This window comes from Perca fluviatilis, chromosome 1 (genome assembly GCF_010015445.1).
Source record: "Perca fluviatilis chromosome 1, GENO_Pfluv_1.0, whole genome shotgun sequence".
In the NCBI taxonomy this organism is placed as follows: domain Eukaryota; kingdom Metazoa; phylum Chordata; class Actinopteri; order Perciformes; family Percidae; genus Perca; species Perca fluviatilis.
In genome coordinates this window covers 40,063,092-40,207,270 of record NC_053112.1, presented here as the reverse complement: position 1 = coordinate 40,207,270, position 144,179 = coordinate 40,063,092, and positions in this window count along the sequence as shown.

Genomic DNA, 144,179 nt, shown 5'->3' with positions numbered 1-144,179 from the left:
AAATGGAGGAAGAGTGCGAAAATTAGGGCTAGGTACCGAATTCAATACTTTTTAGGCACCGGCCAAATTGCTTCTAAAGTATAGAGTATCTAAAAATGCCTCGTCATTCAATACCCAATTTCAATACCTAAGGAGTAAATCTAATCTGAGTCAGTGAGCCAATGAGTATGCAGCATGTTACTATTAAGAACTAATAATGGCTGTGATTGGCTGTCTAACGTTACACGTCGTAGAGACACGCAGGAAAAACTCTACGTTAAGCACACAAAAGCTCACATAGTAAGAGCTGGAAAATAAATAAAAAGATTTGAGCCAAAATGTGTAATGTTGTTATTTCTTTTTGTTTCATAAAATTGGTATCGAAAAAATCGTTTAGGAACCGATATCGAGGACACAGTGTTGGTATTGGTAACGGTATCGGAAATATTTGAACGATACCCAGTCCTAGGCTAAGAGAAGAGACAGGCGGAGCAAACAAAAACAGTTTTGGGATCATTTCAAGCTGCAAAAATACATAAAACACAGGGGCTAATGCTGCGTTCCAGACACAATTTTTAGCCCATAAGTTACGACTTCAAGTCACGACTCACAACTAGCGTTCCAGGGAAAGTCACCATAAACCCTTCTAGATAGCGTTAGCTAGCTTTAGATAGCGTTAGCTAGCTTTAGATAGTGGCTACCTAACATTGACGTTAGCTAGCGCTAGGTGATACTAGCGATTTCTAGCTTCATTTAATAAACATAACCTGTAGTAGTACACAATCGTATATGTAATGTTTAGATTATAATGTGCGGAGCTACTTTGCGTTGCCTATGTATGTCTATTTATGTCGCCACACACACACACGCACACACACACACACAGCAAGATGGCGCCTGTGTTTGGTTTGGCCGCTGCTGCATCACATCTGTGTCAACTTTCCATGTCTGTACTCGTCTTATTTGTTGTCATATCAGCCCTATCGTCTAACGACTGTATCTCTGCTACTCGGACTTATGATCGACGATCGTTATTGGACATCAGAGTGTCTATGGAAAGACTCTTTGAAAGCTGGGAAAGTTTCCGACAAACTTTTCCGCCCCCCCTCGTGTGTCCTCCCTCCTCACCTGAGTACCGGCAACTGTTTACATCCAGGAGCCCTGGTAATCCCAAGAAGAGACCGCGGAGACGGGGCTGCAGAGCTGGAGCTCAGGTCAAGACAAGGCGAACTTTCTGGACGGGAGTTCTCTGGCCTTGTCGCGGCACGCGTGGTTGCGGCAGGTTTCCCTCCAGGAAACTGGTGGAATTAGGCCTACTCCCCAGCCCGCAGTACCCTCGGATGTTTCTGCCCGTTGGACGGGTGCCTCTTCTGTCCCAGCGATGTGCTGGTGGGAACGTGGACCTGCCCAGTCTGCCGATGCAGATTGTTGCTGTACTGTCTGACCAGAGACGGCCCGCCGCGCAGCTGGAGATCAAGCGTGACCGGCGCGGCTGTTTACGTCCGTTCCGTCAAAATCAGCTGTTGAGGATGCCGGATGCGCGCATACTATCGTCCGGCGCCTTGCTCAATGCTCGTTCCATTTCTAATAAAACTTTTATTCTCAACGAGCTTTTTACTAGTGAGAATATGGATTTTATGTTCCTTACAGAAACGTGGCAAAGGGAAAATGAGTTTGTTCATTTAAATGAGCTCTGTCCTGTTGGCTGCTCTGTTACTGGGACGCCCCGCATGGCACGCCGTGGAGGTGGGCTTGCTGCTGTGCATCGTGACAGATTCATATGTAGAGCCATAAACTCTGAAAGTTTTTCCTCTTTTGAATCACAGATGCTCAAAGTAGGTTCTTTTAACACTTTTTATAGTGTGTTGATCTATCGCCCTCCCGGCCCGGCAAACGTCTTTCTTACTGATTTTACTGACTTCCTATCGTCTATCATCAAACTGGAAAAGGTCTTAATTATTGGAGACTTTAACCTGCATATTGATGATTCTACATGTAACACAGCTGCTGATCTCCTTTCTATCACAGACTCTTTTAATTTTACTCAACACGTTACTGGACCTACACACATTAAGGGTCACACCCTGGACCTTGTCTTCTCTCTTGGTCTAGATATAGCAAATGCACGTGTGGAAGATGTTCTTGTGAGTGATCATAGTTGTGTGTTTTTTTGAGATTAACTTTCCTCTGGATCCTCCGCCCCTGAGAATTAGGGCCCAAAGGCGGATTATAAATCATGATGCTGCTGAGAAGTTCTCTGCCTTGTTCGACCCATGTTCTCGGATGGGATGCAGTGATGCAGATGTTTTTATCCAGTCTTTTCATACTCAGTGTTTAACAATTTTAGATAAAATAGCACCTGTTAAATCAAGCATTATCCCTCATAAAAAATCCTGTCCTTGGATTGATGAAACAATCCAAAGTTTTAGGAGAAATTGTAGAAAAGTTGAACGTCTCTGGAAAACTACTAAACTTGTGGTTCATAGGATTCACCTTAAGGAACTAAGGGTTACTTTAAACGAGATGCTGAGAAAGGCCAGAACTTGTTTCTTTTCTCAGCTTATATCCTCAAATAAGCACAACCCCAGAATTTTATTTGACACCATTAATGCTTTAGTGTCTCCTTCTGGCCCACAAGCAAGTGTGTCTTCTAAATCGGACTGTGATGAATTCCTCCACTTCTTTGTGAATAAGATCAGAGATGTTAGGACCAACATCTTACCATCACTTCCTCAGAACTCTGCATGTCACTTGCCTCCCGCTCATTTTTGGTCCACTTTTAAACCTGTGACACTGAATGACATAATTTCTCTGCTACAGACTTTGAAACCCTCATCTTGTCCTATGGATGTTGTCCCTACTGTGCTATTTGTTCAAGCTTTTGACTCCATTGGCCCCTCCATTGTTGAGATGCTAAATACCTCACTTTTAACTGGTGTCGTTCCTAGTTTTTTAAACATGCTGTTGTTAAGCCTGTACTTTAAAAGCCCACGTTGGACCCACTTCAACCTAAGAACTACAGGCCAATATCAAAACTACCTTTCATGTCAAAAATTTTAGAAAAAGTTGTAGCAGAGCAACTCACCCTTTTCTTAGAGAAGCACAAGCTGTTTGATAAATTCCAGTCTGGTTTCCGTAAAGGCATTCTACGGAAACTGCACTTTAAAAATCTCTAGTGATATTATGATGTCAGCTGATTCAAAGGATTTTACAGTTTTGGTCCTATTGGACCTTTCTTCTGCGTTTGACACTATAGATCATACCATTATGATAAATAGACTTCGTGATTTGGTTGGTATGTCTGGTTCAGTTTTAAAATGGTTCTCATCCTACCTTTCTGGTAGACGTTTTAGTGTTCAGGTTAATCAGATATTGTCTGAAACTGCAGAGTTGTCGTGTGGGGTACCTCAGGGGTCTGTCTTGGGACCTATTCTGTTCCTCTTGTATATTTTTCCTTTAGGACAGATAATTAGTCAATTTGGAGACATATCGTACCATCTCTATGCGGATGATATCCAACTTTACTGTTCTTTTAAGGAAACTGAGTTCTCCAAACTGTCATCTTTAATAAGCTGTTTGTCTAGTATCAAACAGTGGTTATGTGACAACTTTCTGCTTTTGAACTCAGAAAAAACAGAAACTCTAATTATTGCCCCTGAAAGTCGTATCCCTGAGATAAAGCATCATATTGGGGACTTAGGCTTGTCTGTCCAGCCGAGTCTCAGGAGCTTAGGTGTGGTTTTTGACTCAGCTATGTCGTTGGATCACCACTCTAAACTATTAGTTAGGAACTGTTTCTTCCACCTGAGAAATATCTCTAAGTTAAGACCACTTGTCACTAAGGATGAATTAGAGATGATCATTCATGCTTTTATTTCTTCACGCTTAGATTACTGCAACAGTCTTTTTACTTGTCTGAGTAAGAATCAGCTTTATCGTCTCCAGACTGTTCAGAACTCTGCTGCAAGGCTTTTAATGCACATTAACAAAAGAGCACACATCACGCCTGTTTTAGCAGCTCTTCACTGGTTACCAGTCCAGTATAGAATTCAATTTAAAATCCTGGTCATTACTTTCAGAGCCTTGCACGGTCAGGTTCCTTCATACATCTCTGATTTGATACAGCTACATACCCCCACCCATAGTCTGAGATCATTAGGTCAGATGCTATTAATGGTTCCCCGCACTAATTTTAAAACTAGAGGTGATCGGTCATTCCAAGCAGTGGCTCCTAGGCTGTGGAATGACTTGCCTCTCTCGCTACGTTGTGTGGATTCTGTCGAATCTTTTAAGGGGCAGCTGAAGACTCTGCTGTTCAAGCAGGCTTTTGCTTAGTCGATGGGTTTTCTATGGTTGTTTGTTATATTTTCTGTTTGTATTTCAATGTGCTCGTATTGTGACTTCTTGTGTTGAATTGCATTTCGTTGTGAAGCACTTTGTGATTTTTATCTGTGAAATGTGCTATACAAATAAATTTTACTTACTTACTTACTTACATTGTTGTTTATGTGTGTGTGACGTCAAAAACTGTAACTGGGATTACAAAGAACTGGTACGAGTTCACGGGGAGTAAGTTACGGGTTTGACTGCCGTTCAAGGGCACGTTCACGGGTAGAAGGTTGTGAAAACACGGGTTACGGGTTGCCTGGAACGCAGCATAAGTTGCCCCCCACCAAGCCAAAGGCACTGGGATTTGTTTTTTAATGTATTTTTAAGATTGTTTTTTAACGTACAGTTACAGTGGGGTGACCCGGTTGGAACTTAAATGTAGTCATATTATTTAAAATCTCCAGTTAGCTTTTAGCACTGACTTCATGTAGGGCCCTATTATGGAATCTGTCTAATATATTTTATAAATTCTCAATTTTGCGATTCCATTCCTGATTCTGTTATCACAGAAACCACCGGGCTGAGTGTGTTTATTGTAAAATCACTATAGCACGGCGTCAATGCTACATCATCTCAGCAGAAAACATCTAGTCTACTCATCCATTCCACACAGCTGACCAGACACAAGGTAACATTAACACTTGCATTTATGCACTTTGCCGACTTTCAACTGGCTCCGTCTGCCTGGTAACACATAACAATAAATATTGGTATTTCACCTCTTTTTCAGTAAATCACAGTGGTGTGTGGACAGCATTGTGCGGAAAGCTGCATCATGTTAAGCTGAGTCCATGCTCACTGTGTATTATTTCACGTGTGCCTTAATTTGTTGTTTTTGCATTTCAGAAAGAAAAAAAATACAGAATGTAATATGGCACTTAAATGCACTAAATCATTTTAGGTTTTTGACCGATATTGTATGCAATTTAAGTAAACCAATCATTTGTATGTTTACTATTGCTATCCACTATGAAGCAAAGGTATTTCTTATCTAATTACTCGATAAATCGAATAGAATACTTGATGCATCGCTATTATGAAGCCCCCAAACTTACAAAGTGTAGTAAAAATGTCAAAAATACATCTGTATCAGCTTTTAAAAACGTTAGTTGTTAATTACAAGTTCAAGGACACAATGATTATATCTTTATAACGTTAGTTATATTTTAGATTTTTCTAATAACCTTTTATTAAATTTTGTGGGACTTCATAATTTTTAAATTTTTTTCAGTAATCAAGTATTACTACGATTATTCCATCGATTAATCAAGTAATGGTAAAAATACGAAATATCTGTGTCTCCTTTTCATTCGTTTTCTTAAATTACATGAAATAATATCTGTTGTTAAAGGGATGGTTCAGAGTAATTTCACCCTAGGGGATTTTTCCCCTTGGTCTAAAATTGGTCAAGTTAGCGCTATCAGCCGATTGGCTTAGTGCAGGCGCTAATGGAACCAAAGGTGTTTCTCGTAAATTACCCCACTAATAATGCCCGGAATGGTACCAAAATTCTACAGTAGTACAAATAGGTTCTGTACTCATACAAAATATTTATTATTTTAAAGATTAAATAAGGTAGTGTCTCCAAACTTACCCCAATTATAACTTGCTCTCCTGCTAGTTGTACTACAGCACTTACTTTTAAAAAAGTAAGTTAAATTAATAAATATTTTTGTTGTATCTCTTTTCGGTGTTGTAGTTTGTAGACAGTCCCTAAGCACTCGTCTTACTGCCGTCTCACCGCCGGCTGCTTGTAGAGACCAAAGCCATTAGGCAAGTGTTATTTAAATAAACTCCTGGTGTACTTACAAACTTTCCAATGAACCTATTTGTACTACTGTAGAATTTTGGAACCCTTCCGGGCATTATTAGTGAGGTCATTTATGAGATACACCTTTGGTTCCATTAGCGCCTGCACTAAGCCATTCAGCTTATAGCGCTAACTCGCCCAATGTTAGACCAAGGGAAAAAACTTCTGTTTTTTTTTTTTGGCTCGAGGTCATGGTGCAAAGGACCCTAGGGTGAAATTACTCTGAACCATCACTTTAATAGTGAACACTAGATTGGACACTTTCTTTTAGCCTCTGGGAGTGTTGCTGTCCATCATACACCCTTGTCTGCACCGGCGCCCACTCTGACAGGCGATCCCAATCGGGAACGTTAAGCACTTTTGACACCGAAATGCACTGGGACCAGCGTACGATCGATTTCCTGATTATCCATAATCTGAAACCGGAGTTTGTTTTTGGTTGTCGATGGTGTTTCACACGAGTCCGGGCAGCAAACCGACAGCCAGCCAGAAGCAAGGAAAACTTGTCAGCGAGGCACCAAATTGACTACTGCAACCTGAGATGTTTTACAATAATTGTTCTGTCACAGCTATTTAGAGATGTGTAACTGCATTGTGAATGCTGAAAAGGTGTCTTTAATCCACTTCTTCTTCTTTTTTTTTTTGGCATCGACTGTTGGTGAAATAACTGTATCAGAGAGCAGCACTTCCTGCAAAGTGAGGAGTTATGTACAGCCAGTTTAGGGGTGGACTGGTGGGTCACTGTCTGACTTGTGCGCATTGCAGACATGCCGAACCCCTCCTACCACCCGCCCACCCACCCACCTTTTCAGCAGCACTCACTTCCTCCGTTTATCTGTGTCTCTCTCTCTCTCTCTCTCTCTCTCTCTCTCTCTAATCATGGCCTTAGGGCACTGCGAATGGACGACCGAGGCTCACGCTCCCCGCGGGATTGAAGCAATTGTAAATGAGGCAGAGGTGAAGATGAGTGGGTGAAACAGGCAGATAAAAGAGATGAGGGGTGAGGTGGACGTGTGGCGAGAGTGCCTTAAAAGAGACTGACACATGAGAGAGAAAGAGAGGGAAAGAGAGAGGACCTGAGAATTACTATTTGAGTCAGCTATGATCTTTTTTTTTTTTTTTTCTATTCCTCGTTACTTCCTTATCTTTCTTGCTCTGGCATTTCACCCCTGACTACTCATTATTCTGGTCATTACTTACGACTGCTGCACACCCAAAGTTGTTATCCGCTCTCACTTTCAATTGTACAGACACATGGCAATGATAGTTAGAAATGGCAAAGATGTGAGAGCCACTGAATGACTGAATTTATTTTGTGTCAATGCATAAATGTAAGTGCATCCATTCATATGTAAATGTGTGTGTGTGTGTGTGTGTGTGTGTGTGTGTGTGTGTGTGTGTGTGTGTGTGTGTGTGTGTGTGTGTGTGTGTTGCTGTATATGTGCATGTGTATAATGATTTTGATTGGCAGTCCAAAAGATGTCTAGTTGACTTAATTTGGTTAACATTTTTTTTTTTTTTTTACTTTTAGGAAGGATAGATAGCTAGATATCTAGATATCTAGATAGATAGATGGATAGATAGATAGATAGATAGATAGAAAGATACTTTTATTGATCCCAAATTGGGAAATTTCAGTGCTACAGCAGCAAAATATCAGACACACAGCACACGAATATAAATGAAACAATAGGATAGAATACAAGAACAAATATTTTAAAAAAATGAAATATAAATATATATATATATATATATATATATATATATATATGTATTTCAATGGCTAAATATGTATTTCAGTGGCTATTTCAAAATATAACCAGGATGATCTTTACTTAGAAATGTGGTCATTAAAACCCCCTGTAAGCGCATCATGTCAGTTTAATTAAAACTGAGATAAATATGTTTGAAAGGTTTTTTTTAATTGTCTAAATGACATAACTGTGTGCTTTAGCAACATGGCTGTAGTTCAAAATGCACTTAACAGTAAAACTGCCAGACACGGTAAGGGCACTGTAACAAATCTGATGCTCAAGAACGCCTATATACTTCTGTGTGTGTGGTTTTTGTACGGATTGAAGCAACAAAATACTATGTTTTTAATGAGTGCGGTATTTATATTCGTATTTTGTTGTTCCTTGTGTTATTTTGTAACCTTTTGTCAACAGTGGCCCCCATTTCCAGTCTTTATGCTAATGAGCTAAGTAGCTGCGGGCTGTAGCTTGATATTTTCCGCACAGAGGTGTATCAATCTTCTCATCTAACCCTCAGCAAGAAAGCAAATGAGCATATTTCCCAAAATGCCAAACTACTGCTTCAAGACCTGCTTTACTTCATTTAATTGCCGTAATATAAATGCTGTTCCGACTTATAACTCTAAAGGAAAGTAAACCAAATGTATCCCAGTTTTACCATAGACCACTTTTGACTTCCAAATCACAGAATCAGTGCTTACTCAAAGTGTTAACCAGGTTGTAGTCTTGTTCCTACTTCCTCCATTAGTCATTTCCTCTCTTTTCCATTATGTTTCCCAGTCTTGTTTCAGGTTTATTAAGTGGGATGGCTGAGTGTGGCCTTGGGCCTGCAACCTGTGTTGATGGTAGACAGAAGCCTGTGTGTGTGTGTGTGTGTGTGTGTGTGTGTGTGTGTGTGTGTGTGTGTGTGTGTGCGTGTGCGTGTGCGTGTGTGTGTGCACATACACAAACACACACACTGTCTCGTTTGGCCTACTTTTACCCCACTGAGCCCACCCAGCAGATAACCGATAGTGCCAAAATGAGGTAGCATCATCACCTTGGCAATAATAATTTGAAAAATAAATTTAGTGTGTGTTTTGTCTTTCTTCGAGTGTGTGCGTTTGTGCAGGAAGAGTGGCTGCACGTCAGCGCTATAATAATCCCATCCATATCAAGAAAGCCCTGAGGCTGTAGCAGACACAGTGCTGCCAAAGAGTAAAATTCAGCAGCCCTAATTGCACTCGTTTCTTAGCAAAAAAAGAAGAAGAGAATCTTATTGTTCTGGACATACACGGGTGATTCCTGATATGTGCGATGGAGACAGTGGAGCGTAATACAAAGGGAGGCAGAATGAAACTAGAATTGAAATGAGAAGAGAGAGTGGGGGTCATTGCTGGAGGAAAAAAAAAAGAAGCATCAAACTAATTTTAACAAAATGAACTTTATCTCCAATTGCTATTCAGATGTGAGTCTTGCAGGAATTCTCCTTAAAGTGAAGTCCTGTGGGACTTGTGCTTCACATTTTGCTGGCTAATTATTAATTTTAGTGTCCTGCGGGAAACATTTAGAAAGTCAGTAAATTGAAGGTGATGCTGGTTAAGTGGCCCACATCGTACATTTATGCTTCAGTGATTTGGATATATAGCAACAGTAATCGGCAAATACATTCTAGCAGGAACAATGCAATTAATTACTGAAAGAAAAACAAAAACAAAGAGTGGAACTCATATTTAGCAACATGACATCATGACAACATCACAGAGTTAACATACACGGCACTTTCTAAATCCACGTGGCTTGTTATCGCGAGGCTACATGTTATCGCGAGGCTACCTGTTATCACAAGGCTACAGTTGGGTTTAGGCAAAGAAAAAACGTCATACGCGGGACACGATTCCCGCTCTTTGGGTGAAAGTCCTGTATTTGACCTATCCTCCACCCCGACCAAGGTGGATTTTCACCCTTTCATACTACTCGCTAATTCGTCAATTCACATTAACACAATCGCAAGGTAATGTAAGTCAATGGAGGCCAATGGAGGCGTTGATAAACACGCTAAAAAGCGAGTATGCGTCTTGATAACACGCCAATAATGGCATACAAATTGGCCTGTCATATACGTCACTTCATGAGATCAGTCTGCCTTTAGCAGAACTAGGATTGGCCATCGAGAACCGGTTCCAACTTGGAATCGTTTGAAAAATTACGATTCTTTTTCCTACGATTTTTTTTTTTTTCTTTCATTGTAATTGTTTGGAAAATTTGGTTTTGAATCCGATTTTCGTTTTCAAATTTAACACGCTCAAGTCTTGGTTTCCGTAGCGGCCAGCATACTTCCAGGGGCTTGTTGTGTTGCAGCCTTGTAGCACTGTAAGTGGCTCTATTTTACGTTGAAAAAGCTCTGTAAAACCATTATAAAAAGGCATTGTCATTTCACCATTGCGATATCTTATAGAGATATAATTTCAAACATTTCAAGTATGCTTGTTTGGTATATAAAGTGTTACATAATCTTGCCCCCCCTCCGATGCATGGCTTTTTCCAAAGACTTGAGTACACGGGCCTCTGTAAAAGGTGACTGTGTGATACCATTTCGACGCACCACTTCTGGACAAAATGTACTGTCAATAATAGGAGGTAAACTCTGGAATAGCTTGACCCTCCCAATAAGAGAGTGTCCTACATTCAACCCCTTTAAAGCTCACTTAAAACAGTATCTCCTAGAAAAGCAGAGATGCACTCATTTTTAACTGTCACACATTTCATCATCCATACACTTTCACTGTTAAAGGTCCTATGGCATGAACATTTCACTTTATGAGGTTTTTTAACATTAATATGCGTTCCCCCAGCCTGCATATGGTCCCCCAGTGGCTAGAAACGGTGATAGGTGTAAACCGAGCTCTGGGTATCCTGCTCTGCCTTTGAGAAAATGAAAGCTCAGATGGGCCGATCTGGAATCTTCTCCTTATGAGGTCATAAGGAGCAAGGTTACCTCCCCTTTCTCTGCTTTGCCCGCCCAGAGAATTTGGCCCACCCATGAGAGATCATCATGGCTTTCAAATGAGCAAAGTGGCAGTTGGTCAAGGCCACACCCCCACCCTCCATCTTGCCCCCCTCTCTCCTCCTCAATAGCTACAAACACAGAAATGGCACATCCTAAGGAAAGCTCATTGTGGGACTGGATTTCGGGAAAGAGACTTCAGATACAGTATTAGGGCACCACTAAGGTCTATATAAAAGAGACTTCAGATACAGTATTAGGGCACCACTAAGGTCTATATAAAAGAGACTTCAGATACAGTATTAGGGGACCACTAAGGTCTATATAAAAGAGACTTCAGATACAGTATTAGGGGACCACTAAGGCCTATATAAAAGAGACTTCAGATACAGTATTAGGGGACCACTAAGGCCTATATAAAAGAGACTTCAGATACAGTATTAGGGGACCACTAAGGCCTATATAAAAGAGACTTCAGATACAGTATTAGGGGACCACTAAGGTGTATATAAAAGAGACTTCAGATACAGTATTAGGGGACCACTAAGGTCTATATAAAAGAGACTTCAGATACAGTATTAGGGGACCACTAAGGTCTATATAAAAGCATCCAAAGAGTACCATGTCATAGGACCTTTAAATTGAATGCAGTATAGAGGTGGATGAAAATTGTCTTTGTCATCATGTATTTTTGTTTGTTTTTGTCATCAATGTGTACCTTTTAATTTCATTGAATGCAGTATAGAGGTGGATGAAAATTGTCTTTGTCATCATGTGTTTTTGTTTGTTTTTGTCACCAATGTGTACCTTTTAATTTCATTGAGTGCTGTATGACTGCTTGCTGTCTCTATGTTAGTCCTATGTCACCTGCCTAGGGACTGCAGATGAAAAGTAGTTATTTTTACTAATTCTGGCATATTTACAACAATGTTCATAAATATGCATTTTCCCTATCTAATAGACAAATACAATAATAAAAAAAAAAAAAAAACATTGAATCAAAATAAAATTGTCCTCTCATCTATGAGATGAGCATGTGACCCGTTTCAACTCCACCCCCTCACATCAGAATTGCTAAGAACCGGAATCGAAAGGGAGATTTGGAATTGGAATAACAGCTGAACAATTAATCGCAATTCTTTCGAAATCGCAATACGGGCTAGTGCAATATCGAAATTGCAATATTTGTAATATAAAAACATGAAATAAGTGTCAAACCATTCTGAATAAAGTGTTGTGGTGCTGCAGAGACTCCCCCCCCCCTCCAAATCGTATCCAACAGACTAAAGAAACAAATCTGTGTTTGGTACAGATCCTTGCAAAAATATAATTGTTTACAGTTTTTGTTTTATTTCAGTATTTTTTAATGAAAATGAGAATGATGATGCAAAAATGATCATTCCCTCCTAGGACTGGGTATCGCAGTACTGATGCCAATTAACCCAATTTTATGAAACAAAAAGAAACGACAACATTACACATTCTGGCCCAAATCTTTTTATTTATTTTTCAGCTACATGAGCCCCATCTCTGTGCGTAATGTAAGTAAGTAAGTTTATTTGATTAGGACAATGCACATTAATCAACAGTTCTGTAAATGCACCAGTGTTAGCCAGTCGGCTAATTTTCAACTGTAGTCCTATGCATGTCTTTATGATATGTATATATATATATATATATATATATATATATATATATATAATATATACACATATAATGTAGAGTTTTTCCTGCCTGTCTCTACAGCATGTAACGTTAGACAGCCAATCAGAGACATGATTAGATCTTGGTAGTAGCATGCTGCATGCTCATTGGCTCATTGACGCTTATGAGATTCACTCCTCAGGTATCGATTTCCTCGATAACTCAGAGGCAGTTCGTTCGGTGCCTAAAACGTATTGAATTCGGTACCCGGCCCTGATCCCTCCAATATCGTGAATCATATCGCTATCGCAATATCAGTCGAAAATAATCGCAATTAGAAATTTTCCTCACATCGTGAAGCACTGATTGGAATCAGGATTGTAAAAAAAAAAAAGATGCCCAACACTAACCAGAAACCCCCTCTTTACCACTCATTATACAATCCAGGCATGACTCTTTCACCTCTTGGAGCGCAAAATAGGCCACCTTCAGAGCTTATAAAAACCGCCTGAGGGGCTCAGTGTAAAGACACAACAACAAACGTGTTATCAGCCATTATCTCCTCGCCTGCCAATGAATGACTGCCGGCTTCAAAACACTCCCCTCAGGGCGAGACATGCCACGGAGAGGGAGCCGTGACTCGCTGACCTCTTCCAAAAACACAGAGAGGTGGAAGGTCAAAGGTCAGAGCGCGTCTCCGCGCTCGCACCTCATCGGCTGGGACATGTTTGCTTCCACTGCGCCCCGGGGGCTTTGATTTCCATGACCTGATAAGCAGTTAGAGATCCTGCCCCCACTCACAGTTCCACCCCTCATATCCTGTCTTCCCGCACTTGTTCCCCCCGTAGCTTGCCCTCAAGGCAAGCTATGTTTAATTGAATTAGTCATATCCACCTTCCCTTTTTTTTTTTTTTTTGCTTTGCTTTCTCTGCTTCTCTTTTGTCTTAAAAAAAAAGGGGGTTTTCACTTTCACGTTGTTTTTATCCCGCTCATGGAATCAGACAAATTCTATTTGCGATATTACATTACATATCCGTGATCGGAAAAAGGAGCTGGATGACGACGGAAATGTTGTTTCACCAGCCCCTTTCTCAGATGAGTCGACAAACAGAAAAAGATGACAGAAGACTGTCAAAGGGGACACCAAAAAAAATAAAATAAACTATTTTCTGGCATGTTAATATCGTCAAATTGTTTTTCTCCTTTACATCTTCTTGAACTGTAAGAGACTGCTATTACCCTTTAAGTCATTATCCAAGGGATTCCGCAGTTTTCTTATCATGTAGCGCTTCCCCTGCCTCTGCCCGACCTAATTTACTGCGTAAAGAAAGAGGGATCAGTCAGTCACGGCGAGGATGTGTTAACGGAGAGTTTGGCAGGATGCTGGTGGAAGCACAGAATTGTGATCGCGTGCGCGTGTGTGTGTGTGTGTGAAAGATAAAGATAAAGATAAAGAAAAAGAAAAAGAAAAAGAGAAAGATACTCATCCACCTGCTTGTGTTTACACACTGCCTTTAACAATTACCTCTCAATCAGAGTGTGAGAACGAACTCACACACACACACAAACACACACACACACACACACACACACACGTAGTATGCTTAATCATCTGACAACAAGGAGCCCATTGTGCTGTGTTATGACTCTGTAGAGCAGCCCCACCACCCATAGGGGGGGAACCGTCTTCGAATCAAAGGCTTGCACTCGCCACTCACGAGCTGGATATCACAAGGCGAGCATGTCAGGTTAGAGGAATACAGACGTACCCACGGAGCATGGTAGTCAGCTGAGATACCTTCCCTTTCCCCTCGGCCTCCTTGACATGCCGGATGGACAGAATGGATTTTCAGGAGTCATGGGAGAATGTTGAACATGGTTTCCTCAATTTAACACTGCAAGCTCTGGTCAAAAAGAAAAGCAGTGGGAAATACATATTTTTTCCTTTCTTTTAAAAGGCAGTGCTAATTGCGATCTTCAAGGATAGATAATAGCAACCTCGTTTTGGAAGCAATTTATCTTGTCACTGCTCAAGACACTGAAAGTCTGTCTGCACAGCTAGAAGCTTTGAATCAAATTCCAAATAATATGCAATCTAGAAACCCACCGGCTGTCGGTCTGACGACCATTTAGCCTCTGGAGGCAACGGACGATATATCTGGGACATCTTCTTGGTTACAGTCCTCGTTTATACTTTATGTATGTGTTTTAGGTCCAGACCTCAATTCAGCCAATCTCTGAAAACAGTTCTGCATTTCTTCTGCTTCCAGTCTTATCCTAAAATACAACAAATTGCTTGTTGAATTTAAAAACAAATTGGAGGAAATCATTTCCAGCATTTTGTTTTTTTATTGAACAAATTGAACATCGAATTGAATATAAAAGGCACCACTAGAAAAAGAGTGACAGTTAACATTTTAAAGTGCAGTTTCCTACTTTTCTACATTTTCTTTCAACTTACACAAAAAAATCTCGGCAGTGATGTCGCAGCCTGTGGCGATGTGTTCATTGCGCCAGTTGATATTGCGACAAAGAAACGATATATTGTGCAGCCCTACTAAAGTGTTCACTTTTGATCCTTCTACCGCGGCCATTCGTTTCTCCGAGGCAATGCTGTTTCTCGTAGCTCATTAATAACATTCAACCTGCGGAGTAAACTAATTCAACAGAAGTCCATTTGATGAAACATAAAAAAGGAAGACTCGCGGTATGCTGTTCCTTCTATGTGTATTAACTTGTGAATAAATTAGATGAATGAAGCAATAGTTGGCATAACGTCCTTATGGAAGTGTTTATGGTTATCTAATAGAGAGATCCGAACACTCGTTCGCTGGGCTTTTCTTGTGAGAACACCTGTGACAGTTAATCCTAGCTCTCTCTTAGAATAACCTGCTGATGCACTGGGTATTATGAGATTTTTTTATTAAAAATGACATGGAACTCTGTTCCCTTGACTAAATTGGATTCTGTGTCACATGTAGAAGCGAAGCCAGGTTTAGCATTAGACAAAGTACGCAGTATTGCCTTAAGAGCTTTAAGAAACAGAAGGTAATTATCTTTAGATGGAAACGGCAGCTTAAATGTCAACATTCTTAATAACAAGGCGGGAATCTCGCCTCCCTTGATCGAAATGTACCTCCAAAACAAACTGATATGAGCAAGGTTGATTAGGTAGTTGGAAGCTGTTATAGTTTACTAATGGCACACACACACACACACACACACACACACACACACACACACACACACACACACACACACACACACACACACTCTGTGAGCTTTTCAGATGCATTCATTCATTCATATTTGGTTTAAGCTGTAATTAAAGGCAATCACTTGCCAATCAAACAATCACGGACGCCCTAATGATAATCTTTTTGTGATATGAATTCCAACTTCACATGAACGCAAATCAATACAAAGCTTTTCAGCAAAGCAGCTCCTCAGCCATGTTAATTGCCAAATCAACTGATTTCAAAGAAGTCGCCAGTGGCTTCTGGGGTGTTTTATTTTTATTTTTTATTGGTTATTTGTGTGTGTGTGTGTGTGTGTGTGTGTGTGTGTGTGTGTGTGTGTGTGTGTGTGTGTGTGTGTGTGTGTGTGTGTTTGTACGTCACACAGAAGTAAGATCTCATTTGTCTTTTCAGAAACCAAACCCATTTTGTTAACAAGCTACCTATGAGCAACATCATCAATGCTTAATCAAACCCATAATGACATCGTGTACGGTCTAATATGAATACTCAAACTCTAATGGGACAGAAGAGCACACGGAGAATAACAATTACTTCTGTTACCTGCACATGTGACTCATCAGTAATGGAGTGCTGTTGATTTTATTGATCGTGGCCTACATTCGCAGTGAGACTAAAGGTGTCAGTATGCTTCAACCAAAGTGTTTGTCACATGTTCGAAATGGGTCTGACACAGCCTCCCCCTACACCTTTACGACATCCTAAGAGAGGGGACGTGCATCTGACAGTGTTTGTCACTTTCCGAAAGTTAAAAATCAACAAGCGTGCCCGCTCCACGCAGCGAATACCTGGGTGTGCCGACGTGCGTAAGTTTGACAGATTTGAACTTGTCTCTCAAACTCCAATTTCAATCAGGAGAGACTTATTGTACATAGCATAATAAAGTGTACAGTGTTTTTGGCGATTAGACTCGTTTATACTAATAGTTTTCTTATAGGGGTAGAGAACTATCATAACCCCCCGATGGAAATCCAGACACCGGTGGTGGCGGAGAAGAAGCCCGCAGACCAGCCGAAGAAGGCACCAGAGCGGTCAGCTGGAGGAGACGAAGACTGGAGGTGGAGGGATGGGTGCATTGCCTGAAACGACAGCTGATAGCACAGGGAGAGAACAGATTTAAAGCGGGGTTGTGACGCTGTGATTGGCCCTGGGAATTCAAGGCCGATTCTGATTGGTTTACAGGAAGGTGAACGCCCCAACAGCTGACTGATTTAGAAGAGAGCATAGATAAAAAGTTAGGTCTTCCTGAAAGAATTTACGCTGTGCTACATTACAGCGTACAAACTAAGGGTTGGGAATCACCAGATATTATCATGATACTTATGTCACGATGCGATATTACGCAATTTTAAACACTTTTTTCCCCAACTTCAAATTATGTCTCTGTTTTGTCATCTCACTTCAATGTCCAAAGCACTTCAAAAAGGAACTGATTTTATTATTCTAGTAGTAAAGAGTTAAATTCTCATGTGCAATTCAGATCGACACTTGGCGTCCGTGTAACAATCCAGTATTGCCACGGAAACTATTGCGATACTATGCTACTGTTTATCAATATTTCCCCCCACCCCTAGTACAAATGAGTGCAACACTATGACAAGCACGAGACAAAACATGACATAGATTTTGGGTCCTATCTAGGGTTGGGTACCGAAACTCGGTTCCACTATGGAACTACGGTCCGATTCCTACCGGTTGCATAGGAATGGGATCATAGCTTTATACCAGATTAGAACGAAATTTCGGTTCCTCATTTCGGTTCTACTTAATGTGTAGACTATTTTCCCTCTGATGCTCCAAAACGGATGTAAAAATATCACCCTTTCTCTGTAGTCTACCGTTAGCTAGCTACCGTAAATGTAGGCTTCTTTTAAAATGCCATATTTTCCCCTCTGGGCTCACCAAAACAGACATTTTGGCAGGACAGAACACAACAAGAACCACTCGAACAGAAAATAAGAATCCAACAACAGACAAAGACAACACAGAGACTAAATAAACCAGGTAACGAGGACTAACAAGGGACAGGTGACACTAGGCTGGGCAAACAGGTGAAACACATTAGGGCAATCACAAGGGAGGGAAAACTAAAGACAGGAAGTAAACAGGAAGTAAACCAGACAAGACAAGGGAGACAATAAGGACTTCAAAATAAAACAGGAAACAGAACATAACAGAACTCCCTTTGATTGTTTTTTTTTTTTTTTTAAGATTCAGAGCTATGAACTGAACTCAACTTTTTCCTCATCTTTTTGTATTTACAAACGTTCCATTGTTGTTTTAATCTATGTTCCATTATTTAATTCTTCCTTTGTTTAACTATATTCATGGTACCTTGCAGAATTGATTATGTATCTTTAAGGCATACTGTTTCTGCCTTCCCTGCTCTACCTGTAAAGCACTTTAGGTCAACGGTTTAAATGTGCTATACAAATAAAATTGACTTGACTTGCTGTTAAAAATGGTACAATACCCCATTTTATAGGTATCGGTCCTTCAAAGTATTTTCAAACAAAACTGAGGCTAGCTCGCCCCTCCCTCCTCCTCATCCCGTCCCCTCCCCCACACTAACCCCCAAATCCCCCTCAAATCCTTCTTGTCGGTTATTGGCTGGAACACTGTTTGTTATGTTTGGTGGTGCAGGTTGGTGCAGTTTGATTTTGTTGGCGTTTGTGGAGCCTGGGCTGTCTACAGAGACCGCGTTTTTTTACAGTGTGTTCAGGGGACAGGCAGCTAGCAGATAGTGAGGAGTTGTTTGCTGTATGTGACAAAACGTGTTGTAGCCTAAAAAACGTGTGACATCGCTTGGAGCACCTTTAAGAATGACTGTGTTTTATTAAGAGCTGTAAGCTATTTCCTATAAGATGTGTTGATGTGCGACAGCCGGTGTATGTGTGTGTGTGTGTGTGTGTGTGTGTGTGTGTGTGTGTGCGTGCTTTCAGCACTCTGCTTTAGAGGACTGCAATAGGATCCTGCGGGATATAGCACCTTTGCTGCAATAAAGAAACTGCGGGTCCTGGGATTTAGCTAGCACTAACGATGGAGGAAACAATAAAGTTGAAAATAAGATCAAAGCAGGTCACGAGCCGTGCAGCCAACTGCACAGTCCGAGCTGCTGTCTGTTTCAGCAGAACTCCATTTAAAAAGCAAGGAAAATAACAACATGGCTCTAATTACAGATCGAAGGGAATGATCCAATTAGATTCACCATCTTTTCTGAATGTGTCCAAGCATCTTCTGTAATTCAGCAAACACACAGCAGTACTGCAAGAGTGAAATTCTCTTCAAAAACACCACAAAAGATTTTGGCCTTACCGCCCAGCCCTTACTGCACCTCATAACGAATGGGCATTAAGTGTAAATTCATGCTCTCGGTACACTGTATGCCTGTGTGTTAGAGAGAGAAAGCCAGTTAGATTTTTGTTGTTAACTGTACAATGTGTGCCAGTTGTTTGTTTTGGCTTTGTGTGCTTTTCATTTCTAGCCACATGCATATTTGCATGCCCCCCCCTGCTCTCTGCTTTATGAAGGAAAGCAGTTCTTACAAGTTTGGCTCCAGAAACCAGGATTAACACAAGAACACAGATTTGGTTCACAAAGTAGTAAGCAATTTCACACCTTTTTGCCCGGCTAACCTGATTGCAAGGGAGGGAGAAACGGACACTGTGTCAGCTTGTAATACTTTGTTGTCGAGGTACTTCTTTTCTGGAGAAAAGGCAGAGGAGGTAGACACAGAGAAAGGGTGAAGTAGGATGAAGAGAAGTAAGGACAACATGTGTACCAGAGCTATTTGCTTGTATCGTATCGATTCACCTCATCCTTACTAAACATCCGTACTAAACCACAATCCATTTGGAGCATCTTTCCCATGTGCCTGCAAATGAACAATCAGACTGTTTATGAACACAGTGTGAAAGCTGGCTGTCTGATTGGCTGTCTGGTTGCCCTGCCACAGCCAGACACTGGACTCTGCTAGTGCGAGTGGCCAATGGCCAGTACCAGTGTTACAGCCACATTCAGCCCTGTCAGATCAGCTAACAGATGGCCTTCAACGGGCTGGGTCCCGCCTGAGCGCTTCCAGAACGAGACGAAATGCAACGACAAGTGATGGGAACGTACACATGCAGGGACAGCAGAGTGAGATTGCTGCCGCAGGTAGTGATGGCAAAATGGGAAAGCGAAAGGGGGGGGGGGGGGGGGAAGGGAGGGAAAAAGGGGAGGGGGAGGAGAAGAGGAGGAGAGGAGGAGGGGGTTTGAATGGAATAGGAAAAAAGGAATGAAAAAAAAAAAAAAAAAAAAAAAAAAAAAAAGATCTGGGGTGGGAAGGGAAGGGAGATAGGGATCACTTGCAGGTGAGCTGAAAAAGCAGAACGATGGGGAGAGGTTGAAAGAATGACAAGGGTGATTGGGAAAAATATGATGGAAAAGGCGGACAGAGGGACGCGGGTACAAAGGGGAGACGGTAAGAGACAGGCAAACAGAAAGGGTGACAGCAACAGAGAGAGAGAGAGAAGTGCAGTACAGATGCAGGGAAGAAAGAGGGAATATGATGGAGGTTGTCTGTGGTTTGGGAGACGGATGATTGACATCACTGTGGATTGTAAGCTTTTGACAGCAGAATCTGATACTGTCCTCTTAGTTGCAGCCTTCTGCAACTCACATGTCTGTCATATGGACAGAAACGTGTCGTGATGTCGATCTGACAAACCAGTGTCACTGATTTAGCCTTGTCTTTGGTGATCTTTCTTCTACGTAGGTATGTTTATAGGGGCTGGGTTAAAATAGTTGGTTATCCAATCAAGATCGATCTTTGTTTGAGTGATCTGATATTGATTAATGAAATCTCGAAATAATATTAATATTAATATATGCCTTTTCACCCTTTTTGGGGTCCAATTCTTAATGTAAACAATAACCTGGTGCATTATGAAAAATACAAATAAGTTCTCTGAGAATCTCTTTTATATCCAGGCAAAATTAGTATTGTAACTGAAAATGTCCTTAACCTAATTGATATTGAATCGGAAATGTAATCGAATTGGGACCTTGTGATTAGGAATGGAATCGATTGGGGAAATTGTTGGCGATACCCAGCACTATGTTGATACGTGGTTTGGGATACGATCTTCACTGGACGTCAGCATTAGTGAACGTAGTGACTAGTTTGTCTTGAGTTTGTTCTTTGGCACCTTGGTGTTGACTGGGGGAATCTTTGACGCTTGTTTGTTCCAATAAACCAAAAAATATCCAAGAGAGTAAAGTTTATAGTAAACACAATACATAGCACAGATCCTTTATCTGGTAAATAGATTATAAGGCAAACTGGATATTTTTAAACTAAAGAGGACAAAGGAGCAGCAGTTCATGCAACAGTTTGTGTAGCGAGGTCAAAAAGCTGTGAGCTCCCAGTCATCCACGCCTCCACACCCGTCACCTTCCTATTTAATGCCTTTTGACCTGTAGAGGGCACAACTTAAGAAGAATAGGGCAAACATTATTACAATAAATTATTAAACAAAAGAAATGGCTCCTACAGTGAAAATTGTAACCTATTCTCTCTAGTCTCTGTCCTTTCCCATATATCTATCTATCCATTTTCCGCCACATATCCAGGTCTGGGTCAAAGTGGCAGCAAGATAGCTCAAGCGTCCTTTTCCCAAGCCACATCCTCCAGCTCTTATGTGGAATCAAATGGGATATACTCTATAATCCCTCCAGCATGTTATGGTTCAGCCCCAGGGTCTACGTCTACAAGATACCCCAACAAGAAAGTTTTCGGGGGGCATCCCTGGCGACAGGCTTCATGTGTGATTCATGAAACGCTCGTATCACACCAATCAGAGCGTAAGAATGGTCGTACATTGATAAATGCAGTGGCTGGAAACGACCGTAATTTAAATATCACGCCCCAATATATTCTCGGTTTTGAGGCCTCGCCCCTAAAATTTACGATATGGCGAGACGTAATCCGGCTGAGAAGCGGCACTTTTCAAGGTGGAGATTGAAACCCTGATATCTCAGGTGAAGTTTATTTAATTATAAAATATACACCCTCTACATATGTCCTAATAGTAATATACAGGCTTATATTGTAATCTGTTAGGCCTACATAGTGTAGGCCTACCTATATCTATCTATAATTGCAGGAACGTCTGTCTGTCTGTCTGTCTGTCTGTGTGGGTGTTAAGCGCATATCTCTCGAACCGTTAGTCCGATGGATTTCAAACCTGACACGTCTCTTGATATGGTCACGAGTAAGTGCAGTGCCAAGTTTGACGTTGTTTGGATAATAAATGCAGGTAAAAGAAGCACACATTGGCCTCTGCTGCTCTAGCCGCTGGCCCCTCCCCCTCTCACACTGAGTGAGCAGTGAGCAGGAGCAGAGAGAGAGAGAGCAGCAGAGCATTGGCAGATAAAATGTGTGCAAAGTAGCACTACTTTGGACTGTCTTTGACTGTAATAAACAAACGACAATTCCCCAATTTAAGGACGTTTCAGAATCCCACACATGCAAAGCACAACCAGACAACAAGTGCAGACAGAGCGTGATGTCACTTATAGGCAGGCTATCTATCTTATAAAGTTAGACGTATCTGTATGTGTGTCCGTGTTTGGGGGGGAAGGTAAGCTGCACATCAGCGCCTCGGACTCTTTTCCTGCTATTGTTTTAAATTGCTGTGAGCTGGCAGAACATAACGTAGCCTAATCTCGGAGATTATTCCTTCAGAGCGCTGTGCAATGCGAGCAAATCTCAGAGCTGAACCGGGCAGATAGCCTACATCAGATTTCATCAGACTCACCCTGGGTCGGGTTAATTAAGTCGCCAAAATACCCCCGCAAATCAAATCCCCTACTTTACCGTTAACCGTCACGCCACTAAACCCGTAGGGAAATGAACACCTCTGCTGAAATGTTAAATTCGTTAACAAGCCGACACAAGACAACACCGTCTCTCTCGCTCTCTCTCTCTCTCTGTGCACACACACACACACACACACACACACACACACACACACACACACACACACACACACACACACACACAGTCCAGTTCTGGTGGTTGATGAACGCAGATATGTACTGTTTAGCTCTCATAACGGGCCGGGTGGGTAGCGTGCTGCTATGAGTCCATGACGCTAATGTCTGATTACATTTTAATTGTAATAGTTTTCATCTAAGAGACGCTGTGATTGGTGGATAGGATATGGAGCAGGGGACTGACAGCGACATAACCAATCACATTATGACAGATGCTCCACTTAGCACCAATTGCAATGTTTCATTTTAAATTTTTTACGGATCGCTCAGTTGGTGGCTTTCGGTATTTTCGTGGGTGCTCGAACTCCGAGAACCCAAGTATCGCGTGCCCTATTCCTCCTCTGGTGTAGAACGTAGCCTACACTAAGTCAATAGATAGTAGGCTATATAGTGGAGTTGCATATTAAGTGGTTCAGGGTACTTCTGTAAGTCATTTTGGGGTACACTTTGGTTTTGATAAATTCTACAAGCAGCAACACCACAGGCCAAGCAATCAGCCCGTTTTCAAAGGGCACTGCACTAGTTTAAATAAACACACGGTAGCAGAGTTTATGCAGTGTCTTTTATTTTACTCGTGTTTTTTTCTTGAGTCAGAACGAGGCAACAGCTGAGGGAGAGTGCGTGTCCTCCGCTCCCCGTGCTGGACCACTACCCCGACCCTGTCTCCTGACAGCAGAGGGGCTGGAAAAACAAGCCGAAATAACTCCGTCAATGGCAGAAATACGCCGTCCACTTGTGGCCATTAATGACACTTTAAAAGAGAAACGAAAACCTGAAGAATAAATAAAAATGTTGGTTCCTGTATTGAGTATCATTGCCAAACATAACACTATACCTTTTAAAAGTGAGGAATAATATCCTGTCTCCTTCGTATAGCTTCCAGTTGGGGCCGTGCTGGACACTGCTCTCTGGACATCGGGTCATCTGGCTCCATCACTACATTTATGGCACCCAGTTTTCCTTCGAGATGTTGTGCAGAACCCCACAGGCTAAAACAATGTTGCAGACTTTTTCTGGCGTGTATAGTAGGGTCCCCCCCGCTGATGCAAGACAGAGCCATCTGGCCTTAATCAATCCGATGGAGCGCTCTACCGTGGCACGTGCGCGTACGTGTGCACTGTTGTACCGGATAGAGGTCTTGTACCGGCATAGAGGTCTTCTAAAAGAGCCAGATCTGCCATTGCTGATAACTGATCAACTGACTCCACACTGACTCGAAAACTTGCGTACACGAGTTCAGACCAGACGTGAGATTTTATCGCAGCCTACGCTCACGTTCAAATTGATAAATGCCGAGCTTTGCGTAGGAATCGGCGTACGCCCGTCCTACGCCTGTTTTAGGTCGTACGCACGTTTCATAAATGAGGGCCTGTGTGTTGCCGTTCTCAAACTCCTTTCTCTTCGGGAAACGACAACAAACTTCGAGCTAGCAAGCTACACGCTGAAAATGTCAAGTTTTGAAGAAAATTTGGATTGTGCAACAAGGCAGGCCTGCTTGGTTGTTTCGAATGATTGTAAAGATTTACAAGGAATATTTATGGCATTAACTCTCTCACTGGCATGTTTTGGGACCGATGGCGGGCATTTGGTATGGACAAAGTACACACAGCGATAAAGTGGTAAGGGCTAATTACGTTTAACCATGTATCCAGCTAATTTAAATTAGAAAAAAACTCAAGTTACTGTATTGTCTGAACAGTTAACATTTAATATTGTGTGTGGCTTTTTCTTTTATCGGGGTGCTTTATCAGGGTGCAAATGTTCCCCCAAAACAAGTTCCTTCCTGAGACCATTTTACAGAACCAGCGTCTCTGCTTCTGGAGCTTAGCACTGCGCCAAGACAATTGTGATTGGTTGAAATACAAACAACCCAGAGTGTTTTTTTTTTCTTCTCCTGCTCCACAATGTATCTGCGGTGTAGCCAGACCTTACTCCACAGCGCTGTGGAGATAGGTCTGTCAAATGCGAGACATGGAATACATAAATGTCTAATCCTCAAGTATGATACTATTCCCATTATTTCAAACATAATCTACAGAATAATGTTAGTATATTATCTTTGGGATACTATGTTAATTGACTACTGGACATATTCAATATAATGAATGAATGGAAATAGTCATTATTGCAATCCTAATTTAGATGTAATGTAGATTTAACATGACAAGCAGAAGGAAAGTTAGAGAAATATTTAAAAGATGTCTGATTTGTGAAGGCAATCTTAGGCTTTCATCTTTGTCAAAAAGGAATGCGGAATGCAGCACTTGTTTGTGCCCTTTATTATGTTGTATTTGAATTGCATGTGGATGTCCTGCTATCAAAGAGCATCTTAAAGTGCACATTTTTTATAGACTAAATGTTAACAGACATGTTCAGCCTCTATGGAAATTGTAATCTGACAATCTGACAGGAGAAACCAATGATGACATCTAATAACACTCACAGCCTCTAAATGACATCTAAATGTTCACACATACGGTTCAAACAAACGAACACACACACACACACACACTCTCTGACAGCGTTGTTTCACTGAGGTGCATACATCAGAGCCATCTTTGCTGCATCAGGGCTCGAGGGCCCCCAACAGATCCCTGATATTGAAATTGATTCTTCTAACATTGATTGTACTCTCTGCACCAACTGTATATCCGTGCTACATTACTTGCTATTGTCTCTCACTTTCTCGCTCCCTTTTCCACCCCCGCCTAACAGGAAAGTGACTCCCCCACAGAAGCAAATTGTGCCAACAGTCTTGTGTGAAAGAAGAAGCAAAAGAGAAAGCAGAGGGAAAATTGGGATGATCCATAAATCTGTGGGATGAAAAAGAAAGCGAGAATGTTGCTTCCTTTCTCAAAGGAAACTTTCAGCAAAGAGCTTGTCCCACTCGGCATAGAGCAGACGATGAGCTCCCTCTCTTCTCTATTTATCCCTCCCCCCCCCATTCTCTTCTCTCTTCCTTACAGTACAATAATTCTAATTATGTTCAGACAACTAAACATGCCAGCTCTAACGACAGCACAGATATGGGGAAATTGGCTCATTTGCACAATAATAAATGTAGGTTTGAGCCCATAGAAAGCCTATTAACATTTAAATGATACAAGGACGTTATCTCTAAAGTGTGTGCTTATCCAGGGTGGCTTTCAGTGTGGATGTGCAGAGAATGATCAAACAGCCATGCGTCTGCCTATATGCCCCACACTCCTCAGTGCAACACTGACAACCCCGCTGACAGTGCTTTGTAATTGGGGAGAAAAGGGATCCAGGGAAGGTTGGGAGAGGAAGGGGTGGGGTGGGGAATGTGGAGCACGCAGATCAAGATGGTATAGTGGAGGAGAGGCAAGAGGCAACTTCCGGGCCTTAAAAGAGAAGCCAATCTTGAAGTGCCTCAAACCTGCACGCTATCTAATTACCAGCAGGGGGGCGACTCCACTGGCCCGAAAAAGAAGTCCGATTACATTAAAGTCTATGGGGAAATGACCCTATTTTTCACTTGATTTATTATCTCAGTAAACATTTTCATTATGACTTTATGGTCTCAATTCCTAGTTTTCAAGTCTTCTTCAATACAGCATGATGTTTATTTAGTAAATTATGGTCCCATTTATTTTAAAATAGACAATAAAGCAGGGGATGCTTTAGGGTCGTGGCTTAGCAATGCAAAACCATGGCCCTGTGTACATTAAAATAGCTGTGAACTTGTTTTTGGGTGTTGTCCATGTTTTCGTCTTATACTTTGACCCTCTCACGGCGTGTTCACTCCATCAAAGTTAATTGGAACATTTTGGTCGCCTACAAATGTCTTGTTCAGCGTTCAGTAGCACCTTGTCAAAGAAAGCTAGCTAGCTAGCGGTAGCTGATAACTTAAGGGAAAGTCTGCAAATTTCCAACGAGCTCTGTGTACTGCCGTACATGCAGCTGAACGGCGCCGTTGCCCGGAGGACCACATTTACCCTTAGGCAAACTCGCCTGGATGACTCACGCCTTTCCCTCTTTAGCGTTTAGCTTAGCGCAGCGCCATTGAAACCATAAACGACACTGGCTTAGCCGTGTCATCCTCTCTTTAGCTTTGCCCTCTTATCCTAATATAGTCACTTCTGGCTCCGAAATACCAAGATGGTGACAGCCAAAATGCAAGCTGGCTTCAAAACGGCTGTCCACAAACCAATAGGTGACGTCACCGATGCTACGTCCATTATATTTACAGTCTTTGAGGAGGGGAGCAGCAGCATGGGGTGATAGGGTGAGGAAAGGGTTGGATTTTGGGGCAGAAGGGTTAAAGGAGAAGTGGAAGCGAGAACCTTGACAGCAAGGAAGAGGAGACGGAGGTCTGTTACATGCCTGCTCAAGGTCCACACCTCAGCAAATATATCACTTGATATACATACAAGGATGTCAGGCAAACTTCACACTAAAGATGGATAAATGCACACAAAGAGAATACTAATGCAATGCATACCACAAAGTCAACATACAGGCTGGAAGCTGGAACATAGGGTCAACTTTCTTTTTTGTTGATAGACATAAAGACCTGACATTTTTGTACAATAATCATGTGCTCTTGTTTATCCTATCCCATCATAATGTTCAACATGTGGTCTTATTTGTTTAGAGCAACAAAGAAATGTATTTTCACGTAAAACATTAAAATGGACTGAAATGCCACCTTCTACTCCCTGCAGAGACTTCAGTCTTCTATTTGTCCAACGTGACCATGTAATTATGGACCTCTGCATTGAATTCATTCTAAAGATGCACCTGTCGCCTAAAAGCATTTCCATTTCCTTTTTTATATAATTCATCTGGCCTTTAAGCTGCTAAAATGTAATGACATGCTATAGACTTGAAATGCCACATATTTTGGGAAGTGACATTAACAAAAAAGACATGGAACAGAATTGATATTAGAAGTTTATATTTGTATTATTTCTGACTGATGTTTCAGTGCAAGCTCTGCAGTATGTAAGAGAAAATGTGCCTTTTCAAACACGGAATCTCGAAAAATGGCTGGCTCTTTGTCCATGAAATGATAGTTACATGACAAATGGACATGTCAGTGCTCATTAAAGTGATGGTTCGGAGTAATTTCACCCTAGGCTGCTTTGCACCTTGACCTCGAGCCAAACAACCCCCCAGAAGCTTTTTTCCCTTGTTATAACGTACGGTCGAGTTAGCGTTATCAGCTGGTTAGCTTAGTGCAGGCGCTAATGGATCCACGTTTGTATCTCGAAAATTTTCCCACTAATAATGCCCGGAATGATACCAAACTTCTACAGTAGTACAAATAGTTTCTGTACTTCTGTAAACGAGGCATTAGAAAGTTTGGAACTACACCAGAAGTATATTTAAATAACACTTGCCTGATGGATACTTCACTAAGCTAACCAGCTGATAACGCTAACTTGACCAACGTTATAACAAGGGAAAAAAGCTTCTGGGGGGTTGTTTGGCTCGAGGTCATGGTGCAAAGCAGCCTAGGGTGAAATTCCTCCGAACCATCACTTCAAGAGTCGGAGCAATATGCATATTTAATGAGTGCTGTGGTCTTTCTGTTAAACGACTTTAAATTCGAGTGTGAGATTGACCTTGTGACTTTTACCAAAAAGTTGTTTACATACTATGTATAATAATATGTACTAGGGGTGGGGAAAAAAAATCGATACAGCCTAATATCGTATTTTTTTGTCACCAAGTATCAATCTTTTATTATGTGTTGGTCAGTTTGTCTGCTTGACAATCCCATTTTGCATCAATAAAATTGAAGTAAGATGAACAAACAGAGAAATTTATCTTTTTATATAAAACAGATGTTGACAAAGTTTCCTTTTGGGGACATCATTTGAAATTGGGAAAAATGTTAAGTTGGAAAAAAGGTAATACATTGCAATTTATCGCAGCATGTTTAAAATCGTAATAATATCATATTGTGACACAAATATCATGATGATATGGTATTGTGAGGCCTCTGGTGATTCCCACCCCTAATATGTACTCTTAAAAGCAGGATACTGTTTGCTTTCTGCAGCAATCAGAGAAACCCTTAGGCCGGCTACACACTGGCTGCGTGGCGTGAGCGTGTCAGCTTCGTGGCGTGTCCGTTTTTATTTCAGCTCCCATGTTAACAGGTTAGAGCTTGCACACTGCCTGCGTGACACGCACGTCTCAGGCGCGGCTCGAGCAGCGCCGAAAACGCGTGCATGTTAGAAATAGAACCGACGGCTATTTTTCACGCAACACGCCAGCGTGTTGGAAGCGTTTCCAGGCAAAATAGAATACAAAAAGATGTTTATATGTCCCTTTGACACAAATACATTTAATAAATGACATTTTGATGTTTGAAAGTCTCTAGGTTTTGACATAAATGCAGATATAAATGTAATTTAAAAAATAAATTATAAATAATTATCGATTTTCAAATGTTGCACGTGTCAATACAGAACGAAATATTCTGTAGCCTATTTTGCCGTCAATACTGCCAACGTTGTCGATGCTGTAATCAAATCAGTATATATTTATGTTTAACATTTCATTTTATCAATGGGAAACATACATGTCTACAAACAAGGCTAGCAGCAGCAGCGCAGCGTCAGACACGTTTCTGCTGAGCAAAGATATAGAAAACGCCACGTAACAGAAACGCCACGCTCACGCCACACAGCCAGTGTGTAGCCGCCATTATTCCCAGAAAACCCAGATTGGGAAAAGGAAAATTTAGAGAAACTGGCTTTCTCGAGCAACATTTCTCCAGGAGAAATACAAAGTCTTGGAAATGATAGCAATAACCGGTTCTAATGTGCTTTTTACCTACAGTTTATGCATGACAAACAGTGCTGCAGGATCACAATAAAGATACATCCTTGTATATCACTGGAACAATAAATCGATCATGTCTAAATCAATGGGCAACTATTTGGATTATCACTTATTAACAATCTTGAAGTCATTTTTGCAAGCATTGCACTGTTTCCAGCTTTTCCAATATGAGAAACGGAAGCTTTTTCTTATATTTGGGTCATGAGATGTTGTTTGGACAAAAGAAAACATTTGAAGACGTCACCTTTTATATGATTGTAAATTGGATATCTTTGTTGTTTGGACATTGAAATAATTGTTAGTCGTCCTTGTACTGAAAATAATTGAATAAACTGACACTAGTGCTGAAACGATTTGATGATTAATCAACTAGTCACTCAATGAGAAAAAATGTAGATGTTCCTCCACTCTACTTCCAGCTTCTCTTTTTTTCTCTCTCTCTCTCTCTCTCTCGTGTGATAGTTCACTGTTCTGGAAATTTTTCACTATTTTCTGGCATTTTATAGCCCAAACAACTCGAGTGATTGAATTCATCGATAATGTCAGGGTGTGTTTGTGGGCTAATTGTATGCTTGAATATCTGTGTGAATGTATGTAGACAGCTCTGGGTCAAATGAAGTCAGCACCCGCTGATACAGTGTTCATCATGACAAGCACACACACACACACACACACACACACACACACACACACACACACACACACACACACACACACACACACACACTCACACTCTCTCCTCACCCTCTTTTTCCCTCTGGTGGGAACGCAGTTTACCTCTTCAACCCTCATTACCATACCAATAGCGAGCAGACAGCTACAGCTAGTTTGTCAAAGGTATTTTAATTACCAATTAGAAAGTTGGCTGCCTGTGCGTGAGCTAGTTCAATATCTTTTTCTCACACATGCACGCACGCACGCACGCACGCACACACACACACACACACACACACACACACACACACACAAAGGTGGATAACCCAGAGCACAAGGTCCCCTGGTGCCGTAGCCTTGATAAACAATGTCCCATTCAGCTCCATATGAATAATTAAGAGCGGGGTGTTGAGAAGAGGGGACACTTGTTTATTCCAAAAGAATAGCCTCGTCAATTGGCTGTGTAGCAGCGTTACAGAGATGCCGGAGGAGCTTATGGCCTGCCGTGACATTATCTAAATGGCACACTTACAAAAGACGTATAGACGCACAAAAATCTTCTTCATGCGCACACTGTGACACATAAAATAACATTCATAAATGATAAACGAAGTGGATAAATACTGTGGTAAATATGAAATATTGATGCGGCTTTGGCAGGCGAGGCACGTGATGGTCTTATTAACAGTGTCCGTGTGTGTCTGTGTGTCTGTGTGTCTGTGTGTGTGTTTAAAACCTATGGATTTTTTGGGGTTGAAAGGTGCATCCGGCTGGGTGACAAAGAGTTCAGCGCATTTCATAAATTATTTCTTCTGATATGAGATCATAAAAAAGCTTTACCGTAAATTGCAATGATAAAACCTGAAGCTTTGCAGCTGTGGATGTCAACCTGGCAGGTTTCATAAGATTTGCGACCGTGACGGATAATTTGCATCTGCTCCGTTGGCCTTTTGCGCCGCCTTTTAAATATATAAGGAAAAAAATAAATAAAATATATCTATATATTTGTCTCTTTGTTCTTTTCTTCCTCATACCCCCTTTGGCATGACTTGATAAGAATAAAGTGCAGATTTGCAGAATCCTACCGTTTGGGCACGTCAGTGGAAATGAATCTGCTTTAAAACAATATCGATGTGATGCACGATGCAACAGGTTATGAAATACAAGCTCAGTGTTACTTATAGAGTTGTGTCTGCGGTGTTTACGGCTCGCAGAGTGTTTGTGTTGTGGGAAAAGTTGATGTGAATGAACACAGACAACGCACTTACTATCTATATAGGCTAAATCGTATTAATGTCTATAGGCACAGACATGACTGCCGCTTAGCTTGTAGCAATCACTTAGCAGAACAGTTCCAAATGCACAGGAGGGGTGGGGGTGTACAGCTCAAATACCGTAAGACTTGAGTGAATATAATCAAGGAGGCCAGTGCCAGTGCACTAGGCAGGGCTTAGCATAGGCTTATACAGTACAGTACAGTGGATTCCATGCTCTGCTGCTGTATTGCTCTGGGCCACAGAGTCTGTGGGTCGAACACTCAGTCTTAAGCAGGAGTTCAGCTCTCCTTGTTATTTTATCCGTGTTTTCATGTGAGCAGCTGTATCGGGGGGGGGGGGCAGGAAACGGAGTAATAAAGACAGATGTGACTGCACAGCAGGAGCTGGTAGTCAAACCCTGCAGTCAGGGTGGATGGTATTGTGAACCCAGAGCACCAGACAGCTAAGCCACGGGGGAAACTCTGCGAGACGCATTCGAAATCTGTGATGGATAGCTGTTGAGCGGCTAATAAGTCATAGGGAAAACATTACAGTCAGAATACAAATGCCACAGCGTGAGGCTTCACTTCATTACTCTTTTTTTTGCTCTTAGGTGTTAACAAAAAACAGCAACACCTTGACACCGTAATATGTATTTACAGAGGAGGTAGAAGCGCCATTAAGGGACACATATGTCAGGCAGCGACGGCAATATCATCGTGTGATGCTTTATTATGTTTCTGTTATTTAACTCAGCTTGAATTGTAAATCTTTCGCCACTGGTTCCTGCGCCTCTGTCCCAAAGTAAAAAATCCTGTCCCTGCAGGGGACAGCATAAACATTTTTGGTCCAGCATATTGCATGTTTTGCACTGTTCAATCTCACCTGTGGCAGATTGCCAGCGCTCTAAGTGCTAAGACTTGGCATTTCTAAATTCCACCTAATTAACATACGGTGTAAGATTTAATTTGACTGCCAAGATTTGAAATCAGTCCAGTAGGGCTGCACAGCACAGGCATCTAAATGTGTTGTTTCAATGTGAGAGCAGTTTCAGAAATGATTCATCTATATAGGGATACGCAACAAAATAAAAGGAGTGAAAAGCCAATTATGAAATGCATGCGTCAGCTGTTTTTAACTGCTGTTGTTTGTGGAGAAAGCCAAACTGGCTTAAAATCTCACAATGCTAGGTGTAAAAAAAATCCTTAAAAAGACAAACAACACTAATCATTTGTTCCTCGGCCCCTGGCTCAACTATTCACCAAATTGAACAGGAATCTGTTAACAACGTTTTGAGCTTCCAGGAACAAAAACACAGCTTCCTTGGCAGAAGGACAAATTACATGTTTCTCTCACCAAAATTAAATTGGATAGATTTGAAGAATGTTGCACTTTTTTTCCCCCTGCGATTAAGCACACACAACTCTGCCAAAATACTTTCCCTCTAAAAACAGCCATAGTTTTTTACAATTTGTAACGTTGTGCAAATATAAAAAATACACTGTGTTATTTGTATAGTATATCCTTCACTGAATTCTGCAATTTTTGACTGTTTTATTCTACCATTTCACTGGCTATCATAATGACTGTTGCAAATGAACGGCATCATATGTAGCTAATTAACATTGGCTCCTTGAGTTATCCAAATTGCACGACGGCTGTCGTCTGAATAATATGCTCTCTGGCTCCAGGTGCCTGTATTTACATTTGGTTTCCTTGAGTAAGAACCTGCACACTGTATCATTTTGATTTGAATTGATTTGAAAAGAGAGAGTCAACTGTGTCACTTTCCTGTTTTTGAAAAGGACCCACAGCATGGGGACTCGTCTTGCTCTGGACAAATGATCTAGATCAGTGTTTCTCAAATGGGGGTACGTGTACCCCTAGGTTTCTTTGGAGGACTGCAGGTTTTTTTTTTATTACTATTTTTTTATTAATATTTATTTATTTATTTATTAATATGACCTATTCTTGCCTTACTTCCTTCTTTCTACATTCTTTTTCCAAGGTTTTGTCGTTTTTATTTTTACATTTTTGTCACCTTTTTCCATCAGCATTTAAATGTTTTTTCCAGGTCCAAGGCTGTTGTTCAGAGATGGGAAGTAACGAAGTACAAATACTTCGTTACTGTACTTAAGTAGATTTTTCGGATATTTCTACTTTACTTTACTATTTTTTTTTGTGGCGACTTTTTACTTTTACTCCTTACATTTTAACACGAATATCGGTACTTTCTACTCCTTACATTTTAAAAATTGGCTCGTTACTTTAGTTTTGTACAAGAGGTCGTAATGTCGGAGAATAGCGCGGACACGCGCCCACACCGCTGAGCGGGTGCGGCGCCTCACAGAAAAAAGTGAGAAAAAAGAAAGAGAGACTGCTGTCCGGAGGATAATCAGTTGAGATGGTGTGTGACGTCCTTGAGAACTGTAAGTCGTATAACTTATGTTGTCAGTTCATGTAAGCCTGTTGTTGTATTGGTCTGTTCATGCACAGTTAAAAGTCGTTAGCTAGTGATTTAGTTGTTTGTGTTCTTCACCTGTTAGCTAGGTTTCACGTTGCTACACGCAACGTCATTCTCAAGCATCAAAAGAGAGAAGTTGTCCGTGTTTTACAGACACACCTGGGGGGGGGGCGAAGTTTGAAACCAGCATCAGCTTTAAATACGGTCCTAATCTAGTCCTCACTAGCAAATTTCAAATAATTTCACTGGAGTTACCGTTATTATTTTTCACGTGATCAATACTGAATTCAATCTAATTGGATGGGAATATACTGTAGGCTACGTTGCATGTAACGCACCACTACAAGACGAGTCGACAGATTCGGCCGCATTCCTCATTCATTTGCGGCAAATAATTGCAGCTTGATGGTGGTAACGTTAGCACTAGTAGTATGGACGGCGACATGATTGAAAATGAAGAAAACAGAGATCCCAGAGATTAGGCAGACAAGCAGCAAGACATTCCCAATCATCCCTGGCCTTATCTGAGAGAGATGTTTGAGATAGGCTAGGAGGCATCAAGTATGACTCCTGGCCAATGTGCTGTGTAACTCTAAAAGTATGGGGAACTTCTTAATGAATCTATGTTTAGTAATTCATATTGTATCCTTTATTTTCTTTCTATATTTGAGCACGCACACATACATGTAGATTCCTTTAAATGTTTAAGGGACGATTAAAAGAGAAACTGGATCTGTGAATTCTCACAGAATCACAATTGAATTCATATCTTGCTACTCAGTCAGAATCTTATTAAGCTGGAGTCCCAGTCTCTGTCACAATAATCATATATGTGATGTTTGGCAGACATCCATTTAAAATGTAGACAATGGCATATAAAGAGCCTGGTTTTTATGTCCACTGAAGTTTCTCATCTTGCACTCTAGTAACGTGTGTGGTCCAGGTAGCTTTGCATAAAAAGTGGTTGTCATTCACAAGGCTACTTTTACTTTTATACTTTAAGTACATTTCAAAGCCTGTACTTTGTTACTTTTACTTAAGTAAAGAAGTTAAATCAGTACTTCTACTTTTACCAGAGTATTTTTTAACACAAGTATCTGTACTTCTACTTAAGTACAGGAAGTGAGTACTTTTGCCATCTCTGCTGTTGTTTAGTAAATCTATCGCTGACATCGCTGTATTCTTCCTCTTTATATAGACTTTTTTTTTTCTACCAAAAATTATTTGCGCTGTTTATGGGGTACATGGCTTATAAACACTGTTCAAAGGGAGTACATTATTGAAAAAAGCTTGAGAACCACTGATCTAGATGATGACGTCAAGTCATTTTCAGACAGACAGATAGCAAACAGTTAGCTAGGTAGTTGCGAATGACCAACAGCTGGCAGATAGTGAGCATTTGTTGGAATCTTCCAGTAAAATTTCAAAGCATCATATCATCACTATCATTATTTTGAACTTAAAAAGCTCTGAATTAGAGGCCTCTTCAATTCAGAGCTGGGCTATCTGTCCTGTCAGCTTGTTAAAGGGGCGATAGAATGCAAAACTGATTTTACCTTGTCATAGTTGAATAATGACAGTTTAGTGGGTAACTAGGACATACATAGAACCTCTAAATCCCACTGACACCTCTTTTCTCTGCAAATCTCACTATTTGAAACTGCCTCTGAAAACGGGCAAATCTCAATGAGCCCCATAGTTGACGTCAACTATTGCGGCTCCTCCTCATTTGGCTCTAGTCTTTCTCTTTGTCACGCCCCAACATTTGCATAGGCTACACAACTGACCTGAGATCAGTTAGTCTTCTGAATCTAGGTCGTGCAGATCTCAGAAATTGTATACATTGTTCATATGCTATTTTACCATTAAATCCACTTCTGAGACTTTTTTATGCGAGAAATCAACTATGTAGAGGTCAAATATGGGCCGTTTTACGAAAATGTATGTCTAATTGCAAATTTTGTCCGACTGTGTTGGAGTTCAGAGGCCGGTGCTGCCTGTGTTGCTGCCTCGCCGCCTGGCCCAGACTTCCTTCACAGACCCCGGCCTGCTGTGAGGTAGATGGAGCTCAGTCACGACTGGCAGCCCACAGCACTCCATACCCGCGCAAAGTCACCATTTTGGGCTAATGGACTACGAAACGCCGCTGCTCTGACAGAGCTCCAGGGCCTCCAACTCCCCTTCCTGCTAGCTAAATGCCCGGTGTATGTGAGTGAAAGCGCGGTCAGCGAGCTTGTTACGCCAGCATTCTCTTACCACAGGTTCCAGTTACTCTTTTAATGTGTGTCAGGGCCGGTTCTAGCCCTTTGGTTGCCCTAGGCGAGATTGAGTTTTGCGCCCCCCACCCCCTAGTCTCACATTGCCAGATCTCCACAGCGCTGTGTCAGCGATAGAGTAGCAATGTATGTTTATTTTAGTTTCTAGCTTCCATGTAAGTTAGATGGCACCAACATTTGGTCTAATCATAACTGGTCTGGCAACCCAGAGGCCAGTGTTTTGTTTCCAGATTTATGTGCATGGTGACTTATGATGGGGGGGGTCTGGGGGTCCACCCCCTGAATTTTTGTAGCATTAAATACTTCATTTCCTGCATTCTGGTGAATTTGTATGCACTTATTTTTGTTTACCTTTTTCTGAAACAATTTATACTGGAAATATCTTTATCTAAAGGGAAACATAGATTACAATCCAAATATAAAAACATAATGGAATATATTGCAGTAATGCTTTCAGGCGTTCTGTATTGCTTTCAACTAATTATTCTCCTGTAGATCGACTTTTCTAATTATATCTGAGTCACAACACATGTAGCCTAGGCATCATTTACTCTTCCCACGTTTGCTTCTTTTGTTGAGCAAGTAACCTCCTTAAATGTGCATATTAAAATTATTCACCTGAATGATACATGAATTAATTTTAATGAATTAATAAACCCCATGGACTATAATATTTCAGATGTGTTTGAGCAAGATTTCTGCTCATGTTCAAAACTTTGTGCACATTCAAAATACAGTATATCTCATCCGTGTGTTCTCTGAGGTTTGGATGAGTCGTGATATTTTGAGAAAAATAAAAAAAAGTGATAATACAATAAGTTATTACAAGAATAAAGTCACTATATTTCAGAAAATAATCTACCTGCACCATAGTCTGCTGTGCATTACGTGATATCTCTGCTGATACGGTAGATCTCAGACCTCCTGACAGACACAGAGCCCCGTTTGGGACGCTGGTCTCTGAATGAGACAGTTTAGGGAAGAGGCTGAACGCTGCTCTACATCGGAGGTGGAAACACAGAACTACGCAGAAATAGGGACCCATCTGCCACAGCATGCCCACAGCAGAGCGCGCGTCCACGGAAGGCACGCTGCAGCAGCTCCGTGTCTGTCAGGGGCGTAGCACAAGACCCTGGGCCCTATGCATAGGCAGTCCTGATAGGCCCCCATGTTCCTCAAACCCCCTCCCCCCAAAAGATAAAGAAATAAAATAAATAATAATCAGGCCTCTGTACACATGAATCTGTAGGCCTAGATGTTTATAGGGTAATAACTATTAACTGTAATGCTTAGAGTAGCTTGATAATACACATTTCAAACCTCCTTTCTCAACATTGTCTAGCCTACTTTACTGTGGTTACTACTACCTACTTTACTGTGGTTACTACTACCTACTTTACTGTGGTTACTACTACCTACTTTACTGTGGTTACTCCTACCTACTTTACTGTGGTTACTACTACCTACTTTACTGTGGTTACTACTACCTACTTTACTGTGGTTACTACTACCTACTTTACTGTGGTTACTCCTACCTACTTTACTGTGGTTACTACTACCTACTTTACTGTGGTTACTACTACCTACTTTACTGTGGTTACTACTACCTACTTTACTGTGGTTACTACTACCTACTTTACTGTGGTTACTACTACCTACTTTACTGTGGTTACTCCTACCTACTTTACTGTGGTTACTACCTACTTTACTGTGGTTACTACTACATTTTGTTTGTTTTCTCTGTACCTTTACTTGCCAGCCTGCGTACTATGGTGTCTCTCTGATCATCTGTTAATTTATCTGGCCATAGTCCTGGATCCTCTGGTAAAAACTGGTCTACACTGCTCTGCCTACTTTCCAGTTCCTCAGCTCTCATTTCCACACTGTGCTCAGAGCTCCCTGCTGTCTTCACTCTCATCATCCTCAATCACATCTTCTCTTTCTCTATGAAGGATACATCTGATATTAACCTCTTATCCTAATTGTAACCTAATATAATAAAACACACTAAGATGTTAGTGTTACTTAACACCTTTCAGTCAAAATGGCTAAACATGGTTTGCTTTAATTTTGATATAAGCTCACCTTGTTTCAAATCCAAAAAGGAGGCTGAGGGGTCTGTTGCTCCCTGCTGTGACAGTTTCTGAAACTGAGGGCCATGCGTTTCACAATGTTAACATCTGCTTCTACTTAATCTGACATAACTATAATCTTGACATGATATGTACCTACCGACGAGCTACCAAACTACCTATGACACTGATTAGCCTATTACTGCTAATTATATATATATAGCCTATTCATTTGAAATTAAACATGTTTTAAATTAGGCTATTACAATGGTGTATTGGATGCGAACAGCATTGTTAGTGAAGTTTATTTATTTAGCCTTTACCTCAGATTACATGTATAATAAATAATAGGTTGTCTCAGTCCGTTTTTAGCACTAACGGTCGCGGAGATATTCAAGCAGTTTAGCACCATGGATATCGTTTTTCTAGTTTGTGCTCACCTTTCTTTGAAAAGAAGTCAGTTACCAATTGTTTCCCCTCATTCTGTTTTATCTCCTTCTCCTGTCTTTCCTTTCTTTTTTTGTAGCATGATTTGGCTTTCTTTGAGAAAGACATTTCTACAGCAGAAGTTTGCGCTCCACCAGACGCCCAACTGAACTAGCTAACATAAACAAAATGCGTGCAGATGGACTAAACCATTTGGCGCATTAGCAAGGGGTGATTGAGACCTTAAATAGTCTTTTTTTGTATACAAAATGTAGTCAGTCAATCAATCAAGTTATTCAGCCAATACACTAACTTTACATTTGATCTGATATGCATTATGAAATTGTATTAGGAAATAAAAATATCTAGGTAAAATAAAATATATTCCAGACTTTTCAAGGGCCCTCTCCCCCCTAGTGTCTGTGCTGCTGCTCGTCTCAATTTCTCCAGAGAGAGTGGACACTAAGCGACGCACAGGTCTTCTTCAGAGCTCCGTGTGTTTGAGTCTGACCCGTAGACTGGAAACGTTGTGTAATGAAAGGTTGACAAGTAAGTGGCTGAGGGGGCGCCCTAGGATGATCATGTTTAATAAACACATTTTTATTTCGCTGGTCGTTCTAATTCTATTATTAATGGGAAGTAAACCAAAGGGCGACACGGCGCCCTTAACACATTTGACGCCCTAGGCAATTGCCTTGGTCGCCTATGGCAATCGCCAGCCCTGATGTGTGTAATTATAATGTGTTGAGTTATTTAAACAAATAATTGGGGAAATAAACGCTGCTTGTCCGTGAGTCTCATTGATAGAGCCCGCAGCTGGATGTAGCTCTATCAATGAGAGCTAGCTAGCCTCCTCTTAGAATTCCTCTGGAATTCACAAAAATTCATTAACTTGAAATCGGACACCGTTGTTAGCTTTATAAGACATTTAGTTAGATGTTGTATATGTGGCGTGACGAAATTCAAACTGTAAATATACTCGAATTACGCCAAAAATGAAGCTAACTATCCGTGATTTGTAGCTACATACAGCTAGGATTGAAGGGATAGTCGCAGCTAACGAAACCCTTATAGTTCATCAATATTCATTAACTTGAAATCGGACACCGTTGTTAGCTTTATAAAACATTTAGTTAGATGTTGTATAAGTGGCGTGACGGAATTCAAACTGTAAATATACTCGAATTACGACCAAAATGAAGCTAACTAGCCGCAATCTGTACACATAGGATTGAAGGGACAGTCGCAGCTAACGAAACCCTTACAGTTCACAAATATTCATTAACTTAAAATCGGACACCATTGTTAGCTTTATAAGACATTTAGTTAGATGTTGTATAAGTGGCGTGACGCAATTCAAACTGTAAATATACTCGAATTACGACCAAAAATGAAGCAAACTATCCGTGATTTGTAGCTACACATAGATAGGATTGAAGATACAGTCGCAGCTAACGAAACACCTAAACTTCACAAATATTCATTAACTTGAAATCGGACACCGTTGTTGTATAAATACATGTTTATTGGTCAGAAAAATCACAATGTTTTCAAATTGTTCAGCCCCAACAACAATATAATGTGTCAAGAAATAACTGACCATAATATGATGTCCACTACCTGATTTGTCACACGCTACGCTTGAGGAATCCTCCCAGTGGTGTTTGCCTTACTGTGGCAGATATGTGACTATCAGTATTACACCGCTTCAGCCCACTGGCCTAGGGCACACATAACACCATGCAACATAAAAACCAACCAGGGTTACCCAAACACACACACACACACACACACATCAATCTGTATCTTCCCATCCATCTCACTACAGTGTAATCTGCCTTATTTGACCTGAGCTGAGGGGGGGGGGGGTCAACAGGGTGGACAGATGTTTCATGATAATGGTTTATATGTGTGTGTGTGTGTGTGTGTGTGTGTGTGTCAGGGGATAATGCTAGTAGGGTGGTTTTAGACCTACTCCCACTAGGGTTTATTTTCTTCGTTTTCTCTCTCTCTCTCTCTCTCTCTTATTTCACTTCTTTTATGGCCCCAGGTCACGTCAGTTGCAATTAATCCATCCTTCCTCATCACTGATCCACTGATCTTACATTAAGACGAGGGCTTTATCTCACGGTGTGTGTGTGTGTGTGTGTGTGTGTGTGTGTGTGTGTGTGTGTGTGTGTGTGTGTGTGTGTGTGTATGTGTGGAAACGCAAGATAGTACTTAACCCTGATCTCAATCTCTAGGAGCAGCAGGGGGCATTAAGGGTTATCCCCTAACAATTGGCACACACACATCTATGCACTCCATCCTACACACACATTTAGAAAAATACATCCAATAATGCTAAGATCCTGATGGAAGGCCAACCAATTTCCGACTATCACAATGCCTATAAAAAAAAATCCCAAAGCCAATAACTCCCCCGAGGCTCATAACTCACTCCTACTCATCTCGTACTTCTGTCTTCGCTGCGGCTCCCAATATGCCTGGCTGGATCTCAAATCTTCCACCTTTTCCCTGTAGTCCATGGGCCATACCAGATAGGCAAAACTTTACATATACTAAACTGTTTATAGGGTCAATCTAAGTAAATTAATATATGATAGACTTTCCACAGGAGCAGCTTTTTATATTACATACTGAGTCTCCTCTCCTCACTCATCCTCACTTTTTGGCCTCCATTAGAGGGAGCATCTCCCTTTTTTCAGCTCTGCTCCCGGTGGTATCGGACGATGAGGGTAGAAAAGCGAGGGAAGCGAAACAAAGAGTTTGATGAACTTAAAGCGGGGAAAAAAAAAAAAAACTGAAGGAATCCGGCAACACACTTCTGACACGCAGCCCCCTTGCCGGATGTCCTATATAATGACTGTTTTAATGAGTGCCCAGGCTGTTTTTAGCCGTGTTTGTTAATTAATCAGTATGCATGCCGTGCCAGCAGATGGCAGTAAGGGTAAGGTGCCTCTTGGGAAACACCTAATAGGGTAATAGGGTGAGTCAACAGTTTGCCGACAGGTGACCTTTGTCCCAATATGGCAGTCAGGGTGTTGTAGTATACGCACATGGTCATGAAAGGGCAGGATTTGCATGTGTATGCTTGCGTAATATAGACACATGCGCATGCTGGTACATGTACACAAACACAGGTCAGAAAACCACATGTAATAAACACGGCTACAACACACTAAGTATGGTATAGGGACCATTTTTTCCTGCTCGCCCCCAGTGGGGCACTTGACTGTACTGGTTTCCAGGGCAGTGTAGAGGGATATTAGTGCTGCTTTGGGGCCCCATCACACAGATGGACGGGGCCCAGCACATATGCTGACAGGACATTATGCGGCTTTCACCACTTCCCTGTGTAGAGCCCCGCCCGAGTGCACCGGGGCCCCGGGCGGAATATTAATGTTCCCAATTCAATTTGTAGGAGCCAAAGCTAGTTCCTGGATGAGCAGTGTCGACACTTCTGTGTAATGGATGACGAGCGTGCAGGGATTGTGTGTTGTTGACCTAATAACGAGGTAGGAGTAGAAAATTAAAGATTAGATAAACTACGGCTGCTTTTTCTACCCTACAGTATATATAATCTGTACCTCTCTATTCAACATTTTCTTTCTTTTCTGCTGTGTCTTGAGTCCGATGCATAGTCTACCTACCAAGGATACCTTGGTAATAAAAAGCCTTGCACCTTCTTTTGCCATGTCGGCTCCAATTGAGCTTTACAACCTTAAACGGTGGTACAAAATCACCTGACTATGACAAAATGTACTGTATCTCCCACTAGACATGCATTAAATGATATATATATATATATATATATTTTATAATATATATTTTTTTTTATATTTTTTTTGCCACCTAGGCACAGCAGAAACAAACTGTAAACACAACATTAAAACATTATGCCAATCACCTTATAAAGTTGATACAGCAAACTAGTTAGCAAACATTTGCTGATTTACATATCTAACAGATATGTAGCAACATTAGCATTCATCTAGAGTTATGCCTGTGTCAACCTGATTAATGCAGGCCCAATATTTGCTCTCCTTTCAACTCTGTTTTGGTCTCCACTGACTCCTGGGAATGGAAATATTTGTGTTTTAGTAGTCACACATTGCCAGACCTTCCTCCACAGCGCTGCGGAGGAGGGTCTGGCCAGTCCACACAGCATTGGATGGAAGAAAAATGTGCTCTGGTTTATTGGCATTTTTTTAAACTAAGCCCCGGACAAAATGACGGTGCCTCTGCAAAATAGCCTCGGGAAGGAACTTGTTTTGGTGGAACATGTATACATTCAAAGGTTGTTTTAGTCGTTAAACAGAAAACTCTGATTGGCCAGAGAGTCTAGCTAGCTGTCTGGATTTACCCTGCAGAGATCTGAGGAGGAGTTAACCATAGTCCTCAGAAATCCACCAGAGTTTAGAACGGCAACACAAAGAAAGCAGAAGGTGTGGGACATCCGGCCGAAAAAGAGGGACATCCGGCAGAATCTGGTGGCACCTGAAGAATCCCGGAAGTGAAACGTTGTCGATATAGGCTAGGGTTTTAGCTGCTTAATGCTCCACTGTGTTCACTGGCTAGTTGATTACTTTGTCTGTGTGCTGTTTGTTGCTGAGCAGGTAGTGTAGAGTGGGCTTATCAGGGTGTCACATCTGATTTATAAAACCGTGTGTACGCACATCTGTAATACCCACAAGTGTGTGTACGTGAATCAGCCTCTTATCCCGCTCTGTACACGCCCATTTTTAACCATAAATAGTCAATGCAAAGCACCTCATTTTTTTATTTTTGTTCATTGATTTTTTTTTAACCTTTATTTAACCAGGTAGGCCGTTGAGAACAAGTTATCATTTGCAACGACGACCTGGTCAAGAATAAAGCATAAGCGTGCAAGACAACATACAGTTTCACATTCAATACAATAGGCTACATGAAGTGCAGAGTAGGTAGGCAATAGATATAGGTAAGTGAGTCGAGGGTGAATAAGGTAAAACACAGAAAACATGAATATACAGTCTGTATAAAATGCTGAAAGTAGGAAGAGTCAATACACAGTTAGTTCATAGTGGTCTAGGTGCTAATGTGGTTCAGGAATAACACAATATGCATGAATAAATATAGAATGAGTCAATGAAAATATGAAATTACATGACTCATGAATGCTGAGCAGTATGTTAATGACCCTGGCAGTTGTTTTTTACGCCGAATCATGACGACTGGTGGGGAAAAAGCAAAAAACTTCTCAGACGATCGGGAATTGCTGCAAATTGAATTATAATTTTGGCCTGTTCTCGCACAGTGTAGGTAAACCTGATGTACAGACTACCTATATTAATAATACCGTCCAAAATGGCAGGCATTACGGCACTCGGGGACAGCTTCGATATACCAGACCTATATGATCAAATTTAACAGAACTATAAAATATATCCAAACAAGCCTTAGCGATAATGTCAAAATTATATATAATATTTATATAAAACACTTAGCTGTCTGCCATTTCCTTCTGGAAACAGCAGGTTGCCCCAGAGTGGTGAGGACCTGTATTTAGACTAGGATGGCAGAGTTCTGGTGCATTGTGCTCTCTACTGGACCCAATTCAGTACATAGATCCAAGAGGTCTTTTTTTTTTTTTTTTTTTTTTTTTTTTTTTTTTTGTGTTTTTTTTTTTGTTTTTTTTTTTTTTTTTTTTTTATGTTATTAAAATTATAATTTATTAATTTTTTTTTTTCTTGTTCCTCTTTTTTTTTTTTTTTTTTTTTTTTTTTTTTTTTTTTCGGGGGGGGAGGGGGGCCATTAAGGCGAATTATGGGGGTTGAGTATTTATATGTTTACAACAATTTCTGATTGTTAACATCTTGCCAAAATCAGAGCATCAACTAGTGGTACCCCCCCACCCCGAGATACAATTTGAAGACGAAAGTCTAATAGGCAAACACACTTTTGTTCATGCAGGTTTTGTCACGAACAGTATTAAAGTTCGGACCGATAATGAGGACATTAAGGGTAACGATTGCGCGAGAGCTTAACGGCTGTATGTTCCAGACTTTGACATTTGATGATATATGCACAGTATTAAAGACAGATATTTAGTTATTTACACTGTGTTCTGCAGTTATCTAATTGCTAGTGTATTTGCCTACCCTAGCGCCGATTAAATAATAAGACATTTTTTTTATTAAAGATATTTGTATAAATATAGAGTAATCGTTATTCCCACATTTATTTTCTGCAGTCTGACTTCAGTTCACCACCTCACCATCTGTGTCACCAATTCCCATTGTCTCCAATTTTGTGCGTACGCATGGGTCAGAGTTTGCGTGGAGGACCGCACATTCTCCTGTCAAGTTAGTTTTTTATAAATCACAACCTTTGCGTGGGAAGTGGCGTACGCACATTTTCACCCCCGTTTTGTGCGTACGCCACGTTTATAAATGAGACCCCTGAAGTTTATACTTGTGCGTTGGAGTGTGCGTTGATCTCTTTAAGAGAATAGCAGGGCCGGCATGTGTGTGTGTGTCTGTGGGGAGTGTGTGTAGAGCGAGTGAGGGAGTGATGGTGATTAGCTTCAGAGTGACTAGTGACTCTAGAGTCATAGTGAGAGAAACTAAGTGTCTCCCCTGTGTATTCTGACCACAGTGGGAAATCTGGAGCAGGACAAGTTAACCCTCTCCTTGATTTCATGTTGTTTATGGAGAAGGAGAACCAGGAAATGAGTCAGGGGGGGAATGCAACGCTGCAAAGCCACGGCCGAGCCACTCTGGATCTGCCATAACCAATCGCTAACGTTTGGTCGTGACGTTGGCTTAGCATCGCTAGCGTTCGCCTTAGCCAACTCCTTCACCACTAACGGAGCGAGCTGGAAAATCAAACTTTTCCCGAACTTCGTGGGGAGGAGGGCCACAACATCATGGCCACCAACAAAACTCAGCAAAGATTGTTCTTGCTCTGGCTTTAACTTCTGGATATTCGGCAGCTTTGCCACAACGAACCGAATGGCTTCGCTCGCATCTTTCTCCGCCGCCATTACGGAACAACTTAAACTAGCGCACGACCTCAACGTCATCGTTCTCAGCCACTCCGTCTGTTCGCTGATTGGACCGGTAAAGATTTGGCCAGAGAAAACCCAAAAATATACCGCAAACCCAGACGGAGTACTGAAGGAACATGAAAATTGAGCGGACGTACTTAGGAGGGCAGAGACAGGCTACGTCAGGCTACGGTGTAGGGTCAGTATCGCCACAGACCTACATATGTACCCATGGCGTCGATTTAACGCAGAAGCATTAATCAGCTTAAGACAGAACCATACAGTGACGTTGCAGGCCTTCAAACCAAAATCAATGAGCATAAAACCCAAAACCAAGCACCATAGAGTTGAGGGGAACTACAGTGTAGGGCGATAACTCTCTGTGGGTTTGTCACTACAAGCGTCCCCTTTAAATGATACAACTGCACACAGTGGTGTCCTTATGTTCCCTTGCTCTCTTTCTCTCTGTGCTGGCGACTCGACTTGTGGCGCTCTCTGGCTTAGCGCTCATATTTAAGCCTGCATTTTAGCCGACTGCCTTTCAAGAGCCCAATCAGAGGGCTGAAAAGCGTCTCACCCACTTTTTTGTGTGGCACAGTGGGAATTAGGGGCAGTTCTCGTCGCGGCGGTTGTTCACACAAACACTCAAAAATAAAGGGCTACTTCTTATGGTTAGGACCTAGGGGGCAGTTTAGGGATGTACCGTTGACTACAATTTGACGGTTAAAGTTAAAAAGACAAAAAGTAGGAAAATCCTTAAATACATAAGGCCTTAGTGTCACACCTGAATTGTCGCCCTTTAACACTTTAAGTGTTGCTTGGGGAGTCACAGTCGTGGAGGGATAAAATACAAACAACACGAAAGATTGCTTTCTATAATCCATGTTGCCATAAATAAGCAGAAAATATAAATACATTTAGAGGACAAAGATTATCTGGGATGTAGATTGTCATGTTATCCCGAATTACAGACAGACAGAAAGCTGAGGGAGGGGAGGGGGGGAGCTAGATAACATTTAGCTTATCCCCATTGTAGAAACGTTAGTCTTGGCTAGCCAGCCGGCTCCACTTAATAACAGTTCAGGCTTGGTTGCCATGACGACCAATACTTGATTGCTTGCCCTAATCTTCTTTAATGTGGCTTACCTCTCAACATTTTAGCTTTAGTCTCCCTCCCCCCCCCCTCCCTCTTCCTCTCCCCCTCCCTCTTTCTCTGCAGGGGTAAGGATGTGATGTAACGTCACAGGACTCACAGGGATGGGCCATTTTCTGCTCGACTTTTGACAGTAAGATGGCTTCCAAACATTTAAATGTGCTTTTTAGTGCCCTAGTTGAAACTAGTACATGTGATGCTGGCGTAACTATCCAGTGGCCTCCGTACGTCGGCCCCTACTGAACACATAGAGGTTAGAAATAGCTTTGAGAAAAATGCCCCTCCTCCATCTTCCTCGTGCTCCACCCACGGCCCGCCTCCCTCCCTCCATCTCTTGCTCTAGCTTCTTCTGTCTGCACAGACTCCACAGCTCCTTTGAGACTCCTGCTGTTCTGTAGCTACTACTGTCTTTATCCATGTCCACACAGAAACTAACAGGCCCTCGTCGTACAAGGATAAAGTCTTCAATGTACAGTACGTACTTAGCGGTTATCTTGGTCACTTGGAAAAAGTTGGACAATACGTGCTATTCCTTAGGACAGTGAGAAAACGTACCAAATGCAGCATATAGTCCGCTGAGATCGAATTGCACGTTGTAATATTTCCAATGTTTTGCAATTAAATACAGACAGCAGCACCTAAAGGTATAATTAAAATGAAATTGAGCCTGCCAATCTTTGCCAGGACCTCAAGATATGAATGCTGAGATATTAAATCAATACTTTTATCTCTGAAAATGCCCATTTAATCTCACAGACACCCTCTAGAACTGATGGATGGGGCAATGTACTTTTCATGCAAATCAATATTCAGAATCCCACCTAGAAAAAAAAAAAAAAAGACCCATCACATTGGCATAATATCTGTATAAGGCTGCCTGACCAAATCCGTCATACAGTACATACATAACCAAACAAGTCAATACACAATCAGTACAACAGGTTACTTGCATCGCAAATGCCGACGTCAATTTGTTAATTTGGACGTGGATTGCATCCACATTAGTCATATTTTTAAAGCTACTCCAATCCAAAGGTGTTCCACACTGTGATAAATGAGCCTCTTCAAGCAGAGTAGGTCTTGGCTTGTTGGTGTTGAAAAATGTGAATGTGCTGCAGTTATCCATTATAAAGATTGTAGTGTTTGTACATTTTGCTCCTCGAGCTGTTCATTTCCTCGGATATTTTTCTTTTTCTTTTTAAAGATTAGAGAGTTCCCTAAACACCCCCATCAAAGACATATCCTGTCTTTATCTATGCTTGCAAAGAAAATTCCAATAGTAGGTAGTAGGGTCGTACTATCCTGTTATGAATATGTATTCGGGGGGTGGGGGGGGGGCGGAGTGGTTCACACTGCAAACTGAGAAATTGTGTTTAAAGCAACCACATGCAAGATAGGTTTTGTATTCTGGAGAGAAGACAAACTTTCGTCCAAGGAAATGATAAAATGCCTCAGGTTCAAAGGTCATCTGGAACTTGGAAACAGCATTTGAGAACACAAACACTGAGGCCTGTTTAGTGGCTGCTGGTGTGGAGCTTTTGATTACATCACATGAGCATGGATTTGTAGATGGTGAAAATGTTTAGATTTTTCAGACCACTCCAAGGACTTCTAATAATCTGACCGACAAAGAACATTTGTTGTTTATTGAAATTAGACAGTTTAAAAAAAATATGATATATTTCGACCGATAATACTTTTTTTGATTATTTTTGGGGCATTTTCGGTCTTTATTTTGACAGGACATGAAAGGGGAGAGAGAGGGGGAATGACATGCAGTAAAGGGCTGCAAATTGGAGTCAAACCCGGGCCCGCTGCGTTGAAGAGTAAATCTCTACATATGGGTGCCTGCTCTACCAACTGAGCTGTCCGGGCATCCCAACGATATTACTTTTCTTTTCACAACCCACAACTTAAACAAACATTAATATTAATATGAGTTCCACCAGCCTGCCTATGGTCCCCCAGTGACTAGAAATGGTGATAGGTGTAAACCGAGCCCTGGGTATCCTGCTCTGCCTTTGAGAAAATGAAAGCTCAGATGGGCCGATCTGGAATCTTCTCCTTATGAGGTCATAAGGAGCAAGGTTACCTCCCCTTTCTCTGCTTTGCCCGCAGAGAGAATTTGGCCAACCCGTGACAGAGACATCATGGCTTTTTAAACGAGCAAAGTGGCAGTTGGTCAAGGCCACACCCCCACCCTCCACCTTGCCCCCCCTCTCTCCTCCTCAATAGCTACAGACACAGAAATGGCACATCCTAAGGAAAGCTCATTGTGGGACTGGCTCTAGTGGCTGTAATTCTGCACCAAGGCTGAATTTCGGGAAAGAGACTTCAGATACAGTATTAGGGGACCACTGAGGTCTATTTAAAAGCATCCAAAGAGCACCATGTCATGGGACCTTTAAATTATTATGATTATTTTTTTTTTTTTTTTACCATTGTAACACAATTGTCACAGACAACCAGTTTTCTGACACTGCAAATGCAAGGGCTTTCATCAGCGGGCCATAGGCTCAATCACCATTGTCTCGACTTAACAGATATTCATCTGAATGAAAATCTTTGAAACAGCAGATGAGAAAACAATAGAGCCCATTATGAAGGTAGTCATGATGAACACCTATGCCACAACATTACAGACACAGCTTTTGATTTCATCTTTAGGTTTCAACACTTGAAAAAAATGGACCGGGATAATTGTAGCTTATCTAATGTTGACTGTCTATGCAGGTATAATGCATGCCTGTCATTAGTCAGCTTGATTAAGCAATCTCAGCAACATAGTAAGTTACATTGCATGTATCTAAGATTTAAGTTTTTTAAAGGGAATACTTTACAATAGGCTACTAGACTAATGTTTAATGTTGCTGTGTAGGCTGGTAATAGGCCTGGGACAATATGCTTTTCGATTATTTCACGATACATGGGTGCCGATACGTTTGTGATTGTGATCACGTCAGTCAGTCAGTCTGACTTTTTATTTAATTTGTAAAGAACAACTTAACATACTGTATATTTTCTGCATTTTCAGCTTTCGCTCTGTTTTGCTGGAAACTGATATGATGTCGACGGTATCGTATAATTCAAAATATTTAGATGAATCATTGTTTAAAAAAAAAGAAGAAAAGAAAAATCATGATTCTAGGGAAAAGAATCAATTCTAAAATAGCCACCATACGATTCTTGATTCCCCACCCCACCCCACCCCTAGTTGGTAATGTTGAAAAGCTAGCAAGATTTGAAAGTAGCCTCATCTAACCCCTCCCCTCGGGGCCACGTTCAACCCCTCCCCTCGGGGCTCTGTTTAACCCTTCCCCTCTGGGCTCTGTCTAACCCCTCCCCTCGAGGCTCCGACCCAGACGTGCATGAGCACTGCAGCAAACAGCTAATATTATCATACTGAATGTCTAAAACAAACATGAGTACTTTTAGCAATGTGGCGATGACGCGCATTGAGCTCAGGCTCGTACACAGAAGGGGTAGAGTAAGCGCAGCGGGGCAAGGAGGCATTTCATTGGTTCTTTCCAAGCGGACCGCGAGGCAGTGATTGGTGGGCGTTTTTTTATTACAGGATTACAGCAGCTACAGATGACGGATCCTTTTGCAGAGGCCATAAGTTATTTATGGGGTGTAAAGACCATTTCAAACAATATATAAAAAAGTGTGTATTGGAAATAGTTACCAACCCTGCCTTTAAGGTGCAAAGTAGGAACATGTAAGAGTGTGTGAGACTTTTAGAATCCAGACCACATTATGTTACACATTGAGATTTCATATTTGGAAAGGTGAATAATTACCGCTTGCAAAATATAAAGATATGCCGTTATCCGCACGGCTGTCATGTTGGACTGATGCATTGTGATTGGCTACACATCAAAGCATTTCAGAGGAGGAAAGGATGCTTTGCTAACAAGTCAAGCTCTGGATGCTGGTTGACTTGTTGTAGATACGGTAAGTAACAGTGACACACATATCAACATATACAGTAGTTGTGTGCACAAAGACAACAATTAAGTGTACTCAGATGGGTGCTTTTTTGCCAAACAAGCACACACCCGCACACACCCGTGCACATCCGTACACCCGCGCACACACACCCACGCACACACACACACACACACACACACACACACACAGTGCAGCTGTGAGCCTGGCAGAAGTGTTAGCCCAGCTGGCAATGTGTGCATCTCAATGGCATACCGGGACGCTGTTGAAATTATAGATGTGCCAACAGATGTTTGGCAGCGATGTTATGGGTGTGTGACACTTTCTGTATGTCTACTTGTGTGTGTATGCATGTGCCAGCGCAGGCTTGTATGCACAGTTACATTTGCTTGCGTGTATTTTAACAAATGCTGTGTTTGATCGTTCTTTGTGTGTGTGTGTGTGTGTGTGTGTGTGTGTGTGTGTGTGTGTGTGTATAATTTGTGTTCAGCTCCCCATGGGTTTGAGAGATAGTGTGAGTATGCGTGCGTGTGCATCTGTGTGTGTTAAGCCCATGAAGATGAATTAGAGGAATTAAGAATTTATGTGAGTGGTTGAACACGAGCAGCCACCAGCGGTCCTCTTTGCAATTTTGATACCGCATTGTAACAGGAAGCAAGTGAAGCCTTTGGCGGAATAAACTAGAAGGAGGAATAAAAAAAAAAGAATACAGACGAAAAAGGAAAAAGATGATTAGGGTAAAAGATAAAGGCAGTTGATACGAGGTGGCAGAGAGACTTTGACGGAGGGATTGAAGGTGATGAAAATGGAGGGAGTAAAGTGGCACACGGGAGGGTAGGGGTAGAATCAGAATGCAGAAGGAATTAGAGGGACAGGTTATATAATTCCATTGTGTTTTTTTTTCTTTTCTTTTTTTTCTGAAAGGGTAGCAAAAAGGATGAGGTTGAATCTGGATGAAGGAGACATAGATGAAAACAGAGCCATGTCAGAAAGGGAGTCATTTAAATGCCAAGAGACAGTACAAGAGAGGGGGGGGGGGGAGTGAATGCAAGAACTAAGAAACCCTAACCGCTGCTTCCCTTGGGGCAAATCGCATGGCAGCATTTACCACTCTACGCTGGTTCTTCACTTGTAATTGTTAAAACCTTTTCCTCAGAACAATCATTATAGCACCAAACCACCCACTGGCATCTGGCCTTCTGATCAAATCAGCGGCACACTTTTCACCTCGCTGCTATCACTCACTCCCAGCATGCACTGACAAAACTGACAGGCACAGCAAAGCACAAGAGGGAGGGAGGGAGGGAGGGGAAGACTTGACGGAAGATATGAGAGTAAAAAAAAAGGATAGGGTGTGTACAATCAAAAAGGGAAGGATGGAGAGGTTGGAACAGAATGAGAGAGCACGCAGGAAGGGGTGCGGGTGGAAAAGGAAAAGGGAAGGATCCGAAATAACGCAAGTGCGAAGGAAGACGAGAGAGAGAGAGAGAGAGCCGAGAAAGTGATTCTCAGAGTTCACATGAGGTTTACAACACGTTGGGACAAGGCGGAATGTTGAACAGCACAGGGCTGGAAGGAAATGGAAAGAAAAGAAAAAGAGAGAGAGAGAGAGAGAGAGAAAGCGTGAGAGATGAAGTGAGAACGAGAGAACCGACAAAGAATCAGAGAGAGAGGGTGAACGAGAGGAGGCGAAGGAGATAGACACTATTGCCATAATTAAAGCTGAGGATGAGGTCACCGCCGGGGACATGGTGCGACTTTAATAGCCCAGAGATTTGGCCGCCGTCCCATCGGCCCTTTAACTCTGCATTAAGCTGATTACCCCCACATTTAACCAAAAATCAACGCCCACACTCCCTTTTTTCGTCTAATATCACTTTGACTAAAGCACGTTTTGGGATGTGGTGGAGGGCTTGGGGGGGGGGGGGTTATAGAGAAACGGAGAGGGAGAGAGCAAAGGGTCTTAGCTTGAAATCCATTCCATTTGTGTGCTTTTACCACACAGTGAAAGCCAGTGTTTATGTGCATTTTTCAGTAAAGCTCTGCTATTGTTTTATTCTTTTAAATACGCTGTTTCATTTTTTTTTTTTTTCAGAGTGCTACAAGTGGGCCACTTGAATTATATGTGTGTGTGTCTGTGTGAGCACACATTGTTTCCTGAGATGACTTGTTGATCCACTCTGTGGAAGGGTTAGGTCCACTAGGTTTTAATACCAATAATTGCAGCTTTTGGTGAATGAGTCATTGTTTTAATGCAGCTGTGGTTAACATCACAATCATCGAAATGATTCTCTGCGTGTTTGTTTAAAAGCTGCAGATGAGAGCAGCTCAAAAACACACACACATACACACATGCACACACGCAGGCACACAATGCTCATTGTCTGTCTCACGCGCCCATCCAGAGACAACTTCTGACCCCAATCATCTTTATTAATCGAAGCGATTAGGAAATTGAAGTGGCGACTGTTGGGGAGCGCTGCGCTGCAATTACTAAAAAAAACGCGATAAGGTCAAGGTAACCACGGCTTTCGCCAACTCAAACCAGGACTGAAATCTTGAAGGATTGCAGCCACGACGCTGCCTACACATGATCAGCGGTAAAACCGCTCTGTGCTTGGCTGTGCCATTCTCATAGGACACTGTGTAGAACACGTATTCATTCTTAGAATCTGGACAGCGAAATGAAATGGCTGAGGTTAAATATAATGCAAAGTGGGTGGCAACGTGATTTCAAATACAGCCTTGAACTGTTGCACAACCATATGATGGACAGGTACTTTATATATAGTCTATATGGTTGGGTTGGGATGGGGGGGGGTGACACATTCTGCTTCTGGCTCAACTACGCTCAGCACCTTCAATTGGCCCAGCATGTCACCTGCCTAATGTGTGTGTGTGTGTGTGTGTGTGTGTGTGTGTGTGTGTGTGTGTGTGTGTGTGTGTGTGCATGATTGGACAGTTTTGTTCGTGTTTGTGACTGAGGACCTGGGTGTGTGGCTGTCTGGCTTCTTTCCAGTACCCCACATATCTGGTGTTTCCGCTTGGCGGAACCTGCAAAACCATCCCTGGTTAGATGCAAGCCCCTGGTCTCCCTCGGCCTGTCTGTCTGTTCTCCTCTCTCTCTCTCTCTCTCTCTCTCTCTCTCTCTCTCTCTCTCTCTCTTTGCTGCCACAGGATTAACATAGCAGGGTGGAAGCACTTCAGCTAAATCTCCCCTCCCCTGCAGCGCTCGTGCTGCTTGGACTGCTCTGGATCGAAGCTCACCACACAGAGGAGAGTCTTAGCTCAAAGTGGTGTGTGAGAAACACATCTGGAGTGCTAGGTCATAAGCCCCTCTTTTTTCTTTCTTTTTTCTTTTTTTTTTTTTACACAGGGAATATGCAACCCTGGCACATCAACTTTCACAGTGACAACGGCGTATCTGACGTGTTCACAATTTGTTTCTTGACGCTCCCTTGAAAACACAGCCAGTGCTGTCATGTTGTCATTGTGTGTCTTAAAGGAATACGCCACCGTTTGTTGAAATAGGGCTTATCACGGTCTACCCTGGCTGCAGATAGGTGGGCCAATACATTTTTTGTCTCAGTGCAAGTATTTAGGTTGTTTTTTTGTCTTTTGTTGGCTCACTTTTACTCACAAGATGCTAACCGGCAACATAGGATTCCATTCACTAAGCTAAGCTAACTAGCGGCGGCGCTGCCGGTGTTGCACCGGACTAAAATGATGCATTCACAAAAAATGCGTTGGCCCACCTATCTACAGCTAGGGGAGACTGTGATTAGCCCTATTTCAACAAACGGTGGCGTATCAGCTGGATAATTATTTTTATTATTTGTAGTGATGTTTTGTGTTTTCTATTATATTCTTTTCTTCCATGTTGTTGTTTTTTTACAGTACTGAGGATGCTGGTTAATTGGATATCACACAACTGCTTTCACCTTTCATTTTTTGTTAACAGGCAACTATTATATAGCATTTTCAGGATAATACTTGAACATGAACAACCAAATATTCCACAACCAGACATGTCCCAGCAGTAATTTGACCCAGAAATTGGGGAGAAATGACCAGCATTGGCCGCCAGGATGACAGCTATCTCGCGTTAGCGTACAGCTACTTAATATTTAGCACTAGGCTAACATTAGATTGTAATGGAACGAAGCAGCACTTTCTACAGTCAAAAATCGCAGATAAAGTCTTCTGAACCAAACACTACCCAATCAGACACGTTTCAGCAGGGATGCGACCCAAAACTGAGGAGAATTTAACAAATTTGCAGCCAAGATGACAACTTTTACTACTGTTAGCATGTAGCTACTATAGCAGCTGTATATAGTATATAGCATATAGTATACTATATAGCAGTATAGTTAGACACTAATAATATAGAATATAGCAGCACTTTCTACAGTCAGTAATCACAGATAAAGGCTTTTTAACCATATACTACATAACAGGGAATGTTTAAGGAATTGGGAAGAATTTAACAAAACTGGCAGCCAAGATGGCATTTTACTGCCGTTAGCATGTAGCTACATGCGACAATAGGCTCGATGGAGATGAACTGCGCCTTGCCTGTAGAGCGGACGAGAGCAGGTGGGAGCAGCCGGGGGCGGTGACAAAAATCCGCTGTCAAGTCGGACAGTTTCCAGCCGTTTCCAGCAGCCTTCAGGCTGAACAGGAGGTGACAGAAACACTGTGGTCTGAATCCGATTTAATAAAATGTTATCAGACCCATATATCAGCGTGTACACAGTCTCTAGTTGTTTTTATTATGACGGAGTAGCTGTCAAAATGCTCTACATGCGATCTGTTGCTGATTTTAATTAACAACACACTGTAGATGATCCGTAATCTGAACAGATTTAGTCTCTCTAACTTCTAAACATAACTATCAGCCACACTACATGTGTTCTGTACAGAATAAGCCTTTAAATCAGACAAATCGCAGTCAATATCCCTCCGATTCAAAATCAATAAAAAGTTTATATAAAACGTCATCATGTTGAGTCGATTCTGAACCAATCAGCTGTTGGATCAGCTGAGAGGCCGGCGTTTCCCAGCATGCCCTGGGTCTGCCTGGGTCTTGCAGCCGGTGGAGAGCAACTGCGGCGCCTGGCTTTAAAAACTGCGGCCGCCTTGATCTCGTGAGATTATCGTTGTCCATGTGGGCATGACGTCAGAGCAAGTCGGGATCAAGTCGGACACAAATCTTACCGGCATGCATTGGGCGGCGATCGATTCTGCGCAGATCTGGCTCATCTCGAACGAGCCTAATGTTAACAATACCGCAGTAGTGTAGTGAAAAAAAACCCAGTCCAGTCCTGCCTACCTGAAGCAGATGACCAATAATAGCAGGCCGGCTTAGATTTGCGTTATACTTAGCCGAGAGTAGAAAAAACTATTGGAAATATAATTATAACATTGTAGATGTGACAGAAAATACGAAAAAGCATAATATGTCCACTTTAATGCAAAATGAATGTGTCTTGAACACTTTCTTTCTCACCCATACGGCCAATTAAAATAAAAGGTTTATTTATTTATTTTTTCCCTATTTTAATGAGAGCATTGCACCGAGTAGCGATCACTGTCAGTAGTGATATTAATGCCTCGCCCATGCAGTTTTTATACGCTACATTCTGCTCATTCACATGCAGCGTACCAGTCATATCTAAATACACTCCTCGTCTACGTCCCCTTTCCTCGTCTCTGCCTGATCCTTTGATATCTGCCATGACTTCAAAGTGGTGGGCTGCAGCGTTACCTGATGCTAATAGTCCACATGAAAGAGAATCGGTATGAGGTGTGAGCGCCGGGGACTGACGGAGCCTCTTGGTGGGAACCCCATCTCTTCTCCGTCAAGCCAGACAGTCTATTCCCCAGCTTCTAGTTAGTGGTGACTTCTAAAAAACCTTCAGAGAGAGATAGCGCGCGTACACTGGTGGGCTGCAGACCTTTTAAACAAGAGCCACAGGACAGTGAAGGCCAGTTCAAAGGGATTTATGCTGCCGCTGCCCTGATATATAATATGACATCGGATGTGGTTTGGGTTGAGTGAGTTGACAAATATGAAGAACAAAGCTTAAGTATTAGAGCCCCGTCCAGTCACCAACAGTCGAATTACCCCTCTGGGACAATGGGAATATGATAATTGAGTTTTGGTGTTTAAAGAGGTCCAGTAGTTGGCACAGCTATACATCATCCTGCCAGACTCAGGGGGTGCTGAGGCTGAGACTAGCTGCAGACTCACTCTGAGCAGATAGGACCTCATTAGCATGAAGATAACTCCAGCGTGCAAAGATTTATTAAAGCTTACTGGACATTAAAATGTAGATTTTTTTAGGGGCACAAAATAAGTCAGTCATCCCAAAAGCCTAGACTGCTGCTAAATGATTGACGAGTGTACCTCAGAGGCAGCGCAACAGGGGTCCATCAGCAGCTGTGGGCATTGTGGAGAGAAAATGTTAGTCCCTAGCTGTCTATTCCTAAAATGCATAGTTGGCTGACTCTCCGCACCTCCTTCCCCATCTCTCAAAGTGGATTCTCTGACACTCAAAGACTTTAAGGTGCTTTCAGACAGAAACAAAGGACATGTTTGCGTCATGTAGAGCTGGGCATAGGGCTCCACAATATATCGGGTTTTAAAATTTATTTTATCGTCATCGCATTGTCAACTGGCGCAATAAACACATGGCTGTGACATATCGCGAAAGACACCCAGAGATTGTTATTGTAAGTTGAAAGAAAATATCAGTAGAAAACTGTCACTCTTTTTTTTTTAGTGGTGCCTTTTATATTCAATTCAATGTTCAATTTGTTCAATAAAAAAATTGTTGGAAATAATTTCCTTTCATTTGTTTTAAATTCAACAAGCAATTTGTTGTATTTTAGCAGAATACTGGAAGCAGCAGAAATTTGGTCCACTTTAATATCCAACCCGGTCTCACGGCAGTTCGTGTAAATGTCCACGTTATTCTTAATCTATTGATACGTGTTCACGGAGACGTTTTTCTCGTTTTTTACGTGTAACTGTCACGTTATTTTTTACGTGTAACTGTCACGTTATTTTTTACGTGTAACTGTCACATTATTTTCTCGGGGAAAGGACGCCGGGAAATAAGGCTCCCATAAGCCAGAAGCCAGCGGGGCCTGCTGGGGACCCGCGAGGAGGAACGAAGGACGCTCCATAAGCCGGGAGGCGCCCGCGAGGCGGCCCGCAAGGCGGCCCACAAGGCGGCCCGCAAGGCGGCCCGCTGGGGACACCCCACAATAACGGGATGGCGGAGGTTGGGTTTAGGAAAAAACTTACAGGGAAAGGGCGCCTTAAACACCGGAGAAAGGGCGCCTTAAACGCCGGAGAAAGGGCGCCTTAAACGCCAGGGAAAGGGCGCCTTAAACACCGGAGAAAGGGCGCCTTAAACGCCGGAGAAAGGGCGACTTTAATGCCAGGGAAAGGGCGCCTTAAACACCGGAGAAAGGGCGCCTTAAACGCCGGGGAAAGGGCGCCTTAAACGCCGGAGAAAGCGCTTTAAACGCGGGGAAAGGGCTTGTAACCCGACGGCAGACGCCCACAGTAACACGCGGGACAAAACGCCACACACAGGGACGCCATCCCCGGGACGCCATCCCCGGGAAACAAAGCGCCGCAAACGGGACGCGATCCCCGCTCGCCCGGGTGAAAGTCCTGTGTTGTTTGACCCATCCACCACCCCGACCAACCTCCCTACGCGGATTTTCGGCTTTTTATATTACTCCCTAAAATTTCGTTCTGTGGCCACGAAATATGCTTCCCATTGAAATACATTACTTCACATTTTCGTGTTGTCCACCACGTAAAAAACGACAAAAACGTCTCCGTGAACACGTATCAATAGATTCAAATAACGTCACATTTACACGAACTTTCATGAGACCGGGCTGTAATATCTGTTCCAGTGTGTTTTTGCTCATCTCAGCCTCTGACTGATCTCAGAACTCACCAGAAACTCAGTGGCGGCCGGCCAATAGAGGGCGCTAGGGTGATGCCCCCCCGCTCTACATCCATATTAATTAATTTATATTAAGTCATTTTATTCAACTAAAAGCTACAACTGCAATGCAAATAGATATTTTCCTTCGTGGAGCAAAAGCCTGGTCTTGCGAATTTTGTTTGGATTTAGGGCACTCAGGCTGAGCGTTCAACACTTCCACATACACAATCATTAATCGGTGGTGCATATAGCTTGCTAAGTGTATAGAATAAATAGACTCGGAATGCAGATCCTCTCCGCCCAAAAAACCCGTTTTACTTCAGTGTTTTGATGGGTGACTAATAGGGTTGGGTACTGAAACTCGGTGCCAATAGGGAACCGGTGCCGACGTAAACGGTAGTAACGAGACCGAATAAGAACGAAAGTTTCGGTGCCTCATTTCGGTGCTTGACTTTACACTACACCTGACAGCATGTAACGTTAGCCTACCTTTAGCTAGCAGCTGGATTAAACACCGGTAAAATGCTGACAGCTAACGTTAAACAGTGTAAAGTGTGACTGTATTTCACTGTGGAGGACTTCAACAGTGGGATGTAACAGTCTGCTCTGCAGTGCAGCAGCAGCTGCCGTTGTCGCAATTCATAGCTACACAGTATGTTAATATGGTCGGAATTAAACAACACAGACGGTGCATTCACTTAAAACAGGTAGCCTCGTGGTGCATTCACAGTAATTGTAAAATACCCTTTTCCCATCTGGGGTTCAACAGCAATATACTGGTGAAATAAGTTATTGTTATTGTTATAGTTATTACATTATTATTAAATCTTTAATTTTGACCATGGCCTTAGCAATAAACAAGTCACTGACTGTTGTTTACTACCCTTATTTTTTTTCTTCTTCTTTTTTTTTAACTTTATTGAAAAGTACCGGTTCAGGCACCGTTTAGGCACCGGCACCATTTTAAAAGTATCGATTTAGCACCGGAATCGAAAACAAACCAAACGATACCCAACCCTAGTGACTAACAGCCTATTCGTGAACTGAAAACGAGAATTGAGGCAACCCCAACGTGAAGCTGACACGTTCCTGACCGTCAAATCTCTCAAACAAAATCCGACGTTCAGCGTGACGTTACAACTGACCACAAAACCAGTGACAGAGGTAACGAATGCAATCGATCGTTTTGTAACAAGTGGTTTGTAAAAATGTCACGGCTAACTGTCTGTTGTGTGATGCCAAGTCACTATTCTGCTTAATTTGCCTCCTTTTCCAAATCAAAAGAACACACCGAGAAAATTTGTTATGTTTAGTTATCTTCAGTTCATTCATTCGTTATCTTGTCATTGTGGTTATTTAAAGACACCAAATAGGGACATTGTTAGCTGTTATGTGTCCGTGTACATTATACTGACTTATGTTTTCCAGGTGTTTCAAACTTGTAGTCTTCATTGCCAAACGATGCTGACTCAAGTGACATCACTTGAGGCAATTTATCAGAAATACGGCTCCCTCTGGAGCCATAAGAGGCCTTATGCAACTTTTTTCACATATGCAGTAGTACTCCCCAACACTCAGAAACACACATTGAAGTGTTAGTTTGGTAGAAGGGGAACTATGCTAGTCTGGATATTACCAGACCAAGCTCAATCTTTTAAGATTGAACATTAATCTGGGGAGTGTGCTCTGTATTTTCTACTGCACAAGAGGCGTGATCAACGGGCATAGTTCAAATGACTCTGTACGCAATTGGATAGTCCTTCAACCAATCAGACCGACGATCCGGTGACGTAGCAGCGACAGCGGCATCAACGGGTTGCTGCGCTTCGGTGGCCGTCATGTTGAATGTAAACAAGAAGCTGCTTGGTCGCTTCTCTGTCGTCATCGTGTTAAACCCGCCAATAGCGCGCCAGGTGGATAAGCCAGTTTGTGATTGGTTCCTGCAAATTTGTAACGGAAGCAGGATAGATAAACGTACAGGTTTCCAGCCTGAGCTGCAGGGCGAAATCAAATCGCCGGCAGATCGGGCTGGGTTTACCCAGTCTAGAACTATGCAGTTTTTTAATGCTTGATTTACCATAACTGAACAGCTTCGGAGTCATTGGAATGGTTATATGACTTTTTCCGGGTTGAATGGTGGTCGTCTCGTTCCCCCCTAGCGCCTGTGAGCCGAAAAAAAACACCGCCGGCCTCAGCGTCAGCAAGTATCGTGTGATATCAGGTCTTGTGATGTAACGAATTGTTTCAGGGCACCGCACACATACGCCCGTTCAGGAACCGGCTAACAAGGTAGCAATGGAGTTTTTTAGACTATTGCTGAGTCGGCAAAAAAGAAGCAGATAGCTAGGAAAGCATTGTCGAAGGAACAGAGAAAGAAGAAACGGCAGACTGACCGAGCGAGGAGTCAGACACATACAGAGTGTGGTCTAGACCTACTCTATCTGTAAAGTGTCTCGCGATAACTCTGTTATGATTTGACACTATAAATAAAATTGAATTGAATTGAAATTGACCCCAGTAAACATAGGAGCTGCCAAATATCTATTCTGAAGCTGTAGGGGGAGCTCTAGAGAGAAACCTGCCAGCAAAAAAGTGAGAACACAGCGAAGAAATGGCCCAAACTGCATAGCGCCCCTTTAAGAAGGGCCACAGAGTTTTGGGGTGTTTTTGTTGTTGTTGTATTATTATAATATTTGAATAACTAACTAGCCAAATGATAAAATCACAACTGCCTCTCAACGTCGGGCCTGAGGCAGCCTTTAAAAGCTGCATAAAAGCACCTAAAAATAAAGCAGCGTGATCCACCTCGCCATGAAAGAAGCAACCAACCAACCCAGCAAACAAATAAACAAAAAGAGAGAGAGAAGTCTGAAAAGGTCTCAAACTGCGCCATTCAGTCAGGAGCATATGGCGTTACCAGGGAAACTTATTTTTGGCTTTGACTTTAAGACTTTAGATTTTGATTGCAAAACACATAAATGGTCTTCATTTTTTATTGTTTTTTTTTTGGCAAGTGGCACAATGCCCTTCAAGCTGCGCGTCGGGCACTTCTGGCTTCCCCATCATCCACTGAATCCTGAAAATGGACACCTTTTCGGGGATTATCCCATAAGTGTAATCGTGCTATTGGCTGCTGCACTTTGAAACACATCAGGCTATTGTAAAGGTTACAAAGGACAAAGGCGGGCTGGAAAATTCTGTTAGATTTCAGATCAGTAGCAACATCTAACTATTCGGAGTGCTGGTTTGGTCAGGCCAGTTCAGTTCAGGGCAAATAATGCAGAGAATATAAATAGTAAACCATGTTTTAGGAAGGGAGTAAGGGTATGAGTCAAAACTTTATGCGAAGCAGTGAAAAGTTCATTATGTTTTTTTTTCTTTTTTTTTTTCGGTTCAGCTTTCTGCCGCATAGCTGTGGTTCTGAGGTTTGATTTGATTCCTGAAAGCGCCGTGGCCGCCTAAACCTCCTTTTCATTTGACTCTAGTCATTTGGAACATTTTCTCATTCAAACCAGAGCTTTGATTAAAAACAAAGGGCTGCTTATCTCAAAGGGCTGGGTTTCTTCCACCAGCCTTAGAAAACGGCTTGCAGCAAATTATGGTAAATAAGTGTACAAAAGCTTCTGCTTGTGCACATGCAGGTCAGCTTTCTTGAAAGCGTTGGCCTACAATGTGGTAAACAACAAGGTCCCGGGATGCACGTGGGCACGACAAATAGCACTGATCTCCGTCTGTGTTGTGTTTTTGCGTTTCTTTTCCCTCTGCCTTGTTTCCTCGCTTCACTTTAACATCAATCGGTTACAGATGGAGAAACTAATAATTTCCGACAACTACTGATAGATGGCTAATCTCTGAGGAGAGCGGACCTCTTGCAGGCGGCGTCAATGATACGAGCTTTTTTCATGTTCCAAATTAATTCCTGAACGTAATAACTGCAGGCAGTTTGGAGAAAAGGGGATTTCATTTATAATTAAACAACACTCCTTTAGATGATGTCTAAACGATTCAAAGCATTCGCCTATGAAGTTCTAACCCCTGGACAGTCACATGGGGAAATAAGGAGGCGTGCTCAAAATGCGCAGCAGTATTTTTTCGGCATGTGAAATCCCGCTACTGCTTCCAATCCGTGCTCAGTCTCCTCTTTAATTTCATTCCATTCTTCCAACTGTACTCCTGAAAATAAAAAAGTGCTCTCTCCTTGTCGTGGCTCTAATCACAAGTTCATGTTATCGTTCCATTTCTCATCTGTGGAGGCAATTTATATGGTGTCACACGATTGCACCCCAATTTCAGCTCATTCAAATGTTAGTCTTACGACACGGACTCTCTCGCAAAGGAGCTGCGGAGGAGTGCTCCTAATGGAATTTAAATCAAGCCACGTCCCGGGCCTAATTCTGAATATCAGGAGGATCAGTTTGAGATAATGACAGCCAGCCATTTCTGTCCACTCTGTTAAGCCAAATATTTTGCCCTCTGTTAAAATACCTGCTTCTCGAGGCCCAGTTGCTGGAGTTTGGCATTACATTGCATCCAATTGCATCATGTTGAACCTCTTTGAAGTTCCAGTGGCACTTCTTACCCTCTTATTCAGACTCGGCTTCCACTCCTTTGACCCAAATAAAAAAGACAATCGCAAAGAAAGAAAAAAAAAACCCAACAAAACAAGTGATGCTGTTGCAAAGAGTCTGTTAAAGTGACACATACAAGAAAGGGCCAATGTCACTCTCTATCAATCACCCGTTTGTGCGTCCATGTACATGGCGGTTAAAGCAGACTCGGTTTACAGTCACGTTCTCAAAAAGCTGGACTCAGATCTGAGGCGTTCCCCTCCTCTTGTCTGTCAGTTGTTAACTCCACTCTCACATCAGGATCCATGGGGATTCACTTTAGATGATTTATGTCTGTCTCTCCGTTGCTGTCTTGCTCTCTCCACTCATTTCTTATCGCGCTCCATACGTCATCTGATCTCAGCCCCTCTTTCCCGAGTGCACCTCCCTCTCTGTGTATTTAATTTAGCAACTTTTCCCTCCGACCCTTCCCCACCTCTTCGCCAAGTTTTCTGCAACTCCTTCCCTCATTTTTTTGCTCCTTATCCTCTATCGCTCTTTCCCCCGTGCACGTCCTCGTGCTGTCTGACTCGGCGGAGCAAGATATTGTGTGCAGACTCCGCCAGTCTCTAAAGAGTGAAGCCGGCTAATGCATAGCAAACACTAACCAGCCAAGCTTGACATGCATAACACAAAAAGATGGTCTCTGGATTTTTTTTGTGTGTGTGTGTGTGTGTGTGTGTGTGTAGCGGTCAATACATTCAGGAATAAACACAATCCTCCCTGGCCATACATTCCAACAAGCCCTCGGTAGTTTGTACAGCTCAGGCTGCTGACATACGTATTCAGTCAGGACCCAAATTATCGGCTTTCTCGCCAGGCGCCATAATCACCCACAGGGACCTGTAAGCTGGAGAGAAGGATAGCATGAAAGAAACGTCCGGCTCTCTGAATATCTCTCACTCTTTCTCACTGTTATCTTCGATTTGCCCTTGAAGTCCTTTCATATTCAATCAGAGGAGTAGGAGGAGGCATTTCACGTCGCTGTACAAAGCCAATAGACACTAAGTGAAAAGGAAGCGAGACTGCTCTGTGAGTTTGCCAACATTTGGTAAATCCTGCAGCTTATGAATGTGCCCCTGAAGTTGCAAATTAACAAGTCACTCAGAAGCTGTGTGAGAAAATACATTAGGCTGTTAGGCTAACATTGCTAATACCCGTATGTGGCTTCAATATTGACACATGAGTCTTAGCCTGACACTGGAAGTTTCTTCAAACTAAGTTTTCTTGGGATTATTGCCGGTGTCCAGAAATGGACAAATGTTAGGGATGGGGAAAAAAAGTCAATTCATTCATTTTTTTTGACCATTTTAAATAGAAATTCAAATAGATTATTTCCCCCAAGAATCGATATTTTGTATTTCTTTGTTTACCAATGATTCACCTAAATATGTTCTGTTTATACGGTACCGCCGAAAGCGACTACATCATACCCGTTTCCATCAAAACAGACCGAAAGCGGATAAATGCAGAAAATATATGTTAAGTACTCCTTTACAAATGAAATAAATGTCAGACTGACTGACTGAATATCATCTGATGTGCATTCTTTTTAGAAAACAATTCGTTTTTAGAAATGACTCGTGATATACTGTCTATACAAGTGTAGAATTCAACTTTTGTTTTTGTTCAAGAAGGAAAAGAAAATCGCAATACTCCAAACTATCGTATCGCAATACTTCTAGAATCGAAATAAATGAAAATCGCAAAACAAAATCGAATTGGCACCCATGTATCGTGAAAGAATCGGAGTTGGGACAAAAGCATAATGTCATATTATAAACTCGTACATGACTCCATCAAAAGAATGGCTGTGGTGGAACGATCCTACAAAATAGCGAACAATGGCCAATCATGACACGCCACGGAGGCGTATCATCAAGAGCCAAGTCACCTAACCAATAGGAAAACTGAGAATAGCAAATAACAATAACAAGCTGATTTTATTTGGTGGGGGAAAAATGGTTTAACTACAACATCAATAATTCACCATGAAAAAAGGGGCAGGGGGGGGGATAAGTAAAAAGCTCCTTGCTATTACAGTTGATGGCCTTATCCGTCATCACTGAGCTCAAGGAGGAGTGCCATTTGTTTCTCCTGTGGCACACACGTGCGTGATCTACTTGAGCTGGCATCCATCACAGCAAGCTGCCAGTCTTAAATCGGCTTTTGCATTACGACAAGGGTAATGCTCACCTCGGATGAGAGGTGTTCAAGCTAAGACAGGGGCACCGTCAATGCAACGCATGACGTGTGTTTTGCATATGGAGGGATAAGGCACAGGCTGGTGTTGTACTCAAACGATATAGGCGGCACAATATATGTCAGCGATACAGCAAATTGTTCCATTTCAGAGAGAGAGAGAGACCTAGAGGATGTTGAATTGCCCATTTCATTATTGATAAGCATCACCGGCAGAGTCAGTCTTCCCGTATGATTGACAGCTGAGTGTCAGCCACTGATTTTCCACATGAGAGGGAGAGGCGAGTCAAGCAATGAGGGATGTGATGGTCCAATTTCACTTCAAATGGAGCACTAGATGCAGGAAGACAGGCAAAGTGAATACATATCAATGTACTTTTCATAATGCAAGTAATTCAAAGTAATGCCGGATAAATAACAGATTCCGCTTTGCATAATGTTAAGCCATTTGGTGGTGGTGTCGGGGGGGGGGGGCGGATTTGATATTGGAGGCAGTGAAACGAAAAAACACATCCAATACAATCTTAATAGAACTATTCTATTAAGAAGCAATCAGATGTAAACCAAAGCATATTAATAAATAATAAAGATAAGTAATTACGCCTCTGTGATTTCACTGAGCACTTTTTGTTTTTCACACATCCAATTATGAACAGTGACAGCCTGTAAGTGGTTTTCTTCAAAAGAAAAAGGCCCGGTTTTCCAACCCATATGGCGTGAGAATGAATATGAACTCAATCACAATCACACACGCAGATGAATACACATTAGCAGGTGAGGAGTAAACACACGAGTATAAACTTAATTTAGTTCAGATTCCGTAGCAGAGTGTTCGTCTTTGGGATTCATAGTGGTTCTGAATCATGCCACCATCTAATAATTCACACAGATATTCTAGAGGCTCTTTGGGCTTTACCATTCATCAGGGTCTTCAATGCACTGAAAACAATCATGTGCTACAATAAATGGCTGTATTCACAGATTGCCAGATTCAAGTGTGCGATATGAACAAATAGATGACTCAGACTGAGATTCTACAGCAACATTACTGATTCTGCGAGGCTGTGCCACACAAATAAAATGAATAGGAAGGACATTGGACTGTTTGCTTCGGTCATTTGATTACTACAAAACAAAATGGTGATTCTTGTTAGTTGTCATGGTGACAAAACGCGTCAGTGAAGTAAAAGTGGGAGGAGAGCGGGCCAACAAAGCTCGGGAGACGTTCTCCGGAGCAGTGGAGAATGAGGAGGAGGGATAGTTAGACCCAGCACACTGTTTGGTCACTTTAAATGTTTTTAAAGCAAAAATGCGTGGTTTCTGTCTCCCCCATGAGGAATTCTAAGTAATGACAACAACACTGTGGTTGCATCCACGACCTTCGGTGATGGCGCACCACCTCCCACCCCTCATCCACACAGTGGCTAACACACAGTGGATTAAAAAGACATGATGGAAAGCTGAATGCGGCTGTCGTCCTTTCTCAGCGCATCACTCGAGCTGCTGCGAGCGAAAGTAGCTGATAGTCTCAATTAGCTTTGTTTCATTTGGCAATGGCTTGGATGTAATGGACATTCATCAATATGAAATAGTTGCGCACTATAGCTTTTAACCAATGCAGCATGAAAGCATGGCGGAACTAGGGTGACCAGATTTCGGAGCTAAAACCGGGACACTTTGCGCGTGACCGTAGTGCTCGTGCACGCACACGCTTTTTAACGTGAACATGTGCCAGCCCAGGTCAGACATATACACAGACAGTAACTTCATTATTTTGATCGTAGGCTCCTCGTCTAACAATAAGTGTTTTTTCCTGTGAAATTAACAAAATTGCAGTAACAGCCTTTTTCAGTTTAGTGTGAGATTTATGTTGAGATTTTTTCTAAAAAAGATTTTTTGAAGTGTTATTTATTCCAATAACTGCAAAAATAATTAAAATTATTTATTGAACATTTTGAGCATTAAACACCTAATTTCTTTCATTCTGGTGAATTGTTATGCACCTATTTCCACCTTTTTCTGAATCAATGTATGCTGTAAATATCTTTAGTTAAAGAGAAACAGATTACAATCCAAATATAAAAACATAATGGAATATATTGCAGGAAGGCTGTCAGGAATTCTGTATTGCTTTCAACTATTTATTCTCCTTTGGATGGACTTTTCTAATTATGTCTGAGACAGCACACATGTAGCCTAGGCATCATTTACTCTTACCTCCTGTTTTGCGTCTTTTGTTGGGGAAGAAACCTCCTTAATGTGCATATGACAATTATTCACCTCAATGATGCATTAATTCATTTTAATTTATTAATAAACCCCTGGACTGTAATATTTCAGATGTTTGAGCAAGATTTCTGCTCTTGTCCAAAACTTTGTGCGCATTCAAAATACAGTATATCTGTGTTCTCTGTGATTTGGAGGAGTCGTGATATTTTGAGAAAAATAAAGTGATAATAGGCTATTACAAGAATAAAGTCACAAGCTATATTTCAGAAAATAATCTATACCTGCACCATAGTCTGCTGTGCATTACGTGATTGCTCTGCTGATACGGTAGATCTCAGACCTTCTGACAGACACAGAGCCCCGTTTGGGTCTCTGAATGAGACAAAGAGTTTAGCTAGGGAAGTGGCTATACGCTGCTCTACGTCGGAGGTGAAACTACAGAAATACACTGCGCACAAACGCAACACATCTGCCGCAGCATGTCCACAGCAGAGCGCATCCATAAACCTGAAGCTGCCCTGCATTTGGACACTAAGCGATGCACAGGTCTGCTTCAGAGCTCCGTGTGTTTGAGTCTGAACCGTAGACTGGAAACGTCACGTCACGTGAACTTCAAACTAAATCATTAGCATTGCGCTCCTAAACTTTGTGTTGATGGCATCAATTTATTAGACTGATTTTGCTATGATTCCTCCGAAAACTTCACCCGGCTTTCACAGCTTTCCTCACGGAGAGACGGTTGCTAGGTGATAGCATAGTATATAAGGGTGATAGCAACAAATACAAATACAGCATGGTCGGACCCCGCACGTAGCTGCCCATTCTATTCGCCTCGGAAAAATAAACTGGACAACGTTACATTCGGGGCTACACTTAAAACATTTGGGGCTGAAGACACGGCAAAATCGACTGACGCCGCTCCTGGTGTAAACCGGGACATTTTAGCGTCCCGACAGGCTTTTGTCGGGACTCGGGACAAGCAATTCAAAATCGGGACTGTCCCGGTCAAATCGGGACTGTCCCGGTCAAACCGGGACGTCTGGTCACCCTAGGCGGAACCAGCAAAAAGACGGGCTAGTTTAGGGTGACCAAACGTCCTCTTTTGCCCGGACATGTCCACTTTTTACGTACTGTCCGGGGCGTCCGGGGGGGTTTTATAAATTCATGAAAATGTCCGGTTTTCACTGTTTTTCATGAGACCATTAAGCGTGTACTTAAATTGACTGGCGCTTTGCACACAATGCTACGGTACTTTGTTGTGTGACGTAATTCCTGAGAGGCTGCTTTGTGGGCGGCTCTGCGACGCGCACATACACAGGGACCAGAGCAGACAGCGGAGCAGCATTGCACACAAAATGCTGCAGCGTTTCCTGCTAAAGTTTTCCCACCGTGGTCAGAAAACACAGGGGAGACACTTTGTTTCTCTCGCTATGACTCTAGAGTCGTACTCGCTCGCCCCCACTCTCTCACTTAATTCTCCCTCGCTCTATCACCCACTCCCCACACACACAGACATGCCGGCTCGACACACACACCAGCGCACAAGTATTAACATCAGGCTACGGCGAAAGCTCTGCGTGGAGCCGGCGTACAACCATAAAATAACTTGTCCGGTCCAGGCGGAGTGCACCATGTGCAAAGCTGGCACATACGTTTCAGTGTCTTTATTATTTCTTATTACACTGAAAAGGTATTAAGAGATATTTTGTTGAAGCTGGATTTTCTAACACAGAAGAGGTCATATTTACAACGTTATTTCATATTATTTATTTATTTTAAAAGAGATATTATTTTGTTACAGGTTGTTACAGATTTTATTTTATTACATAAGTTATTTTTGCACCATTGAGGCATGTTCATTAACCGTTAATTAAGCCTGTCTGAATTTGTGTCTCGAGGTCGGGCCGAGTGTCCTCTTTTTTTGGAATCAAAATATGGTCACCCTAGGCTAGTTAGCTAGCATGCTAACTCTGCCATGACCCCGTGCCGCACCTGTCAAAGAATACAAGCCAAACCAAGTTGTCATTCATCTGGCGATTGCAATGTGCTTTGTGTGGATGAAGCATTAAGTTAAAAAATTTGACTCGTTCAGGAGCTGGTTCTCTGCCTCGTAACGTTACTACTCCTCTCCTCCTTTTTTCGGTACTGCAAAACCTCACCTCAACAACTTTCCGCCAGTCTGTTTATATGGAAGTACGTTTTTTGCACATAAAAATGGCTGCTGCTCTGACCTTTTAGCCCAGAATTCTAGACCCACCCTAGCGGCAGCAAATGTAATTTGCAGCCAGGGTCGTCTAGCAACTCTCTGTTGGCTTGCGAGCTGGAAAAGCCAAACTCTAGCCGGACCAATCCCATCGTGTATAGAGTCGGTGGGCGGGCTTAACATAAGGACGGCAGAGTTACGACGGTTCCGTGTGAATTCCCTGCTACTCCCTGTTACTAAAAACAAAGAAGATGGCTGCTGCTGCTGGCGAACAGCTGCCTTTCAAATTGGCTTTGGAAAGAGTTAAGCATTGAAGTCATTCAGTGAACATGTGTTTGGAGTTTTGCCAACGAGCTCCGCTACCTTCTTCGTTGCTCTGGTTGGTTGTAGCGCTATCCTATTGTGTGCAGAGGGAATTTGAAAGACAACCGTCTATCCCACCCCTCGGATTGAGCCCTGCCAATGGTGTGTTCCCAGACCCAACATCTTGATGTGGGTCAGGCTTGTCAGGCTACTGACCTTCTGCTATGTTGATTTCAATGGAAATTACCTTTCTACCCATTTTATTTCTAGTTTAATCATATTTGATAAATATAATAATATAAGTAAGTTAATATAAATGTAACGGATTGTATTAAATGGGCATGTGATATTGAGACAGACCAGAATAATTAACTGTCCTGCAAAAATTAATACATTTATAGAAATGTCTTTCTTGTCGCAGATCTTACTGTATTCACTTGACATGTAATTGAATTGCTGTTGTAAATGTGTAATTAGTGAACGTCACTGTTGAGAATATGCAGCCAGTGAGACAAAAGGAAGAATGCAGGTCGGTGATACAGACCCTAGTCTGTGTGGGTTGATCTTCTGGTCTCAGTAGGGGGATTGCACTCCTCTTCCTCACTTATTACATAGACAAGTGAAGGCAAGAGCTGCATGTTGTGCTTATTCATCTCTCTCCCTCACTATTTCCCCTGTTTAAGGGCACAACAATATCGTCCCACATCGACTGCAGGCCCCTGGATTGAATCAAAGGAATCTGAAATTGAATCATCATCAAGTATTGCGTCGTTGTCCAAGGCATCAGTATCTAATTGGATTGTGATACTAGTTGGGATTTACGCCCCTAGAGTTTACTAAATTTTATAACAATCCATCAAATAGTTATCTAGACATTTCACAAAAAAACTAAAATGTCAACTTCATGGTGGCACTACAGGAAAAGTCAGAGAAACACCAAAGTCAGTAGGATTCATCCTCTGAGGACCATAAATGTCTGTACAGAAACGTGTGGCAATGCATCTGATAGTTATTGAGATATGTCAGTATGAATCCATCCCGAGTCATGCTGCAAGCTAGCATGGTTAAACGTAGTACAGCTGGAATCAGCTGTACTATAATGGTCCTCGTGGTAAATTCAGCATACTGTGTATTTCAACACCACTAATTGCATCAGTACAATATCATCATATAATACTTGTCCAATTCTCTTTTTAACTGAAAAGCTGTTCTCATTCACAAATTAACGAATTATACCAATCACTCCTACTTTGCTGTACAAATGTTAAAATGTAAAGCTGCCATGGAAGTGGCACTTGAACTTCCAGGAAAACTCTGCATTTTAGTGGCAACTTCATGCTGCGCTAGCCTGGTCCTACCAGACTCTGGTACATTTCATTTGTCCAGAGAGTCTGGCCACTCTTCATTGACAAGTGTTAACTTCCTTCAAGGCGGGTACTCTGTTGAAGTTTAAAACTATTGGATCTGCCCAGAGCCACTCTGGATCTGCCATAACCAATCGCTAACGTTTGGTCTTGATGCCGGCTTAGCATCGCTAGCGTTCGCCTTAGCCAACTCTTTCACCACTAATGGAGCAGGCTGGGTAATCAAACTTTTCCCGAACTTCGTGAGGAGGAGGGCCACAACGTCATGGCCACCAAAAAAACTCAGCAAACATTGTTATTGCTCTGGCTTTAACTTCGAGATATTCAGCAGCGTTGCCACAACAGACCGAATGGCTTCGCTCAAATCTTTCTCCGCCGCCATTACGGAACTACAACTCAAACTTGCGCACGACCTCAACGTCGTCATTCTCAGCCACTCCCCTCTGTTCGCTGATTGGACTGCTGAAGGAAAATGAAAATTGTGTGGAAGTACGTAGGAGAGCGGAGCCAGGCTAATGCTGCACTAGTAGGGGTAACTAAAACTCCAGCCAATAAAGACAACAATCCTGTCTTTTCTTTCCATCCTATCAAATTAAATTGTCTTTCCCTCCATTATTAATAGCTCAATGATCCTTCACTGACCTATCTCACATCACGTTAAAAAGTAGTGTTACAGTTTATGGGAGCCTTTAAAAGCCTGGACAGGGAGGGGTTCTGCTCTTTCTGTAATGAAAAAAAATTTGGGGAATTTTTTTTGGGAAATTTTAAAAAAAAAAAAAAAAAAAAAAAAAAGAAAAAAGTACATTCTATTATTAACTGGTGGGTAATGACTCTTACTTGTACTGATGCAATTAGCGCTGTAGAAATTTGCATTAGACAACCGTTAAACATGGAGAAAGTGTTGAATTTGCACCAACAGCAAACTGAGAAATATCTTACTAAAGCATGATAAAATATAGTCAGAGAACACAGGGCCTGTTTCTATAATAAGCCTGGCTTTCTCTGCAGTTTGGATAAATAAAGGCCACATCCACTTTTTGAGAATTCACAGTACACAGTGAGCCAGTCAGGATGAACCCAAACCTTTCAGCTGGCCCTATGTCACTCTTTTTAAACTAGTCCTCATCATCCACTTTTCTTTAGCACCCACTCTCGCTACTGTACCAGAGCCAAGCAACGGCTTCGTTGGACTGCGTCCTGTCGGCCTCTCTTGTCCTGGCATGTTCACAGCGGTGGCTTTGTACCAGGCAGGCTTTATCTGCCTCCATGCCTCTGGCATAGAAGATCCACCGCCATGTGTGGACTGCCAAGCCGTTCCTGCCATTTGGGGATCTGTCAAGGCAGCCTTTCAGTGGATGTAGATAACTGCAGATGTGACGAGCATGGCGGGACTTTTATCCCGAGCCCCATCCAGCCCACCTGACCCTGAACCCGGCCCAAAACTGACGAGGAAAACACACTGGCGCTGGGATGAGAACATGTCTGCTTCTCTAGACCCTGCTCCGTTTGTCGGTGAGGCAGGACTTCCTGCTAGCGGGGACGTGGACTGCTGAAGAGATCAGCTCATCCTCGCTGGCTCCCATGTGTACCGTCTGGGCTGCGTTGATCCCACGGACCATGTGAAGCACGTTGACAAGCAGGAAAATGTCTCACTTAAAAGCCAAGGGGGTTATTCAAAGTAAAATTCTGAATCTTTTCAATAATAAATGTCAAATAATGTCTCATGCTGTCTCTACTTATACATTCAGTCAAGGCAAACAGTGTCTGTAAGTTTGCTTATTGAGGCAGATAGGTTTTGTTTTACAGTAAAAGAAGTTTGCAGAAGAGTGCAGACTGCACAACAGGTTGAGATGACCCCACCAGATGTTTCATGTTTGTTCTTGTTTTCCCCCAGAGAAAAGACTGAAACTCAACAGCGAAACCCAAACACGCAGGTAGGAAGAGGGGGACCAGATCAAAAAGATAGAAAGCAACCAGGTAAACAGATTTCCGCTGCCAACACGGAACCTTGGAAAAATAAGCTTTATGAGTTTACCATACGCTACGAAGTCACCTGGGTACTCGACTACAAAATCATCACAGAGAATCAGAAAGAGAATCCTCGCTCCCAAAACTGTGTGTGTTAGATGTTACAAGGTGCAATTCTTAACCAAAGTGAAATTACCCACTCGCTTGTTTACAGCCACTTTGAATATACGTTTCCACATGCCTGGATGGTAGGGCATCAGGAATGCAATGTTTTATAATCTCACTTTATCAGATTCAAAATATAGTGCCCTGTTAGCTCAGGAGTGGCTGGAGAGACATCGTTTTAATGGAACTAAAGTACAGTGGTTCTCACTAATGCATGGCAATGGTTGTCAACAGGCTTTCAGCTGCTGTACCACAATTAGAGCTCTGTCACTCGTCGGTAGATGGCTAGCTTCCCATCGCACTGAATTACAATGCTGTCAAGTGTTTCATTTCACTTATGAGTTTGGCAGCACATATCCGTTCCCAAAATATCAGGGCTGGTACTGACACTGAACAGTTAATGCACACTGCATATTCAAAAGTCTGTCATAAATGATCGGCAGTGAGCTGAGTGCATGGCCATAAATTTGCCTCTATGTGCAACTAAACCAACTTAGACACAGAGAGCAGAAAATAATGTAACTAACCCACGTATTTATTTATTTATTTATTTTTTAAATGGTGCATAAGGATGTCCACATAAAGATCAGCTAACAAGTGTTAGTTTTAATAAAGCCATAACTATAGCTCATTAACGGTGTGAGATTGCTGGCTCCTTCAGAACATGCTTTTTAATGACCCCCGTGGGACAGATCATCTGAATATGCAACAGTGATCGTTTTATGTAGAATAGCACAGTCTCTAGGGCTTGCTGTGAATTGGCAACAACCACACATGCACCGACAAAACCCACTTAACACATACATGGGTGTGCAAGCACACACACACACACACACACACACACACACACACGCATGCACACGCACTCTGCCATGAAACACTTATTGCAAAATTGCTAGACAACTGCAAGGCTAACAAAGAAGGGTCTCCATAGAAACAAATCTACTCTGTAACAACGTTCCCTTCAACAGTAGCTTGTACTTTTGTCAACGTTCCCCTCAAATGACATTTTTCTTGTATTTGGATTTATTTACTTACATGCTTTTATATGTAATCATTTAAACATCAGATGGGTAGACTGTGCTGCCGTGTTTGGCAAAATAGTGTGCACCAATGGCTCACAGCATTATGAATACAGTGTAAAATCAAGGTTTCTAAAGAGCAGACCTTTGTGTGTCTCATAATAGATGCTAAGGGACTGTTCGTTATTTATTTAAGGGGCCACCGGAGGAGTTTTGGGACCTTTAGCCAAAATAGACCTGACCCTCCCCTCTGCAGTAAAAAAATTTCTATGACCCTCCAATACGATTTGGAAAACAGGCCAGACCCTCCCCAAACAATGTATCGATACCTTCTGTACTGGTTTACGCTTGGCAAATATATGCAGATTCCCATCGTTTTTTTACAACCATGACATACGTGACTAAACCTCTGCTTTCTCATCTGACGCATCACACTCCTCTGTTATGGTGTGGTGGCCATTTCAGTAGATTTACTCACTAACATTGTTGTGGAAACACAAAAAGCATGGAAACTAAATGCACACTTACTGCATTACTGCATTACTTCAAATACTAAGTTACTCCTCTAGTAAACTAGTATTCACATGAAATAAAACAATAAAACATTGAGACCACTCAGCAAGGCACTCTGGGTAACATTCAACACACAAAGTTGCTATGGACTCATCACTAGGCTTCCTCCACTTCGCCGTTTAAACAAAGTGGAATAAACGTATAAAAGTCCAAATCTACACAAAACCTGCAATCAATTAGTAAGCTGACATGAAATGTAAAATACATGGCATTTAGGAAACCTTTATTGCAAACTTGGCATGGTAAGATGTCCAGACTAGCAACATTAATTTTCCTTTTTTACGTCCTGCTGCTCGCATCATTAGCCAGGAAATATTTTATTTTACTAACGCAGTATATGAAATCAGATGTATTACCTACCACCATTTAGTTGTTTTGTGTTATTTAAGATATTTATAAAATATCTGGTCATGCCAGACGTAATTATTCCACTTATTTTTTAAACAATGCAATTACGAGTTTCAGCCACCAGGGGGGCAGTTCCCCCTGCCCCACAGCAAACTCATGGGTCAGACCCATCTGGTAGCGGGGGCCGAGACTGAGGGCTACATGGAAAAATATGCACCAAACAAGCCACTTTGAAATTTTGCTGTTTCATGAATACAAAAGTTGGGTGACCCCCTCTGGACTAAACATTTTTGGATGACCCTCCCCTCAACAAAGAATAAAAAGACATGACCCTCCCCTATTTTCCTCCGGTGGTCCATTCCATAAATACCAAACGGTCCCTAATGTCAATGGCAGGAGTTGCAAGACTAGATGCTTTATTCTCACACACATACACAGGTGGTGGGGTCCAGTGCCACAGTGTAAATACACTCGCACAAAAAAATCTCCCTCCCCTCTTTATTCTTCTACCAAGACAAACCTGTTAGCTTGTTATAGGGCCCCGGTTTGTGGGCAATTCTTACATGAAAGAGTTCTTAATACAACTGTGTGATCCCAGTTTGGCATGCTTATTTTGAGTTGGCTCCATTTGCAAAAGCCTTTGGAAAAGAAGCAAAACGGCACATATCTCCTGTGTATAGAGTTATATAGAGGGAGAAAAGACAGCCAAAGTGGAGTTGTAGTGAGTTTTCAACTCGATGCGTATCTCAGAAATCGCCGCAAAGACTAACTTTAATGTTCCTAGTTGTTATTGATCCCTCTCTTGTCCTGCCAAGGACGGAGAAACCAGAAGCGGAAAAAGCTCGACAGTGAAAGGAAGATACACATTTACAGAAGAGAATACAATATGTTGAGAATGAATGTCACCATTTTGCAAAATAGATACAAAGTTTGGTGTCCATTTATCTCCATCTGTGCATGCATTATACCCACTTTGAAATAATAAATGCAGTGGCCACACATGCCAATAACATGCTCTTAATGGCCCTCTTGGAACAAATCAATGACATGTTGTCATACTGAAGGTACAACAAGAGCACATGAAGTGCCTTACATCTGGCAAAACGATTAGTATGTCGTCAATGAAAGGCATGGAGGAAGCCACGCTCTTCCTTTCAGGTCTGCTGAGTATTACCTGAAAGAAATGTGGACGTGTGTGCACAAAAGAAGAAGGAATGTTGCCAGATAGTCTAACTGATAATTGAGTCAAACTAATTCCTTGAGTGCTTTAGGATAAGGAGAATTTAATTGCATAAAGGCTGTTTATGCAATGAAATTAAGGTTTAAGGCTCTTCTGAACATTAATGGGAGGCATCAGATTGTGACGTGATTCTTCTGCTCTGCTGTAAAATGAAAGCCTGTCCGAGTTTCTGTTTTTCATTCACAATGTGTTTTCCACGTGTACGTAAACAGATTTATTTCAGTTTCGGGCTGTTGCGATGTGACACAGGCATGACAAATGGTGCAAAGACCCCACCGGTCTGTCACTGTATCCATCTGTCTTTCCGCATGTGTTAGAAAAAGTTCTTGAGAGGATTTGGTTAAATACGTAGTAGGCTATTTGGCTGCTTGTTATTCTGTGTCTCTGGAGCGATTGGCTTCACTAAGCATCATTAGCATGTCTTATTAGCTTCTCTCTGTAGAGTTTGCAAGGTGGCCAATAACGATTTGGGTTCATTTGTGTAACTGTGGTGTCTAAAACAATAATTTTAAAATGATTTTGCGTAGGCCTTCTTTTTTTTTTCTTCTTTTCTAATTGCATAACCGCATTAGAATGTGACATAGCCTTTCTGATGTCTGGAAATTTCAGGACTTTTCAAAGACCTTCCAGGCCCAATTTCTTCAAACACAAGGGGCCAACACAACATTGTTTGAGACAGAGATCAAGGTTAATTACTGTTACAACAAGTACATGTAGGCTAGCATGTAAAATATAAATGCTAGAGACACACATGCAGACAGCAGAATGTAGCATATTAACTAACGTTAAATAATAAAAATAGTAAAAGGAACTTCAATTTCTATTTTTATACAAAATATATAAATTCAAACACTTTTTATGACCCATGTGCATTGGGGGGGGGGGCACATTTAGTGCCTGCGCTGCAGTTAAACAGAGCCGGTGCTTTCCCTTTAATCAGAGAAGAACATAGCAGAGCCAAAATATGAACCACAGAAAAAAAGCAGCTAAGAAACCAATCTAAGCGACATGTCCTGTCCTTTGCTCTGTTTCAGTAGCCTACCACACACAGGCAGACAGACACACACACACACACACACACACACAACAGTGCCACACTTCACATGCACCCCCCTGGCACACACACACACACACACACACACACACAACAAACAGCGCTCTCCCTCTGAGAATATTACCTACTAATAACTAATGTTGATGCATAATAAATAATGTTGGATAAATATCCAATCCTTACTGCATGAGCGATTTTTGGAGTAATGCACATGTAATAACTTCAAAACAGCAACAAACAATTAAAATACTTATTTAGATGTTGATTACCATGGCAACGAACAAAGCTTTAAAGCATTTGGGTCAGACCTAGTAACTATACCAGAGATTGCCATAGGATTTGGTCATTAGTCACAGTTATTCATGGTGCCCAGAGAAAGATTCCCAGTGACTTCTAGAGTACCACCACCAGCAAATAGCAACACTAGCTACCTTATCCTGTGGCATATCTTAATATATACTGGATGAATTGTCATAACAGTTTGCACAAGTATTCATGGTTCGCCACTTTGGTGATCCTCTGTCTTTTCTCTATGAGGCTGATATTTGTATGTAGCCATACAATTGTGTACCCACATTCACATTCCACTCAGCATGAATTGTCTCTGGTCACTTTGATCAGGTCAACAATTTTCATCCATCTTCGTCCGCTTATCCAGGGTTGGGTCGCGGGGGCAGCAGCTCCAGCAGGGGACCCCAAACTTCCCTTTCCCGAGCCAAATTAACCAGCTCCGACTGGGGGATCCCGAGGCGTTCCCAGGCCAGGGTTGGAGATTTAATCCCTCCACCTAGTCCTGGGTCTTCCCCGAGGCCTCCTAGCAGCTGGACGTGCCTGGAACACCTCCCTACGGAGGCGCCCAGGGGGCATCCTTACCAGATGCCCAAACCACCTCAACTGGCTCCTTTTGAAGCAAAGGACTAGCGGCTCTACTCCGAGCTCCTTACGGATGACTGAGCTTCTCACCCGATCTCTAAGGGAGATGCCAGCCACCCTCCTGAGGAAACCCATTTTGGCCGCTTGTACCCTGGAGTGCCTACTTCAGGTAGGGGATGAGTCATTACCCCAAGTTAAGGAGTTCATATACCTTGGGGTCTTGTTCCCGAGTGAGGGGACAATGGAGCGGGAGATTGGTCGGAGAATCGGCGCAGCGGATGCGGTATTACATTCAATTATCACACCATTGTGACGAAAAGAGAGCTGAGCCAGAAGGCAAAGCTCTCGATCTACCGGTCAATTTTCGTTCCTACCCTCACCTACGATCATGAAGGCTGGGTCATGACCGAAAGAACGAGATCCAGGGTACAAGCGGTCAACAATTTTCAATTTGCTAATACTTATATATATATATATTATAGCCTAGAAATCGAGACGCACCCTAGCGGCAGCAAATGTAATTTGCAGCCAGGGTCAGTCTAGCAACTCTCCGTTGGCTTACGAGCTGGAAAAGCCAAACTCTAGCCGGACCAATCACATCGTGTATAGAGTCAGTGGGCGGGCTGATTGGCAGAGTTGCGACGGTTCCGCGTGAATTCCCTGCTACTTGAAAACAAAGAAAATGGCTGCTGCTGCTGGTGTACAGCGGTCTTTGGAATCGGTTTTGGCCACGACTCTGGAAGACTTGGAGTTAAGCTTTTCTTTGAGAAAAGAACAAAGAACGGCACTGAGGTCACTCTTATAAAAGTAACATGTGTTCGGAGTTTTGCCGACCAGATATGGCAATAGTTTAATCTATCAACTAGCGTTGCTCTGGTTGGTTGTAGCGCTATCCTATTGCGTGCAGAGGGAATTTGAAAGACAACCGTTTATCCCGCCCCTCGGATTGAGCCCTGCCAATGGTGAGTTCCCAGATCCAACATCTTGACGTGGGTCAGGCTTGTCAGGCTACTTGGATTATGGCCCATACCTGAAAAACGAATGGCATTCCCATCAGCCTCAGCTGCATGTCAGTAATAGCATGCTAAAATAGCATGGCTGAACGTAGTTAATATTATACCTTCTAAACATGATCATGTAACTATTGTCATTGTAAGCATTGACATTATTAGGATGTTAGCATGCTGACCTTGCTCCACTGTGCCTCACAGAGTCCATTCTCGGAACCCATCGGCTATCGGTCTGACGAAGCTTTAGCCTCTGGGGACAACAGACAATATTTCGGGGTTCTCTTGTCAGATATCGGGATAGGGGATATCCATGCCAAGAATTCCTCTTCAGTGCGCCACGTCCAATAAGCAACGTGAAACGCCAGATTGGAGTTGAAGTTGAGAAAAAAACGTCTCTATAAACAGATACCTGCATATGAATGCAGTTACTTTTCTTTGAAGCTAATAAAAAGCTAAACTGTCGTCAGGCGATACCCGATGGGTTTCGACATTTAGGCCAGCCCGTTCTGCCTTTTTTCCTCTCCACAAGGACTGTTTACCTGCATGTAACCAAAGCCCGCTCAAACGTAAACCAGATCGCTTCCAATTACTAAACTCGTGTGCCGTTGCCTACAGATTCCGCATTCATATTGTATGTAGATCTGTTCATAGAGTGTATTCCAGTGATTATTAATGCAGCACATGCTGGCATTACAGAATTTTACACTTTTCTTTGCACTTATTCGTAATCAACTCAAATAATAATTGACGTCTCACTTTTTAAACTTTTTAATGGCTTTTGTCTATAAATGTTGTTTTCCTACTGTCTCCGTCAAAGTTCTTTTTTCCATTTAGCAAAGATTCATTTGATAATCTTTATTAGCACTGTCTTATATTGTTGTGATCTGTTCTTAATGAGATCCGATCATTTATAGCAAGACATGCAGAGAGGGATCATTTCAAGAGGGAAGAAGATTTTTAGTATTTGAATAGCAACGTGAAAAATGTAGGAAATACATGACTGCACAGTTGTGATCAGGTGTAATATTAAAAATTCTGTATGTGTAGTGGCAAACTTGTCATTGTCGAAACAGCATGAGAAGCGACGGTTTAGAAGAGTAAGGCCCGGTTGTCATTTATCAATATGCATATTAAATCCCTTTAATCTACTGTAACTGAAAAAAAAAGCACATTTAAGTCTCTCCAATGGTCATTAATTTGGTCTTTTCTGAGCACATTTACTAAGCTTTTAATGCCACTTCTATCAGGGCAAAGCTACACATTTGATATTAATGTATGAGTTGAATGAGGAAACAATTTAATCCAGAACTAAAGCGTTTAACACTCACTAATGTCAAAGCTAATCCAGAAATCCAAAATTTATCCCAAAACCCACATGTAAGCAATCCTGCTTTTGGTATCCCCATTCCACACATGCACACCATGGAAACTTGTGTGCAATTGAGTGATATAGATATTTAGCTGTAATTCATCGGAAATCACTCTGACTACATTTAAGCATTCTAATATTTTAATACCGTGTCTCTTAATTGTATTTATCCATCACTGCATATAAATAATAATCTACATTCTGCTTCATGCACATCTGTTTCTGCTTTGCAATGGATATGTGTTTTCATTTTTCTAGTATTTGTTGATAACACCATAAAAGCAAGTAAGAAGCATAATAGAATCACATTCCAAGATTAATGTAACTCTCTAATATCCCGCACAGTGTTATGTAAGTGAAGGTCTTTGTGGCACGATGAGAGGGTTACAGACGATGCAGAAAGAGAACATTTAAACAGAAAATGCCAAGTTAACCCCCTGACAGCCCAGTCTGCTCAATGCTAAACAGAGCAGGGAGAGAAAAGAACTCTCGAAACGGAGTCAGAGAAGAGCATTTCTGCCACAGTCTGAGCAAACAGAAAGTCAATATCCTAATGTAAAAGACAGCGATTGTTCCTTGCTCTGCGCCTCTTCCTCTGCTAAACTTGGAGGAGGAAACTGTTTGGAGTAGAATTGAAAAAGCAAATGTCATTAAATGAGGGTGGGCCACTGCAGCTGTGTCGGTGAATAGTAGGCCTGCTGCCTGCAGAAGATAAGCAAATTGGACTCTGTTTTGATGTCGACTGATGGTCCAGACTGAGCAGGCAGCATGGTCGCTGGGGAAACTGCCTTCACTCACTTTGCACCCAATTGTTTCCCAGTCCCCGCCAATAAATGCCAGAAATGGTTGACATAAATCCACCATTCATGACGTGACAATAGATACCCATTATACAGTGGATAGGGCTTTTCATTTAAAACAGGAAACACACACGGTAAGTTCAGCTTTAGGCCACACACTCGTCATTCACATGCAAACCATCCTAGGTTTGAAACCAACTTGGTGAGATAAAGTAGTGTAAAGTGAGAAACTTTGCCATCATTTTCAGATTAAATATAGGTTTTACAAGACTCAATCCGGAAATCAGTTGAAAGAATACGATATTATGACATTTATCACAAATGTTCATGGTATTAGAAAAAATAAGTGTTACCCACTTAAATTTAACAAGCTCTACCTCGACAACCTATCAGGGAAAAATGCTGCTTACATGTCGGTCCATCAGTATTAACAATCTAATAAAATAATGTAATATATGATAATACATGAGTACAGGGGCTGTTTTTCTGCATAATGAGCACTTCTACTTTTGACACTTTTAGTAACTTTTGCTGATAAAACTTTGGAAACACTTGAAGGTATCTACATAAGAGTGACATGACACTGTAATGAACACATGACACTGTCATGACACATGAACCCTAACTCTAACCCTAACTTGTCATGACAAAAACCGAATGACACTTACTAAAAGAAGCGTTATGTCATAAACGTTTATGACTTGTTTATAATGTTTATGACACGTTCATGACAGTGTCATGTCACTCTTATGTAGATACCTTCAAGTAAAGTGTAATCAAAACTTTGAATGCAGGTCTCCTACACTTTTACTTGAAATGGCATATTTCTCCATTGTTGTATTAGTACTTTTACTCAAGTAGAGGATCTGAGTACTTCCACCGCTGCATTTCTTTGCAGAATGGATGCGTTTGAAATATTGAAGGGAGAAATGGTCAAAGAGAATGCCTGATGATTAGATGGAGAGCTGCAGGTGGCAGGTGCTTACTGCAAGCAACCCCTATTACTCTACTGTCATTTAAACGGCAAACCCCTCTTACTGTGCCGACATCATGAGCTATGATCACTGTTGCTCCGGTCATAGCTGGAAGCAGGTATCTTAGCTGTATAGAAAAGGCTAACAGCCTACGTACTGTCTCAACTGATGTCCAGTGAGGAGGTATTCGATAAAAAGGAGTGTATTGCAACCTCACTGCAATGTTTTTCTCTGGAGGTTAGTGTTTCAGTCTGTTTCAAAAGGAAGTATCCATCCAACACGTCTATGCGCTCTGCTGAAAGCCTGCTTTGGAGTTTGTGTCCCATTACATTTTTCGGTAACACTTTACTTGAAGGGATCGACATAATCGTGACATGACACTGTCTTAACTATGACATGATTCTGTCATGAAGGTGTCATAAATGTTATAAAGAAGTCATAAACGTTCATGACTTCTGTCATTAAGTGTCATTCAGTTTTTGTCACAACAGGTTGACATTGTTTGGGTTGTCTTGATTATGACAACTTGACATTAATCAAAGTGACATTACCAGAAGTTGTCTTGGTCATGACAAGTTGACATTAAATTTGTTTGGGATGTCTTTGTAATGACAACTTGACATTAACCAGGATGGCATTACCAGAGGATGTCTTTGTCATGACAACTTGACATAATGTCATCCTGTTTAATGTCAAGTTGTCTTAATAAGGACACTCCAAAGAAATTTAATGTTGAGTTGTCATGACAAATACATCTTCTGGTAATGTCATCCTGGTTAATGTCAAGTTGTCATTACAAAGACATCCCAAACAGTGTCAACTTGTCATGACAAAAAACGAATGACACTTAATGACAGAAGTCATAAACGTTTAAGACTTGTTTATAACATTTATGACATGTCACGTGTCATGTCATAGCTATGACAGTGTCATGTCACGATTATGCTGATACCTTCAAGTAAAGTGTTACCAATTGTTTTATACATGGCTACTGTCTTCGGTAATCATTCTGTTTTTTTATGTGGGCATGGGGGTGGCAAAGTGGTAGTAGCTACAGATTTAGTTTTTTTTTACAAATCACAAATACCGTTTATAATGGCTGAATCTAAAGTACACAATTTCAAATGCCAATGCAGGAAGTAGTGTGTACATAGAGGTCGGGGTGGTGGGGGGGGAGTGAAACCTGTTGGGCTTGATAGTGAAGGCCCAGGGTCACATCCTGTCTCATACCAGAGATGAGTAAAGGCTTATTTCTTTCTTTTTATATACCGTATAACCATGATGGCATAACCGTAACCAAGTGTGTTGGTTTCCTAATACGGGTGTGACGAGACACTCGGCTCACGAGACGAGACACGAGATTGGGTCTACGAGAACGACACGAGATTTCTACATTATTTTAAAGAAAACTTCAATTAAGAAATATGACTGGAAAAACAGTCTTTACTCAGAGAACCAAGGTTACAATGTAACCGAGCGTTTCATTGCAGCAGTAAACAAGAAAGTAGGCTGCTCTTGTATTGATTTATGACCATTGTAAGACCAGGGGAGAACATTTCTCTTTGTTTAATATTATTACAAGTAAAGTTAGGTTTTGCTTTCTGCTTCTGACTCATTTAAAAAAAGACAGAGAAAGAGAGTGGTCTGCTTGATCTGCGTGAGTCAGCGCCACACTGAACTGCACGCTGCAGTCCGTGTGTGTGTGTGTGTGTGTGTGTGTGTCAGGCACGAATGGGAGAGAGAGACAGGGAGAGGGAGAGAGAGACACACAGAGGCGGTACCCTCTAACGTTCTAACCAAGGGGGTAAGCTTCGCTTCAGAACTCAAACTTCCTATGGCGCCATTTTGATGCTACAAAGCGATCACCTCCCGTTAGCATTCCACTGACTAGCATTCATTTTGACGTCACTTTGACAGCGAATAACTTTACATCTGAAGCGTTTAAAGACTTTATTTGTCCATTGTTTAGTTCTAAAGAAACACGACAATGTATAAAACCATAGACCTACTCTATCTGTAAAGTGTCTCGAGATAACTTATGTTATGATTTGATACTATAAATAAAATTGAATTGAATTGAATTGAATAAAAGGCTCCATTACCTTGTACCTCACGTTATGGCTCCGTAACAGACGTTTTTGTAAAAATAGGCTAACGATTGTGTCACATAGTAGAGGAATTACCGTATAGTACAGGATAAGCTCGCAGGCAGTTTTGACTTACATGAGCTGTTTAGGTTTAATTACTAATGTCAACTAGCATTTCAGTTAGCAATAATTAGCCTGTGCCTATGTTATCTCCTTACATATACGTACACTCTCCGTCTCTGTAAGATTGGGAATGATTGAGATTTCTCTTGGCACAGCTACCAGAAGACTTACAACTTTCAGACACGTTGCTCACGTTACATTTACGTTGTCTCTCTCAGTTGGAGGCTGCGCAGTAAAGCTGGCCATCACCGGAAAAGTGCTTCTAATATCCTTCACTGGTCTGCGTCCAGAGCAACGAGGTCTATTGGTCCATTATATACTGTCTATGGTTCTAAAGCAGGGTTTTACAGGCAACTCCGCTACCGCTCGGTTAACGTGAACTGAGTCAACTTTGGGGCAGGGAATCTTCTATGCTAATGTAGATGTCCAACCCAGACTCATCTTCAAAGCCAGATGTAGTATAAGACCAACCAGGTTAGACTCCCTCTACTGGCTGCTGATCTGCACCTATGACCGATATCGCGAGCCAATTTTTACCTCAACGAGAACTCTCGTCACATTTTAATCTCTCATGATCTCATCACACTTCTACTTCCTAACCATCATATTTTAACCATATTATAATCAAATCAATCAAATCAAATTTTCCAAACGCATTATCCATAAATGGACCTGGGCTTTTGCAGGTTTTTGTATTATTGTCTATGTATGTATGTGTATATATATATATATATATATATATATATATATATATATGATAGGTAAAAGTGTGACAGACTACACTGTACATATGTGAATGTCTGCATATATAGTAGGGCTGCACAATATTTAGTTTCATCGTCTACATCGCGATGTGCGAATGCGCGATAATCGCACGACGTCGCGATGTTGACGCAAAAACTTTTTTGCTGCTTGATAGAAAAGCAAACTTTCACCGTTCTCCTTTTCCATGATTGTTACTGGCCGAGCCTTCCCCTTTAAGACAGGTGGTCATGTGACATAACGTCAGTCCGACGGGTGAATGTTATGGGAAGTGAGGCTCTCCGTGTGTAAAAAAAAAAGTACGGTAAGCGGCAGCTGCCACTGATAGTGATGCACATACTTTTCCATGGGTAGTGAAGCTACAGTAGTCAGTGTTTTATGTTCGCTGCAAAGACGAACTGAAACCTGATTAATGCAATGTTATCACCACATCTCCCAGCCAGGCTAAAGCTAATACAGTTAGCCTAAAGAAACAAGGCGTCTGTCCTAACACTAATTTACAACAGCAGGCTGTGTCTGATATAATGTAATTTACACTGATTCTTGTGTATCAAAGTTCTTTGATACACAGTTTGTTGCTAGTGGGTGACATGCGGGCTCTGCATGTACAGCCAACCACCAATCACAATCAATGTTGATCAATTTATCAAACAACCGAAGCAGTCGACCACAACCTAAAATTTTGAGGAAGCAACATGCATACATTATTAATATCATTCACTTTAGCCTGGATTGATAGTATTATATGAATACAATGGTGTCATATCAGTCAACCAGTGTATTTCTTCCTAATTTCCCTCTCCAAAGTCTCTTCAGAAGAGTAGTCACAGCACTTACTTGCTTTGGTTTTTGTAAAGCATTAAAGTTCAACAAAGAATGGTTCACATCAGAAAATGTCCTTTTTCATTTTTATTTTCTATGTAGATGCACTCCCCTACAAAATCACCCTAGTAGTTGAGAATGATTTAGTATTTCTAAATAGGGCTATTTATGTCATTTGTTGTCTTTTTTTCATACCGCAATATACATCGCAAGGAAAAAAATATATCTCACTGTCAGTTTTTTCCAATATCGTGCAGGCCTAGTAAATAGGTTGTTTAAAATGTCTGTATTTTTAATATGCAAACAAATAAAAAAGTACCTCACAAAACAGATGGTACTACAGAAGATGAGGCATAATGCACTGATATTCTGTAGTATATAACAGGAAACTGTGAAATGCACATGTTACCTTTCTAACTGCAGGGCAACCACATACAGTACCTCTATTTAATTGAGAACTTCTTTTAAACTGTGAGTGTGGGTTAAAAAAAAGTGGGCAATGTGACAATGAGACCAATCTGGTTATATGATATGCTAGATGTGATGCTGTCACTTGTTATACACACCTGATCTCTTCAGTTTTTCTCACATTGTATGACAGCCAGCAAACATATTTCATTATGGAAGTAAGCTAAACTGTCAGCAAACCCATCCCCCGTTTCACACTTGCACACCAGCGACACCACATGCACTAGCAGTAAAAGACTATGGATGTGACCCAGCACCACTGCTCATTTTTGAAGTCACATCTATGCCTACTTTATTTTTCATTATTTCATTTCATTATTATTCATTCTAACACATCACTACAATATAATAAACGTGGAACAAATAAGTTGAAATAATGATTATAACAGCATGAATGTAATGAATAATGCATAGATTATTTGCGCATTTGGATAGTATTGTACAGTAAGGTGTGCGCCCAGGGCACATTGAATATTTATCAATAGTTTCTATTGGGTTTTTGCATATTTTATATGACTTATTGACAGGAACATTTAATGGAAGTGACGTCTTGTATGTAGTGTGTTAAATGAGTTTGATTTGGCCTTCTGATGTCTCATACTGTAGCAGATAGGAAAGGCATTAGAGATGGCACAACTAACTTTTTGGATTAAAGTGTATGGACTTTCCTGTAAAGAAATCAAATTTCTTTTGTGTGTGTGTTATTCACAGTGTTTATTGTTGTTTCCCCTGATTGCAAAGACTTGGGAGACCAATTTTACAAAAGCCAATCATTATTGTTCTCTATGTGATTTCAACACGTTTCTGTGAAATTTAATTTCCGTTTGTCCTTCGTCCTTCATTGGTTCCTTTTGTCTTTATAGTCATATAGCAGTGTATACATTTATCTGCCCTCCCGGCAGCAGACATATCCTGATAGCTTAGATTGTCCTAAAAATATGATGTCTTTAACTTGATTGTGAATTGAATTACAGGGCTGAGGTTATACAAGCGTTATTACACAAGGAGACCAGGCGACCCATGGATGGGAAGAGATGAATAAAGAAATCTTTATAATATAAAAATGCATTCAACACACTTATCAGACCTCAGGGATACACACAATGCATTTTGGTGTGTGTGTGTGTGTATATATATATATATATAACTACAAAGGGAACCTTTAAATTAAACTTAGTGGAATTAAAGCCTTGACGTACTGGCTCCAGCTTTACGTTAACAAAAGGAAAAATAAAATTATTGTAACTATGTGGCTTATCCTGAATAACTGTGACCTTGTTGCTACATAATGTTCAATATAATTTTTGAACAATGTGTGTGAATGGACTCTTTGATAAACTTACACTGAGGCACAATAACCTAAACCAACTATAATCCACTTGTATATAATAATTATGGATAGACCGATTATCACCCCTAGTCAATTTTCGGGCATTTTTTTTTGGCAGTTTGCAGATTATCTGTATTGGCGTGTTATCTGCCTGATAACCGATTAAAAAGTGCGCTACTTTGGCTCGGCTACAGCTCTGTGTCTGTCCCTCTGCTTCGGTTTCACTCACCACTGAGTCTGACTTAATGTCCCGCCCACTGACTATCTTTTACTGGGTATTATGTTGAATGTTTCTAATTTATTAAATAACTGCTTAAAGCATTTAAACTAAGTTTTGTGTTGGAGTTTGTTACATTGCAAAATCTTAATTTTGACTTAAAGATTTTCATTTTGCAATTTGTAAATGTATATTGGTTCCAAATATCGGTTATTGGTTTCACTTTAAAAAATTTTTTTAACCTTTATTTAACCAGGTAGGCCGTTGAGAACAGGTTCTCATTTGCAACGACGACCTGGCCAAGAAAAGCATAAGCGTGCGAGACAACATACAGTTTCACATACAATACAATACAAGAATACAGAATACAATAGGCTACATAAAGTGCAGATTAAGTAGGCATTACAAAGCTGGCGCAAAGCGAGGTGTAAGTAAGTCGATGGATATGCGAAAGTGATATGGTACTAACACAATATACATGAATAGACTACATCACAGTCTACATCACTGCTGAGATGTAGTAAGAGTCAAAATACAGTAGGTGCAAATTGTGTTCTAGTTAGTGATGTAGATCAGTTATAACGTAACGTTCATTAACTACTAATAATCGGTATTGGTATCGGCCTTGAAAAACCAGTATCGGTCCATCCGTAATAATAAAAAGAAAACAGGTAGTACATGCACCTCGGCCACATTCTTCAGAGGGTGCTCTGGCGCCGCGCAGCCGGCTGCTGGCATGATAGCGAAAATACAATACATCACACTAGACAAAGACAGACTTACTCTGTGCACAGCTTGTCTTTATTAATAATTACCACGTTGTATGTGAGAGAGGAAAGGATTTAATCACGATACATGTTTCCCCTGGCAAGATGTCAACATGAACAGAAGGTAAGGAATGATGAGGAGAAGAGCTGGGATAAGGGGAACGATATGCTTCTCATTCATGACAGAGGAATGGCACGCATGTGGTCTAAATTGTAATTTAGCTAGTATGCCTGTATGTGCACACATACACATACAGCATTTGACAGCCAAGAAATGACATGTTAAATGCAGCTGCCGGTTAAAAGGCCTAACAGCCATTCAGAGTAAAAGGGAGAACTCAACAATGGGTGATAGGAATTTGTCTGACTGCCAGAGCTGTCGAGCTAGACAAGGAGGCTCAGCAATGTTTCCATTGATATATACATTGGTGGAGCTTACGTTTTGTTTTTGGTCGGGATGTAACGATACACTCAACTCACAATACAATTTTCTCACGATTTTTTAAACCCAATGAAAATATTCCTTCATTTATATCAACTGCAAAACAGCAGATGTGTCCTCTTTTAAAAAGTGCAACCGAAATAGTATTTCATCTTAACTAACAACAAACGATTAGATTAAGTGTCTAGAGAGTGTCTTGTTTATTGCTAAGGCCATGTGGTTAAATTTAAATGATTTATTTAAAATGCAATAACAACCCCTTTTTCACCAATCATTTGACGTTAAATGCCAAAAAGAAGAAACGCTAGATGGCTTAAGGGTATTTTACAACAACATTTAACGCATCACAACTTTACGAGCCAAACTTAAATGTGCCACTGAGTCCCGTCACTGTTGTTTCTCCGACAGCATCAGTGTCCCTGCTGTCTCAAAGTCTCCTCTGTGCCTTTAGCTGGAGACTGTTGGACATCCCAGGGTTTAAAGCGTAACTCTCTCCAAAATGCAACCTAGGGTCTTTTTGTGAATGTACCCGAGTCAAACGTCTTTTAAAAGCATAATTAGGATGGAAACGCCACTTTTAAGATTGACTGTATTTTCGTTTTACGTCAAATGGCCTTACTATTATCACTACTATGGGGCACTACTATGATCGCATCAAAATCAAAAACACTAAGAAGGCTCGACACAACATGAAACTTTGCTCCAAGTATCACCAGGGGCTCTACACATGAACTCCAGCACTGAGAACATTGTTTGTGTACACAGAGTTTACTAAAAAGAAAGGTTTTAGCAGTTGGTTTTTTCACTAACCGCCATCTTGCCAGTCAAAAAGAGTCGATCTCCGAATGCGAATGAACACATCTATTGATTTTAGTATTGTTTCTTATATGAGGCTCCTTCTAATCCGTGCATTTATATGGAACTAAGCTTTAGGAGCTTTCCATCTTTACTCTCCTCCCTGTTACGTTGCATTCGGAGTTTGACTCTTTTTGACCGGCAAGATGGCGGTGAGCGGAAAAACCAAGCCCCCAGGAAGAGCGCCATGTCTTAAAGCCATCATGGGCTCCGAGCTCCATGTTTGCTTTATGCGCTTTTGAGCACTCTCATTGGAATGAACGGGGCTTCCCACCGAACGCTGTATCCAGTTCTCCTAATACATCCATGGGAAAAACCAACTGCTAAAGTCAAACCTTTCTTTTTTTAGTAAACTCTGTGTACACAAACAATGTTCTCAGTGCTGGAGTTCATGTGTAGAGCCCTTGGTGATACTTGGGGCAAAGTTTCATGTTGTGTTGAGCCTTCTTAGTGTTTTAAAAATAGCGATTTTGATGCGATCATAGTAGTGCCCCTAGCACTCCCATTCAAAAGGCCATTTGACCGAAAACGAGAATACGGTCAATCTTAAAAGTGGCGTTTCCGTCCTAATTCGACTCGGGGATATTCACAAAAAGACCCTATAGGTTGCATTTTGGCGAGAGTTACGCTTTAAGCCAGCTAACATCAATGGCAGGCTAACGTTACCAGCAAAAAAACGTTACCAGCAAAAAAAAAAAAAGCTAAAGTTACCTTCATTTCTGCCCACACTACCGCAATTCGAATATTTAGATCCAGCCATAATTTTTAACCGATGCATGATGCATCGTTACATCCCTAGTCTTTAGGTTAGCTTGCAAGCTGGAAAAATGACTTGTCAAACTTCATAGAGCTGTGAAAGTGATACGTTTCATCTTATTATTCTTTATTTTTTTCCAACAATAAGTGAGTTTTCCCCATCGCGATCTGAATTCTATGATCATCATGCCCACATAGGCTTGTAAATACAGACATCAAATATATTGTTTCATGCTATGAATGTGAGTTTACAATTTGTTTTCATGTTGAAAAGAAAATGCCTTCATTTGGAGAACAAAAGATATACGTACGTAATTGAATTTCAACTCATTCGAAGTCTAGCATTGGCAATAATGTGAAAATGGCAAAATGCATTGGAGTCCAGATTACATTTGTGATAGAAAAAACTATCTTCACATTTTGATAAAAAATTATGATAATTACAGCCAATATCCATAATCTTCTGTATGCATTTCTCTGGGTTCCTCTCTAGCTTCCCTGTGGCTCTTCATTTGAATTAATCGGGATAAAACACACACACACACACACACACACACACAGACACACACATGGTTTGGATGTTATTTCTTCCCTGTAAAACAATTATTCTGTTTCAGCCCCGTTTTTCTTGTCTGCGCAACAGGAGCTGTTCTTTTTTCTTTTCAACACTCACAGGTCCTCACGGACCCAACTTATATACAAACATATGTACTGTACAGCAGGAAAGAAATGTGGGTAATGTACACAACAACTTAGATTTAATGTTATATTTCAACTGACTAATTTAACCAGACTGGTCATGAAGAAGAAAACTAAAGAGATCACCAAAGTTATTACAATTCATCCTGAGGGGAACATGAATGTGCATACCTAATTTGACATGACTATACATTCAATAGTTTATATTTTGCTAAAAAAAACACTATTGCGCTGACAAAATCTGTCAGCAGAAACGCAAAGATTTGTGCATGAATAGGTCCTGAGCATGTCTGTGTGTATTTCAGGCCTGTGTGTAGTGATTTCTAACAAACAGAGTGTAAATTGTACTTTCCCCACTAGGGATCAAAAAACAGTATAATTATAATTATAATTATAATTATTTAATTATAATTATAAAGAAATTCAGAAACAAAGAAACTCAAAACGGCTTGTGTGGTAGTTCCCGCTTTAATAGGTGTCTCCAGGAGCACATTTTGCCATGATCGGACACACACACATGCACAGACACACACACACACACACACACACACACACACACACACACACACACACACACACACACACACAGCAAGACACACACACACACAGCAAGACACACACAGCGCACACACACAAAGCAAGACACACACACACACACACACACACAGCAAGACACACACACAGCAAGAGTCTTGCTGTGTGCGTGTGTCTTGCTGTGCGTGTGTGCGTGTGTCTTGCTGCAAGACACACGCACACACACAGCAAGACACACGCACACAGCAAGACACACACACACACACACAGCAACACACACACACACACACACACACACACACACAGCAAAACACACAAACACACACACACACACGGCTGGTAATCAGGAGATCACCAAAGTCAATAGTACTCGTCCACTTGGAATGATGTACAAACATTACAAGACAGTGCATCCAATGCTGATGAGATATTAGCGTCCGCAACAACTCAAGCTGTGTACAATTTCAAATAAAGAAATATGATGGAAGTAAACACCTGCATAAGCTGGAAAATATTCTAATTAAACAATCATTGAGGAAATAATGTGTCCATTTCATTTATCTAACAATGAACACTCTTTTCTTATTTAATAATGTCTAGTATATCACTCCGTTTAATTGTTAGTTTCCCCACTTACTGCTAGAAGCTTGACCCTCACACCAGTTCATTTATTACTAACTTTGCTGAGGTCTCACAATGACGACATCATCCAGCAGCAGGAAGGCAATCTGTTGCGACAGGAGCGTCGACTTCGGCTGGCTATTTTAGATTAATTGCAGACTGGAGCACTGGTGGCAGTGGGTGTCTCCCGGCACTAGGATGGGGTCTTCCCGGACTTAAACAGTCCATTTATTCAGTGGCTGAATGGACGATTATGTCCGCGCTAGTATTTCCCTCCTATATTAGAGCAAGATGGGCATGAGGTGAGCGGGGAGGGCGGTGTTATTAGAAATTGATGCGAGGGGGTCTGGAGGCCTCCCTAGGCAGACAAAGCTTAGGGCAGAGGCCACCCGAGCTGTGAGGATAAAAAAAAAAAACAAGTGGCGGATTTGATGAAGATCAAGTGAATGAGCACAGGAGACAGGGTTACAAGGAGCAGAGGAGCTATACTGCATGATCAGGAAAAGGAACAAAAAGTGCCTAAATGGGATGGAACATTAAAGCTTCGGTAACTGTGTGAGTTCATTAAAGAGGAGAGCTTTTGATCCGATGTCTCAGTGTCTTTATATTAATATATTATGCCACATCAACACTTAAAACAAACGTGCTCGCAGAGAGGGAAAGAAGGGAGTTGAACAGATGTGACACAAAGTATTTTGAATTGTTGATATATTGCACTTGGAAGAATTCATTAAAAGTTGGTGCAAATGCCTCCCCCTAAAGCTGACAGCTCAGTGGAGCAGCACAGCGAGTGCAATAATCAAACAGCTCTCTTTACTTTGTTACAGATTTGTTTAAAGTAACAGAAAACAAATCGGCCTCTGTGTGTATGATTGCATGATGCGTGAATAAGAGGGAGGGAGGGAGAAGAGATGGATTAAAGGAAAGACCAGCCTCCATATGCCTCCATAGGCAAAGAGTCTGACACATTAACACACACACATTCTAATACATTTAGGTTGTACACATTTTGATATGTAGCTTACTAATTATTAAATGTAAATTGTCAGATACCACAGGGTCTAATTTAGACCTTCACTTCTAATGCGCAGTGGGGCTTAACTCTCGCATACGCCACTGTGGTAATTTCAACCCGAGAATTTTGCAGCTTTGTACTTGGAGAGTTAAAGACAAAGTGTGACCACCTTCACCTTATCTGTCGATTCATTTTCTCGATTATTCTAATTGGTTGTTTGGTCTGTATGTGTATGGAAATACAAAATGTCTGGAAATGGTGAAGAATGTCGATCAGTGTTTTCCGAAAACCCATGATGACGTCCTCAAATGTCTGGCTCTGTCCAAATTTCAAATATATATTCAGTTTACTGTCATACAGGAGTAAAGCAACTAGAGGCAACACTTGAAGGTATCTACATAAGAGTGACATGACAGTGTCATGCACACATGACACAGTCATGACACAGTCATGACAAAGTCATGACACATGAACCCTAACCATAACCATAACCATAACATGATCATGACAAAAACCGAATGACACTTACTACAAGAAGCGTTATGTCATCAACGTTTGTGACTTGTTTATAATGTTTATGACACGTTCATGACAGTGTCATGTCACTCCTATGTAGATACCTTCAAGTAACGTGTAACCCAACTAGAAAATAATCCCATCTAAGAAGCTGGAATCGGAGAATTTTGACTATGTTCCATAAAAAAACGACTCAAACCAATTCATAGTTTTTCAAAATAGTTGGCGATTAATTTAATACTTGACAACTAATTGATTAATCGATTCATCTTTGCAGCTCTAATAGCCATGCAACTTATACCCTGTAATATAACTACCATTTGCATTAAAGGTCCCATGACATGGTGCTCTTTAGATGCTTTTATATATACACCTTAGTGGTCCCCTAATACTGTATCTGAAGTCTCTTTTATATAGACCTTAGTGGTCCCCTAATACTGTATCTGAAGTCTCTTTTATATAGACCTTAGTGGTCCCCTAATACTGTATCTGAAGTCTCTTTTATATAGACCTTAGTGGTCCCCTAATACTGTATCTGAAGTCTCTTTTATATAGACCTTAGTGGTCCCCTAATACTGTATCTGAAGTCTCTTTTATATAGGCCTTAGTGGTCCCCTAATACTGTATCTGAAGTCTCTTTTATATAGACCTTAGTGGTCCCCTAATACTGTATCTGAAGTCTCTTTCCCGAAATTCAGCCTTAGTGCAGAATTACAGCCACTAGAGCCAGTCCCACAATGAGCTTTCCTTAGGATGTGCCATTTCTGTGTCTGTAGCTTTAAATGCTATTGAGGAGGAGATGGGGGGGGGCAAGGTGGAGGGTGGGGGTGTGGCCTTGACCAACTGCCACTTTGCTCGTTTGAAAGCCATGATGTCTCTCTTTCATGGGTGGGCCAAATTCTCTGAGCGGGCAAATCAGAGAAAGGGGAGGTAACCTTGCTCCTTATGACCTCATAAGGAGAAGATTCCAGATCGGCCCATCTGAGCTTTCATTTTCTCAAAGGCAGAGCAGGATACCCAGGGCTCGGTTTACACCTATCACCATTTCTAGCCACTGGGGGACCATAGGCAGGCTGAGGGAACTCATATTACAGTTTTTCACGATCGCTATGACAATTTTTTCAATACTTTTAACAACTTTCCTAAACTCTTAACGCACCAACACACCTACAACACACGATTGGCAAAACAGTTAATTTCATGCTCAAAATCACACATTGTAAACTAAACTCCAACACTGATTTTCAAAATACAATAATTCACTAACACAATACACTATGTTTACCAAAACAATGCAATCATGTCTCAAAATCAAATACTTCTTGCAAAACACTAACACATGTTCTCTCCCAACAGGAACATTTAGTCAATCATAGCACAATGTCATAGAAAACACTAACATCCCATGGAATTACAGAAACTGCATTATTTTATATGTGTCAGCCAGGTCTGCCCTTATAGAATAGACAATAGTGATTGTATTGATCATAGATTGTGTTTTGCACTGCAGTTTCTCTTGAAGCCTCTCTACATTTTTGTTTTGTTGGGTTCAGTACATTTTTTTCAAAGAATATTTTTTGGGCTTTTCTGCCTTTATTTGACAGGACTGCTAGTTGAGAAAGGGGAAAGACATTCAGTAAATCGTCACAAGTCGGATTTGAACCCTGGATCTCTGCTTTGAGGAATAAACCTCCAAGTATATGTGTGCCTGCTCTACCCACTGAGCCAACCCGGCCACCATTTTGTTTCTTTTGCTGCAGAGATTCAATACAAAAAATGAATGACCCATCTCAGAGTAGCTTTATAGAATGTACGGTTTATGAAAAAAAGGAGACAGAGGCAGAATTGTCCTGGTACTCCTCTTCCTCTCCCTTGTGAAGGCATTTTTCTTATTTTCTGTGTTCATCTACAGTATATTGTTCAAATAGGTCCTCTTTTACTGTACTACCATATGATCATGCGATTGAAAGAACCTCAACACCTGAGTGTGTTTCCTAGAAGGGAATCAGCTGTGATAGATCTATTTGCATAACTTCAATCAGCTGTTTCTCAATAAATGCATGTATAAAATGCAGGGGATATATTTGTGCTTCATATTGTAAATTGTTTCAATTTACAATATGATCAGCTGTTCACTTTGACTTTAGCCTATAAGTTAGGTTTAGAACATGATGTTATCTGTTCTGACATACAGTGTGAAAGCATTTGTAAATTTGGCAGTAAAGATCCATTGTTTTGGTTTTGGTGGAGCTTGTGTGTAAAAGAAGTTCAAGCATTTAAAATTTGTGTTAACTGTATGCATTTTGTGTCAAAGCAACAACAAATGTGTTAATTGTATAGCCTACACATACGGATGTTGTGCTAACTGTGTTAAGAGTTTAGGAAAGTTGTTAAAAGTATTGAAAAAAGTGTCATAGTGATCGTAAAAAACTGTAATGTTAAAAAACCTCATAAAGTGAAATTTTCATGCCATGGGACCTTTAATATGGACATGCAACTTCTCTACATGCATGAAAAAAAGAAAAGAAAAGGCTATAGCTTTGTTAATACTTTAATAGAGACCCATACAGCTGTGGGTTTGCTAAACGACAGCGAACACTCACGCGTTTCTCTCGCATACACAACGATACCAGCATTTTAGGCAGTAATAGAGGCAACTCTAATAAATTAGAGTTATAATGATGCAATGATAAGTATTCATAGTTACATTTTAACATTTCTCCTGCTTGCATTTCAGCTCAAAGGAGACATAACTATCAAGTTGCACAGAGGGTGCCAAGAAATTACTAATTGGGCCAACAAAAAAATAGTGCATTAATTAAGTCTACATGGCCTTGATCATTTAATAATGATTTGCAGAGCCAAACTGCCTAGCCAACACCTCTGCTGTGTACTTCAGATTGCCTGGGCTCTTTCCATCCTGACTACAGGTGTTTTATTAGATCAGCTGTCAGGAGATTTGGCTGGAAATGTCTTCTGTCTCGCAGTCGCATTGGTATATGCCGCGTTGCTGGACTCCACCGTCGACTCCTCGAAATGTCCTTAACAACTTCCACGCTGTTCCTTTGATATGTTTAGAATCTTTTCTTCCCAGAGCCGAAGGGATTGTGAGCAGTCTGTCAGTTCTCTGTCACAATTGAGGAGGGTATCCACATATGTAACTCTGCTGCTCTCTGGGCCTTTAATGCGTGATTGACGTGTTCATTCATTAGCTAGCTAGATTTGACAGAACGGCAACTTGCCAACGGTGCTGAAATGTGTTGAGGGGAGAAGTATTTGGTTCAGTGCCAGACTGGATGACATGACTGTAGGTGAACAGAGAAAGAGATACTCCCCAATTCTATATTTTCACTGTCAAATGATTATCCCCTGTAGCACTGAACGGGGCTAGGAAATGTTTGTAGTTCGCTTCTTCTTCTTCTTCTTGCCAACTAACTGTGGGCATCTCGACTTCATGTTGGTTGTAGTTGATTTAAAGAGTGACACGTTCTAAAAAGTGAAACATGTCCAAACAATAGAAACTCATCAAACCACTCCTGCAGCGTAATCCACTTGTCTGCTCCTCACCTGTGTGCTCAGTGTGTACCAAAGAGTCACCATTTCACCAAAACATGGTTAAATACAGTGCTTTCATATCGCCCACCTCCACAGCTTTGATGGAAGCAGTGTATTGAGCCATAGTTTTGAATACTGCTACTTACACAGTCAATACTAGTGATGCACAGGGTTTTCTGATACCCACATCAGACTCGTTATGAGGCCAAACCGCAAAAAAATATGCTTTTATCGAACTTTATGCATTATACAGTACCACAACTGTGAGGACTGAGGACAGAGACAAGTACTGAGCTCTGGGGTGCTCTCCAAGGTGTGTGTGTGTGTGTGTGTGTTTGACAGAGGGTGACAGAAAGAGAAGTTGGAAGGTGCAATATTACAATGAGTATATAAGTTTGTTGGGAAAAAAAAATAGATCAATTTAGCGGAGATCAAGTACTGTCAAGGCCATAGCATATGATCCACATCATTTTCATACCCTTTCGGTAAGCCTCGCTTCCCTGAATGAAAGCATCTGCCTTCGTTATCTTTCTCCTCTCGTGTATGTAAAATGGCATAAATCAGTTTATTTTACGTTATGTGGCTCCCATAGGACATGTTTAAGAAACAGTCATTCTGAACAAAACGGAACTAAAAGCACAGCGTCTTTTATAACGAGCGCCTCAGCAAACAGATGCAAACTGAAGGTTTGTAATTAGGGATGCAGTGATAACACTTGTTTTTGATGTAAAATTACTTTACATTTGAGTACAGATATGAGTACTTAATTCAGTAATTCAGTAAAAAAATACAAGAATAAAGTTTTAAAAAAAAAGACGTTGAAAACATGCATTATTTGACTAGCAGAGATGAGGACTCGAGTCGCACTTAAGTCGCACAAAAACAGACTTGACTTGCGACTCAACCCAAAAGACTTCAGACTTGACTCGGACTCGAGCTTCGAGACTCGTCAACAACCTGTTGTCATGCAATTATTGCTTTTAAATCTAAATTTATTCATCTATTTCTATTTTCCTTTATTGGCGCATAAACGTTGGGGAAACGTATGACGAGCTGCTTGTCCCCTGGCCTTTGCCATAATGTGCAACGTAACGCATGCGCTATGCCTATGTGTGCACTCACATATCAAGAAATGCATTGATGATGGCGACACCAAGTCCTCATCTTGTTTTTCTCATTAGTATTGCTTTCAATAACTTGGTAAACAGTGGCAGTAAGGGAACAGCTACATGCAACATGTGTGGCACCAAGATAAATGATGCCGGATCAACAACGTCCAACTTCATCAGGCTTCTCAAAACGCACCCAGATAGGTCAGTCACTTGCTAATGTGAGATAGACGTTACATTTAGCATATATCGTCACAGGTAACAAGATAACCATTGCAAAGTGTTGTGCTAATGCTGGGAACAGGCACATTGTATCTTTATGGTTGTATCCATATGATGTGACAGACTTAGGTTAATATTTCACCAGGTCCGAGGGCTAGAGGGATGTGTTAAGTAGCAGAAGATTAGACTATAAGATGTCCTAAATTGGAGACCCAATGTAAGTTCTGGATGTAACTAAATTAAGCTAGCTCCATTAAAGCATACGTGATTTTTTCCTAGCTACAAGACATGCTTTGAATTCATAAGATTTAACAATACAGTGTTAGGGACAGATCAGAGGGCCAGAGACTGGAGACATGACTTGGACTCGTGGCAAAAGACTTGAGACTCGACTAGGACTTCCAAAAAATTATTTGTGAACATCTCTGCCGAGTAGTTTTAGGAGTTTATGAGTACATGGGCACGGTATTGGACCCGATACCGATGCATCCCTATTTTTAATAGTTTGTCAGTGTGCTCCTCCAACGGACGGATGTCTCGAAATCAATAGTCCAAAAGCCAGGACCTCAGCCCATGTAGATTATTTTAAAACCTTTTGAAAAATCATTAGAATAATCAAAAGCTGTGTACCCTTTTCATACGTAATCTAATGCCCGTAGGCTACCCCACATACTCACCCACGCAAACCCACACATCCCCCTCCTTGCCAAGAACGCACTGTGTGATAGAGGGATTAAACAGAAGCTACATCTCCTAGTGGACCTGTAGATCCTGAGATACTGTCTCTGTGTGGAGGGGAATTGACACTGAAGTGAATGTTCATCTCACACTGGGTAAATGTAATGAATGAGAGGGAGAGGGAGGCATTGTTGGTGTACCGAGCAGTGCCACATGGTCATTGACCCTGCTGCTTTCAAGTGTCAACGTGAGTAGATAGATACAGTGTTGGCGATATGACCACTCGAATGGAAAACAGAAAACCAAACACTTGTGGGCTTAAAGAGAAGATATGAGAGCGACACATGGATGTTGGCTAGTGTGTGTGTGTGTGTGTGTGTGTGTGTGTGTGTGTGCGTGCGTGCGTGGTTGGAAAATGAGAAGCTATTGAATGAAGAGGTTGTGAGTGAATCATTACGATGAAGTAGGTGATACAGTTTTTCTTTTGATGTCTAATTCATCGGAGCAAACAGTTGTACTATTTTATACCAAGAATTGCATTTCTTTTGTTTCATTTTAGGTGTATCACAAGATCAAGGTAAATTTCAACAATGGGAAAATGAAAATAAAGGCTCACCTTGTGCAGGGACTCCCGAACATCTATACTTTTTTATTAAATTGAACCAATCTGTAAGAATGGCATGTAGTGTGTACATGCCTGTGTTTTTAAACTGGACAGGACTCATGTTTCTATCATTTTTTTTTTTTCTTTTGCTTTCTCTCGAATTAACAGCTTACCCTGACTTTAGAAACGGCTACGAATAAAGCCAAAGCCACAATTCGCCCACTTGAGAGATGATAATGCATCATCAAGTGCAGCACCAGTGTACTTCACTCAGTTTTACTTCATGCTAAAAGCAAGCCGTAATGGGTTTGAGTTATGCATTTTCCACACAGAACTCTCCCTCCCTGAAAACAACTTTGGCAGACAACGATGAAAAATCCTAACCGGAAAACTGAATTACTTCTCCCCCTCTCCCACTCCCTCTTCTTTTTGCAAAATAGCAGTGCTGCTCCGGTTTCCGTCCGAGCAGCGGGCCCAAAAAAATGCAACATGCTAGCTTCCATCAAAAAGCACCGCTGACAAATCAGTCAACTTCACAGCTGAGGGAATTTAGATGTTGAAAGGCCATCATTTAACCAGTACCTCCAGAAAAAAGTGATTATGCGATCGCATAATTCAATGCATAATCAGCCAAAGTCCACATATTTATGCGGGGGCCGTGTTTTTTCAAACACGCCGCACTTTCGCTGCATTAAAATTGAAGATTTTCACGCAAAATATGCGGGGCTTGCATGATTTCATAATCCCCGCATTTTCGTTGCAAAAAAGTCACATATATCTGAGCAGAAAGTTGAAAAATATTGCGTTTACTTCGCAGAAGAGCAGCCATTTTCCCCTGTTCCCATGGGGACGTTATGAAGTGATGTAATTACGTGACGTGAACATCATCGAAAAGCAGGGTGTTGGGGGAATCACTTTTTTTTCTCTTTTTCATCAAACTGCAGTTTTTGCAAGTTCCCGCAATTTCATCGCATAAAATTTCATAAATATCCTTAAATATCGCATTTTTTAAGAAGATGTGCCGCATAATCAAGGATTTTTGCCCGCAACAATTACAAAAAAACTCATTGATGACAACATTTTTCTGGAAGGACTTTCTGGAAGGATCAATATGTGGACTTTGGCTGATTATGCATTGAATTATGCGATCGCATAATCGCGTTTTTCTGGAGGGACTGATATACTGTAAGTGATATGGCAAACGAGACACGCTAACCAGTTGAGACATTCCCTGGAGAAATGTAGTCCACTTTCAGAGAACTAACTTCTGACAACTTTCTCCCAAGGATCCTCAATTAATAGCCCAGTGGGAGGGAAATAAATAAACAAATAAACAGTGCCAATTTGGTTCAGGGGTTTCTCTGCTGTCAATTAAAAGTCATGTAAACTGTGAGCATTTTCCCCCCAAAACTCATATATTCTGTCAGGGTTACAGGCGCCCCTTGCTTTTTAATTGCTTCAAAGTTGCCAGGCAACAGCTAAAGAGGCTATGCCTGGGTGAGTAATAGTGCATGCACTCGTATTTTGGAGTGACACGTAAGTGGAAAACAGACTTTTGCCGTTTCATGTACGCTGCCTGCGCACACACACACCGCTTTAAACAGCATGTATTAGGCTACTGTGTTGATTCTGGATGACCTCGCAGTGTGTAAATGATGTGCTCCATCTGCCCGCTCAGTTGTCCTCGATACCGCTCATTACGGGGAGCTCGGCCGTCGCACGGCATCGCTCGCCTTTCTCCTCCTTCTTCTCCCTTAAATGCCTTTACGATCTCTCGCTTTTCTAAACTCTTCTCCCAGCGCATTCTCACTTTCTCTCCACTACTTTTCCTCCCCTCCCCCCTCCCCCCCACATCTCATCTTGTTAGCTTTTCTCCCATTCCACTCCCTGCCTCCACTTTCACCCACTCATCCTCTAAATCAGTCTTTCATCCCCTTCTCATTTTCCCCCCACCCTGCTTTCATGCCTCCAATTTTACCTGACCTGTCATTCTTTTCCATCCTCTGTTCTTCCCGGCTTGTTGCCTCCCGTGACCTGTGTCTGCCCCTCCGTTTCTCCTGTGTTTGCGGCTACTTTCCCATCCTCTTCATTGCTCCACGTTTCCATCTGCCCGTCTCTGCTTTTATCTTTCCCTTCATCCCTCCGTCTGTATCACCTTTTCTTCCCTCTTTTAGACCGCTCTCTTTCACTTTCCCCTCCTCTGTTTCTTCCCTCCTCTCTTGCCATGTCCTCGCCTCTGTGTTTCGGGCTGACTGTTTTTTTCTCAGCTCCCTGTGAAACAGTAGCGCAGGCCGTCCGATGCTCTTACCAACCACATTAGAGAGCTGCATTAATATTGCATGCCACTGTCTTATCGACCACAGCAATGCCAGGAATACAGAGCCGGCTACAAGACAAGTTAGCGGCTAGAGTGGCCAAACACATGCACACATACGCACACTCACACACACACACACACACACACACACACACACACACACACACACACACACACAATATGGAGCTATAGTAACAGCTATAAAGCCAGATTTGTGGCTTGGGTGGCATTGGTTTAGGGTTGTGTGGCGCACTGAACCTAAACCCAGGCGCAAAGATTAGGTTTCCTCACAATATGAGGACTGGTATGGGCTTTTTCAAGAATGATAGCGATTTCAGAGGGGAAAGATTCACCGATTACCGATATGGCGACCAATATAGTTTCTTTTTTTTTTTTGAGCTGGAATGAAAATAGACCTTTTTTTATGTGGATTGTGCACCGATATGAGTATGAAAAGGCAATCAGAAGGCTGCTTTTCTAAACAAATAACTATAAAGTATGTGTAACAATATGAAATAGTTTACATTGTCAGTACATTCTAGGAATGAACACTGAGAAAATAAAGACTAGAGACAAATAAAATAAATGGCTAAATAAAAATCATGTTCAGTATCACTCAATTGCTAACCATTTAAATAAATGAAAAAACAATAAGAGCAATAGTCATATAATACCTTTTGTAAATCACCACAAGCATCATTTTTGGCGTTATGTTCTGTAAAAAAAAAAAAAAGGTTTTTCATATCGGCACATTTTGGAAAAACACATACGCCGATACCGATATGTCTGTGATTGACCGGTGTTATCGTTCTGGGTTGAATACAAAGAACCTGAACCGTGAAATAAAGTCAGGAGATATTTTAGAGGAGAGATGGAATTAATCTGCAACCTCTGACTATGTAAGTGTGAGGACTGAAAAATTGAATTAAAAGCTATTCAACTAAAATAAAACCTTAAACTTGGGCCTGATTCAAAGCTTTAAACAAAGAGGATCCTCTCTGAAAATGTTCCAGATTGTTCCACAATCGTAGAAGGACACGCACGCAAACGCACGCACGCATGCGCGCGTGTATTTCCATTACAGTGTAGGTGCATGTATGCTTGGCAGTGAGTGGGTGCAGGGCCTCGTCAGGGGGTAGTGAACCAGTTTAGGCTAAATTGGGAGAGACATATGTGGCTCTGCATAGAATGCATTTTCAAAGGCATCCTTTTATCTTTGGCTTTCATAACCAATGGAATCTGCAGGGCAGCTGGAGAAGTTTTTGATTATTTCACTGCACTGTCATCTCTGATGGGCCTAAAGATTGAACCGAGTACCTCTGAAGTTGCACTTTCCATGCTAGTCGGAGGAAGATAACATTTCGAAAGTTTCTGTGTTTAAATATTAGGTCAGGCATGCAGACATAAAAGCTTTGCTCGCTGTGTGTTTGTTTTTGTGTATGCGTGTCCATCCAAAAAGATAACAAAAATCTAAATCAAAAAAAAAAACACAGGCCAAAGTTGACTGACACATGGGAAGATGAAAGCGCTTTCAGTGCCTGGATAACAGAACAAGACATCTCGTCACTGTGCGTGTCTGCGGGTGCGTGTTCCTCTAAAAACACAAATACAGATGAAAGGTGGTACGCTATGTTAAGACTTCACACACTGGTGTGCACAGATACAAACACATGACAAGAGCCTGGTTACCATTCCTTTAACCTACAAGAAACTCGTGTTTTTTCTCATGGCCAGCTGGGGTGACCTCAACGGTGAGCAGGTGAAGAAAAAGGCCCAGTAAATTGCGAGCGCCAACAGTGCCTGAAAGAAAGTCAGGAGATATTTTAGCCCACTCACCGGCTACTTTATCAGGTGTACCTTGCTAGTACTGACCCTCGTCTGCCTTCAGAAATGCCCTAATTCTTGGTATCATAGATTTAACAAGGTGCTGAAAACAACCCTCAGAGACTTTGGCCCATACTGACATGATAGCATCACGCAGTTGCTGCGGATTTGTCGGCTGCACATCCATGATGTGAGTCTCCCGTTCCACTACATCTCAGAGGGTCTCTATTGGATCGAGATCTGGTGACTGTGGAGGCTATTTTAGTAAACTATTGTCATGTTCAAGAAACCAGTTTGAGATGATTTTAACTTTGTGACATGGCACGTTTTGTTGCTGGAAGTAGCCATTAGAAGATAGGATCCCTGGTCATTAAGGGACGGACATGGTCAGCGACAATACTCAGGCAGGCTGTGGCGTTTAAACAATGCTCAACTGGTACTAAAGGGGCCCAAAGTGCACACCACCACCACCAGTCTGATCCACTGATACAAGGCAGGATTGCTCCGTCTTTTCATGTTGTTTACGCCAAATTCGGACCCGACCATCTAAATGTCTCTGCAGAAATCGAGACTCATCAGACCAGGCAATCTTCTATAGTCTAATATTGGTGATGCCAATCGTAGCCTCAGTTTTTCTGTTCTAAGCTGACAGGAGTGGCACCCGGTGTGGTCTTCTGCTGCTGGAGCCCATCTGCTTCATGGTTCGACGTGTTGTGCGTTCAGAGATGCTCTTCTACCTAAACCTCGGGTTAACGAGTGGTTATGTGACTTACTATTCCCTTTCTATCAGCTCGAACAAGTCTGGCCATTTTCCTCTGACCCTTTGGGGCAAGGCATTTTGGCCCAGAGAACTACTTCTCACTGGATATTTTCTATTTTTTCGGACTGTTCTCTGTAAACCCTAGAGATGGTTGTGCGTAAAAATCCCAGAAGTCAACTGTTTCTGAAATATTGGCACCAACAACCATGCCACATTCAAAGTCACTTAAATCACCTTTCTTCCCCATTCTGATGCTTAATTTGGAACTTCAGCAGATATGTCTTAACCATGCCTAAATGCAGTTGCTGCTAGGTGATTGGCTAATTAGATACTTACATTAACAAGCAGTTAAACAGGTCAGAGTGCGCCGACCCCACCTATTAAAAAGGGTACAAATATGTCCGATTCATTATGAAACTTTGGCGGGCCTACCCAGACAGTGGGTAATTAATGGCAAGCACTAGCCTGGGACGAACTTCCGGCAAATTTGAGATTGGCTCTGCAAGTCCATTTCCAATTTTTCCAAATCAAGGCACCAATCACAACTGTTGAGGCGGGCTTTACATGATGACGATAGCGCAGTGACGGCAAGCAGCTTTTTGTTTACATTCAACATGACGGCCACCGAAGCACAGCAACCCGTTGGTGCCGCTGTCGCTGCTACGTCACCCAGATTGTTGGTCTGATTGGTTGAAGGACTATCCAATTGAGCCCAGAGGCATTTGAGCGGCGTCCGTTTGGAAATGGGCTGTGAATGAACCTTCCCCAGACCCACTCTCAGTTACAACTGAGAAGGGTCTGGTGTCAACCAGGATAGGCAAACATTGGTTTAGTCGTGGAAAATGAGATGCTGAAACAATGCATCCTGTGGGCCTAATGCATGCCCGTTTGTACATTTAAACAGTTATTGGTCACTGCAATTATTCCATTGGTACATCCTGGAAGTGAAGCGATTCCTTTTAAGTGGGCATTTTCAAACGTTACATACTTTTTCATCATTTTTTGGACATTATCTGCCTTTATTTGAGAGCAGAGAGTATAGAGATGGCAGGGGAGAAGGAGAAGTAATAACATTAACATGCAACAAATGTCCCCACACAGACACAAACCACATAAGCTGTTCATAGCCAGCGCCTTAACCCCTAAGCTGCCAGGAATGAGGGAATTTAAAAAGACCAATACTTAAACCTTTAAAATCACTTTTGCTCGGAAGAAGCGCAGATTTGTGTCCCCTATTACTTACACTGAAATCACTCTATGGACTATTGCAGCCAGTATGAAGATGAGAAACAATTATAGCGACCAATAACTCATTCAATGCACATAGGGGCTTGAGAATTATTTTAAGATGGACTTTGTAAATATAACCTTTTCTTGAATGTTCTATTTGGGGTACTAGAGACCCAGAACCCTCTTTAAACAACATTGTTTAATCACCTCGATTCTTCAGGATTTTTTCTTATGTTATGAGAGTTGCATCATGAACAGTGTCATTCACAGAACAATTACGCATTGTTTTTTGTTTGGCCCGGATTAAGCACGGTTTATAAAGTAGATGTTCTTATGTGTAATTGAACATCACATACTGTAACTCAGTGATGACTACAGTATGGAGGACAACATACTATGCATTTGTTTATCCGTGAATGACTTTTTTGGCAAACAAACTTATACTATTTTTGCAAATATATGGTCCATAACATGACGTCTTACTTTGTGTAATACGTATGGTCATGTTTGTATTTTTGTCAAATTCTATACATATTAATATGTTATAATAAGGTGATGATAAGGATAAAAAAGGAAAAGAAACTTAAACAATGAGGAAGTAAATCCAATGCCAATAAAACACAAGGGTCAATATGTTGTCTTTAAAATAAAAAATGGCCTCTTAAAAAAAACGAAACAAAAATAAAACACAAAAAGTCCTTCAATTAAATCCCATAGATAACTTTCTCCCTGTGGTCATTTATTATCCCAAATGATAGCCCAACAGAGACACGTACTATACAAAGAGAATGGATCTTCTGTCTGCAGTCAGCTCTGCCCCTGGTCGATTACATGAGAGTTAAACACATAAACTGAATCCTTGTGATAGCACTGTGGTGTGTGCTGGGGGTATTGCCAGGCTTTCTGCCACCTTGCGGTTGCCTTCAGTATCGCAGTTCATTATGATCCACAGTGGATTACCAATGGGTAATGCTTGCACGATTAAAAAGGATTTTCTCTGCAGGGTTATAATGAGAATCTCAGCAGCGTTTCTCGTGTCGACTGCCCTGTGGTCTCTCTGTCAAACCTGGTTCTTTGCATCTCTGTCAAGTCAATCTGTGTCTGTGTCTGTGTCTGTGTGTGTGTGTGTATATTGTCTGCTGTATCGGTAATCGGTGAATCTTTCCCCTCTGAACTCGCTATCATTCTTAAAAAGCCCATACCAGTCGGGCCCTACTTCATATTGTGAGGAAATCTAATCTTTGCACCTTGGTTTAGGTTCAGTGCACCACACAACTCTAAACCAATGCCACAAATCTGGCTTTATATCTGTTACCATAGATCCATATTGAGTGTGTGTGTGTGTGTGTGTGTGTGTGTGTGTGTGTGTGTGTGTGTGTGTCTCCTAATGTCTCTACTTTCTCTGTTCTCTCTGGTCCTGCATCCACTTGTGTGTTAAACTATATGATAAACTATAATTAAGGTAGGATGTATGAAGATGAAAAAATCCATAAGAAAGAATTTTTTAATTTTTTTATGGAGGAAAATAAATATTCTGACCTAAAACGTTTCTGCATATAATTCATACTTGGAGATTTTTTTTTTCTACCAGGTAAGTCGATTGAGAACAACTTCTCATTTGCAACGACGACCTGTCACATTCACACAGTTCCACCTTCATACCTGGAAGCTGACCGGTACAACCACAGTCTGATCTGCTGGCCACTGAGCAGCTCCACTGGAGCGGTTGGGGACCCGCCCTACGAAGCAGCTCGATTGGTTGGGGTTAGGCATTTCACCTCGAGTGGTTAAGGTTAGGATAGCCGATTGGTCAGGGGATAGGACCTGAATAAATGGTGTTACCGTACCTTGAGTTCTCATGGACCCCTGGCCAATAAATGCTATTAAAGGGCAGGTCTTGGCGTGGCCATTTGTAATATCACGGGAGGGACAAGCGCTGCTCGGTCTGGGGATTGAACCAGCAACCTCCCGGTCACACACTCCCTTCTTTAACCTTTAGGCCACCACTGCCTATTTAATGCTACTAACATGCAAGTTCATGAAATGGATTTGGTTTGTGGTTTATTTCGTGTGTTTTCAACTGGTGGTTGGTACTTTATTTTTAATTTTTTTATAATGAATTCATCCAAAGCCTTAAGCTAAATTATCTAAATCCCGGTGATTGTAGGGTGAATTTCATTTGTTCTGGCTAGAAATGAGAAAAACGAAATAGGGGACAATGTACTGTAAAACAAATAGGAATATTCAGAGAATCATTCATTGTTATCATAATACCATAATTCCCATATGGGAAGTAGGGGTATTAAGTGGCCTGCAGCGCCCTAAAATCAGGCATTATAAATACCATCAGTCCAAAATAAACCTCCAACAGTATTTGTGGCAGGAAAGAGACGTTGCTTTGTTATTTGTTTGTTCATTATACAAACGATTTAGTCTATTTATTAATAGTCCTTCCTGCAAAGTGGTACGGACTCGCAGCATGTCGGAGATGAACAAGGTATTGAGAGGTGTAACCAAAGATATCCGAGCACTGACCCTCCAGTCAGGCAGACTCCATAGAGAGAGTTCAATCACGCCAGCTATAGCTGGAGTATGAAAGGTAACTCATTACTGCTGCTGTACAGTGACACTTAAGCTTGATTAATGGTCCTCGCAGAGCTTTTGCCGTAGCCTGCATTAAGTGGCCTGAAGTTTCTACTTGTGCACTGGAGTGTGTGCGTCGATCTCTTTAAGAGAATAGCAGGGCCGGAAGGTGTGTGTCTGTGGGGAGTGTGTGGTAGAGAGAGTGAGAGAGTGACGGCTAGGGTTGGGTACCGAACCCGGTACTTTTACCGGTACCGACCGAATCACGTCGGTACTACAGAGTATTGGTTCACGTAAAATCAAACGGTGCCAAATTTCGGTACCTGAGCGCAAGCTTATCTGTCCTCTCTGCATGTTGACAGAGAGCGGAGCTCCGACACACACGTGCAGCGGTGCGGATGGAGCAAACTACGTCGGCTCTGCATTTTGGTTGAAATCACAGTGATTCACGGCAATGCCGATAAAGCGGTTTCAAGGGCGGTTACAGTTTTTCAAAACTTCACGCAGACACCATCCACTGCGATATGATATTAATGGCGAGCCGAAAGCGGTCGCGGTGCTGTTGACGTTACACTTCCTCTGACACGAGCAGGCACAATGGTGGTTTCTGTGCCCTGGTGACTGACTGACAGGCTGAGGTTCAAAGGCAAGGCAACTTTATTTCTACAGCACCTTTCAGCAACAAGGCAATTCAAAGTGCTTTACATGAAACATTAAAGAGCAATTCAAAACAGTCTTGATGAAAATAAAACAGGCTAAAATATAATAATATACAAATACAAGAATAAAAGTTACAGTGACTAAGAAATTAATAATTATTCAATTTAATAGGTTTGGGAGGAGAGAGGGAGGGGTTTTAGTTTTTGTTTAATTTCTGTCAGTGTAAAATATTCTAAATAAATAATATAATGTTCTAAGTAAATAGGTTTGGAATTATTTTTACAACTGAAATAATTTTTTTGTAATTGCAGAGGGAAAGTACCCAAAAAAATACCGTTGGGTACCGGGAACCGAATTCCAGGTACCAGTATCGGTAGTGGTAGTGGTTCAGATGCGAAAGGTATCCAACCCTAGTGACGGCGATTAGCTTCAGGGCGAGTAGCGACTCTAGAGTCATAGTGAGAGTAACTAAATAGGATGGATGGATGGGTGGATGAATGGATGGATGGATTGATAACAACAATCTAAACTTAGCACATTCTGCAATCACTGCCAGACTGAGTGTGATGAGAGGCTGTATGGCCTAATTATTGTTCTGGTCAAATGACCAACAAATTCATAATCTTACGACTGGCGTGGTGAAACACATGCTTACGATAGTTGTTGTACTGTGTAGCCAGTTGTGATATTCTGGCTGCTACTTCCGAAGTATCCTGGCTGTCTTTCTTTCACTTTCTGCTCTTCACTGTGTGAGTGAGTGCTGGTAGTCTGCCTGCCTCTCCTGTGGCTTTTAGATATTGTGGCATTCAAACTTTCACATTGCACTGCCCTTGACACTTTCTCTCCATGCGTGTGAATGTGCGGAGGCATGCCGTCAGACTTCAGCCTATTTCTATGCATCTGTATGTGTGTGGGCATTACCATGTGTTTTGCGTGTGTGTGTGTGTATGCATGGGTTTGTGGTGGTGGCGGTTTGGCACTGATGGGGCATGCATACTTGTTTATGTGTGTATGTGTGCCAGACTGGCCCCAGGGTCCTGAGCCATCACGCTTTATGAGGTATGGCAAGGTGAGAGGAAAACATCTGCTCGCCCAAAGAAAAGCCCTGGTCTGGGACTCATGCTGGGTGTGGGCAGTGAGTGTGAGTGTGCGCGCGCACACACACACACACACACACACACACACACACACACACACACACACACAAAACCGCTCTCAGAGGAAATGGACTCCCATACTTTGCCAGTGGTTTACCAGAACCTTTAAAATACACACGCCTTGATCTTGATTTTACCACTAGTCACGCAAAATAAGCCCATATAGGAAGGCACGATGCACACATGCATGAATCTAAAGCGGGAAAAAAAAATTACTTCACACACGCACACACACACACACACACACACACACACACACACACACACACACACACACACACACACACACACACACACACACACCCCTCCTCAGGCTCTCTTTTCTCTCATCCCCCCTTATAGGTTGGCTCTTGTTTTCTCCTATTCCGGCGTTTCCCTCATGTCAAGGGCATTGGAACAATCCCCTAGTACCTGCCATTGTGCTTTCCCCCCTTCATCCCTCCGCTCCTCTTTTCCCGCCGCCCCGCCTGTCTTCTCAGAACACCCCGGAGAGGAGAACTGCCATGTAAGGTCTAGTGGAGAGAGGATAGACACAGAGAGCGTTCAGACCGCCTATGACATCGGAATCACTGAACCTGCCCACATCTATTCTCTCCAACCTTGTCTGTCAGACTGTCTGTATGGGGTGTGTGTGTGTGTCTGTGTGTGTGTAGCTCAGCCTTCTTATTTTTTAACCCCTTTTATATGCAGGCGAAGTTGGCTGACAAAGTAACTTTTCTTTTCTGTCTCTGGGAAGCTGTTGGGGAAGCTATGTGCGTTCTTTCTGGTTTGGCATTTTTTTGGCCCCCGAGTAAATGCACTGGAGCGGCTTCAGCGTGTCTGGTTCCTGGCACATCAGTGGTGCTTATGGGCTGAAAGAGTTGCAACGAACACTAGCTCCAGCTGTGGGAATCCCATGTTTTTCGCCTTTTCTCGATATCGATTCAGAGATCCGTCTGCCTCTGAACTCAAGCCTTGGGCTTGTTGTCCCTCTGACATGCCTCATACTTAATACTTACAGAAAGACACAGTTGGACCCAATTCTCTATCCAATCGTCATTGTTTTTGCTTTCCAAAAAGCCGTTGCCTTGTTTAATATGCCTTGTCAAGTACCCCCGAAGAGGTTTGGTTAAATTACAGTCATCGGTTGAATACCGCTTGATATTTTCCATTTTAACTTCAGTGAGTACAATTCCTTTCTGCCTTCCACTTGGCCTGGCTCCCCGTCAACATCATTTGTCTGCTCTGTCTGGCCTGTAATTGTAAAACACTTCAAACTGTCTGAAAGGGTATAAACAAATGGAAATAATGCCATTTTTTCTGACTTAAAGAAAGAAAGAAAGAAAGAAATGCAATTCCAATCTATGCATGCAGAATTTCAGTCAAGTGGAATTTCAAATGACAACAGGCATCACGTCGAGACTTCTGTATAGGTTTAATCAATGTGTGCCAAGGGAATATGAAGGGACCTAATCATTGAGTGATGGCTCCTATTAGAATTTAAAGGATAATTCCAATATTAAGTTCTGTAGTTCTTGCAGTTATAATAATATCATACTCTCTAAATGAACTGATGAGATCTGGGAACACGGTAACAATGTTACAACAAGTCAGACAGGACAAGAAACACGAGCAGCCAGAACGATCAGAGAGGTTGTAAACGAGCTAACATTTTAACCCTTGTTTTGTCTTCAGGTCAAAATTGAAAATGAACTTTTTTGACATTTTGATGCTTTTTCTAATGCTTTTGACACATTTTTTATGTTTTTTTTTTTTTTCACGGTCAATAAACCTAATTTATGACATCATACCTAGTTTTTTAGTTAAAACCCCCCAGAAATCATGAATTATTTTGACTAATAGTTAAGATCAGAGGAGATTGAGTGGATCACGGACTGGTTTATGTCAAAGTTTAGTCAGGATATGGTTTTGAAACTATTTAAATAAAAAATTCTAATGCTATAAAATTCAATAAAACACCCAAAATTTAATGGAAGAAATCATTAAATTTACCTGTGAAGAACGTTGTAACCATACAACGCACACATTATTATTTTTTTGGGCAATTTGGTTGAAAAAAAACCATATTTCTGATATTAAAAACTTAAAAAATGGGTCAAATTGAATTAACAAGGGTTAAACAGATTATCTTAACCACTTCATTTACCATGAAAACCGAAAACTGAGCTCCCCCGGAAATACAAAAAAGAATCATTGTCGTCATTGTGCGCACACAAACACGGCAAGTCAAAGCTGAAGCGGAAGTTGGTCTGTAAACTGTGATGGATGTTTCAGGGCTCGACAGTGCGAGCGCTTCACTCGCATTTGCGACTAGAAATAGATGTGTGCAAACTGTTAAAATGATTTAAGAGCACGAATAAATACCCTAACGGTAATTTAATTAATTAATTAATTAATTGCCATTTTATGCAGATTATGTCCATAGCCAGTTCAGACCAAATATTCATGACAAGATGAGTTGAAACTTGCAAATACTTGCATTGTTCTGAAACCTGCCGGTCTACCCCAACGCGACTAGCCGAGACAGTGTATCATCTCCATAACAGAGGCTCTCTGTACTTCGGTTCTTCCTTGTAAATATAATGATATTACTGATAGGAAAAACAAAAAAAGCTATCAAAAATAAAACCCAAGTTGCATAAATCTTATCTGGATTCCAAATTAGGTCTTATCAAAACTGTTTAAAGCTACATTTCACATGCTCCTGTGGAAGCCCTGCCTGTAGTGCTATATATAAAATATTGTGACTTTACAGATATTCTGTTGCTTTTGTATTAGTGTCATGCCCGACACTCGTCCTTTAAGGCAGTCCATTCAAGAGGTGTAACAAGAAGACATCTGAGAAAAAGAAGAGCCTGAGCCTTCTTGCTCTGTATCAGAAGGAAATCATTCCTCTGAAGTGGGTGAAATGAAAATGACTTTTCCTTCAGCTCAATTGTGTGGGCATGGTATGGATATACAGTCTCATATACCAATAGCATGAAAGACCAAAGTGCACGCAGCAAGTCTTTGAATACCGCTGCAGAGTGACTTGGTTTCTGCTGAAACACATTCCATATGTCTCGTCTTTATGAGCAGCTCTTTGGATGCTATTATATAGACCTTAGTGGTCCCCTAATACTGTATCTGAAGTCTCTTTTATATACACCTTAGTGGTCCCCTAATACTGTATCTGAAGTCTCTTTTATATAGACCTTAGTGGTCCCCTAATACTGTATCTGAAGTCTCTTTTATATAGACCTTAGTGGTCCCCTAATACTGTATCTGAAGTCTCTTTTATATAGGCCTTAGTGGTCCCTTAATACTGTATCTGAAGTCTCTTTTATATAGACCTTAGTGGTCCCCTAATACTGTATCTGAAGTCTCTTTTATATAGACCTTAGTGGTCCCCTAATACTGTATCTGAAGTCTCTTTTATATAGACCTTAGTGGTCCCCTAATACTGTATCTGAAGTCTCTTTTATATAGACCTTAGTGGTCCCCCAATACTGTATCTGAGGTCTCTTTTATATACACCTTAGTGGTCCCCTAATACTGTATCTGAAGTCTCTTTTATACAGGCCTTAGAGGTCCCCTAATACTGTATCTGAAGTCTCTTTTATATAGACCTTAGTGGTCCCCTAATACTGTATCTGAAGTCTCTTTTATATACACCTTAGTGGTCCCCTAATACTGTATCTGAAGTCTGTTTTATATACACCTTAGTGGTCCCCTAATACTGTATCTGAGGTCTCTTTTCCGAAATTCAGCCTTTGTGCAGAATTACAGCCACTAGCAGAGAAAGGGGAGGTAACCTTGCTGATTCCAGATCGGCCCATCTAAGCTTTCATTTTCTCAAAGGCAGAGCAGGATACCCAGGGCTCGGTTTACACCTATCGCCATTTCTAGCCACTGGCGGGACCATAGGCAGGCTGGGGGAACTCATATTAATTATGAATTAATTAAAACCTCATAAAGTGAAATTTTCATGCCATAGGACCTTTAAGTTTAAAGACGATTTGCTTCTCTTCTTTGTTCTACTATATGATAGTAAAGTGAATGTCACTGGATTAAGAACCGACAATTGGAACATAACTATTTTCTGAAGTTGCATCGACCAAAACATTAATTGATTAATTGTGCAAGTAATAGATTAGGAATTTAATTGGTAGTTTTAATCAATAATATGGCTATTAAGTATATATATATATCAAAACACATATATGTTCAACACATATATGTGTTTTGAACACAGATAATTATAATTACAAAACCTTCTTTGTGGCCAAGTCTGGTTCCTGATCATTGCATTTAGCCAAGCATGTTCATGACCCCAGTCTTTCCATAGATTACGCACAGTGTAGGCTGTTCTTGCATTGCCAAACCAAATCTCCACAGCGCTGTGTAGTCTGGCTACAGCACAAATGCATTCTAGGATAGAAGGAAAAAGCCTCTGGTTTGTTTGCATTTCTTTAAACCATTCGCAATCATCTACGACGATGGCTCTGCAAAACAGTCTCAGGAAGGAACTTGTTTTTGTGGAACATTTGCACCCCGCAAAATAAAACGCCACATATAATATTAAATGAAGTTAACTTTTCAGACAGTACAGTAATGTGAGCTATTTAAATTAGCTGGGTACATGGTTAAATCTCATTTGCTCTTACCAGTGTATCGCCCTGTGTATTTCGTCCACAGCAATCCCACCAATCGGTCCCAAAACATCCCAGTTGGAGAGGAAATGTCATAAACATATTCGCTAACACTTTACTTGAAGGTATCGACATAATTGTGACATGACACTGTCATAACTATGACATGACACTGTCATGAACGTGTTATAAACGTTATAAACAAGTCATGAACATTTATGACTTCTGTCATTAAGTGTGATTCGGTTTTTGTCATGACAAGTTGACATTGTTCGGGTTGTCTTGATTATGACAAGTTGACATTAATCAAAGTGACATTACCAGAAGTTGTCTTGGTCATGACAAGCTGACATTAAATTTGTTTGGGATGTCTTTGTAATGACAACTTGACATTAACCAGGATGACATTACCAGAGGATGTCTTTGTCATGACCACTTGACATAATGTCATCCTGTTTAATGTCAAGTTGTCTTAATAGGGACACTCCAAAGAAATATTAAACATCTTCTGGTAATGTCATCCTGATTAATGTCAAATTGTCATAATCAAGACAATCCAAACAATGTCAACTTGTCATGACAAAAACCGAATGACACTTAATGACAGAAGTCATAAACGTTTAGCACTTGTTTATAACGTTCATGACACGGTCATGACAGTGTCATGTCATAGTTATGACAGTGTCATGTCACGATTATGTCGATACCTTCAAGTAAAGTGTTACCACGTATTCTTGGCTAATCTTTACAATCATTCCCCTAAAAATCAAGCAGGCTTGCCTTGTTGAATACTCAAAATGTCATCAATACTTGCCATTTTCAACATTTGTAACGTTAGCTTGCTAGCTTTGAGGTTGTTCTTGTTTCCTGTAGCAAAGAAATTTTGACACACAGATAGCAGCAGGGAAGGAGTGTAGTATCTTAACATCCTATTTTATTCTGAACTATCTATATAACTTGTACTTAAGATTTGGCATAAAGATCCAAATGAACTTTACCACACTTTCACAGGAAACATCTGGAAAGCGTTATCCATGGGGCCTCATCCCCAAAACAGAGAGGTCTTTGTTGGACATGCGCCAATACTATTGGTCAAACTATTGTTCCCACCCCCATCTATGATACAAAATTATAGATATATACGGTCTTCAAACAAAGAAAGAGTGACTATTCAGAGAATTGGGAAGCTGTCCTCTCTGAGCTCCTGCAGAAGCTTGTAAATTAATGCTGAATTATTTGATGTAAATAAACTTTTATAATTCCTCTTCATACAGCATCACAGCATCGCTATTAAAGACACCACAGGAGCAAAGCCAGACATCCAGACTACTCACTGTAAAATTAAAAACACACACACCCACACACCCTCAAATGTATATGAGGTTATCCCCTGGCTACATACTGTACATTAGTGGCTTTAAAGCTCCTCTATCTGAAGACCAATCTGAAGAACAAGGTCTTAGAGTGTATGAACGACATCTGATCCAGTTTAGAAATGAATTGGTGACCGTGCGATAACTCTCTCACTTACATGAATAATGTAGAGAAGGAGAGCAATTGGGGGTTTGACAAACTGAAAAAGAGAGAGCGGCAATCTAATAGGAGGAGAAGAAGAAAAAAGAAAACGAGAAGGTGGCTTGAGGAACTCTTAGATGAATGTGCACCATGACTGTGTCACTGTGGTGGGCCGCCGCAGCGAGCGAGTTAAGTGGCAAATGCAGATTTGCTGTAAATAAGTGGCTACTTGTTTCAGAATTTATGCAGAGGTGTGGGTGTGTTTGAGTGTGTGCGTGTGATGCATATATAGTAGCCATAATAGAAATGGAAATCACTCAACGCAGCATTTTTTACTCGGAAATTTAAAAACTGTGTGTGTGTGTGTTGGGAGCTCACTTGTTCCAATTTAGAAAATAGCTTTCACCCACAATAAAAACTCTTGTTTGTCTTTTTTAAATGTTCTTCTTTCCCTACATTCATGCTACTCTAAATCAAGTGTCTGCCATCGGCGGAATCTAAAAGCAATCTGAATAGACACTGGGTTTGACAGAACAAAGTAGAGACAATAATCACTGAGGGTTTCCTTGACAGCGCGTCAGGCAGAACATGTGCTGCTAGCAGGCACAAAGTGGAGGCTGGGGAAGGGAAGGCACAGGTGTTGGGGTAACTTCCAGACAGAAAAAGGATGGGCCAAGAGTGCAAACAAGGGATGTGTGAAGAGCGAAGTAATGGAGGTAAAAAAGAAAGATAGGGTGGGCACGAGGATGACAGGAAGGGAGAAGACACCAGCCTAGAAGAGTTACTTCACCCAAAAGGTGCTTCCAGTTGCAAACAAGCCAATTGACAGACTTTTTAGCCCTTTTTTTAGCTCACATCTTGGCAGGTGAGAATACACAAACACACACACACACACACACACCCACACACAGAGACACACACACACGCACACAAATACAAACAAATACACACACTGGCTGGCAGAACATCACATTATGGCACCTAGATTATCCAGCAGGCATCTGGTGAGGCAGCTAACACGCTCTAGCAGAGCATGCAGGCTAGGCCATATGTGCGTGTGTGTGTGTGTGTGTGTGTGCTACCACGCATGTGCTTGGCTGTGTTAATGTGTGTGTGTGTGTGTGTGTATGTATGTATGTGTGTGTGTGTGTGTGTGTGTGTCAGGTGTCTGTGGGGACAGCTGCTCACTAAATAGTATTATTGTGTCTAATTGGGGATTACCAAGTCAGTGTGTCGTGGTGGAAAGTACTTTGTCTCAGCTGTTGACAGGGCTCACACATGCAGATGTATAGCAGGCAGAGAATGGCAGGATACAGAGGTGAAGCATCGGGTGGTTAAACTCTCCCTAAAGATTACAATAACAGTCTGTCTTTTGTGCAGATATTACATTAAATTACATGTCATTTAGCTGACGCTTTTATCCAAAGCGATTTACAATTGCTACATATGACAGAGGTCGCATGCCTCTGGAGCAACTAGGGGTTAAGTGTCTTGCTCAGGGACACATTGCTTGATATTATTACTCAATCTATTTGTCAAATTATCAATAAAGTCATTTATCAAGTAAAGATGTCAAGTCTTCAGTGGTGAGGAGCTGCTTTTCTCTGTTACACGTATCAGTAGCTATTAGGGGTGGCATGGTTCACAAAACCCACGGTTCGGTTCGGATCACAATTTCAGGGTCACGGTTTTCGGTTCTGCACGGTTCTTGTTATTTTTTCTTTTAATCTTAAACACTCCAGAAATATACTTCAGCATATGATATATAGGTAAAATTAGCATACTGAATGCATGTTGCACAATGCTTGCACACAGTGGCTGTTCTATCTATTGTTTTATTTCCGCTGTCATAGGTAACATGAAATCCAAAATGTTCCCACACACCAGACTTATACAACGCTGGCGCATCTTCCAACTCCGGGCAGCCTTCCTTATCTCTCCCACTTGCCATTTCGACACGTGATGTGATCTGCAGCCCTCCACACTCCACTCGAAGAGCGGTCGGCTTGGCTCGCCGCCTCTCAAAATCTGACGAAAATCTTTTAAACCGACCTTTGTCGATCACAAAAACAGACAGATTCAGCAACTGCACGGCCTATTTCTCGCTTAAAATGCTTTCAGAAACACGTTTCGGTGAACTATTTTAGTAAAATACGAGCTTGTATTAGAACGAGACGCCATTACAGTCTGTTTTGAAATTCGGGAGCAGCAAGACCCACGTGACGCGTTCGTCCAATCAGCTGCCATGAGTTGCGTTCGTCACGCTCATCCCGCTCGTCATTTCTGGTAAGTGTTTTAACATAGGTGTCGAAAGTGGGCGCTACGGCAGTAAGTGGTTAGTGCACATTAACAGTGTACTGACGAACCGTGTGACGCACACACGCTCCGAACCGAGACAAGCGAACCGAACGGTAACGATGTTTTTTCGTGAACCGTACCATCCCTAGTAGCTATGATTCCATTCAATTGTCAAGCAAATTTTAAGTTTCCTGTCCAAAAAACCCCCTGCAAATTAGATGCATTTCCGTCAACTGGTTTGGAGCGTATAAAGTAGGCTACGGCGTATTTTCTTCAGAAGTTGGCGCCAGGCTATGGCATGGCTGGAATCTGTCAGGAAACACGTCGCCTTGGCCATCTTACTCATGTACGGGATCAAATTAGAGAGACGTTTTGAGTATTTGTTCGTTCGTGTCAGCAAGGGTTGGCCATGATTCATGCTTTCCGGAGGCAAAGACAAATTCATGTAATATCCGGGCAGATGCTGACAGCGGAAAAAAACAGCTGACGAGCCATGTGAGTTAAATGTTCGCTATGTCAGAACTTATTTGGCAAAGTGGTCTCCTTATCCCATAGGGTGCATGAACTCTTCTTCGCCAAAAGCAACAACCACTTCGAGCATCGAGTGTAAAAACTTGTTTGCGCAATCGAGGAGGTTTTTCTAATGTGATAATTGAAAAAATGTGCATTACATGGGTTTACCTTGAGTTATTGTGACGTGTGTTAATTTTTTACCTATCTTCATTTTGATAGGGGCAGGTATATAGCATGGACCAACACCACACACAATACTACAGCAATTATTAGGATTGGGCATTCGAAAACCGATTCCTACTTCTAATCATTTCAGAAATTACGATTCCAGTAGAATCCTTTCTTCATTGGAATTGTTTGGAATCGTTTAGAGGATATGGTTTCAAATCCGATCATCGCTTCCCAATTTAACACGTTTTGGTTTCCGTAGCAGCCAGGCGCTTGTTGTGTTGCAGCCTTGGAGCACAGTAAGCGGCGCTCTAATGTGACTTTATTGTACGTTGAAAAAGCCCCGTAAGACTGCAAACCACCATTAAATCAAAATAAAACTTTCCCTCTTATTTGTGAAAATAGGCAGGGTTGGGTCAGATTACTCCATTACTGACTACAAATTACACTGCAATTTTTGTAATCAGTAACGTAATCAGTTGGATTACCCAAAACATGTATCGTAATCTGATTACTTTAGGATTACTCTTAGATCATTTCAATTAACATGCACCTTAAGTTAAAGACACCGCCACAGAATTGATCAATGAATTCTCATTTTATTTTTCTCTTTATTATTTCATTACATCTAAGAAATATTTTTGCTCTCATTAATGCTTTCCTGTGTGAACTAACTAAAATATAAATAAAAAAAAGTTGCATTGTTTGCATGATAAAATGTAATCTGGTAATCCTCAACAATGTAACTGTAATCTGATTACACATTTTTGTTATTGTAATCTGGGTTGATTATAGTTACTTGATTTTTGTAATCTGATTACGTAATCCAGATTATATGTAATCTGTTACTACCCAACCCTGAAAATAGGCATGGGACCCGTTTCAACTCCACTTCCTCAAAGAATCGGAATCGAGAATCGACAAGAACCGGAATCGAAAGGAAGAATCGGAATTGGAATCAGAATTGTTAAAATCCAAACGATGCCCAACCCTAGCAATTATAGCCTACGACTGTTAACTATGCCTATCCCTTGATCTTTATACAAATCAACAATTAACACTCAACAGCATAAAAAGATACCATGAAACTCAATCGCAAGCCCCAGGTTATTGATGTCATGACATGATGAGATTAACATGAAGTCATTCATTATGAAGTTTGAGTTCTGTGCATTAGGAGTCCCACACGCAGATCTCCAGAACAATCCGAGTTACTTTGCCAGCAACCCGAGAGGAACCACCAGGTCACCGAGTACCATAGGAGACTCATTATTTAGGCATCTGGCTGAGTTTAAAGGGATAGCTCTATCACGTTATATATTCGCAAAGTCAATGCCAGTATCAAAAATTAACATATTTAGTTTCTTGCTGTCTTTTAATTTCTGAAAGTGTACATACTTTCACAAATTAAAAGACAGCAAGAAACTTCAGCCGTCAGCCATATTTTAAAGACTAGCTGCCACGAGGTGTATGGGGAGGGTGGGTGAGGGTAATCTTGTTCCTGTTTAAAATTAAAAAAAAAAACTGGAGGAAAATGTACTGTTTGATGTAACCTGCATTGTACAATTCCTTCAACAAATTAAAAAAAAAAGAGTTTTTCTAAAATTCACCATCCTTCTATGTTGTTGTCTGCCTTTCAGCGTACTTCTGCAAATACACTATTTGGCATATGCTACTTCATTTAGCAAATATAGTTGCGTATCTCTTGAGACATCTGTTGATTAGTTCACTGCGCATCTCACCATATGTTACCACGGTATTCCAGTTTCTTTGATTCAAACAAACATATTCTCCAACTGCTAGTCGCAAAAAAATATGTCTCGCTGCATTTCGCCTCAGTCTCGGTGTTGCTCTACATCTGCCTTTTCTCCTGGAGTAGACACCGCCGCTCAGATACACACATGCACCTTTGTGTACGTGTTGGCACATGGAAAAAGCGCGAGAATGAGCACGTACAAATCGGACATGGAAATGCATACACACCCCCACACGCACACTTTGATCTTCACACCCACTGTCCCACATACGCACATTCCCAACCATCGCTGAGACAAATCGCTGTGGGACCTGCCTCCATGTCTCCGAACAGCCAGTCATACATTACCTATCCGCCTAAGCCTTGACACGCAGTGATGTAAAAATAACACGGCAGCACTTAAAAGGCACCGGCGGGAGAGACAAGGCGGCCAAAAGCGCACTTCTGTTTATTTCTAATGGGACACCCACATAAGCCGGAAGGGGTATTTGTCACCAATCCACAGGGAGAAAAGATATTGAAAAAAATAATAATCCGACTGTGACTGACTCATTGGCTGCCAAGAACAACAACAAAAAAAGAAATGTTTGAACTAAATTACCCTCCAAATAATAATAGTAAAAAAACAACGGCTGGAAAGTTAACATGCAATGCAAATCACTGGATGGAGAAGAACTTTAAAGGTCCCATGGCATGAAAATGTGACTTTATGAGGTTTTTTAACATTAATACGCGGTATACAGTATTAGGGGACCACTAAGGTCTATATAAAAGAGACTTCAGATACAGTATTAGGGGACCACTAAGGTCTATATAAAAGAGACTTCAGATACAGTATTAGGGGACCACTAAGGTCTATATAAAAGAGACTTCAGATACAGTATTAGGGGACCACTAAGGTCTATATAAAAGAGACTTCAGATACAGTATTAGGGGACCACTAAGGTCTATATAAAAGAGACTTCTGATACAGTATTAGGGGACCACTAAGGTCTATATAAAAGAGACTTCAGATACAGTATTAGGGGACCACTAAGGTCTATATAAAAGAGACTTCAGATACAGTATTAGGGGACCACTAAGGCCTATATAAAAGAGACTTCAGATACAGTATTAGGGGACCACTAAGGTCTATATAAAAGAGACTTCAGATACAGTATTAGGGGACCACTAAGGTCTATATAAGGGCGCTGACACACCAGTCCGATTATCGGCCGTGGGACAGTCTGGCGAGGTCAGTGACTCAAATCAGTTTGGTGTGTTTGGCTGTCGGCCTTCATTTTGTCCGACCTGACATGTTCATAAATAAACAATCCATCACAAATATATTGCGATATCATTTCTGAAAGAGGCTGCTCGAATGCAATCTCACCCTTTGTGAATGTTTTTCTGAAAGCTCAGTAACCCGTACTGTACGCAACGTTACAGATTAGCGCCGCCTGCTGTTACAGAGATGTATTACGTCTCGTCTCCTCTCGTCTTTTTTTGGTCTGTTCTGTGGCAGTTTTTTGGACCTCGGGGACGCGACGGATCATATCGACGGGGTTTTCTGTCAACGGTCGCCCGTCGGCTATATGTGTCTACACTTTTAAAGAGGCTTCAGATACAGTATTAGGGGAAAAGCCGTAATTTTAAACAAAAAGTTGCACGGTGGACGGGAAGACAACACAAGGGTTCATTTACATCCTTACCTTTTGACAGCACAGCGATTTCCTGAGGTACTGTGTGCTGAAGGTTGCCTAACCTCGAACAGAGTGTGTGCATGTTTACCTGCATGTCTGTCTCCAGCATGCGGCTGCGTGTGCAGAGCTAAGCGGAAGCGAGGCCATATGGAAACACGGTAGAGGCTCTTTGCACCTCTTCGCACCTTCTGGTCTTTCCGCTGCTTATGTTGCCGTAGGGAGGAAGGGAAAGGGTCGAGGGTAGAGAGGAGGTATAGAGAATAAGTAAAGAACTCGAAATGGCTTTCAGAGGCGTGCTGTGTGTAAGGACGCTGCAAGGACGTGAGAGATATGGGGGCGGGGGGATTAAACAAACCTTCATACACAGACAAATACTAAGGCTCACACAGCATATACATCCGGCCACAGCCATGTTCATAAATAAACAATCCATCACAAATATATTGCGATATCATTTCTGAAAGAGGCTGCTCGAATGCAATCCCACCCTTTGTGAATGTTTTTCTGAAAGCTCAGTAACTGTACGTGTTGTGTGTAAACACCTTTTGTTTCGCATGCTAAACCGCCCGCCGCCAGTGTCTTGACAACTTTCTAAATGAAGCTCATTATGTCCTTATTGATTTTTCATATTCCTTCTCTCCGGTAAATACCCCCGAGGTGCTCCTCTTACACTCGGCCCTCCCGCTCGCCGCTCCGCCCTGCTTCCCCTTCTCCACGGTACCTGCGCTATCCATCCATCCATCTATGCGCCGTTCCGCCGCTCCCCCCCCCCCCGAGCGGCGGAAAAACAGCAGAACACTTAAGGGAGCTGAACGGTTTCCAATTAGCAAAACAAATACCTCCGCTCACTCTCGCCCTGTCACATGGTGCCTCAGAGAGCCTGGGCGGCCATTACAGACAATTAGAATTTAATAAGCCCAATATGCTCACTGTACTAATGGAGAGGGAGGAAGGGAGGCGAGGAGGGAGAGAGAGAGAGAGAGAGAGAGACGTGCCCTTATCATCCATCTCTCTCCCTGTCTCCCTCGGTTGCTATATATTTCTTATTGCTCTAAATCCTCGCGGTTGTCCTGGCAGCTTGTTCTTATTTGAATAGTTGTCAGGGCTTTTCCGGGCTAATCTCAGTCACTGTACAGCCCTAGCACTATTCACCGTCTATCGCTCTCTCACCAATATCATTTTCACACCTCCTCTTTTCTTCTCTTGGCCTTTCTTCCTACTTACACCTATTTCTCCCCCATTCCACCTGTGTCACTCTTCCTATTCGTTCTTTTAGCCCGTCATTTCTCCCCCGTCTTGTCTTGCCCCCTCAGTCTGGCTCTGTCGCTCCTGCAGATGTTTTTCTTTTGCTATTTCATATGAGTTTATTCATTCCCCCCCACACTGTCTCTGCTCTCATTTTACTCAGAATCTGAATTTCTTATTCACTTTCTTGCTCTTTGGCCCTTTCTTTCCCCTCTGCTACACTATCACCCCTTTTTCATTCTCTCTTTCATCCTGCCTCCACGCTCAACCTAGTATATCTCTGCTCGGCGTCCGTGTCTCCTCTCAGTCTCCCTCTCCGTTTTGCCTGTGTAGTAAGGCCCAATGAAATGAGGTGATACAAATGGCATTTTATGGCGCTGTGCAGCACAACCAGGCCGAACACGGCAGGCAATCATAAAAGCCATTGTCTGCCGCGCGTGCCACTTTTAATGTGTTCCATTTGATTTAATGCAAGCGATAGGTGAGGGAGCAGAGGAGGTGAGGATGAGAGGGAGGGCAGAGGTAAGAATGGAGATAAAGGGGATAAAGAGACAGGGTTAGAGAGCGGAAGGAGAGAATAAGGGAGAGACAGGGAGAGAGCGAGAGAGCGGTATCTAGGTCGTAACTGGAGTCCTCACTTCTGGGTTGAAATAATAAGGGACAGCTGGGCTGATATCTAATTTCTTGGGAAGAAATGCCATTTAGAGTGAGAATGAAAATGGAATGCATGCAGGGGAGCAAGCTGCGGGAGAAGGAGAGACGAACAGACGGGGGAGAGTGAAATATTAGAAAATAAATGCAATATCTAATGCACAAAGAGATTACATTGCCAGAGGGTGGCAGAGGTGTGAGGATTGCGATGGCTTTTTTTGTGCTTATAAAGACGATAATTTAAAAGAACAGGCATATCCCCCCCATGCCCTCTCCACCCTCACCCCAATCTGGGGGAGATATGTGACAGGGGTACTTGCATAAATCTTTCATTAGTGTACAATATTGGATGAATGATTCAAATTTCAGCCACTTTTATTTTTCAAAATCCATATCTGTCAGTGTGCTTAGGAGTAGATTGTAGCGCCTCAGAAGTTCAATTACACTTGAATGAATAGTCCAAGACTGATGAGTTTATCTCAACATGCTGTGTATGGCTTATCAAATCTCTGTGCTTTATATAGAGCTGTGAACAATGAATTTGACTCATTTGTCTTAAATAAATATGTTTAGGAAGGCAGGTGCCCAATTTATGCATATACACAGTCTATTCTACTGTTGTTCTTTCTTGTTTTCCTCCTCCACTTCTTTACATAATATGTCCCTGCTTCATTTGTTTTCATTCACCATTGTGGTCAGCGTAGGCATTGATGATAATGTTATGCTCTGAACTCACTGGCTCCCTTCAGCTCGTATCCAGTTCAAGGGTGCTTTCACACCCAACCGGCTAGGTTTCGGTTAAAATGAACCGTGGTGTGCTTGCCCTGTTAGTATCGTCTGGGCTGGTGTGAAAGCTCTATCAGAATTCTGGTGCGAACTCAGCAACTGGACTGCTCGGTCCATTGCTTCCATGCAATGCGGTTCATTTGGGGCGTGAAAGCAAACGGTCCGACCAGAGGATTTTGCTTTGGTTGATGTTTGATTTTAGCATGATTTCAAATGTCACACTACTATTTCAGCTGTCAATCATTCAGTCACAGTAAGTCACCAACTTAATTTTTGTACTTTGCACTCCATCACATTTACTTGACAGCTAGTTACCGGATTAACATTTTACATTTCAGAATAAGAAATGAGAAAATTATTTATTGCCAAGTAAGTAACACTTACAAGGCCTTGGTGGTTGGCACATACATAAACATGAACCTATTAAACATTAAAAGGAAATAAACAATACATATGTACAATATAAGTGTTTAACATTAAGAAAAAAGAAGCTGTAAGGTGTAGTGCAGGATGTTCAAGAATGTTGAGGGATGTGCAAAAGTTTAGGATAAATTGAATGTACAAAGGACAGGTATATACAGTATAATTTAGTGTCACAGCGAGCCCAGGTACGTAACGTTTGTCTTAAGTATGATTATATGCCAGGTCTTGGATCGTTACTTGGTATTGCGAGACTTCCTGAGTTAATGTATCAAAATCAAGAGAGAAAGTTATTGTATATGGCTAAACATGAGTCACTGATAACGATTTTTGATAGCAAATACAAACCTTATGTGTATGAATCAGGATTAATCATATCTGCATACAAATTGTATGCATACACATTGTATGCAGATATGCTGCAGATATGTATGCAGTTGGTGACTTACTGTGACTGAATGATTGACAGCTGAAATAGTAGTGTAGCATTTGAAATCATGCTAAAATCAAACATCAACTATCGCAAAATCCTCTGGTTGGACCGTTTGCTTTCACGCCCCAAATGAACCGCACTGCATGGAAGCGGACCGAGCGGTCCAGTTGCTGAGTTCGCAACAGAATTTTGATTGAGCTTTCACACCAGCCCAGGTGAACCATACCAACAGGGCAAGCACACCACGGTTCATTTTGACAGAAAAATAGCCGCTTGGGTGTGAAAGCAGCCTTAGACTGGATACAAGCTACAGGGAGCCAGTGTAGTGAGTGGGGACGTGGAGCTGTGTGAGAAAAGCATGGGGAGGTGGATCAGATTAGAGCCCGACCGATAAAGGATTTTTAAGGCCAATATATTTTAAGGCTGATATTCCGATGTATCGGCTGATATATATATTAAATCCAGAAACGCGCAACAAAACATAAACAGATTTCCCTAACATTAGTTATTTGCAGTTATTTATGAGACCTCACTAAAATAATATGATAATGCAGTTTGAAAATAAACTTGTTTGTTTTATTGTCCCAACAGAACAGAGGAACATCAAAATATCTTAAAGTTTTGATAAATAAAATGTATAAAAATAACAAACCTTAGCTATGAAACTTAAAGTCCTTTGAAGAAAAACACAATAACAACAAAAATCAAAAGAGTTGCCAACAGGGACGTTGTAGAGCGCCCTCTGGTGGACAAACTATGCAAGGGTGTTTCGTCCGTTTTTATTTTATTTTTCAAATATAAATTTATCGGCCATTATAAATGCCGATACCAATAGTTTGAAAAATGCCTAATATCGTCCGATAATATCGGCCCGCCGATATATCAGTCGGGCTCTAGATCAGATGTCTCGTGATGTGCAGCAGCATTCTGGACTAGGCTTGGTCAAAGCTGCTGTAGGTAGGATTGTGAAGATCCAGGACTTAGCCAAAGAATTTGAACATCAACAACTTCTCAGTCCCTCCCCCCTTTCTGCTAGAGGCCAAACGGTCTCCTAAGCCCCTCCCCCCCACAAGGGAGAATGAATGTATGTGCATGAGCAGAGATTGACACTCAGTTAGACACCCACCCCCACCCCGGCCATGATTGGTGCATCTGAACAGGGAGCGGTGGATTTTTGCAAATCGCACTCTAGGCTGTAGGTGGTGACAGAGGAGCTGGATTTTTTTTTTTTATTACCTTTCATATAGTTCTACTGGAACATAGGGTCAGTTTCAGCAAATATGACAGAAAGTTAGTTTTATAAGTCTTACCTACTGCACCTTTAAGGAAGGAGTCGCAGTAGTCCGATAGAAGATGACAATCACCACTTGGGTCAACTCCCTAGTGAGGTTTTAAAAAGGGGCATGGGGACTGTGTGTGGGGCTTGGAGAAACTTTAAGCGACGATCTCTGGACGACTACTTCCTGAGTTTGTTTAACATTTAAATCCCAGTTCCCAGTGCACTGTGGTGCATAGACATCAATCCGATTGCAACCTAAATTAATGCCAAGTGTTGATGGTAAAAAGAGACTTTCAGGCTAAGTAGGCTACCAACACAGAAACAGGTTCAGCTCGACTTAATCAAATGCATTAACATGGGATGCAGTTTCCTCTAAATGCTGTCAAGATTTGTACTAACATCTAAATTACTCATGGGTACTGATATTTTAATGTATTCTTGTTTTTTTTCCCACAATTTCCACTACCCCTTCCTCTTCTATAGTTAACACCCACACCACCAATACTTGGGGTGTCAGATACATTATGCAGAGAGATTTGTCCTGTAATTCTACTTGTCAAACAGCTGTAGACTAGTGGTTGATCTGACTTGGCTGGCGTGACCACAGTGATCAGTGCCTTTGGCCAACCCTTGTCTGTCTGCTTAATAGCTATATACACCCTGAGAGCAGTCCTGTGATTGTCAATGAACTCTTCAGCTTCCAAGCACCGTGGGATAATTAGCTTGCCTCCCATGCCTCCCATGCCTGCCAGACTTGGCAAGACCTCCCTCGTTTCTCTCTCAATTTTTTACATTTTCTTTACTGAGTGTGCAGAGAAAAGAAGCAATTTTGAAGATGTTCTCAAAGTTATTTGAATCTAGGTTGGTGTACACAATTGATTACTGCTGTAGTTCAACATTCACATGAGGCTCTTTATTGCTGATGTACTGTATCATCTTTGCTTTGATAGGATGCTTCCATTTATTGGACCCAATTGTGCATGAGGAAAGCCCACTTCAGTATTTCTAGGAATTAAGTCCATATTGGATTATTATGTATCTCACGATTTACATGCAGTGCCAACATGCGGTGCCATTAAAGGAAGTAGTGTGTCCTTTTTGTAGCAAGGTGGAAAATACAAGTATGGAGGTGAATACACGCGTCAGGCAGGTGGAGTTCATGCAGAGCTCACATTACAAGTTATTTTATTGCCTGTAACCACAATGCTTTCCTAACTGTAACCGTGTTTTAGTTGCCGAACTCCATACCTGTACCATACAGTTTGTTTTTTGTCATGATAATGATCTTTCTCTAACCTTAACCAAACTGCAGTTTCCAAGGACCTTTTATAGAATGCAAGAATAAAAAAAAACTAGCCTGGCAATGTCAGATTAATTTGCACATGCGTATTAGTGTGGAACCTTTTAGTTCAATTTCTATTCGAAAACGGGCGCAGACCAAAATGTCTCTTGACGCAATTAAATAGAGCAGCAAAACCACATAGTTCTGAGCAACAGATACAAGTTAGAACTATACCAGGGACTAAATGTCAAAATACCCTGGCCTCTGCTTTTTCACCATTCTTTTCTAGTCTTCTGTGAGTCTGCCAACTTTTATGGAACTGCAATACTGAATTTCCCCTTTTAGAAGTGTGAGCAAGAGGCCAAAACATGACAGTGTACCGCTGTCATTGAGCTCAAACTTGTTTTACTCAGTCTGGGAGATGTAAAACCGAACTGTCTAACTAGCTAAATTGTTTTAATTCACTACTTTTACCTTGCCTTAACTTTGAGGCGTGTCTCGGAAGTAACGGAAGTAAGCCCAAGTAATTTGGTGTCAAAGAATTAGCTAGGCGGAGACTGAGAAGTATCTGAATGATTTAGTCTCTGTGGTGGAATAACAGTTCTGCATTCAAAGATCTGCTTAACTGCTGATGTAAGCTTCCTCTCTCCCTTTTGCTCACCGCCCTTTAAATCACTGGATTTAAATCAAACAGGGGAAAGAAAACCACTAATTTAAACCTGCTTGAAGAGTTTGGGTCCCCACAGGGACTTAATAAGGTGGAATGACTTGCTGCGATGCAGATTAATCCCATTTTTAAAAGATTGTGACATAAAAACCAAAACTTGGAGGCAGATGATTAATAGAGTAGGAAATAAGGGAGTGCTGTTTATTTGTAATGGCTGTGCTCTGCAGGCTGTAGAAAACCAGAGAGTTAACCAACTCAAACATGTATTTTTGTATGTGTTGTATGTAGTATGTATGTATGTATGTATGTATGTATGTATGTATGTATGTATGTATGTATGTATGTATGTATGTATGTACGCAGTACTTGCCATGCCTGAGGTGCGACCTCACCCAGGTGTTTTGTCAACAAGCTGTTTGTCTTTGTCACTTTCATTATAATTTCTGGATTGATTCATAGAGATGGTGTTTCCTAATTAACCCTGAGGCCCATATTTTTGACTGCACTTCTGATTGAATTGAACTTGTTTGGCAACTCGCAAGTGCTTGTAGGCCAATGTTTAGACCAACAGAAATGACTTTCACACTCACGTTGTTTTCTAAATGAGAAGACAGGATTTCCGAAGCCATTTGCCAGGTAAATTCATCTATCCAACAATGACAATACGTTTATAAAAAGTAACAATCCTCTGGTCAGTCAAAAAGGTTGGCTATTAGTAGGGATGCACAATCCGATCCATGAGCCCCAATACTGACATTATGAAGCAAACGTGACCAATTCACATCAAATGCAACTGTAAGGTGTGTATCTGTACACAACACCAGTAATCCTTTGGCCAAATTGTGTGTTAGGTGTATTAGCAAAGAGGAACACAACGTTGTGTCTGCTCTCAGGTCAAGATGTGGTGACAAGACTCTAAATCCAGGCTGTACTTGGGTGCCCTGCAGCTTGGAGTCATTAGCTTTCACCCTCATTGGACCATGAATTTAAAAGAGGTTGGTGGATTATAACAACACAATCTCACAAACTGTCTAGAACAAAAATTATTAAAATATAAGCCTACAAAGATGGTACATGGTGGTCTGTTGATGTTATTTTAATGTATTCTTGCTCATTTGCAAACACATTTGCGACAAACACAGCACTGACATACAGTATACAGTGTTTAGACTCCGCTACATCCAGGAAGCGTCTTTTTTTAAGAGCAGAAACAATAAAAAGGGGAGTTCATATATGTCTGACTGCTTGGATTTGTTGACGAAAACCACGTGTAGCAATATATAATAATAATAATGAGGATATAATAATAATAATGAGGAGGTGACGCAGTGTGATACCTCGTGACATCGAACCGGATCGAATCGTTGACAGGATAATCGCGTCGTGAGACCAGTGGAGATTCACACCCCTAACAGAAACCCTAAGATTGGATGTCAGAATGTGTAACGGGAGAGAGGGAAAAAGTTGGATCAGTGCATCCCTAGTTTCTAGAGGTTCAAAAGGGTTCTGTACAGTACACTCCATGCACAGGTATTTTTTTGTATGCATTCTCTCTCACAGCTCTGTCACAGTGTGTGTGGAGTTGAACTTGCCCCTACAGGCCTTCACACATATCCTGCCACAAGTCTGATATGCTCTTCTCAAGTTTTCCACTGTCCCCTTCTGTGGAGAAAACACACCCCCACCCCCTGTTAGGGGAAGATAAAGCGTGACTGCTACCTCTGCTGAACTTCGGGAATTGGAGAAAAAGTTTGAAAAATAGGTGCAATTTCAATGGACACAGGCTCTGAAGTCTGCTTTAGGGGTTCTACACATTCTCTTTAAAGAATATGTGTTCCTCTCCTTGGCTTTGCAAAGATATTTAGTTTTAAAATACTGGAATCGTGCCGTTTCCTTTAAATGGTCACGTACTCTTCTAATCCAGTGTGAATGGACGAATCGGTCGCCGTCAATACTGTTGAACCTTAAAGATAAAATGATTAATTTTCCTTAATTCTGATGATTCGTGTATGTGGAAGTTGAAGCAATGTGCCAAGCGAATCAGCATCCACGTCTGTGATCCACATTAGTCAAAAAACCCCAAATAGCGACATCAAACAGCGATCTCATACGCATGAATTTACACCCTAGTCCCGTTCTTCAAAGCGAGAACATCAACATTATTGAACTATTCGCTACGATCACTGTTTACAAAGCCAGCGGAAGATGAAAGTGGCCCGTGTTCATATGCGATAGGGAGGAGGAAAGGGAGAGCTACAGTGGTGGAGTGGAAAAGAGGAGGGGATGAACATGCTTTTTCTTGGAGAGAAAAAAAAGACAATACAAAACAGCGGAAAGAAAAGAAAAGACAATCGGAGGAGACGGGGAGATACTTTGACTCACTGCAGAAATGCACCAGCACCAGCGCCCCTACTCCTACACCACCCCTGTAATCATTTTCAACATATTAAATTTGGATTAACAACAATAGCGGAATTACAACACTGGCTGCCAAGGAAATTATTTTCACCTCACTAATGAAATTCATGAAATAATGCCTGCCGCGATTCCCACCTCAAGGTAGACCACTGTCTTCCGCACTCGCACACAATCGCGCACATGTACATATGAACCCAAAGGGTTGATTAGGAAGTAATAATGGGAGTCTCTGCCGTGTCATTCATCACTGTATGAAAGCAAAGACGTGAGGCATTGTTTACCTCCAGTGTCTCTGATTAAATATGGAAATGCAGGTGCAGCTTCTTAGGTGTAAATGGATTACACACGGTGCCATGTTTAGGTGAACACACAGTAGGCTGTGTGTTCACCTAAGCAGACCACAAGGGAATGCCTACAGTGACATACTGTTAACAGGAGGAAAACTGTATGTAGTACTGTATGGAGGCAAGGGCTGTTTGAGGTAGCTACAGCAACAGAGGCAGAAGCGAGAGCGGGTGTGTTGGCATTTAGGGACGTAACGATTACCGGTGTAACGGTAAAAGCGCGATAAAAATGTTGACGATAACAATTACCGTTTTCATTTAAAACATTATTATCACGGTGCATTACCACGGTGTGGAAACCTGCTTCGTCCGAGTCTCCTGAAGTTGGCGCGCAGGCGCACCGCGTAGCCTCCAACGTGCGTTTCTCGAAGTTGGAATCGTGGCGGGGAATGTTCCTGACGAGCAGTTTACATGCTGGACCCTTGTTCCGTTGATGTGAAAAGTTGCACTTTTGATAAGGTTTTGCCTATATTTGTGTAATATAATAAACGCTGTTACACTTTCTGAAACTATTTCAGCTTGTGTAGGCCTATCAGGGCTTTTCTGAACATATTGAACACACTTTTAAAAATACCGCGATAATACCGAAAACTAGAGATGGGCCGATACCATTTTTTGCTTCCCGATACCGATCCCGATACCTGAACTTGCGTATCGGCCAATACCGAGTACCGATCCGATACCAGTGTGTCATACAGTATATCTTATTATGTTTTAACAACTGTATACTACTATCCCTGTATGGATGTGATATGATTTCTATCTTTGTTGTCGGTCTGGCTCAGGTTAAACTCTTTGTAAAACATAAACAAACACAAACAATGAATGCCACAGAACTTTCTTTTATTATCCAGTTTGACAGTCAGTTATAACGGCTTAATTATGTTGTATCAGATCTAAAATTTTATTATTATATCACTAAAATTTCCCGTTTTTTTTGAGTCGTCACGGACAGAAAATGCTGGTAAGAAAACCTTCTGCCTGCCAACGTGTAGCGCGTAGAGTATCACCCCCCCTTGCTGAAGGTTATCACACCGTCAGAATCTAATACCGGCCCATGCCTAGTTAGCATGAGTGTGTGTGTGTGTGTGTGTGTGTCTGTGTGTGTGTGTGTGTGTGTGTGTATATGTGCGTATGTGTCTGAAGTAGGCCTGGGCGATATGGAGAAAATCAAATATCACGATATTTTTGACCAAATACCTCAATATCGATACCGCAACGATATTGTAGGGTTGCTTTCACAAAATATTAACACAATGAGATTTTTGACAAATAATATCATCATGTGGATATAGTGACTAAGTGGGTAAAGGCAAATAATACAACAGTCACAGTAAGTAACAGTCTGGTAAGTTCAGAAAATGGCATCACTTCACTGCAATGCAGCTTTTAAATCCAGGAAAAACAACACTTATGCCATATCAGGATATTTACGATATCCAAAATCTAAGACGATATCTAATCTCATGTCACGATATCGATATAATATCCATATATTGCCCAGCTCTAGTCAGAAGTACATGCAAAGAAAGTATCAAGAATTGAAATCCTTTCAATACAAGGCACTTAGACATACACTCCACATATATTCACAAACGTAATAACATTTAACCGAATGAGTCCACACTGTTGTCTCTCGCTCTCCCTCTCTCCCCGAGATGAGCCCTCGCTTCGCTGCCTCCTACTGGGATGTGCTGAATTATTTCACGAACCGCCGGCTTCTCTACGGAGCAAAGCATTCACTGTAACGTTGTGAAACGTTAGGACACCTCTCCGTGCGCACTTTTCCTCCTCCGGTCTCACCGAGGCCCTGTAGGCCTGCGCCGTGATCCCATGAGACAGTGCTCGGCTGCGTGTGCATACATGCGTGTGCGGTCATGAAATATGTATGCGTGCGTACTTATCAGATTATGTTTGTGTTTGTCGTGCTGGGAGGGAGTGCGTTTGAATGTAGATACAAGTTCATATCCGCAGCGTCCGACCTTATATATATATACATGTGGACGTGTCTGTGTGTGTCTGTGTGTGTGTGTGTGTGTGTGCGCGTGTCCTATGTGTGACGGTAATGCCTGTGCATTCGCCAGCCAGCTCCAGTCACGGTCAGTTAAGGAGGGTCTCTCCCTGATGCCAGTACACCAACAGAGCAAGCCTAAATCAGGCTGACACGCTCCTGGCACACCCTGCACCAGCGGCAAATTGTTCTTGACAGTATCAAATGCATCCCATCGGGTGTTCGACAGTAGTCCAGTTCCCCTGACCTCTTCCTCTAGCGCCACGTCTAGGGCAGGGAGACAGGTTATATTGGAAGGAGAAAGCGTTATTATTGAAATGGGGTTGGTGCAAAGTGTGTTATTATTTCTCATTTCTGCCATGTCAAAAATGTGATAAAAGTAATGTTTGACTGAAATGAACCTTAACGAAAGTTTAAAAAGGACAAGCGGGGATAGAAGTGCGAGGTAAGTGAAAGTTGTGGAGGAAGATTTTTTTATTTTTTTAAGAGGAACACTTCTTTTGTACACCCTCAATGAAACGGTGGCAGCTTGAGTTCTTTATTTATTTTTTATTTTTTTGGTATCAGTACACTTTCCTCAGGGCATCTAAGTGAAATACATTTTAAAGCTGTTTTAAAATTTCCACTGATAGTAGCTCCTCAGGCCTTCAGATTCCTGACACGCACTCTCTCTATTCGCATGAAAGGTGATTCATTGATACTTTTATATGGTGAAAAAGACAGCAACATAAAGATATTAAAAATATATATATATACTGTATACAGTACAGGCCAAAAGTTTGGACACACCTTCTCATTCAAATGCGTTTCCTTTTATTTTCATGACTATTTACATTGTAGATTCTCACTGAAGGCATCAAAACTATGAATGAACACATATGGAATTAGGTACTTAACAAAAAAGTGTGAAATAACTGAAAACATGTCTTATATTTTAGATTCTTCAAAGTAGCCACCCTTTGCTTTTTTATTAATAAGGGAAAAAATGCCACTAATTAACCCTGACAAAACACACCTGTGAAGTGAAAACCATTTCAGGTGACTACCTCATGAAGCTCATTGAGAGAACATGTTTTCAGTTATATCACACTTTTTTGTTAAGTACATAATTCCATATGTGTTCATTCATAGTTTTGATGCCTTCAGTGAGAATCTACAATGTAAATAGTCATGAAAATAAAAGGAAACACCATTTGAATGAGAATTTAATTTTTTGTGTGTTTTATATATATATATATATATATATATATTATATATATATATATATATATATATATATATATATATATATATTTTTTTTTTTTATATGTTTATGTTGCTGTCTTTTTCACCATATAAAAGTATCAATGAATCACCTTTCATGATGATAGAGTGCGTGTCAGAAAATAAAATGTAATTTGTCGCAACATAATATTTATAGATCCGGGGTCAGTTCATTTTCTGTAAGCAGACAGACGTTTCCATGTGCATTTAAAATGTGATTACTTAAGTCCAATAAAGAAAGGCAGCAGCGTGTGCCAACAATGTTTGCTGATTGCAAATGAGCAAGCCGGGGTGCAGAGGAGCCCCAGTAGATTTGCAACTCAGTGCAATACCATTATTCTCCAAGTCAGCATCATGACGAGCAAGGAATGAACCGGCTGCTCAGTTCGATGTGGATGTACAGTACCACTGGTGGCTCAATATATCAAACCAAACTCCAAACTAGGGCTGCACAATATATCGTTTTTTTTTATCGTCATCGCGATATCAACTGGCTCAATATACATATCGCGAAAGATTAGGACATATCGCAATAGACACTGCGATTGAGATTTTTTACGTTAGTCGAAAGGAAATGTCAGTAGACAACTGCACTTTAAAGTGTAACTGTCATTCGTTTTTAGTGGCGCCTGTTATTGTCAATTCAATGTTCACTTTGTTCAATTTGTTCAATAAAAGAATGTTAGAAATGATTTGTATGAAGTTCAACGAGCAGTTTGTTGTATTTTAGAAGAATACTGAAAGCAAGAAAAAAGGCAGAACTGAGTACATCTGTTAATGTATCGCAAGTAATATCGTTATCGTGATATTCAACAACGTTATCGTGAATCGCATATTCGCCTCATATCGTGCAGCCCTACTCCAAACCGAAAATATTCATTTGTAAAAAAGTGTTACTTCGTCGTTAGTTCATCTGGTCAATGGACATTCCTGTGCACCTTACCACTTACCCCCCCACCCCCTTTTTATTACATTGTTGACACTGGAAAGGAGTTGCTTTTAATCTTGTTGTACATGTGTATAATGACAATAAATGGCATTCTATTCTATTCTAGTCTGTGGAGCTTTCATATGCCGGTGCATGTGACCCTTCCTCTGAAACTTGCTCCCCAGGTTGCTGTTGCAAACGCCAACCAAACGCATTTTAGTCAACAAGCCCAAATAAGTGATGTTCTATTCAATACCGCTCACGCAAGTGAAGCGAAAAAGGCTAATGTGCTGACATATGACACATGGTTCACCATTAGCCTACAGTCTGACACAAAACCCCTGACCCCCACTTAATATGAATATTATGTGTGGATAAGCAGGTAAATGTCATCATGGCAGTCAGAAGGTCAGAGATTGAGTTCCAGGGCAGATCAACTGAATATAGTCATTGGTTACAAAGGATCCCTACAAAATATAGAAATTACTAGACTACATGCATATCCACCTACACATTTTAATGTTATGTTTTAACCCTCAGTGCCAAGAAAATAGAAGTCAAAATGTCAAGAGTGTTGCATTAAAAAAATAAAATAAAATCATTCAACGTTGTAGTCTGAGTCTGTTTTTTTTTAAATCTGAACCTGGACATCATTGTCCCCATTCTTTCCACCCATGCTGATCTGCTTTCAAACTTGTATACCGTTGTTCCAATGTGTGGTACGTTTCCATAATAGTCTAAATGCGGCTGTTTTCCACTGTTGCCAGGAGACAAGGTTAGTGCCCATTTTGATGAATGCAGGCAAAATGGTGAACATTGTACAGTATTGTTTTTTTTGCTGGGCCTGAAAGTTGCCCTCTGCCAAAACATCAGGGATTGAATTTGTACATCATCAACTGTCAGCTATCAACATTAACAATGCAGAAGTGCCCCTGTGATGCGAGGACAGCGCACCCACGCAATTCATATTCATGTTCTCATCCTTGTGTAAGGTTTACATTGCCCTAAAACTCCCTAAAAACCTTTGTATTGATTAAATATTCAGAAATAATTATGCACCAATTAAAGAACATCCTTAGGTATTGTTTATTAAGAGTTTAAAGGTGCTAGTGCAGTGCCCGTTGAAAATGTGCCTGTTTGGAATGGACCGATTGCTTGGCCTGTGGTATTGCTGCTTGTAGAATTCATCAAAACGAAATTGTAACCCAAAATTACTTACAGAAGGACCCCAAACCACTTCATATGCAACTCCCCTGTATAGCCTACTACTGACTTACTGATTTACCTGACAGAGAATGTTGCAGATTCAGAATGTAATCACAAAATACCACAATGAAAATGTGGAGTATTCAGACATTAGCGTCCTGGACTCATGGCAGTGTGCTACCTACCAGGCCCATTATGAGAGCTAATCAGCACCTATTTGTGTTAATCTACCACCAGAACCGGACTGTGTGTGTTTGTGTGTGTGTATGTGTGTGTGTGTGTGTGTGTGTGCAGAGAGAGAGAGAGAAAAAAAAAAAAAAAAAAAAAAAAAAAAAAAAAAGAGAGAGAAACGAAAAAAAAAAAAAAAAAAAAAAAAAAAAAAAAAACTATTGTCTGGTGTAGGATCGTTAACGAATTTAACATTTCAGGTGTTTCCATACAGGTTTAGTGGCTTGACAGTTAACGGTGAAGTAGGGAATTTGATTTGCAGGGGTATTTTGGTGACGGTAACGTAATGTTATTGGTTAGCAGTAGACTTAATTAACCCAGGGTGAGCCTGGTGAAAACTGTTGTGTCTGCCCGGTTCAGCTCTGAGATTTTCTCACATTGCACAGGCTCTGAAAGAATAATCTCTGAGATTAGGTTATATTCTGCCTCTGGTTAGAGGGGGTGAATGTAGGCTACAGCTCACAGCAACTTAATACTATAGTGTCTGGCTTTTGTTTGATATTTAGTGTTGGCAAATGGCTTTTTGTTGAGTTTCCTCTTAGCGAAAGAATAGAAACGGAAAAGCGTTTTCGGCAAATCCGTGTGCATTGGTATTTTTTGGTTATGACTTGTCGATCAAAACGCTATATACAAGTCAATGTCCAAAGAGCTCTTGCGAAATGTGAAGTAGCACTCCTCAGCCAATCTACCGGCATTAGCTCTCTTTATAGCTATTGATTGGTTTGGTGGATGGTCTTGTGATGTGGCTTTTCTGTGGTGATTTCTGATGTTGTGTACTAACAGTGTATTTCATGACACTTTGGGAATTTATCATGTAAATATTGTGTACTGTGTTGACCCCAGAAAAAAAGTAAGACAGTTACAATTTGACTACCTCTGGTAGCTTATTCATCCGTACAATATGAGTCGTCTAATGGGCTAAGACAGTGATATTTCATACTTTGCCTGCAGAACCTTCAAGACGGTAGAATGTCCCAATAGCATCAATTTCAAGTGTAAAGTGATACATCAAACCTCCATCAATCCTGAACTACTAAATCCAGCACACAAAGACAGCTTCTCTCTTTCTGTCACATACACAATAGACTAAACTCATGGACCTTTACCTTTGGCCGTAACCTTAATCCCCTTAGACAAGAAAGTCAAACCTAATTCTTCTTCTTCTCCCCAAAAAAAACCTGTGCGTCCTGAACCCGGCCCTGAGATGATTATCTAAAGGTCAGTGTTCTCACTTCTCATCCCTCACTCCATCATCCAGAGTTTTCCACCAGTTAGCACAGCGGCATAAAGAGCCCGGGCCGCCCCGAATACTGAGTGCCTATCACAGCTCCCCACATCAGCCATCGGCCTTGCAGAAACGAGGGTTCTTGCCCGAGAAATGAAGTATGGATTTCTAATTTAGGGGGATGGTTGGAGATGTGGGTCAAAGTTGCATTCATTTCAGCCCCATCGCGCCTTCGATCACTCTTTGGTTGAGAAATACACATTGGGCTGAGCTGATAATGGATGAGGGGGCCATCGATGGTCGGGGTAGAGGAGAGGTTTGCATTATGTATTAGCTTTATCCCATGAATGAGTAGCTGTGAAGATAATCACTATGTGATGATCATCATTTCTTTTGTTCCCAATGTGCCCTCTCGAAATGGTTGTTACATAAACTGTACACTCTCCGTCTTTTGTGCGACAGAGAATGGGAAAGAGAGACAGGAGGAGGGAGAGAGGCTGATGTCCAGAGAGAGAGAGAGAGAGAGAGAGAGAGAGAGAGTGTGAGACTGTCAGTTATAGACAGTTTGAGCCTGATCTGGTGGGAGATTTAAGGAGCACAATGCATACTTTTAAAATCTAAAATTCAGAGTACCCACTCTAAATACAGAGACAGTGTACAACTTGCCTGTCAAACCAAACTAAATTCTTTTGAAATCACTTCTTTTTTTTTTTATTCCTGCCTCGCACACTGCAGCTGCATTTGGAGTAGTCATCCTCGACTGTCAGCCATTTTCTCACCGCGGCGCAGCGCAGCCAGACACGTGTGATCTGCCTGAGAGGAGTTCTCGCACCTGCCTGGTTCAGGAGCGGAGGTCAACCCAAAAGTCTTCCTGGTACTAAATTTATCTCGCTGACATGCGTGAAAGTTCACATCACCCTCTTAGTCATGGCAGAGTAGAGTGCCGACCCTCTAACAACAGCGAAGGACACCGCTTCTGGCTGTTTTCTGCGAAGCTGCCGAGCATTGTGGTGCCGAGGAGAAGTCGGCATTCAAACTCATCTTAAATCAGCAATTTATCAGGTGTCACAGGAGGCAGGCACTGCTACACCAGGCTTGTTAGATCTGCTGCTGTAAAAACCAATGTCAGGGCCAGAGACAGATTGTTCATGCAGTGAACAGAGCGCTGTAATGGATCAGTAATACGTCGGAAATTGCTGAGGTACATTACCACTGAGAGAGGAAAGAACAAATAAATACCCTGCTGCATTTGGTGCTGTTGTATGGTCTTCGCAGGTTCATAGTCATTACAGTCACTAATAAGAAACCATTGCCACTGACTAATGAAGTGCATCCAAATATTTCTTGTGAGGCTGTGACACTTAGGCAGCATGAAATCCACTATCTTAATCAGGAAAAAAAAAACAGACCTCTCAAAAATGGGTTCAAGTGATGCTAAAGATGTTTGTTTTGCAATGCCTTGCATTGCCTTTGGTGTGATATTCTCAGTAATGTACTTCTTTTTGTAAAAATTTTTTTTTCCTTGTCACCCATAAAAAACGTTACACCCATAACAGTGGCAAACAGAAAGGGCATAAAGGCAAGAGGAGTCATTTCCTGTCAGAGTGTGGCACACACAGACACACACACACACACAAAACAAGTGCGCGCACACACACACACACCACACACACACGGAGACATTATCTTGAGGCGATGGATCATGTAAATGGCATTTTGTCTACATTATGAGAATGTGGAAGATGTTTTTCTGCATGACTGAGGCGCTTATCAAGTGGGACTGTCTGTACCACCAACTCAATATATTTCATCTTCAGAGATGAGGCTGGGAGGCTGGAGTGGGTGAATATTCCTGGATGTTTGTCTGGATGTTTGTGTGTGAGCTGAGGGGGATGCGAGCGGTTTGGGAAATAAAATAACTCTTTTTTTTTCCAGACCTCATTCGCATCAGAACTCAAGGACAGTATGGACTCCAGCAACTGTACTGAACTGCAAGGATGACAAACTTGAAAAAAATAGCATTCATTAATTCGGCCACATCATTTTACTGAGAACATGACTCAATATTGCCTTCATTTAAAGGAGCAGTGTAGGATTTAGGGAGATATGTGGGCAGAAATGGAATATACTATTCATATCTACTTTTAAATTACTGTATAGTCCCCTGAAACAAAGGATCTTGAATTTTAGTTTTCATTAGCTTAGAATGAGTACTTCATTTGGACATATATATATATATATATATATATATATATATATATATATATATATAATGTCCAACTATTAGTCTCATCTGATATCCCTCTTTATGATTATACAACTGCATTGATTAGACTTCATTGTGAACATCTGCAGTCACCTCCTCACATTAAAAAAAGAATTGTGTAGCCTCACTGCATACTGTATAGTGGTCTACATTATCAAAGCAAGCTCACTAGTCCAACCCAAAAGGTCTGATTAATGCAGTGTGAATTCTCACATATGAATGCCTCCCTTGCACCAAATGGAGGGGTTATGCTTATGGCAGAGATCCAACTCTGATGACAATTGTCCAATTTATAGAGAGGATAATTCTGTGAAGCCCAAAGCAAATGATAGGGTGCTGTAGAGGATGATTTATCCAGACGCTGTTGGCGCAGGGGTCGAGCTGTCCACTGTTATGAGATGCAGGATAAGAATGAGCCTTGTTAAAAAAAAAAATGCTGGTTAGAGAGAAGTAGTTCTGAAGTGCTGCGCATAAGAAAGTGAGAGGCATCTGTGGCTATTTGGGGTCGGGCGGGGGCGTTTAAGGCGATGACGGAGTGTAAGCTATGAGTGGTGAGAGAAGGTTGACAGAAGGTGAGAAGATGAAAATATGTGTCATATGTCAAACTTAAAGATAGAAGTAAAAATAATAGCCTCCAAGTGAAACACTATACTGTTTACAACAGCAGCTATAATAGCTCTTTTGTGCGATATAGCGCCTTACTATGATATCGCAATTGGGAGAAGAGATGATGGAGTAATTGAGACCCCTAATACCAAATCAAGAACCTGGACCTTCTTAGCCTGTCACAGCCTGTTGAGGGAAAAACCAGCCTACTGTTGCAGCCCAACTGCCCATCAATGCCCACTTTTGAAAATGTGTATGAAATAATTGTCTTACTCAGCAGCGCCGGTAACAACAACAGAGATTACGTCACCAGCTGGCCAGACCTGACCCCCCCCCCCTCTCTACTCCACCAACCACCAGCACACACACTGACCATGCATGTACCATGCATTCCTGTGATTGGCAGAGAGATG